Source organism: Marmota monax, unplaced genomic scaffold (assembly GCF_021218885.2).
Source record: "Marmota monax isolate L192 unplaced genomic scaffold, Marmota_monax_Labrador192_F-V1.1 WCK01_AAM20220418_F8-fsc00031, whole genome shotgun sequence".
NCBI classification, from domain to species: domain Eukaryota; kingdom Metazoa; phylum Chordata; class Mammalia; order Rodentia; family Sciuridae; genus Marmota; species Marmota monax.
This window is the reverse complement of record NW_026695197.1, coordinates 2,978,435-3,101,442: the sequence shown is the minus strand read 5'-3', so window position 1 is coordinate 3,101,442 and position 123,008 is coordinate 2,978,435. Positions and strand designations below refer to the sequence as shown.

At 35.7% G+C, this 123,008-nt stretch overlaps 2 protein-coding genes across 3 annotated transcripts; both read right to left on the bottom strand.

The window, feature by feature from the left end:
- Positions 1–31,552: 31,552 nt before the first annotated feature.
- On the bottom strand, positions 31,553–72,977 carry Dsg4 (desmoglein 4). The gene is made up of 16 exons (XM_046428456.2): positions 72,686–72,977; positions 60,929–60,964; positions 59,202–59,333; positions 56,806–56,961; positions 56,139–56,283; positions 54,110–54,276; positions 53,706–53,840; positions 52,306–52,491; positions 48,924–49,195; positions 47,480–47,619; positions 44,758–44,976; positions 42,444–42,749; positions 40,601–40,740; positions 40,381–40,444; positions 38,758–38,966; positions 31,553–35,434 (listed from the first exon to the last, which is right to left on the bottom strand). The coding sequence occupies exons 1-16, from the start codon at positions 72,731–72,733 to the stop codon at positions 34,667–34,669; spliced, it is 3,123 nt and encodes a 1,040-aa protein (XP_046284412.2). The 5' UTR covers positions 72,734–72,977; the 3' UTR covers positions 31,553–34,666.
- Positions 72,978–84,253: 11,276 nt separating this feature from the next.
- Positions 84,254–121,236, bottom strand: Dsg1 (desmoglein 1). 2 transcript variants are annotated; one of them, XM_046428454.2, is made up of 16 exons: positions 120,995–121,236; positions 120,250–120,385; positions 111,606–111,641; positions 111,080–111,211; positions 109,715–109,870; positions 107,815–107,959; positions 105,874–106,040; positions 104,046–104,180; positions 103,578–103,763; positions 101,130–101,389; positions 99,311–99,450; positions 97,061–97,444; positions 94,441–94,574; positions 94,069–94,141; positions 91,993–92,201; positions 84,254–89,133 (listed from the first exon to the last, which is right to left on the bottom strand). In XM_046428454.2, the coding sequence occupies exons 2-16, from the start codon at positions 120,295–120,297 to the stop codon at positions 88,042–88,044; spliced, it is 3,297 nt and encodes a 1,098-aa protein (XP_046284410.1). In that variant the 5' UTR covers positions 120,298–120,385; positions 120,995–121,236; the 3' UTR covers positions 84,254–88,041. The 2 variants fall into 2 exon arrangements, with proteins under 2 accessions (XP_046284410.1, XP_046284409.1); XM_046428453.2 differs by lacking the exon at positions 120,995–121,236 and having other exon boundaries at positions 120,250–120,523.
- Positions 121,237–123,008: the final 1,772 nt, after the last annotated feature.

The following is a 123,008-nucleotide window of genomic DNA, read 5'->3' as shown; positions in this document are numbered from 1 at the left end:
ATAATGGGAAACTCAGTAACTAAAATGTTGGTTACCTTTCTGAGTTTAGTGTTTGAATTTGATTAACAGTGAGGAGAGGTTTGGGTGTGTGTGTGTGTGTGTGTGTGTGTGTTTTTCTTGTTGTATAATGAAGAAAAACAGTATGAACAAACTCTAGATGGGACCAACAAAATACACTAGAACTTATTTTTCTAATGAGAGAGTTATGGACATAATATATTTTGTTTATTTTCTTCATTGCATCTTTATATATTTTCTGATTTTGTATTGTAATGAGAACATATTCGTTTTACAATTTAAAAAGTTATTTTGAAATTAATGTGAAGAAAGCAAATCATCACGAATAATATTCTAAACTTTGGAGCAGGGGAAAAGGGGCAAAATTAATAAACTTCTAGTTCTTGCCCATAATATAATATTTTGCAATTCTTTAGAGTATTATTGTGCTAATCACAAAGGACATAGAAAAATAGCAGTGAATTACAATATTTATAGGCCTATAGCAATTGAGTTGCATTGTAGACTAAATTCTAGATATGTCTCACTTTATTCTGATTTATCTTTCCTAAAATTTCATTGTATTGACCAATTTAATGAATGCAGGTTTTAAAAGGATTATCGTTTATTTCCTTACTTGAATAAAAGTTAGAGAACTCATTGGTGTTGCACTTTTGTATTTTGGTATGTACCCTAAAGGTTCTTGGTGAGGTGATACATAGAGGGTATGGGCACCTTCGATAGGAGAGTAATACAGTGTTCTTGGTTTGATGCAGGCTGGTTCACTTACTTGTACCAATCAAAGGGAGGTCATAGAAATCAGTGACGAATCTTATGGAGCACTCCATAGACGAACAGAACTCTCTGTGCTTTTTTATATGTGCCCTTGACATTGGAAGATGGAGACCTCAATAATGTAACAAACCACGTTGGTGTTATGGTCACAGTTGCATGGTACTAAGAAGGTCTTCTGGAGGGAGCGTTTGCACGGTTTTCTGGGCTAAGCAGTGCTTTCTCTTGCCATTTAATTTGTGTTTAGATAAAGGAAAGAAGGGAGGGATTTCCAGTGGCTTCTGCTCGGGTGGTTGTTTTTACTCTCTGGATAATGACTTTGCAAACGAAAGCCCGACTTGAAACTGGCTCTTGTTCAAGAGGCTGAAAATAAAACGAGAATCATAACAATAATACTCATTAAAAGGGAACATCGTTTTATGTGTATGCTATGCTTCAATTAAAGTGCCATATTGAAAGCAGGAGAGTCAGGAAGTAGGCACAACACATCGCACGTTTAAAAAGCTAAAGAAAACTTTTCTTTGCTGAAAATCCAACCATGTCATACTGTGGCATAAGAAGTGAAATAGAGAGAGTGACTATTTATTCAAAGAGGCAGTGTCCTCAGAGGTTTCCATACTGCTTCTAATGCTCATTATCTACAGCAGTTCTCTTGCCCATGAAGTAGATTAATTAAAATTTGGCTTCAGAGGAAAGCCTTCACTGGATTTTGTTTTGCCTGGAAACATGTATGTAATAAATCTTATATGTCACACGTTGCTACTATATGATGTTCGTGCCTTCCTCAAATTCATGAATTGAGATGTTATTACACATATATCTTGAAATGGCCTGCAAAAGTAAGTGATCTGCCACTTCTTGTTTTTCAAGGTAATGGAAATCGTACACCTCTTCCATTAGGATCATCACCTGAAGGAATCCAGACATGTCCGAAATTGTACGTGTGACTGTAGAAAACAATTTGTACTTTAATAATTGGCAAAAGTGGGACGGCTGGCCCAATATCCTTTTAGATGGTATGCAACATCATTCATCATGCTTCTGTGATTCCTGGAATTATTTTTTTTTAAAGATTTGCATGATTTCTATCATATACTTATTCAAATCCAGGCTTCAGAAGGGTAAATATTGATGAATGTACCTTTTTAAACATTTTACTTAAACTGTGAAACAGGGAATTTACCACTCTTTGCTCTGATTTAGTCTGATTCAGCAATTGCTTATTTGTGGGAGTATGAATTATAAATTTTCCAGAGAAAGTTCTTGCTCACTTCAACAAAACGATTCCTGCAGGAAAAGCTTTTCTTTGTTTTTCTGGTTTGTTGGAGGTAAAATGGACAAGGTTGAACCTACTTACAAAAATATATTGAAGCCATGTAGTTGCTTCCTTTTTTGAGCGTCCTCACCAGCTATACTCTCTCATAGAGCTGAGTAGACCTATCTATAACTTTGCCCTTCTTCCTTTCTGGACTCTTGCCCAGGTCACCCCTCATTAGGCTGCCTGAGTGCTATTCTTAGAAAGATCATGGCTTTCAGTCTACGTGGAACAAAATTGAAACTATAAACCAGCATGGTTTATAGGAAACTGCCTGAACCAGGCCTTATTTTTCTTACCAAATATATCACACAATCCCTCCTCCCTTCAAAATGTCCGCTTTTCAGGTTTCTAAACCCATAAGTTCTACTTCACGTTTTCATTCCGTTCCTCTCCTCACTGGCTGACTTCTCATTCAACAGCTGACAGCTAATGGCAGCTTTTCCCAGAGGTCTTTCCTTGCTATTTCTAAAATTTGTGCACCCTCTTTCCTTTTTTTTTTTTTAAATCATTCATCCCAATTTCTTTCCTGTACAGAGCTTTGCACACATGGCATAATTTGTTATTTTCTTATGATGCTTTTTCTCCACCATCATACTGTGAGGTTTATTGGGAGAAATCAGGCCTATTTAACTTATTAGAATAGTTTCAGGACTTTGGAGAATAAATACATGAAAATATCTTTATGAAATCTGTGCAAGTATAGTTGCTGGGTCAAAGGGAAGATATAGTTCAAAATTTTAATAGATGTCATTCAAGGTCTATAGTCCCAATTTATATTCCTATTGATAATATAGGAGAGTGCCAGTTCCTCTTCTTGGTCCTCTTCCTCATAAAATGGATCACTGGTAATTATTTTCTGAATATGTTATGAGAAAAGAGTATTTTTATGAAAAAATATATTTTAGCATTATTAAGAGATATAAATGTGAAGAAGCTTTTTAGTTTGAGTCCATCCCATTTATTGATTGTTGTATTTACTTCTTGCACTTTAGGAGTCTTGTTAAGGAAATCAGTTCCTAAGCTGACATAGTGGAGATTAGGGCCTACTTTTCTTCTAGGCTTAGAGTCTCTGTTCTAGTGTCTAAGTCTTTGATCCACTTTGAGTTGATTTTTGTACAGGGTGATAGAAATGGGTTTAATTTCATTTTGCTAGATAACGAATTTCCAGTTTTCCCAGCATCATTTTTTGAAGAGGCTATCTTTCTCCAATATGTGCTGGTATTGGATGGAATTGGAGAATATTATGCTAAGCAAAATAAGTGAGTCCCAAAGAATCAAAGGTTAAATGTTTTCTCTGATATGTGAATATTAATTCACAATAAGGGGGGTTGGTAGAATAAAGGTATTTTTGACTAGATAGAGGGGAATGAAGGGAAGGGCATGGGGGTCAGAATGATAGCATATATGATTACAAGACCTGAGTAACTACATCATGTGCAACCAGACGAATGAGAAGTTACACTCCTTTTATGTATATCAAATGTGTTTTACTATCATGTACAGCTAATTAGAACAAATAAAATAAAAAAGAGATATAAATGTTATTTAAATGCTAATATTTTGTTAGATTATAAGGAATTAAAATAAGGCTAAAATTATGAATACGTCAATTTAAGAATCTAGATTTAGAACTAAACCAATTTCTGAATCTTGGTTAGATTCAGGAAACCTGGCGCACATTGTCTTAGCCTTTCTGCCATCTCAAGTGATATAATGATATGATACAAAAAGGTATGGAAACAAGGTATACAAAATCAATATGAATTTACTATGTTCTCCAATTATTTTATGTCTTCTTCATTTACACATTGTAAATCTTCCTTTTGGTGATAAAGCATTTCACAGAGGTTCCCAAGTATTTTTTTAAACATTTTTTAGTTGTAGGTGGACATAATACCTTTTTATTTTATTTTTATGTGGTGCTGAGGATCGAACCCAGTGCCTCATGCATGTGAGCTATAACCCTGAGCCACAACCCTAGCCCCAGACATTCTCAAGTATTTTTAAGTGTCATGGGAGCCTTGACTTCTGTTTTTCTAGTACTCAAATTGAATCAATATTATTATTATTATTATTAATTCCTGAGGAGACAGATTGTTTTTTTAAATTGTCTCATTTACTTAGTGGTACCGGGGATTAAACCAAGTGATTGAACCAACTACTGAGCTACATTCCCAGCCCTTTTAATTTTTTTTTTTTTTAACCTTGAAGCTGGGAGCAATGGCTCTTGCCTATAATCCCATTAAGGGGAGGCTGAGGCAGAAGGATAGCAAGTTTGAGACCAGCCTCAAAAAATAAAAATGAAAAATAAAAAGGGATGAGGATATGGCTCTGTGCTAGGGTTTCTCTGGCTTCAATCTCTAGAACCACACACACACACACACACACACATACACACACACAAAGTCGTAAGTTGCTAAGGCTGACCTTGAATTCACACACACAAAAAATGCTCCTACATTAGCCTCTTGAGGAGCTGGGATTGATTACAGTCATGTGCTACCATGCCCAGAAAGAAAAACAATTGTTTTAAATTAAATCTCAACTCTCCACTCATGGGAAGAAATAGCAAGGTGAATATTCTGCTGTCAGGATATGTGGCTGCCAGTGGAAATGGACACTCTGGTTTGTTGAAAGCAACATCTAAATTTTATGCTCTGTCACAGATGCTGATCTGTAGGATAATTGAGTCTGGGAGCAGCATGGAATTAAGAAGAAACAATCTCACTGTGAATTACTGAGAACCATCCACCTCAGCGTGGGAGGAAATGGGATGCTTCTGAAAATAAGCAGCTGATAGTTTTTCATTTTTCAGGGCCAGTGCATTTTTGCACCAAGGACTCACATGTCACTAGCTTTGTACTTAGGCTTCATACACTGATGACTTCAGGATCAGCAAGTTCCCAGTAGGTTTGTCAAAACCTGTAAAACTTGCACAAGTTATGGTACTCTGTATTTTACTATTGGCATCCTAACTGGAAGCTACTAAACCTCTTGAAAAGATTAATTAGAGAGAACAGAAATTTTAAGTATATTGTGCTGCTGATATTTTTCAAGGGGAAGAACAATATTTCCATCTCACATAGATCTTTTTCATCCTTACCTAGTGTGTAGGAAAACTTTGACTTTCAGTTTAAACACTTTTTCCCCCAATAGTTTTGGACATTCTAGTTGGCTTTCTTTTGAATAAACATCATTATCCCATCCATTGACAAACGAAGATTAGAATTCATTACCTACCTGAACTGTTTATAAATCTTCCCTGTATAATTTTTTCTATATTATATTATTTCTATATTTCACATTAACTTATTTTATTTTTTATTTGTTTTAATTAGTTACACATGATAGTACAATGACCTTGACATATCATACACTTGAATCAGGTGGGATATAACTTCTCATTTTTCTGAATGTACAGGTTGCAGAATCACATTGGTCATGCAGTCACATATATACACACAGTAATAATAATGTCTGTTTCATTCTACTATCCTTCCTATCCCCCCATCCTCTCCCCTCCCCTCCCACCACTTCTCTCTACCTAATCTAAAGTAACACTATTCTTTTTTTTCTTCTCACATCTTCATACATGTATTTTTGTATAACGATGAGGGTCCCCTTCCATCATAAGCACCTGATCGTATTTCATTTTTCAGGGCCAGTGCATTTTTGCACTAAGGACTCACATGTCACTAGCTTTGTTCTTAGGCATCATGCACTGATGCCTTCAGGATTAGTGCAATTTATGCAATTCCCCTTCTCCCTCCCTGTCCCTCCCAATTCTCTTCCTAGGAAGAGCATGGGAAGAAGATCAAATTAACTTTTTAAAAACATCATTTCAATTTACTTTCCTTTATAGAAATTTCTAAAGATTCCTATGGTTCATTTAGTCTGATTATAGGTGTTTCTCAAATTACAATCCCTGCAGCATGGATTTTTGCTCTTTGATCAAAGACTGGGAAAGCTGCAACATATATGGACTTGTTCTTGAAAGTTTACCTAAAGGGGGATGAAAGGGGGTTGGGGATTGTAGCTCAGGGGTAGAGTGCTTGCTAAAAGCATGCAAGGGCTCACAAGTTTGATTCTCATCATTCTGGGGAAACAAAAAAAAGAGAGAGAGAGAGAGAGAAAAACTCCATCTCTATTGTCTCTTATGAGCACAGCATGTTCATGAGTCAGTTTAGGCTTCATTTTTGATGCCTTAGACAAAAGGCCAATTTTATGGATATGTGTACATGTTGCTCAACTCTGAAGCTTAATATTAATCTTCCACTCTCCAGGGTGAAGTCAGATTCTCATGACACTCTTCTGTTTACTTAGACTTTGAAGTGATACAAATTAAGTTCAATTGGGTTGGTCAGCTTTCATTTGAAGGAAGTGCCTTGAGCTTATGAAGTCTTACCTCTAGTTCCTAAGTGTTACCATACTGAAGCTCGTCAGTATTCAATTGGTCTATCAAGAGTTTTCCTTTTGGGGATGGAGAGAATTATCTTTTGATAATTTATGTTTTGCTAAGAAATTATTCTCATCTTTTAGCGTTTTCAAATTTATTATCACATATTTGCACACAGCACTTTTCCTAGACATTTTATGGTGGATTTTTAAGGAATAAATGTAATTTTAGCAGTGAGACTCTAGGAAGTAAAAGGATCACAATTAAAAATTGTTAAATACTTAGGAGTAACTTTCTTAAAACTGTTATGAAGAATATTAATGAAGGATAAGATCAAAGAGAATAGAAAGATATAATTATATTCCTGGATGAAAAGAAATAAAATAAAATAATCAATTCCTATTAAAAAAAGGTTAATGCAAATCTCATACTTGACACCTAGTCTAAATAGGGGATGGAGGTTGGAGGAAGATTTTTCAAATCTGAAAGTTTATGTGGCAGAAAAAAATGTTTCTAAAAACTAATAAAATAATAAGTGGGGGTGGGGGTATAGTTCAGTGGTAGAATGTGTGCGTGCTTAGCATAACATATAGGCCATGAGTCAGGAAAAACATAAACTAAGAATAAAAAGAATATGGAAGGGTCTTGCCTTACCAGGTATGGAAACTTTATGCCACTGTAATCCAAAAAAAAACAAACTTTAGACACAACCGTTGCTTCTGGATCGAGTGTTTCCATGTGGGAGAACTTAGGCTACAGCAAGGCTAGGCTGATTTAGCTTCCCATCCCTCTTTTGTTCCTAATTATGGATAGAGAAAGAAATCATCTAATTGATGATCCTGTGAAAAGGAGCTGAACTTGCTGGGCTCAGTCCCCAGGACTCTCCATCTAGGGTTGTCTCTTTTGGAAGCAGCCTGTTCACCAGATGCAGTTTGTGCCTCTTCTAGCTATAAGCTCATGGATTGGGGGTGTGCCGGGGTGTACCACAGCCTTTGCGGTGGTATCGGTAGCTGTCTGTGACTGGGTATGTTCATTCTGACTTGAGATTCAGGATGCACATTGTAGTTGCCCCCCATTCACATCTATTATGTTACAAATAAGAAAGCATATATTTTGTATGTTTCCTCTATCTTATTTCACAATTGCTTCCCATATAAGAAGATGAGAGAAGTTGGTGCCCTAACATCTAACAAAGATGGTATTGTTCTAGAAGTGGATGGATTAAGTAGAATGCACAAAGTAGAATATTCTGTGGACAATAAAAGGAATTGATTTAAGATATGCCTTTTGATTTGTTGGTAAACTACTGACTGCTGTTGAGTGAGAAGAGCAAGATGTAGAATAGTATATCTAACGTTGTTACATGTGTTTATATGTGGACATGGATTCGTATGTTTTGTAGGACTGTAAATGATTATTTGAACATGGAGAAAATATGATGGACAAATACCAAGCTGCTAGAATGAATGACTATGAAAAAGAAACCACAGTTATGGCCGGGTGCTGTAGCACATGTCCGTAATCCCAGAGACCTGGGAGGCTGAGGCAGGAGGATTGCAAGTTCAAAACCAGCCTCAGAAACTTAGCGAGACCCTGTCTAAATAAATAAATAAATAAATAGGTCTGGGAATGTGGCTAAGTACCCTTGGGTTCAATCCTGGTACCAAAAAAAAAAAAAAAAAGAAACCACAAGTATGTGTTCAAGAGAGAGGGGAGGTAATTAAACTAAAAAGGAAATGGAATAAGAAAGATTTCACTGACAACTTTTGACAGAATATTTGGTAACATCACATTTATTCATCTATGCCAAATATGTCAAATTAAATATACATGTATAAAATATTAAAAAGAAAAATAACATTTTGAGAAATTACAGTTACTCTTTTTCCTTTCAAAGCATTAACTATTAAGAAAGCAGGGATGTTATTATTTGATGTTTAAAACCAGTTACATAAAAATGGACTTGACCCCAAACCTGAAAAGGTATACATAGTTATTATTTTATGGGCTTGTCTTGTAATAAAAATAGCCTGAAAATGTGAAGCTATTAAATTTTTTTGAACTATGTGTTTTGCTTTGAATAAGAACAACACGGTCTAAAGAAATATGAATCAGCTATACACATGCTGCTCAAAGTGTTGTCAGAATGATCGATTTATTGTGTGCATTTATTTCTGGTATGACTGGTAGAGATGTGCATGAGAACTGAAAGAGTCAAGAGCAAAAATAAAAAGGAGCATTAATTTTACGGTAAGTTTGAAATAAAACTCTCAAAGAGCATCTTTCATTATTTTGGAAATAACACTTTTTTTATTGCAGAAGATAAAAGAATTGCTGTTCTGGCAAGGGGTGTTAATAAAAAGTGACGTTACTAGGTGCACTGGGAGTTGTAGCCATTTTTAGGAGCATAGAAATTTCTAGAAATTATCCCAGCTGTGTTGGTGGAGGGCCTGGCCCAAGGCAAGTAGGCAGATCCCAACAGATAATTATGGCAGCCAGCTGTTCTTGTCAGCAATTTCCAGGCAATGCTCTTGAAGAATCTACTTGTGTACCATTCCTTCGGTTTCCTAAAATCATGGTATTTTCTGGAATTCCAGACATCAGATACGCATATCAAAATGAGATATTGCAAATATTGTTATAGTGTAAAACATGTATCTGGTCTTTCCCCCCTTATTCTATAACTCCCTCTCCAAGGCTGGCTATAGAGACTTGAATTTCTGCTCCTCAAGGTGAGTTATAGAACCTGTTCTTCTCTTGTGCCTCTCTGTCTTATAATTGATCATGGAGAAATTTTCTGACCTATGCTTTTGGATCCTAGTCCAGAAGACACTTCTCATTCCAGAGGGTCCTGCCCCGCACCCTGGAGAGAGGAATGTTGCACAGAAGGCCAAGAAAAATGTTTAAAGCAGACAGGCCTTGCAGGGTTTCCGCACCCAGCCTATTAGCAACCATGCCTATGCAACCAAGGCTCCTTTAAAACCCAAAAGTTCAGGGCTGAGACGGAGAGCTTTTGCATAGCTGAACACATGGAGGCTCCTAGAGGGTGCTATGTCTGGAGAGGACCTGAAAGATCAGTGTCTCTTTTCACAGACCTTGCCCAATACATCTTTTCATCTGATTCCTTTGTAATAAACCAGTAAAGGTAAGTAAATATACCCCTGAATTCTGTAAGAAGTTCCAGCAAATTGATATAACCTGAGGAGGGAGTTGTAGGGAACCGTGATTGATAGTCTGTGGCCAGAAACACAGGTAAAGTTGGGTGTGGTGGTGCACACCTGTAATCTCAGCGACTCAGGAGGCTTAGGCAGGAGGGTGGCAAGTTCAAGGCTAGCCTCAGCAATTTAGCAAGGCAGAAGCAACTTGGTGAGACCCTGTCTCAATATAAGAACTAAGACGGGCTGGGGATGTGGCTCAGTGGTAAAAGTGCCCTGGGTTCAATCCCCAGAAGAAGAACAACAAAAACAAGTAAAACAATCCAGGATTTGGGGACTGGCATCTAAAATATATCAGGTCCTGGGCCAAAGCCCCCAGCTGTGGGATTGAATTTATCTCCAGACAAACAGTGTCTGAACTAAATTGAATCAGAGGACAGCAACTGGTGTATGCTGTAGGGTTGATTGCTTGCTGGGGATGGGAGAGAATCCTCACCCATTTTGAGGTCATCGAAGTGTTGCTATGGTGTAAGAGAAGGGGGAGAAGTAGACACTTTGTTTTTCTGACAATCACAATTGTATTTGCCTATTTTGTGCTCACTTTCTTCTTAATTTTTAAATGTTTATTTTGGAAGTTTTACTAAAAATAAACAATCGATGAATTACAACTTCTTAATATTCAGCTAGGAATTGCTTATTCTTGCCCCCCCCAAAAAAAAATTTTTAAAAGCTTTATATTTTTAGACACATCGTAATCACCAGAAGTCCATAGTTTATATAAGACTTCATTCTTGGTGGTGTACATTCTGTGGGTTGGATAAATATATAATAATATGTATTTGCTGTTAGAATATCAAAGTATTTTAACTCTCCTAAAAATCCTGTGTTCTGCCAATTTATTCTTCTCCCTTCTCAAGCCGTAGTAGCCACTGATATTTTCTGTCTCCCTAGTTTTGCCTTTTCTATCATGTCATATGGTTGGACTCAGACAGTATGTACAGTATGTAGTCTCTTCAGACTGGCTTTTTTATGTAGTAATATGCGTTTATGGTTCTTCCACGTCTTTTTATGCCTTGGTAGCTCATTTTTTTTAAAAGTGTTGAATAATATTCCATTGTCTGGATGTACACTCTGTTTATCATTGACCTACTAAATGACATGTTGGTTGCTTCCCAGTTTGGGCAATTATAATTGAACTGCTGCAAACATTGATGTGCAGGTTTTTGTATGGATGTAAGTTTTCGCTTCTTTGTGTTGATACCAAGAAATGCAATGGCTGGATCACATGGTAAGAATGTTTAGTTTTGTAAGAACCTGTCAACTATCTTCCAAAGTGGCTGTATCATTTTGCATTTCCACCCCAAAATGAATACGTGTTCCTCTTGTTCTACATCCTCACCAGCATTTGATGCTTTCAGTGTTTTGACTATTTAATTGGTGTGTAGTGGTATCTCTGTTTTTAACTTGCACTTCTCTGATGACATAAAACATGGGGGCTCTTTTTATAAGCTTATTTGCCATCTATTTATTTTTTGATGAGGTAATTGCTCATGTCTTGGCCCATTTTTAAAAAGATACTGGGGCTTCAAAGTTGATTAAGAGGCAGACTGTGTCTTCTAGAAGCCTTAAATGTAGAGGACTGCGGACATAGTACCGTGTGACATGTGCCTTACTTGCTGTGGATATAAAGTGTGATGTAAGGAAGGACTCTCATTTGGATTAAAGAATTAGGAAATCTTTCTGAAGCTAAGTAGGAGCTAGAAGGGAGGACATTCTAGAGGGAAAAACAGGATGGCAAACAAGTGTCAAATTACAGGCCATCCTTTACTCTGGAGGCCAACATTGTCTGGTATAGTTGGCACAAGGGTGCTTTGGGCAATGTGATTGCAGGAGACAGTGTAGAAAGATCATCAGGGATCTTTATCCTTGGGTGGAAGATCACCAAAAGCTTTAAGAAGGGGAAATGAAGTCACATTGGTTACTGTAATGATAGCTTTGGCTTCAGTGTGTAGGAGGGAATGAGACAGGGTGTTGGTCTATCACTCAAGGCAACAGAAGAATCTCTTTGACCAAAGCTACAAAGAACATTCTGTTTTTCATGACATTCTGATTGCTTTCAGAAAGGCTATGTTAAAACTTGGAAGCCACTATCAATATTAGAGAGAAAGTAAAGCAAAGAAAACAGTAGATCCTCCCAGCTCCCAATAGTGCTAATCTTTGCAATGCAAAAATTAAATTTTTAATCAAAGCCATTATTACCAAAATCAATTAGATGAGTGTTGGAAACTCTTTTTCTTCTATGAAAAAGTTTTATCATTTCTTTTCATGAAAACTTAAAGCCCTTCTGCTCTACAAGAGACAATGTGAAGAGAATGAGAAGACAAACTACTAACTGGAAAAAAAATGCAAAAGACAAATCTGATAAAAGACAATTATCCAAATCATATGAAGAAATCTTAAAATTCAACACTAAGAAAACAGTATTACACTATAAATACTGAAGCTTTATAGTAAGTCTTGAGGTCAGGCGAGATAGGTAATCTAACTTGACTTTTCCACTTTAACATTGTTTTTCTCTGCAGGAAGTTAGGTCTTCATCTACTAAGGAATATTCATGGCTCTTAAATTGCTCATGAGTCTCATTACAAGAGCCCCAAATATGACTCCAACTGATGTCAGCAAATGTAGCAAGTGGGTTTATATGATTTATGCAGAAGGAATGTACTATAGCCATTCTTTAGAGTGATGGACAGGGAAGCTGTCATTTGATTTCAAAGAAGCTGACATTTGACTTTTCAAAAGTAGGCAGTGCACATCAGCAGGTGATACCGTCGGGTGCTGTGCTCTATTCTGTAGGCTGAAGTCTTCCACTGTTCCTAGAGAGAGCCTGTTTGTACATATACATGAAAGCTTGTATACATATACATATACATCTGTCAACTGCTGAAAACACTGACCTGAAGGTCATTTAATGTGTGTCTCTTAAAATCTCAGACACTGTGTCCCCCACTGAAATTCCATGTAGTGTATAGAACTCTTTACTTTTTATTCATATTTTCCTCACCACCATCTTTTATTTTTATTTAAGAAAGTACACTAAAGCCTGAGTGATGGACTGTGAGCTTCCAGTTCTTGAGGTTTTGTTGTTTTAGATATCACTTTTATTTTGTTTTCCTAGAAGGTTACACTACAAGTCACTTTTCTTGGTATATGTATGCTAAATCCAGGATAAGCCAAGCGACTCAGGTTGAATTAGCATCAGAGTCCATGCCCCAGACCCTGGAGATTGGCAATTGCCATGAACTTAATCCTAGGGTTGTGCCATGCGTTTTATCAGGAAATTGAATCACTTCATCCAAAGTTGCTAAACTAGCAGAACAGAAGCTTTAAGTCCCAGGGTGGAGTTGTGCGGGAAGAGCTGATGGAAAATGAAGTCAGAACTGAGGCATGTGGATCTGGGAAATCCATACATGGAGGGAGTTGCTAGCGCTAATGCCTGAAGTGATTTCTGCTCTGTACTTTTCAATTGCATGAATTAAAACATTCCCTCTCCCTCATTCCTCCCTCTTCCTTTAAAAAAAAAAAAACAACAGAGAGTCACTTGTTCATCTTGGACTTTTCAGATGCAGGGGACAGAAGATAAGTTCCCTCCCTGCAAACCACTAGTATCTAGAAGGACATCAGGGAGTATAGCCCTCTGCACAGCCTGATTCTGTTGATGCAGAGTTGGAAAATTGGAAGTTGACCAGTTGTCCTTTTTTCTCCTTCCCTTCCTCCCTCCCAATCCCCTGCTCTCTTTCTTTCTTATTTCCTTGTCCTTCTTTATTCACCTGCTACATTTGCTGACATCAGTTGGAGTCATATTTTGGCTCTTGTAATGAAGACTCATGAGCAATTTAACAGCCATGAACATTCCTTAGTCGATGAAGACCTAACTTCCTGCAGAGACACAGATTTTCTTAATGTTGAATTTTAAGATTTCTTCATATGTTTTGGATAATAGTCTTTATCAGTTTTATCTTTTGCAATTTTCTCCAGTTAGTAGTTTGTCTTTTCATTCTCTTCACATTGTCTCTTGTAAAGCAGATGTTAATTTTAATGAAGTCTACCTTACCAATTATTGGGATTTTTGCAAAAAAAAGGTCATTTCTACACCTAAGATAATCTAGATTTTTCTCCTATGTTTTCTTCCTGGAGTTTGATAGTTTTGCATCTTACATTTAAGTCTATGGTCTACTTTATTTAATTTTTGTGATGTTTGTATCTAGGTCCACTTATTTCACATGTGGGTGTCCAATTGTTTCAGAACCATGTGTTGAAAAGACTATCATTTCTCCATTGTCTTGCCTTTACTCTTTGCCAAAAATCAGTTGACTATATTTATATGGATATTTTTCTGAGTCTCTGTTCTGTTCCATTCATCAATTTACCTATTCTTTTGTCAGTATTACACTATAAATACTGAAGCTTTATAGTAAGTCTTGAGGTCAGGCGAGATAGGTAATCTAACTTGACTTTTCCACTTTAACATTGTTTTTCTCTACTCTGGGTCTTTTGTCTCTACACAAAAACTTCAGAATTGATTTGTCAATATCAACATATAACTTCTTGGGATTTTGATTGGAATTGAATTGAATCTGTAAGATCATGTAGGGAATAATGATGACAATATTAAATCTTCCTATCCATGAACATGGAATATCTTTCTATTTATCTAGTTCTTCTTTGACTTCTTTCAAAACTTTATAGTTTTCTTCATTTAGATCTTGTGTGTAATTCATGAGATTTATGACTAAATACTTAATTTGGGGGATACTAGTTTAAAAAGTATTGTTTTAAATTTCAAACTCTACTTGTTCATTGCTAGTATATAGGAAGGTGGCTGACTTTTGTATATTGACCTGTGCTCTGCAACATTGCTCTAATTACTTAGTACTTCCAGGAGATTCATTTTGGTGATGTTGATTCTTTCAGATTTTCTACAAAAACAGTCATGACATTTGCAACAAAATCAGCTTTATTTTTTCCTTTCCAATGTATATCCCTTTTATTTCCTTTTCTGTTTTATTGCATTTAGCAGAACTTCTATTATGGTGTTCAAAAGTAGTGGTGAGAGGGAAGATTTTTGCATTCCTGATCTTATTAGAAAACTTAGTGTTTCTTACCATTAAGTATTATGTTAGTTCTTTTTTTTTTTCTGTAGAAAGTCTTTATCAAGTGAGGACATTCTCTTCTATTTTAATTTACTGATAGTTTTTATTATGAGTGGGCATTGGGTTTGGCCAAATACTTTTTCTGAATATATTGCTATATCATGTGATTTTTTCTTTAATATATTGTTATAATCATGCTATTTTTCTTTCTCATCCTGTTGATGTGATGGATTACATTGATTGATTTTGAATGTTGAAATAGCCTTGCATACCTGGAAGAAATTCCACTCATCTATGGTGTATAGTTCATCATATATATTGTTGTTGTATTTCCTAATATTTTGTTGAGGATTTTTGCAACTATGTTCCTGAGAGGTATTGGTTTGTGGGGTTTTTGTGTGTGTGTGTGTGTGGGGGGGATGTCTTTGTGTGGTATCATTATTAAGGAGTTAGGAAGTATTCCTCCTGCTTCTACGTTCTGATAGAGACTGTAGAGAAGTTGTGTAATTTCCTTCAATGTGTGGTAGAATTCACCAGTGAACCCATTTGGACTCATTGTCTTCTGTTTTGGAAGGTTGTTATTTATTGATTTGATTTCTTTAATAGATATTATATTAATGTAGTTTTATGTATAAAACTAAATTTAGGAATAGTGTAGGGTTAGCCATAGGGTTAGGGAATGAATATATATATCAAAAACATGAATATTCACAAGAATGTACATATGAAAATATATATGTTTTGAAATAGGCAAGGGTTTAATTTGAATCATAAATACAGATTTTTAATTTGCCAGATAGTAGTCTTTTTTTTTTTTTAAATCTTTGTGAGCTTTGGAAGAATGTGCCTTTCAAGGAATTGGTCCATTTCATCTGGATTATCAAATTTGTGGGCACAGAGTTATTCACAGTATTCCTTTATAATTCTTTTAATGTCCATGGAATCTATAGTCATGTCACCCCTTTCATATCTGATTAATAATTTGCGTTTCCTCTCTTTTTCTTAGTCTGCCTAGAGGTTTATTGATTTTGTTGATCATCTTGAAGAATTAGATTTTGGTTTCATTGACCTTTTCTTTTGGTTTTTAATTTCATTGATTTCTGATCTAGAAAGTTTATTATTCTCTTTTTCTGTTTACTTTGGATTTAATTTGTTCTTCATTTTTTAGTTTCTTAAAGTAGGACCTTAGATTGTTTATTTTAGATCTTCCTTCTTTTCTGGTATATACATTCCATGCTTTTCCCATTTATTTATTTTTTACAAAATAAGTCATTGTGCCTGGTTTTAAGTTAGAAAATAACAAACAAAAAAGAAAATAAAGTCATCAAATTTCAATCATCCACAGATTACCTCTGTTAATGTACTTCTTAATGTTTATGCCTTCTCTGGAACATTGAGATAATTATCTTTGCAGAGTTTGGGGGAGAATAAAGTAATTTAAAAATGACTTAAAATACTTAGCATTACATTTAAGTACATAGAAAGTACTTATGAATATTAGTTCCCCTTTCTTCTTGAAATTTTTTTCTAGTTACATGTATTCATTTTTTTAAAACCAAAATAAGATTCTACTGTATTTACTATTTTGCCACTTGCTTTTTCTGACCTATGAATTATCTCTACTTTGTCATGTCAAATAGTCATCTTCTCTATATTTGGTTCATATTCAAAATTCAAATAAGACAAAAATGACTTATCTATAGATGATTTGTCCAAATCAGGATCTGATTCAGGAAAATTACACTTCAAATTTCCTTTACTTTAGTAGGGTCCTTCTACTTTTCATTATTTCAATGATATCAACTTTTTGAAAAGCTGAGTCAGTTTTCTTACAAATGTCCCACCTTTGTTTTGGTTTTAACTTGTCTTATTGTTACATATTTCTAGTCCTTTGTATTTTCCTTATTATCTCTAAAGATTTGTGAGACTCAAATAAAACATTGTGCAGAATGCATTCTGGATATTTCATACTGCATCAGTATTAGAAGATAGAGTAACATCTGGTTGACCCTCTTCTTTTTCTCTCCTGTTTGGAGACTGCAAATTAGTTCAGGTTAAAACAAGGAATTCAAACTTCAAAGAAGATTCTAGATTTGAAGTGATGGTCTATTAAACTATGACTTGATTTCCAAAATATTCACCTGTTGTGCAAAGTTTCAGAAATATATCAGATGTTAAACTAACTCATTGACCCTTCAACTGCCTTCAGTGGTGCTCAATAGATCACAGACCATACAGGTTCAGACAGGAGGGCAGATGCAAACCTGAAAGATGAGTCAGCTCAATTTCCTCCTTTCTTCTCATTTTATTATCCACAAAATCAGCATCATAGAGGCACACGGGAAATGCAAATCTAAACATGTGTTTCCTTGCTTAAATCCCTCAACATCTCTCCCACTACTGCAAGATGAACTTGTGGCTTTTTAGAATCCACAGTTTTCCATGCTTTGGTTCAAGGAACATCTCCAGCTGTGTTTCTTGGCATGCACTTCATGCTCTTTGTTGCCTGTGTCACAGCAGACTGCAGACTGCTGGCGGTTGCCAACCCCACTCCCTTGAACAGCACTTTTTCACCTCTTTGGTAGCACTATCCTAACTCTAAGCTCTGAATCCATGGGTACTTTTCCAGGTATCCATTTCTGATTACCCACTCTAGCTTGTGCCCTGTGTCTGTGTCTTCATGCCCAGAGAACATTGCTAGAGCAGTCTTTCTCTTTTTCTTTTCTTTTTTTTTTGGTGTTGCTGGGCATTAAGGCATCTTGTCTCATGCATACCAGGCAAGAACATTACCACTGAGAACTACCTATGTTCAGCCCTGAACCCAGAGCTGACTTCAGGGTTACACTGAAATGTTTAAGGGTTGATCTGTTAGTTAATCTATTGATTAGTCTGCAATATCCCCAAGAGTGTGGACTGTCCCTTGTTTCTCTTTGTACTCCCAGTGACTCAGCGATTCATGGTAGATGTCCAATGAATATTTGTGGAACCGAAGTAAACTTGGTGGATTGAAATGCTGAGCAAAATGTGGGCTGAAATTTGTGTTTCTGAGGATGATATCAAGGAACAGGGTTGGGAGTCCTGGGAGGAAGTCTAAAATCTGGGTCTGAAATACAAGGTCTTACTCTAGGATGTGCACAAGATTCAGTGGCTTATAAAGTATTCATTAAGATAGCATTTAGAAATTGAAGTCAGGGTTAAGGGGATGTACGATCAGAAAAAGACTTGGCCGTAAAGACTGGGTTGAAAGAAACAAAAAACAACCCCTCCCCCCAAAAATAGAAATAGGGTACAAAATAGGAATAATACATCAGGAATCCGTATAGGCAACTATTTTGGTTACCCAACTCCAAACTCAGAAGTGACTCTCTGTCCTAGAACAAGGACTCCAGCTCTGCCCTGTGCTGGCTTCCTGGTAAGGTTGAAGAAGAAGGCTGGGCAGAACAGCAGGCTCCTGCAGGCAGGTGAGCACAGGCTTCTAATGCCTTTAGGGCACGCCCTTCCTGCTCTCACTCTTCCTGTGATTTCTATTCTCCCTCCTCCTCCCTCTTTTTCTTCTGGATACTCCCGTTTCCCCCTCTCTGCCTATTCCTTCCTATTCCTTCCTCTCTTTCTGGCCCCCACCCCCCAGTACTCTTTCCCTTTGTCTTGTCTCTCTTCTTCACTACTTCTGGGCAGAATGTAAGTTCAAGTTTGTATTACCAATTGATCAGAGGAAGTTTTATGTTTTGTATTTTCACTTACAAAAGTAAATGCCCCCAAATGCCCCCTTCCACACTTTTAGAAGATCAACTAATTAAATTGCTTGATCATCATTTAGAATTAATTAAAACCCACCATGTTAAGCTGGACACGGTTCCCAGTGGCTCCCAGAGGCTGAGGCAGGAGGATCGCAAGTTCAAAGCCAGTGTCTGCAAAAGTGAGGCGCTAAGCAACTCAGTGAGACCGTGTCTCTAAATAAAGTAAAAAATAGGGCTGGGGATGTGGCTCAGTGTTCTAGGGCCTCTGAGTTCAACTCCTGGTACCCAAACAAACAAACAAACAAACACCTCACTATGTTAGAACTTAAAAATAGGCTACTATGAGTTGGGGGTGAGGGTGGGATGGCTGCCCTGAGCCTGACCCCGATAACAGGTGGATTGCTGGAGCTCAGGTCCCTTTTCTTAGGACACCAGTACAGGGAGAGTGGACGGTACAGCACAACATCCCAAGGGATCCCTGAGGTCTTTCAGAACTTAGGGACAATGTTTAGGTCCCTTAGGTCTATCCCTTAGGGACAATGGTTCGTTGCCCTCCTGGAGGCTTCATTCCTAACTTACTCAATTGGCCATAAACATGGTGGGAATTTCATACCTGTAGTTTTCTCACAAAGGAGATTCTTCAGAATTTATTTCCTCTTGAAAAAAATGACTGGAATGCCCCAGACCATGTTGTCCAAGGAACTTACTTTTTGAAAACAATGACCATGAAGCCCAGAGAGGGAAGGGACTCATTTGTGGTGGTACCTGAGTCAGAATCTCATCCCCAATTTTCAGGTTACCATGACAAAATACCACTGGATAATGGGGCCATGTATCAACCTTTACAAAATGCAATCTGTGTATAACTCCAAAGGTTGAGATCAAAACAAAAAGGGAGTGAAAAGCAGGTTTGCTTGGTTTAATTCAAATGAGCAAAGAAAATGAGGCACCTACAACCCATTGCCTATACTTCACGTAGGCCAACTGTCTCCTATTAGTGACAAAGACAATAGGCCCATGGTAGATGATTCTCGTTTTTACAGATTCTTCCACTGACCTCCAGGGGAGTGACCACTTTCTTCCCAGCATTTTCTAGGAAGAGGTATTCTGTATAAAAGACCTATCCTGTGCTGACCTTCATGTCATGTGAATGATATCAAGTGCACTGAAGTACCTTTCCTATACATAGTATTTGATCTGCTCTAAGAGGTACTGCCCTGTGACTAGTGTGGAAGCTAGGGATAGCTTCCCCATTCCTGGAATTAAACACTTCTTAACTCTTTCAACTTATCTATTGAATTCAGGCACTTAAGAACTTGAAGCAACCTGATGAAGTAGTATAATAGCTCACAGATTTCTTTGAACCACAAATCAGGGTCAAAAACATAGTTGATGTCATCAAAAATACACACCTACACAAATACATATATAGAAATGAAACAAAAGTTTTATAGAACAATCCTGTTACTTTGTGTAATGTATTCTGATTTTTAAATGTTCTATTTAATTCCATTAATAATGTTAGTATAAACTGGGCATGGTGGCACATGCCTGTAATCCCAGAGACTTTGGAAGCTGAGGCAAGAAGATTGCAAATTCAAAGCCAGCCTCAGCAATTTAGTGAGGTACTAAGCAACTTAGAGAGACCTTGTCTCAAAATAATAAATTAAAAGGCTGGAATGTATCTCAGTGGTTAAGTGCTCCTGTTCAATCCCTGGTACCAAAAAAAAAAAAAAAAGAAAGAAAGAAAAAAAAGTTAATATAGCCAGGTGCGTAGCACATACTTGTAATCCCAGCAACTCAGGAGACTGAAGCAGGACGATAACATGTTCCAGGCCAGCCGCATCCACTTAGTGAGATACTATTAAAAACAAAAAAACAGGGGGATTGGAGGATGTAGTTCAGATGGTTGGGTGCTTGCCTATTGTGAGAAAAGCCCTGGGTTTCATTCAATACCCGGTCCCACACACACAGAAACAATATAGGTAGGCATATCAAACTGACTTCATAACATTTTTCAGATTGACCAATAATCTGAAAACCACTGATTTAATCCAATACCCTAATTTTATAAGTAAGCAAAGTAAGGTAAAAAGACTTTAGTGACTTCTCCAAGAATTGAACCCAAATATAAATATAGTTATCAATCTAGTCAAGGAGAGGTATAAGCCTTGGAATTTGAATCATCTGATCTTTATTTTTTCCCTGATAAGTTGGCAACATCTTTTGATGATTTACGATTTCTGTTTTAGCAAGTTAGATTTTCCTATTACCAACCTTCAGCTATTAGAAAAGATAACTTTTTAGTGGCATTAAGAAGTGATGAAGATAATTCAATCAATAAATATGCATTCCACAAGCATTTATGAAGTATCAATATGTGCCAGGCACATCCTGAACCTAGAGATAGTGATGCAATCCTGGATTAGGGTCTTCACAGGTTTGAAAAAAAAAAAAGAATTCAGTGCATGTTGTGAAAGATAATGTATAACTGACTGGCCGTGTGAAACTACTTGATAAGTATTTAATGAAAGCCCTTTATGATGATTGCATTTTTTTAAAACTGAACTTGACCTAACAAGACTCTATATAAGGTGGCAACAAGGGACCATCATAAGACTGAGAAGGGTGGTGAAAATAATCATGAGCTGTCTTGAAAAGCCAGAAAGTGTAGTTCTTACTAATTATGCACTCAAACCTTAAGACTCTCCAGATTTCAAAATTCATTATAAAGCACTTCCTTACTTTGACTAGATTTTCCAGGTGACAGTGAAAGATGTGAGATTCTCTTTCAACTTCTTACTGTGAATCAGTGAGATACATATCACAGAGCTTAGGAACTTCGGCTTCAGATTTCATTTCTGAGTCTTTTTCCTGCTAAGCCACATGCTTTGGGGCCTTAGCAGAGGGTGCTTCACGAGCCCTTTGCCAAAGCACACAGTGAATTGAACACACCCTCATCTTTAGAGAAAGGACCTCTCTCTCTTTTTTTTTTTTATTCTGCAGAAACTACAACTCCTAAGTCAGTGGGACTTCCTGGAATCTTCTCTCCTTTCCCCTCCTTTTACCTCTAGGGGAGGGAAGTGTGTGGAGGGAGGAATCTGGTTTGCTCCCCAGAGTTTGTCTTTGAAGGTAGCCTGCTGCGCTGGGCAGAAGGGAACTGGTGTCTTGAAGAGGCTGGACGAGCTAGAGTCAAAGAAGGTAAGTGTGCTGCCCCCTCCTGTTTATCTATAGAATTGCTCCCTCTTCCAGATGCTCAGCTTGCTTTCTCCAGTAGAAAAGAAGCTCCTTGCACCATTTAGCACAGATTCCTAAGGTTGACCCGAGAGGCACAACTCCTAAACTAAACCAGGTGAGTTTCCCAGGATAAAATAAAGGATTTTCCTTTACCTTCATTTCTTCAAATAATTGGTTATACTTTTTTTTTTTTTTAAGTTGTCAGTGGATCTTTTATTTTATTTATGTATATGCAGTGCTGAGGATCAAACCCAGGGCCTTACACATGCCAGGCAAGTGCTGTACCAGTGAGCCACAACTCCAACCCTACTGATACATCTTTACAAAATTGGGATGGTGTAAATTTCCCATTAACTCCTGCACCCTCCACTCAGTAAACTTTTTGTAGTGCTTGCTGTGTGTGTGATTTGGCCCTCAAGTACTGTTAGATTTTAGTACTTAGTGAAAGCATTCAGAATCACTGTTAAAATGTTGTGGAGATTATGCTGCTGTATAAAAATATAATAACCATCAGAAAAAAAGGTTAATGAATCTTATTAGCTTGAGATATTTGTTTCAGGGAGTTGGCACCCAAGCTTATAGTTGCTAGGAAATTGGTGACTGTATAAGCCAAATATTCCTTCCCATGTCCAGGCCTTCCATCTTCTTTGTTCAAGGGATAAAACTCAACATTTTAAAAAAAAGTTTAATTGCTCTTTCTAGTTATACATGACAATAGAATGTATTTTAACATATTAAATATACAGAGAGTTTAACTTCCCATTTTTGTGGTTGTACATGATGTGGAGTTACACTGGTCGTGTATTCATAGATAAACATAGGAAAGTAATGTCCAGTTCATTCTACTGTCTTTCCCATTCCCAACTCCCCTCCCTTTTCCCCACTACCCGCTGTCAAATCAGGTGAACCTCCACTCCTCCCTCACCCCCGCCTATTGTGAGTCAGCATCCACATATCAGACAGAACATTTGGCCTTTGGTTTTTGGGATTGGCTTATTTCACTTAACATGAGAGTCTCCAGTTCTATCCATTCACCTGCAAATGTCATAATTTCATTCTTCTTTACAGCTGAGTAATATTCCATTGTGTATATATATCACATTTTCTTTATCTATTTATCTGTTGAAGGGCACCTAAGTTGGTTCCATAGCTTAGCTGTTATGAATATTGATGTGGCTGCGTCATTGTAGTATGTAGATTTTAAATCCTTTGGGTATATGATGAAGAGTGGGATAACTGGGTCAAATGGTGGTTCCATTTCAAGTTTTCTGAAGAATCTCCATATTGCTTTTCACAGCGGTTGCACCAATTTGCAGTCCCACCAGCAAGTATGAGTGGACTTTTCCCCCCACATCCTCGTCAATATTTATTGTTGCTTGTTTTGTTGATAATTGCCATTCTGACTGGAGTGAGATGAAATCTCAATATAATTTTAATTTGCATTTCCCTAATTGCTAGAGATGTTGAACATTTGTTCATATATTTGTTGAGCAATCGTATTTCTTCTTCTGTGAAGTGTCTGTGCAGTTCCTTTGGCCAATCATTGATTTATTTGGTTTTTTTTTTTTTGGTGTTAAGTTTTTTGAGCTTTTATATACTGTTGTGATATGAACTAATCAGTAAAATAAATAAGAGTGTAAGTTATAGGTTATAGATTAGTAAAAAATATAGATAATAGATAAAAGATTTTGATAAGTGAGATAAGACAATTATAAAGCAAGAATTGTCATAGACAGGCCTAAGAATTTTTTTCCCAAATTGTACTCAATCCAGGATATGGTGGTCTTGGTGACCTACATGACTTTGAAGTAGATTCTCACCCCCACTAGCCACCTGCTCAAACTCAGGATACGGTTGTCTAACAGCTGCTCAGACCCAAGATGCGGATAACTGAGTAGCAAGTTAACTTCTTCTTTTTTTTTTTTTTTTTTAGCTTCTGCAACTTGCTTGCTTGCTAACTGGGAAATTCCAGTCCTGCTTAGGGCTCACAGGAAACTACTGTTTTAGCTTCTGTGATTGGCTGCTTGCATGCTGCTGAGAAAAGTCCCTGAGCTATGGGTTTTGTCCTTAAATTCCCAAGATATAGGCAAGGAAATTGCTGTTCTCCCACAGAGCTTCAGTCTCTACAGGTGGGTGACAGTCCCTGGCCAGGTAAATAAAGCTCTCTTTGATTTGAATTTGGACTTTGAGTGTTTTCTGAAGTAGCTCCTCATAACAATACCCTGGAGATTAATGCTCTCTCTGAGGTGTAGGTAGCAAAGATTTTCTCCCGTGTAGGCTCTCTCTTCATGTTCTTGATTGGTTCCTTTGCTGTGAAGAAGCTTTTTAGTTTGATAAAAATCCTATTTATTGATTCTCGATTTTACTTTTTGCACTTTAGGAGTCTCATTGAGCAACTTGGTTCCTAAGCTGACATGATGTAGATTTGGACCTACTTTTTTTTTTTTTTCTAGTAGGTCTAATGCCTAGGTCCTTGATCCACTTTGAGCTGAGTTTTGTGCAGGGTGAGAGATAGAGGTCTAATTACACTTTGGTATATATGGATTTCCAGTTTTCCCAGTACTCTTTGTTGAAGAGTCTATCTTTTCTCCAATGTATGTTTATGGTGCCTTTGTCTAGTATGAGATAACTGTATTTATGTGGGTTTGTCTCTGTGTCTTCTTTTCTGTACCAATTGGTCTGTATGTCTGTTTTGGTGCCAATACCAAGCCATTGTTTTTCTTTTTCTTTTTTTGGTACCAGGGATTGAACTCAGCCGCTGAACCACATCCCTAGCCCTATTTTGTACTTTTTAAAATTTAGAGACAGGGTCTCACTGAGTTACTTAGTGCCTTGTTTTTGCTGAGGCTGGCTTTGAACTCCCAATCCTCCTGCCTCAGCCTCCGAGCCACTTGGATTATAGGCATCTGCTACTGTGCTCTGCTTCATTTGTGTTACTATAGCTTTGTAGTATAATTTAAGGTCTGGTATTGTGATGCCTCCTGTTTCACTTTTCTTGCTGAGGATTGGTCTGTCTATTCTGGGCCTCTTTATTTTTCCCAAATGAATTTTATGACTGCTTTTTCTATTTCTATGTAGAATGTCATCAGAACCTTAATAGGAATTGCCTTAAATCTGTATCGTGTTTTTCATAGTATGGCCATTTTGACAATGTTAGTTCTGCCCATCCAAGAGCATGGGAGGAGATCTTTTCATGTTCTAAGATCTTCTACAATTTCTTTCTTTAATATTCTGTAGTTTTCATGGTAGAGTCTTTCACCTCTTTTGTTTGATTGATTCCCCACCCCCTGCTTTGATGCTATAGCAAATGGGATAGCTTTCCTAATTTCTCTTTCGGTTGATTCATTAGTGATTATAGGAATGCAATTGATTTTTCGGTGTCAATTTTTATATCCTGCTACTTTACTGAATTCATTTATGAGGTCTAGAAGTTTTTGGTGGAGTTTTTTTTTTTTTTGGGGGGGGGATTCTAAATATAGAATCATGTCATCAGCAAATAGAAATAGTTTGAGTTCTTCTTTTCCTATTCATATCTCTTAAATTTCTTTGTTCTAATTGCTCTATCTAGAGTTTCCAGGATTATGTTGAATAGAAGTGGTGAAAGAGAGCATTTCTGTCTAATTCCAGTTTTTAGAGAGAATGCTTTCAATGTTTCTCTATTTAGAATGATGTTGAACTTGGGTTAACATATGTAGCTTTTACAATGTTGAGGTATGTTCCTACTATCTTTAGTTTTTCAGGTGTTTTGAACATGAATGCATGCTGTATTTGTCAAATGTTTTTTTTCTGCATTTATTGATGTGATGAATTATGTTTATTAATTTCCTAATGTTGAAACAACCTTGCATCTCTGGGATGAACCCTACTTGATCATGGTGCACTATCTTTTTAATGTTTTTGTATGCAATTTGCCAGTATTTTATTAAGAATTTTTGCACTTATGTTTATCAGAGAGATTAGTCTGAAATTTTCTTTCCTTGATGTGTCTTTGTTTTTGGTATCAGGGTGATTCTAGCTTCATAGAATGTGTTTGGAAGGGTTTCCTCCTTTTCTATTTCATGGAATAATTTGTGGAGGATTGGTGTTAGTTCTTCTTCATCGTGATATGATATATTATATTTTTAACTCAGTCTTACAGATTTAGTCCCACAACTGAAAAGGAAACTGAACTCCAGAGATGAAAGTAATTCATATAGCTATGACTATTGCATATTGGTATATAAGGTTTTCACTAATATCAAGAATGAGCTTGTTAACAATATGTTGTAACACACAGATTCTTAAATATATGCATTCTTTGACCAGAAATTTCAATTCCAATGGAAAGGACATAAAATGCATGTAAAACTTCATGCACAAAGATATTACTCACATCATTATTCATAATATGAAAAAGAGTGGGGAAAACCTCATGCATAGGATGCAATATCTCTTAAAATGCTTTTACAAAGACTAATAAGTGCAAACCTTTATATATGATAATTTCAACTTTAAAAATATATACAAGAGTAAAGGTGTAGAGAAAAATTCAATAACAGTCATGACTTTGGATTTCATAGACATTAGCTGTCAGCTGAAAGATAGAACTATGTTAGCATTAACTGAGGAAAACTATCTTAGTATTAACAGTAGTTGTTTCTGGCTAATGGGACATGATTTCTAGTTTATATTTTCCAAATTTTGTACAATAGCACACATTACTTTTATACTAGGAAAATAGTGCTTAAAAAAAAGGCTCAAAGTCTCAACACTGACTTTTCTTTTGATTTCACTACTTTTCCTTCTAAATGTAGAAAGCATATTATTCTGAAGGTGAAAGACTGGGTCTGAAATTCCCTGTTCTGCTCTTCCAGCACATGGTCCTGCAGGTAGAGTCCTACAGAAGGGCATTCACTGGGCTCTGTGATTTTAGGCCACAGTGCCCTCTTTGGGACAAAGTTGGCCTAACTGACTACCACCATTTGCTGCTGATGATAAAGGCACAATTGTAATATGATTTTGGGATATGGGCAATTAATAAATCAGTTACCCTAAGGATTAGGATGTAGATGAAACAAATCATTTTCTTAATATATTGGTTCATTAAAACATCTTCCCTGATGGTCTCCTTGTGAATAGCTCTATGGCTCTCTTAATCATACCAGAGCAAACTTCATAAGTAACTTCAAATTCACTGTTCTCCTTTAAACTTGATAATTCTCTTTAACCTTCAGATAGAAATAACTATTCCTTAGCATATCACACACATCCAAGCATCTCACTGCTTATTCATAGAACCATCTTCCTTCATCCTTCAATCTTACTATTTTCAGGGTTTGGAGGAGCCAATCTCTTTCTTCACCTTCCCTGTGGCTTAATAATTCTAATATTACAGCTATCCCACTGTATTTCCCATTCTGTTGGCTGGGAATGCCCTTCTCATTTCTTCATCTGGCTATTTCCTGTGGTTCCTGTTGGACTGGGCTCAAAGGTCAGTTCTGAGGAGACGTCTTCCTCATGTCCACTACGTGGGACCCTTCTTCTCTCCTCCATCAGCACGCATCCATAACATGCATATAATACAATACTTGCTTGACTCTATTTTAACTCTTCACTTCTTCCTGTATCTCACTATGAAGACTTGATTGTGAAGACTGTAGTGTACTTCTCTACCCATGTTCTTAGCTCACTGGCAAATAGCGAAATCTCCTCAAAAACAAAAACAAAAAAACCCCAGTTAGCCAATGGAAGAATGAACATTGGAACTGCTCATGGGTCACAGTGGTTCCTACATAATTTTTAAAATTTTTCTTAATTTCCTTCATCTTTAAAAAGAAGATCATGAGGTGGATTGAATGAAAAAGATTTTGAAAAGCAACCAGCACTGTGCTAGACATGTGATAATCTATATTTGGTGTTTTTCTTTTTCTTTTCTCTAACCCCTATCTAGGTTCATGTTCCCCTCACCTGGTGGCTCATGCCTTACCGATACTCAAGTCTCCTCCCAGTCAGTGCCTCCCTGTTTAATGTGTAATGAGACATCCTAGTCAATCAGTGTTTATGCTGATCACACAGTGTGCACTGTGACTTTTCTACCAACACCCACCATCATTCATCACATATTCACTGCCTGCCTTTAGACACACATTCAACATCTCTCTCACCTTTCACTTAGTCATCTATTAGTCACAGAGAAGTTTAGCTCTATGAATTCGTAACCAAAGTGTGATCCGTTTTCTAAGAAAAAGGTTGATCTTTTAAGTCAACAGCCACAAATATAGGTTGTGGTGTTCAATTTTCATTTGTTCTACTTTAGTTCAGCTTGTTTTATCTACATCATATATTGACCCTCCTACACTGCCCTTCGTATGCACAATTCAACTTGCATATGAACCAATGAGCAACCACTGTCTGGTGTCTAAGCACATGCTGGCTGTCTGCCAACACAATAATAACCAGAGAATCATTTTAACCCATAAAACAGAATTAATTTGTAAAATAGTTTGGATAATTTTCTTGCTTTTATTGTATTATTTTAAAGAATGGCATGGTTTCTTACAATCTTTTGTGTATTTGCTATTTTTATCCACAGTAGTTCTGGCAAAGTCACTGCCAATTAAATTACTACTTCCCAATATAAACTCAGGCTACTATTATTTCAAGTAAGCTGAAACAACATTTAAAGAAGATGTCTTAGCAAATTAACTTCATTATCTGTATTTAACATTTAGATTATGTTTAAAATATGGTAGTAGTTATTTAGATCTTGTAACATCCATGAAAAAAAAATGATCACATTGTATTTTGTAATAATAAGTTGGCTTTCTAGGAATGGGATTTTTTTCCAGGAGCATGGAAATTTGATATTTTGGGATCATTTGGTTGGCTTTTATGATTGTTTTGAGAAATTTATTATAACTGAAAGCAAATAATTTTTAATACTGATTTCAATATTGGCAACTCTACTTTACTCCAGATGAGTGATCTTTTTGTTTTTACTGAATTTATAATAAGAAATACTTTTGAAAGAAAATATAAGCTGTTATTCAACCAATGGTTATAATGAAAGGCAATCTCTTTATCAATTGGCTTTGTCTTGCAAATTTCCAGAAGTTTTAACATTTTTCTGAAGTATTCTATGTAACATTCATACTATAAAAGGCAAAAATATAGATTAATGCTTAACTTTTGAGGGTCTCAAAGTTATTAATTTATAAATTCAATTTAATTAGATATTTCTAATAAAATCCTTCAAGTTTATATTTTTAGCTTAAGTATCAAAAATGTCCAGATAATTAAAAAAAAAGAAATTAGCAGTATTGTACCTAGAAAATACCAAAACATACTGAAAAATAGAGTGGGATAGCTGTAATATTAGAATTATCAGCATACATAATACTATATTATTGTAAGAGAATAGAAGTCTATTTAAATATTTATGATAATTTATAAAATTTATTTAATGATTTATTTTTTATTTAGTCAACTTATATTTACTAAGTATTAGATTCTGTATAATAGATGGGTAACATCAAGTAATCAAGTCATACTAGGTTATTAAACCTTAAAACTTGTTCAATAAATCAATTGTTATTATTTATAGTTAAGCAATCTTGCCAAGAACAGTTGGTGGAAAGAAAAATTGAAGTTCTTATTGAGAAGAAAATTTGGAAAAACTCTGTAAAAATGATTCGACATATCCTTTGTTATCCCCCTTTGAAGAGGGAATTTCAGCTTTTGTGTCTATATGAATGTGTGTGTAGAATGTGTATGTAAGATATAAGCTAATGTTCATATAGCATTATTTATAATTGTAAAAACTGGAGTCCATCTTTTTGGTAATAAGAAAATGATAAAAACACATGTTGCAAATATATGAATATTATACAGATTTTTTGGAAGAATGAAATCTGACATTGAATGATGTTTATTATAATGTGAGAAAATCAAGTTACAGATGAGTATGACAGAAAAAAATATTCAATGACGAAATCATGGTGCCAAACTCATATTGTAATAGCTCTATTTTGGTTAACTCTGGGAAAAGCTACTCTGCTGTCATGGCTGTAAATACTGGCTGTGTTGGATATTAGTGTTGGATTGCAATTGTCAATTTTGTATTATTATCATCATTCACTTTTAAGGTTTTCAAAGTCCCACCAAAGTCAGCTCCCAGTCATTGTATCCCTGTTAAATACATAATAAAGAAGTCCTTGTGAATCAATGTTTATTTTGGCCATTTTTCAGATTCACATTCCAGGCTCACTTCTCTATAGCACTTCTAGGATTTATTTTATCCATCTACACCATCATTGTTTCCAAAAAGCATGAGACCATAACTTCATTTTGGTACTCTTTATGCAAAACATCCATTTTGCCTGAATTTTCATTGTGGGTTATATACTTGCATATTCTTGTTAAGGGTGACATTTGCACAAACTTTTGGAAGATCACCCCAGAGTCTGCTATCTAGAGGGACACTGTTGAACTAAAGACACTTGGTTTCAGGTGCTAGAGAGAATTGAACTATATTCTTCTAAAATTAATAAGTGCATACTAAGTCCTAGACATTCTAATAACACTGTAGATAGAGAAATGAGAAGAGTGTTGTTTTTGATTTCAAGGAGTTCACAGTCTAGCAAATAAAGAAGAAGTAGTGTGTTTATTATTCAAGGGAGCAAGGAAGGAGAGCTAGATAAACAAGCAGGTTGTGGTTGTGGGAGGAAGATCCAGCAATGCTCCTGAGAATTGGCTGTGCTTGAGGTGTGTTGAGGGGTAAGAGAAAGCTAAACAGATTAGGGGAGTGGAGAGGGTTCTAGATTAAGGAACTAGGGTGGTGCAGGGTGACAGAAGTATGAGGAAGCACGCCTTGTTCCAGAAATTATGAATAGGCCATACACCTCTCTTAAAGTAATAAAAAAAGTCAAGGGCATTCATTGTGTAAATTTAATCAACACAGAGAATGACTAGTCAGCATCACTTTAGATAATTCAACCCAGACCAGAGCTCTCTTTAGTGGTGATCTGAAAGATCTCCTTGTCTTGGGGTGTTGACTTAACAGATCCTGACTGCTACAGAAGCAAATACCAGGCTCTCAGCTTCAGTGATCCTTTCGTGAGGGTGTGTCTGTTGTGGTGATCAAAGCACACCAGCTGTCCCATAAAATAGGATCTGGCTACTGCTTGGCACAAAAGTTTCCCCAGTTAAATCCAACCCCCTAATGAGATTCAAGATCCTCTTTCCCTCATGTATCCTTCCAGAATAACAGTAACAGATTTTGGTGAGTAAGAATAGTCTTTGGAGTTAGATAGCCCTGAATTTGATTTTAATTCTGTTACTCACTTAAACTCTAACGTAAAAGTAACAATTTTTAGCTTGAGCATCTTCATCTGTGACATGGGTATAAATCATACCTTATTAGTGTTGTTTTGAGGATTCAATAGGATAATTTATGATAATTCAATAGAATAATTTATAATTATATGGCAATTTTATAATTATAGATTCAGATATTTTTATTATATTTAATTTGAATACTTAATAGTTTTTAGATATGTTTTTGACCTTTGAAATCTTTGTAATTCCTGTCAGACAAAATCTACTTGACCAAGGCCAGATGTCACCATCTTCAAAGCAACTTTCTGAATTCCCCTAACTGAAATTAATCATTCTTTCCTTATTTCCATAGAAATTGGTGCAGTTAGTACAGAAATAATAATAATTTTGTTGAATTTAAATCCAGTGGGAAGAGACAGTATAAGAGACTATAATTACAATGTCTAGAATAATTTCTGATGTTTATTTATATGATTTGTTATTTTATAATGAGCATTCAAAAATAAAACAATGATTCTATTAAGAATTCTCCCATTAATAAACAAATGGATTATTGTGATTTCAATTTACAAATGAATTCATGCCCCTGTATCATACACACAATGAGAAGAATGACACTCATCTAGTGACACAATGGGAAAAGCTTTCCCCAATGGGTATCTGTGTTTATGCATGGAATACGATGTGTACCCAGGATAAAATGAAGCATTTTTTTCTCTCTTAGCACACATTTTTTTAATTGAAGAATTATATAAAACATTATTACATTTAGTAAGACATTGCAATCAGAAATATTTAAACAGGGAATTTTTAAAAGAATAATTCCCTTTGAACAAGTTAATAAATATGCTCATATTCTAAGTGATTTCCTTTCCCCTCACCTAAGATTTTTCCAAGAGAGCCCATTCATTCATTTAGTAATGCCATCTACTTAAGCAATTCCATAGGTCAGGCAATATGGCTCAAACAATATGCTGTTATATTTATTTATCAAATCTCATTTCCTAGACTTCTGCATTCATTTTCAAACCTTAACATAAATGCTATATTAAGTTTACTTCTTAGACAAAACAATATTCTAACTCTTAAGCAGTGAAGAGGGATCTTGGTTTATGCTTTCTATTTTGTTTGGGATGATATTTAGAAATGCCTCACTTTCAGAATCTGGAAATACATGTGAACAACCCTCACCATCGGGGCATGATGGTTAAGTTGCCTCTCACTGTATGCTGAGAGAGAAAATGGAAAGCTTCTGTTCTTGTTTCCACAGAGAATGTGGGGGAAGGCATCCATAAGAGGTGGATTTCCTCTTTTAGAGGTAATTGTAAGTTTTTGCATATTGATAAAGAGAGAGGAAAAACTCACAGAAAAAATCTCTTACCCTTCTCACAAGTAGTTTCATCTCCTTTCAAACTTTTAATCTGTTGATCAATGCTTATTTCTATTTTATTTCTCAAATTTCATAGTGTTTTCAGTTTTGACTTCACTAACACTTTACATTCAATTATCCACTAGTCATTTTATAATTCTGAGAATTGTTGGTTTAATAGAATGCACATTTCAAGAGTAATGTCCATGTCAGGACAGAATTGAGCACATGAAGAGGCTATGGGGTGGGCCATTGATTGATTGTTAAAATGACCACAAACCAGTGATGCTTGGCTACACCCTGAATTTCATCAAATTATAGATTAATAAAGTGTAGCAGAATCTTTGTTATAAATAACTAAATTGAGGAATGACTGTAACAGTTGGCAGTACCCACAATTTGAAAACTATTACAAAATGTGCAATGCTTTAGTTATTTTGCACTTAAACTTCATAAAACCTATTTCTTTTTTTTTTTTTTTTTAATATTTATTTAATTTTAGTTTTCGGCGGACACAACATCTTTGTTTGTATGTGGTGCTGAGGATCGAACCCGGGCCGCACGCATGCCAGGCGAGCACAATACCGCTTGAGCCACATCCCCAGCCCAATAAAACCTATTTCTTTAAGAGATACTTTTTGTTCCAAATAGCAATAGCAAAGTCCATGCAATAGACAAAATTTAATCCTCTTCATTCTGATGAAGTTATAGTATTGAAACACTGGCTAGGGTATATGAGCAATGGGTTCAAGGTTTTGTTCTACAACTAGCTCCTTGTGGTCATTTAATCCACTTTTAGATTCGTTGACTATAAAATTGGTGAAATGGGTAAACGGTTATGTAAGATGACTCAATTTCTATAATAGTTTTATTCATAAAGGAACAAGCAAACAAACAAACAAAAAAACAACAAGAAGTCCAATTACTTCCTTATGAAAGGAAAAAGCCCTGAAAATGTTTATTTCATTTCATTTACATTATCTTTCTAGTAACATTATAGTTACTGCTATATAGTTTACATATTTTACAGAATTAAATAAAACTACTCTGCAGAATTTCTTTTTCTTAAGCCAACTTTTATGTCTACTGAAGCCATCTGTGCACGTTTCCATTTCATTCATTCAGTGTGAGTAGTAATATTAGAAACCCAGCTTGGTAATGGATCAAATAGGTTACTAGTTATTCTTGGTAGTAACTCAAAGTCATATTTCAGAGTTTTATTTTAAGTATAGAAATGAATTAAAGGCTCTATGAAGATAGGAATCATGTTTGTCTTTTTTACCTCTGTGCTCACAGACCCAAGACCAGTGTTCAACACCTAGTAGCTGTTGAGTATATTAAAAAAAGATAGGTGTGCTTTAGAAAACATCTGGCTGCCAAATGAAAGCCCTATGATCCAGGTCAATAAAACTGTTTAAACTATGTTTCACATCATTTTAGACAAAATTAGAAAAAAGTAGTGAAAAAATTCCCTTTACTGGGGAAAATGCTAAGATTTCTCTTAAGATCTGTTTTTATTGTAGATTTGTCATAAATTTTCTTTTGCAATTCTAAATTAATATTACAGTAATGATACAAATTGATAAAGTGCAATAAAATTGATATGTGTTTATATACTTCCTTTTGAGGAGCCACTTCCTGTTGGCAAACTCTTCTTAAAAAATTAAGCATGCCCTATCACTTAATATTGCTTATCTTGAGAAATCGTTTGAAAAAACAAATGACTTCAGATATCTATTAACATATGTTCCATATTCCTTTACCATTTCCTTTCAGAAATGTACTTTAAAAAATTTTTTTAAAGAAATATTTCTCTAAAGAAAATACTGCCAGATAAAACTTCTTTGAAAATCCCAAGAACGTGGACATCTTGATTTACGTGACTTTCTGTAGGCCTCAAGACCCATTGGATTTGTGAAATGAGTTATGCACTTTAGACAATATCAAAGGATACAAAATATTTTCTTTAAGTTTTTTGGCATATATTGAAAATCAGAAAAAACTAAGAAAGACTTATCTAAAGTGCTTAGCCATATTTATCCCTTGAAAGATCCAATCAAAGCCACATTAAACTTAGAACATCTGAATGTTTGTTGACTATTAATATTTTAAATATAGTACATTATACATCTTTGATGAATGTTTTGGTGACTATTAGGCTGCAAGATCAGCATCTAGTATACCGGTCATAAATCACTTACTGTTGGGAGTAATGTATGTTACTATATCTTGTCACTCTGTGTCGAGACGTCATTGGGGATGTAGAGCCAATGGTTTGGCTTATGTGAATGTCTGGACTCACCATTTGTGTCACTTGAATTTCTGGCCCTACCAAAATACCGCCACTCATCACAGGTCCCGTACAACCATCAGTCATGCTACCATTGTTCATGTCAGGCATACCAGGGCTAGACAGGACTCTCTCAGCATAGTATACATTGTGTGTGTTGGCTAACTCGGCAGGCACACAAATATTCCCTTGAACATCATAGACAGGTGCCATCACTGTTTCTGTTACTACAACATTGGGAGGAAGCTGAGGATCAAAAACAATTGTTGTGGGTTGTACACATGGGTCAGCAGTAGTGTAAGTCTCAGTCACTATGATATCCCCATGAATCACGGGTTCAGAGGCTGCCATTTCTGCTTGGAATTCAGCTTCTGAGAGAGTCATTCCTGAAGATTCATTAACAAAGTAATTAGGTCCCAGCAAAGGGAGGTCAGTACTGATAGGGATACAGGCCTGGTGTGAAGGAAATGGCTCAATTTCGGTGTCTAAGCAGATTTCAGCAAGAGTCCTAAATTTTGGATCTAAAGTTTCCATGTAGCTTTCATCCAGGTCATCCACGATCCAACTGCAGCAACCAATGGAGCCCACAGGTGACCCAACTCCCTCATGGTCGTAGATAAGCAAGCAGTCATTGGCTGGTCGGCCTTCATCCTCATCTGCATATGCGTATGCTTTCTAAAATTAGAAGAAAAATGGAGAAGTAGAAGTTTCCTTTCCCTTAAAATAATCAGAGAAGCCCTGCCAGTGGCCCATGCTTATAATCTCAGAGGCTGGGGAGGCTGAGGCAGGAAGATTGTGAATTGAAAGCCAGCCTCAGCAAAAGCGAGGTGCTAAGCAACTCAGTGAGACCCTGTCTCTAAATAAAATGTAAAATAGGCCTGGGGATGTGGCTCAGCGGTCCAGTGTCCCTGAGTTAAATCCCTGGTACCTGCCCCCCCAAAATAATAATCAAAGAAGACTAATAGCAATGCTTCAGAAACTTCTAAGGTTAAATCAAGGAATAAATTGAGGAAAAAGACTAGCACTTAATGTATTACTAAATAACTGGAATTTTTATAAAGGAGATCAGATTGCATTAATGATGCATTCAATTTGAGGATTAAACATGAATTTCTCTTATTTGAAAACTAATAAATGATAATGACTATATTTTGTTCAGATTTGAATCAAAATTAATATTTAAATCTATTGTAGTTATAGATTTTTGTTTCTGGAATAAAATTGTATTTAGTTATATTCAAACTATTTATATAAAGAGAGATATTTGATCAATTTGAAATGAAAGCATTTATAAAGATTTAAATCTTTCTGAGCTACAGGGACTTGTGTTAGAATGTTCATGAAATTTTATGTGGCTTGAGCTGAGAGAGCTGGAATGATCTCTGGAGTTAGTTCCATAAAAAGGAAGGCACTAAAAGATCATCTACCATGATTTTCAAATTATTCTTTAAAGAAAGACATTTAAAATGAAACCTTAGGTTGGAGCACAATATGTAGAATAGAACAGATGCAAGTAGAATCTCCCTGTTTGGAGGGGGTGCAGACCTGCCAGCTCTCTTCCTTCTTCCCTCACCTATAATGGTCTTTGTTTTTTTTTTAATTTTTTATTGTGGGTTGTTCAAAACATTACAAATTTCTTGACATATCATATTCCACACTTTGATTCAAGTGGGTTATGAACTCCCACCTTCACCCCATACACAGATTGCAGAATCACATCAGTTACACATCCATTGATTTACAAATTGCCATACTAGTGTCTGTTGTGCTCCACTGCCTTTCCCATCCTCCCCCCTCCCCCCTCCCCACCTCTCCCCTCCCCTCCCCTCCTCTCTCTCTACCTCCTCCACTGTATAACCCTGAGGGTCTCCTTCCATTACCATGCAATTTCCCTTCTCTCTCCCTTTCCCTCCCACCTCTCATCCCTGTTAAATGTTAATCTTCTTCTCCTGCTCTTCTGTCCCTACTCTGTTCTTAGTTACTCTCCTTATATCAAAGAAGATATTTGGCATTTGTTTTTTAGGGATTGGCTAGCTTCACTTAGCATAATCTGCTCTAATGCCATCCATTTCCCTGTAAATTCTATGATTTTGTCATTTTTTAATGCAGAGTAATACTCCATTGTGTATAAATGCCACATTTTTTTTATCCATTCGTCTATTGAAGGGCATCTAGGTTGGTTCCACAGTCTTGCTATTGTGAACTGTGCTGCTATGAACATCTTGTTATTTAAAATCAGAAAAAAAAACCCTGAAAAAGCCTTATCTAAAGTGCTTAGCCATAAATCTTATGGAATCTTACAGGTCCTGCAAAACAGCATTTGAAATCCCTTGATGTAGTTCAACCTTCTGTTTACCTTATGAAGTAACTACAAGCCCAGAGAAGGTAAGAGTTGAATTGCTTGCCCAAGACCCAAACAGTCTTAAAACAAAACTTCAAATCCAATTTTCCTTTTTACACAATATGGTGTTTCCCCTCTGATCCAGCCTCTAAATTCTTCCATTAGAAATGAATGATTTTTAGGCTTTGAACCAACAATTCATGAGTTTAGAATAACCTTAAGCCTTTGTTATGTAATATTTGGAATGACTCCTCAGTAAGAGGGTAATCTCCTCTTGCATGCATGGAACACAAATTAGTTCCCCCAGGGTAGATGTTGGAGATGTGTAAAGTGGCAGGAAGGAAGCATTAGTAAAATTTTGCAGAGGCTCACCTTGGGGTAGGGAGAGCTTGAGTCTCCTGAAATCACCTCAAAAATTTAGCACCATTTTTAAAGTGTCGAGCTAAATGTTTTGGGAAGGATGATCTCAGTTCCCACAAAGGAGAACACATTTTTATTTTGTCTCATAAAGCACTGATGATAACCAAAGGAAAAGTGCCAGATGCAACCTGCCATTAATGGTAGAGCACCTTTGATACTGGTGGGGGTTTTATGAATAATTTAAAAAATATTTCTTCTATGGTATATTATTTGTGCCTGTTCTTTGAATGAATTGATTAATGGTATCTACCATTCATTTCAATGAATTTATGGTCTGAAACAGTATTTTTACCTGTTTAAATAAGAGACAGGGTTTGACAAAGTTGCTGAGGCTGGCCTGGAACTTGAGATCCTCTAGCCCTAGCATCCTGCATCTCAAAGATGGCATGTGTACACCTTGAGCCCAGCTTATTGCAAAAGTATTTTTAACTACTAATTTTAATACATAGTTTACATCTGCAACAACATCTTTAGCATCTTTTTTTGTGTGTGAATAGCAGTGGTGAAATTCGTGACGCAGTAATGGTGAATAAAATAGGTTTATTGAAATATGAGATCCAATGGATTGCTAATTAATCAAATTAAACTTTCTAAATAGGGTACACAAGATTTATTTACCCATTATGTCATTGTATTAGGCCAGATCAGTGACTATGGACCTTTCTTCTTTGGGATGCTCATTAATAGACCTATGACCCTTTTTCTTAGTGAGAATGAGGTTAATGGAGGACAGGATGGGTGACCTCGCTTCTAGGTCCTCATTTGTAACCCATTTGTGGTGATGCTATATGTGTACCTGAGCTTTCACCCCCTTCACTTCCCAGTCTTGACTTTTAATTTATTCTTCTCCATTTCTGGAGAACAGATGGGACATCATAAAGAGAGGACATGAATGCACATTTTTTTTTCTTTTTTGGATCAGCATTCTTCTTGTTTTTTGATGCTATGGGAAACAAAGAAGAAATCAGAAGGAAACAGAAGACAGGAAAATGGAGAATGAAGAGGAATGCTAGCTTTTTTTTCTTTTGTTTTACTTTCTTTCTTTTTTTTACAGTATTAATATGTGTTATGGCAACTGAATATGTAATACTGGTGTGAATTGGCTTTATGTATGTTAAGGAGAAGTAAAATGTTTTTTTTATTAAGATTAGGATAGGGCTAAGAATATTTGAACTTATTTCTGGAGGGGCCCACTGCCCTTGTTTTCCTGTTGTGTGTAACTGCGTAAGAGAATTACCTCTGAGAAGTAGCTGTCCAGGAAGGCCATGTTCATGCCGGTGTCTGCATACTCCCGCAGAGTTCCTATGGTAGAACTCCTCTTCCTCAAGGTCCCCATAGCTCCTCCAGCCACCATGCCCTCAGCCATTCCAACGCCTGTATTGAGTTCCACTCCTGACACACCTCCTTCAACTGTTCCTCCACCTGCATAGGTGTTGGTGTAGATTTCTGAAAAGAGAGGATGTCCCTTAATAGTGCTTGAGTTGCCTATGTTGCTCATGCACCCCAAACATTGCCAGCTGCTGTCTTCCAGCCCTCTACCACCCTACAATAAGCAGGCTCTGGAAAACCAGGCAAGGAACAGCAGGAATTACACCCAGAATCTCCAGTCTTGGTGAGAAAACAAAAGTAGCTGATACAGAGGGAGCAAGTTATGGGAGATAGACTTCGCCTTCGTGTATGCACAGAACTTTCTCCTCTAGACTTAGAGGTTCTGTAGAGCTTGCCAAGAGGAGCGGGGTCTCTGCATCGGTGCCAGTTCCTGCCTTTGCTACCTCTGGCAAGTGCCCCAGCCCCCATGAAAGAATGTGACTTGCATTTCCAACAGTTGAAATTCCAGGTCCTCATTCACACTGGTGCTGAATGGAGAGCTGGAATTCTCACATGACTGTTCAGTCAATGTATATCTTTGCATGGAAAGTGTCAGACTTGGGATACTAAGGAAAAGAAATCTCATGTCTGCTTCAGAATGGGGCAGCTCTCTATTTGGTTCCAGCATTGCACAATATCCAGGTATTTTTCAGTATTCTAAAGTGTGGGTGGGACTGGTAAGTTAGGAAAGTATAAGACACTGTTTATGCAAAAGAACATGTGAATTGAAGGAAAATTCTTCAACTTTTGTTAGAACATATTTGGTGCTTTTTCTTTTGTTCTTATTTACATTGTAAATAATCCCTACAAGAGCCTATGCTCTGTCAGGAACAATTCTCATGTATATTTTGTGACATCTACCTGTATCATACCTAATATGTGTGTAATTTTGATATCATATTTAATATTTGTGTGTGTTTATTTGTTTATTTCTCCTAGCAGCACTTTGAAGTAGGTATTGTGATAATTTCGATTTTAAAGAGAAGGAAATAGGCTCAGGGAAGTTGGGTCTTGCCCAGGGACTATTATTACTAATGAGTGGCTGAGCCAGGAATCAAATGGAAGCACTCTTATTTCAGAGTTTGTTGTAAAAGTCAAGTTTAAGATAGAAAAATAAAGTGGCCACTTCAACATGTCACTTTCCCGGTAATTATACGATCCGTTAAGGAGATCGACAGATATTTTTTGGGGGAGGGAGGGGTACCAGGGATTGACTTCAGGGGCATTCGGCCACTGAACCACATCCTTAGCCCTATTTTGTATTTTATTTAGAGACAGGGTCTCACTGAGTTGCTTAGTACCTCGATTTTGCTGAGGCTGGCTTTGAACTTTCAATACTCTTGTCTCAGCCTCCAGAGGTGCTGGATTACAGTCATGCACCACTGTACCTGGCTGGATATGTTATTTTTTATAAGGTACTGTTAGGTGAGATAGGTTTGGTTGAATAATTTTGCAAATTGAAAAAGAAAAACAGAGTTTATTGTTCACTGACCAGAGGAATCAATACGATCCTGGGTATTAGAGGCTGTCATGGGTGCGCATATATTGGACACATCCTGAAAAGAAAAAAAAAAAAAGATTTTAAAACAAATGTGTTATGTTAAACATTTTAACACTGACATCCACTCATTTTTGTGTCATGGGTAATCATTAAAGCATGCACAAGTTCCACCTAAACTCTGTGCTTCTCTGGAAAGTGACAGACCACTTACCCTGTCCTCGGGTTGGGCCCCCTCTATCCTCCAGGACTGCATCACTCCTTCTCCACCCTCAGGCACAGGAGCAAACCTGGTCCCCAGGCCCTCTGGTTGTCTTCGTTTGCAGCAGCACATGAGCAGCAAGAGTGGCGACACTGCCCAAGAAAGCAATAAGTAAGGGTTAAAATCTGTCGCTCAAGCTAGGAAGCCAATGAATTCATTGGTTTTTTGTGGCATTATGGTTAGAACCAAAGAGATAAATATTAAGATAAAAAATATTTAGGATAAATACTAAAATAAAATAAATTTTGCTCCTACAGGATTGAGAACACATCCATGTCTATAAATACTAACTTACCAAATCACATAGGACTTTAGAATGGAAATGGAGGGAGTGTGAGATCACTTAATCCAGACCCTTTACTGATAAATTAGGAAAGTAAAGTCCACTCTTTCCTCTAGTCCAAGATTCCTGAGCCTGTTGGTAGCATATTCAGGTCAGGAAGACTAATGAAATTCTAGTGCTATCCTGCAGAAAATGTAGCTGATTCTAGGTTTTAACCTTTAAATTCCCAAAGGCTTAAACATGCAGGTGCTTGGGTCTCATTTGGGGTTAGGACTCAGATGTGAGTAATTATAAAGCCTTCTAGGTGTTTCTTATGTGCTGCTAGGGCTGAGAACAACTGATTTAAAGGCTAGCTGCCATCTCAGCTGCTCTGGAATTGTGTTCTGGGAAAATGTCTCTAATATTATTTTGAGCATCATCCATTATTTTTTTATAGATTTACAAAATCACAGATTATTTTAAGGATGATAGGCTGTCCAAAAGTCAGTTGCTAATTTTTTATACTTTGAAATGATAATGTTTTAATTTGTGCTCATTCATTAACACATGTTCAATCCTTTTTAATTTTAGAACCAGTGTTTGATCCCCATGAAACTGAAGTCTTGCAAGGGCAACCTAAAATACGTGAAGTATTTCTGTTTCGAGGCTCTGCATGGTTTTTAAAAAGGTATATAGAGAGGAGAACTTCATTTTGAAAGTTCTGCTTGGGGCTCTTGCCATGATCTTAGTTCAGAGCCCAGAAGCTAATTCCCTTTTCTAAACTCGATTCCAAGCATCCTATTGCATCATAGTCAGTAGGTCACCAGATCACCTGAGCTCCAGGTCCTTACTGATTCCTTGTTGCCTGTGGACCAAAGCCCAGAACATTTGGTATATCATGAACGTGCCTCCACGTGGGCCCCCAACCTATTTTTTAGCCTGTTCACCTCCTGAGTGTGCTCTGCTTTTCCATCCTCCTCCTGTCTGTTGTTTTATTTTGGTTTTTGGTTCTGAGGATTGAACCCAGGGCCTCACTCATGCTAAGCATGTGCTGGGATATACTCCTAGCCTCTCTCTGTTTGTGCTATTTCTTTGTTGTAGATGGCTATTTGGCTTTCCTACAAACATCATCCTTCTAAGAAAATTCTCAGCTTTCAAAGGCCGGCTGAAAATCCATTTCTTCCATAAAGATTTTCCCAACCTTCCTATTTTGAATTAATTGCTTTTGCTTTTCTGCTCTTAAAGCATGTTGATGAAATTCCCATTATAAGTTTATTTTATGCTCTTCTATATCTATGTTGGTGATTAGCATGGTTTCTCATTTTCAGGACACTCACTAACTTCAGGTCATCTCAGGTACCATTACTGAATAGATGCCTACCTTATCAGCCCCATCATTTATTTCCAAGGACACACAAAAATTGCCATAGATTCTAAAAAGAAACAGCCACGTGAGCCTAGCCATCTTGGTGTGCCTGGTGACAGCCCTATTTTGAAGAACTGCTGAAAAGGTGGACTTAATACAATACTTACAGAGCAGAATTAAGCCACCCATCGCCATCATGCCAATTGCTGCTGGTCCAAGACCAACATTTGAATCTCCAGCTTGGTCATCAGTGATTGTCCCATACATGTCATCAGGGGATGAGCTGATGTCTTCATTATAGATACCAGGAGTGCTAGAGTGCAGGCATATGCCATTGCTATCACAACTGCAGGCATCAAATTGCACAATCTGTGGCAATTCACATGCCCTGTTATAGCTGTCCTTCACTAGGATTGGGATTTGGTGAAGTCCTGGAGATATCACCTCATCAGTTGTCAGGATTGCAAAGGTTCCTGAAAAGGAAAAGAAGAAACTGAATCAATTAAAATTCCTTGAGGGTAGCTCTTAATACCCAAGACTAAATTAGAAACCGAAGTTTCCATGCTCTTAGTCGTAAAGCATCCTCTCCTTTGATTAATATTTTCATTTATAATTAATTGTTCAGTACTGCTCCCTGCTTATTTCTACAAAGCAGGCAGGGACTCTGTTGGTTAATTCTGGAGCAACAATACCTGGAATTTGATAGACACTCAATAAAATTGGTCTAATGATGAATTATACTTAGTTGAAAAAAATATTGGAAGTTTCCTATTGAGTATTACAGTTCACAAAATAACCTCCTTAGGGCTGTTATTTATTAATTGCCTTTGCATTTAAAATTAATTCAATAGCTATTCTAATTCTTTGTGCTACCTTGCTTATGAATTTCTATGTGAAATATTGCTTAAACATTGGTTGATATATACTTATTAACCCAGGGAAAGTTTAGAGATGATTAAATCTTTACCTAAAATATGAATAGTAACGAACTAATGTTAATAGTAACTGATTAATGTAACACATAATTTTTTTTGTTGTGATGGTTTATTACCTTCAGTTAGCTTTATAAAAAGCCAGCTGTGTCTGTCAAAATCTAACCTGTGCACAAAATAAGAATCAAGTAAGGCAACATCACAGCAAGAAGACAAAGTTCATTGCATTCTTCAACATTAACATGGATTCTAGGAAAATTCTCTCTAGTGTGGTTATATTTATTGGCAAATTTATAATGTCATTTGTATACCTTTGCCAACCTTCATGTAAAACAGTTTATAAAAATATTTTTTACTCAGAATACCTAGGATATGAATGAAAAAAAAAGTGGCTAGCAATTATCATTTAAGAATGGTCTATTCAGCTTTATAGAGGAAGGTAGATTCAGAGTTATCCTGATTTTATTGGAATTTCTTTAATGTGTTTAGCTTTTAAAATATTGACATGGTTTTGTTGCCAAAAAAATAAAATAAAAAAATCTTACACCAAGTCTTTATTGGTGGTATTTTTTCCTGTATCATTCAGAGTTTCTCCATTCTGTAAAGTCTGTGAATGATGAAGCCTGGTGGTCTCAGAGTGGTAGGAAGTATTTTCTCTCACTTTGAGGGTAGTCTGACGCCCTCCTTGGTACCCCTCAAAGTTTTTTGTATTGCCCCAAATAAATGTGAACTCAGGGTACTATCTTAGTCCAAATTAGGTTTCTCATAGTATTTAATTTTCAATTTATACAATTAATGTTTCAGGAGAAAGAATCCATGGTAGATAAAATGGTATGTTGTTTAAAATTTACTGATTTAAAAAAAAAATCAACGTCAGACATTCATTTCTATGTATCTATAGTCAGCACAGATACACAGAATGAGTCTTTCGCTTCACATTCTTTGGTTTATGCAATCCTTTATGTTTAAGTACTTTGCATGATTCTAATTTTAATGGCTTTGTAGTACCACATCTTAATAATATGTACCAGAATTTGTTCAACCTTTCTTCTAATACCGGGAAATTTGGGTTTAAATTTTTATCCTTACTAATAGCTCCCGATTAGAAACATTTTCATGGATCTTATGTGCTCCTTAGTAGACTATATGTAAATGTGTCTACATGAATACCCAAATTTCAGAGATTAGTGACATGCATGAAATTATTCAGAATAGGGAATTGTGACATTAGGTGATTTAGTTAAGCGTTCTGTTTATTTCATCTGATCAAATATTGGTTTACTTACTATATAAAATGTTCGGTAAACTGGTATCTGTTATTTATATACCACTATTTATAAATGTAGCATTGATGAAACATTTTGACTTTTATTTCAGTCTAAATTTTTCCTCAAGTATCCTAAGTGTGTATAAGAAGTTTTGTTTTTTTTCCATTTAATGTGAATATGGCAAGAATTATGAAAAACAGACATAGAAATGACTTACCTAATTATTTGGTAACTGTTTTGCTTTTGGACTTAAAGTGTGACCCAGTTTACATTTCACTTACCATTTATTGGTTCGATATTCCATATGTCAGCTGTTCCTGGTGGCTCATCAACAACACAGAAGGTAAAGGGAGCCCCATAAGAATGATCACTAACATAGATAGGGACCGATGGAGAAACCATGCAGGTGGTGCTGCTTTCAGGACAAATGACTGGACAGTAGTCATTGACATCAGGAACCTCAATACATATGGTTCCTGTAGCTGTTTTCCTAGAGCCGTCTGAAAAGCAAAGCATTATGTGTTGAGGTAAATGGTGCCAGGGAGAAAACTCTGTCTCATATTTCATGATGATGCAACAGTATATAGGAATCGTTCACCAGTTCATCAACCTGCTGTCACTCTTGCTCTTCCTTTGTGTGTTTCATTTCAGTCACATTGGCTTCTTTTGCTTTTTTTTTTTTGCAGTGCTGAGACCTGCACCTGATGGCTTGCTCATGCCAGGCAAATGCTCTACATCACCAGCCCTTTTTGGGTTTCTTGAACAAGTTTTTTCCTAACTTGAGGTTCTTATGCATTCTGTTCACTCTCCCTAAAGCGATTTTCATCTTCATTTCATTCCCCTAGAATCTCTGCATCCTAAGGTGGAAAATTAAATGTCCTTCCTCAGAGAAGTTTCACTGCTTTCTATTCTCACACTGTCCCAATAAATTAGGGCCCCCCAGACCAGGTGATAACCCTCCTTTTGGGATGCTTATGGAGATTTAGGTGTTGGAAATAACTGCAATTAAAATTAAATAATTGTGTATTTTTCTTTCTGTTTCTTTGTTGATTTGAATCCCTTCCTATTTCTCTCTGAAATGGTAATTCTGAAAACAAATATGAGTCAATTAGATTTTTTTTCCTCCTAACCCATTTGAAACAAATTTTTAGTTAACATAACTTATTGGAAAAGCCAGGGGATAAGAATTAGGAATCTGTGCCTGGTCCACTTTTTTATTCTATGTTCTCTGATAGTGAATAAAGAATTTCATGTTTGCTTTTGCAACCCACTTTGGTTTTCTCATCATTTACAGACTAGAACATTATCACTTCTAGGACTTTACTAGGTCATTTTCTGAGAAGTTAATTGATTTTGTTTATCGCTTTTGTGTGTGTATCTAAGTGGAGTCACTGAGTTTACCAAATGACAATAAACCAATGAACTATCCATGTCTAGCATGATTTTGTACAATCTGTTCTGATACCCTATTTAGCAATGGATTTTCTAAAGTGTTTATTCACTCAGTCTCTCATTAGAGAGATGATCGCATAGATTGCTTTGACATTATCTGGTCCTCTTTGCTTTCTTATGGCCTCGTGGTGTAGCAACCAAAGCTGAAGCTATTGCTTACAGCACCTACTCTCCAATGCAGTTTGGTTCCCCTGGAGTTCTGTCTTCATTCATGATGGTCAGGCAGCCTGGGTCAAAACAGAACTGTCTGGATATCTCTGTGCCCGTGCAGACATTGCTCAGGTGACAAATGATGAGCCTGCGTTTAGTTTACCATGGATACATTTTGATTACACTTTCACTCTCTCTTTCTGCACTTGAAATGACTACTTTTCTAATTCTAGTTTAGGAAGATTGGCTTCAAATATAATCAATATGTAAACATGGGGTGTGGTCAACATGGTTAGAATCCATTTCCTTCTAGAATACTGATAGTAAATATTATTCATAAACTGACTCAGATGTTGAAAGTTACACCCTTAGGATGAAGACCAGAATCTGTGGCCCATTGCTTGGACTTTAATCATGGTCTCTTTTTGAATCTTACACTGCTCATTGTATCTTTCTCTTGTTTGGCTATTGTAAAGATCAGATATAAAAGTAGTGCAAACCTACAGTATTTATCTTACATTAGGCATGTGTTTGAGACATCTATCTTTCCCCTTCTTTCCTGGTTACTGACCTATCTCTGTTTTGTTCTGTAGCAGCTGGTTTCCTAGGCACTGCTCTGAAGAATCATTAACTGCTGAATAATCAACAAATACTGTTGCTACTCATCCAGATGAATGTGTAATAGATTTTCTCATGTGGGAAGTGGCTCAATTACAAATTAATTCAGTGCATTTGTGCTTCTGTTTTAAATTTGAATCTTCTATCTGGAATAATCTAGTACTTTCATGGATCATAGTATCTTATTCTGGGCAATATGTCTAATAAAACAGTACTCATGCAAATTTGTCATTGTAGCTCAGTTTTGGTGGCTCTAAAAAAACTATTGCCTTCCCAGCAGATGATCCCAGAGTGAACTTTGTGCACAGATTGTAGAATTTACTTTAGGTAAGCATTCCTGACATACTCAACAGGTGGGATTAGTCATACTTAAGAGATGAGGTAATAAATGGAAACAAAATTATATACTTTTTCTTTTTTTGGTGATGCTGCAGACCAAACCTATGGCCTCACACATATAGGCAAGCTCTCTACCACTGAACTAACTCCCCAGTCCTATGTATATATATATATATATATTTTATCTTCTATATTTTATGCTGTAAACCGTATTAAATTCTTTTTGAAAGTAGGTGAAATAAATTATTCCTAAGTGTAAATTAAATTCATACATGTAGTTAAATTCAGTTTTTGATCTTAGGTGCTTAGAACGTTCCTTAAGTCTTGCCTATACCACTAAACGATATATTTTGTGACTCATATATCAACATAAGAATAATAACATTTATAATATTTAATATAATAGGATTAATATTTTAAAATATTGGAAATAAATATTCTTACCATCTATAGCCAGGATCTGTGCTGTGTACATCCCATTGGTAATATATTTTGACTTCTTATCAAATTCTCTAGAGAATTGTATTTCACCAGTCCTTGAATCAACTTTTAACCAGTTGCCTGCATCATGCCCTATGATATACCTGTTTTTAAATAAGTACATCATTATGCTTTTATGAAAATTAATACTTTAAAATCACATAAGAGATTCAATGTGGTAAACATATTGTTTCTGCGTGCTTTATAGTGACAATTGTCTTGATTTATAAAAGGTATCTATCTATCTATCTATCTATCTATATGACAATAAGAAGCCAATATTAAATGTAATAATGCACAGGTTGACAAAAAAGTATTGAAATTTCATCATTCTTACTCTTCTAGCTCTGAGTGTAATTAACAAAATGTATGAGTTTCAGATCTATTTATTAAATCATAGCAATATTAAATATATTTTATTTATTTTAAAAAACAAATATGGTGTATTCATTTTTACATGTGGCATACTTAGTATATGTGCTGTGGATTTTAGGGCATCTTGATTTCAGAGAACCCCATTGCTGGCCTGTTTGGGAGTTCTCCTTGATTCTCTCTCTGGGTCTTTTTATAGCTAATGGATTTAAAGTTTTTGACCTAATTGGAGGGAGATTTGGGTCTCTGTACCAGGCACAATTTCAAATCTTCAGTTCATTTATTTGATATTCTTCTTCCTTTCCCCTATACCATCAGGCTTCATACTTTTTTGAATCTGTCAACTTGTTATTTGATTAGTTGAAACTGTTAATATCAAAGTAATTTATAAGTCAATAGACTTTCTTGACTACAAAAATATTAGAAGGAATAAAAGGAGAGAGATGGGAAGCATATAGAGAAGACCCATCTACTTCACTGTTTTACATCGTTTTAATTTGTATCTATGTACCTAGTTCCCCTCATACCTACCTTTCTATTTCTCCCATTATGACTCTTTATGTTCATTAAATTTCTGAAACAACCATGTTTTAGCTTTTCCTATTGTTTTTCTTTTTCCTCTTAGGTTAAGCAGAGGGTTGAAATGAGTCTCAAAGTCATAGACACCCATGGGCTTTAAAAAAACAAGCAGTGACTCATCTTTAGAGTGTGTTTCTGTCTACAATATGATGTAATCAGCCTTAGTCCAGGCTAGTACAACTGGGTACAAGAGATCAAAGAGATTGCTGGAGTAACTTGGGTGGATCTTTAGTTCTACAATTGTTCCTTGCACACAACTAATCTTAAAATCAATCGGAGCTCTTACAAAAAAAATTTCAAATGCCACACTAGTTTTCTTAAAGAAATATTCATACAAAGAAGAGCAAAACAAAATCTTAAAAAAGTGTTTATAACCAAAATACACTAGCAGATACCACCATAAATTAACAATGGCCAGAATCAGGCTACACCAACATGAATCAAGCATTGGCAGTACCTGACATTTGTTGCAGGATTTCCTGTGTCCATATCCATGGCTGTGTATGTGCCAAGCACATAATTCAATAAGGAATCTCCTCTTATTCCTTCCCGTACACTAAAAGTCATGGAACTAGGATGAAATGTGGGTCCTTCTCTCACGTTAACAATTTGAATTCTCACAGGGGTTGAGTGCATTCGGAATTGAGAAGCAACGGAGTGGTGAAAATCAGCTTGGTTTTTAACTCCAATACCAAGATTAACATTAGGCACTTGTTCATAATCCAGGGTCTAAAATAACGAAAAGTGAAAAACTCTGAAGCAGCCAACAACTCTCTTTTTATAGAAGGAGAAACCAGGACTAAAGCCCAGGAGCTTTGCAACTCAGATTTTAAATGGGAAAAATAGTCATTACTGCATTGGGTATTTTAGCATCTGATTCTTTTTTGTCTTTTGGCATAATCAGGTAGGTATGTAGGTCATTTAAGTCTGTGGCTTTAAATTGGAGTCTAGTTTTGAATTTTTTATATAAAAACCCTTATACAAATGAACAGTTTATAAAAAATAAAAAATAAATTTAGAATGAAATAAAAAATGTTCACAACCGTTGAATGAATAAATCAATAGGACCCAGATTTCCTTTGTAGAACTCACATTTGAGAATCTGTTGGAAGTATGAAGAGCAGATTAAAGGAGTCAAAATATCTGACATAATTAAACAAATAATTTTTTAAAAATTATACAAACAGTTCTAAAGATCTTAGGAGTATTATAGTCAGCCTTACACTATAATTTAATTGCACTGGGCTTGGTGGATAAGAAGACTTCTTTATAGAGCTCATTCAAAAAAGTAAATACCACACCCTGAGAAAAATAACCTTTGAACTTGGTTTGCTGGGTGAAAGATGAATAGAATCGTTTTATCTAGAGTGACTGATGTGGTGACATGAAAAGTTCCAAGAGAAAAAGCCATTGTAAAAAAACAAGGGAGTGCTGGCCAATGTCTATCCAGATGTGCTCTGGAAGCTAAGGTGAGCATCACTTGCGATACATTTGCCAACAACAAAAGCCAAGATGTCTGTGGTCCCAGGGAAGTTCCAGGACATCATGAATGTTTTATTAGATTTTGGAGTTCAAATTTCCACATGTGCTGATAAGATAGATAGAAATATAAGCAGAAATTCACATGAATTTTTGTTGGGACATGGCTTAGCATGCCTCACTTGAATTTCAGCTAAAACCCTTGAGTTCAAGGATTTTGATTGCTTTTATACATCTGTTGACAGTTGCCACCATAATACAGATGAATGTTCCAGTGCACATAATATGAATTACGGAGCTAAATAGGAATTGCATACTCAAAGATGAATTTTCAATGGGAAGAGATTCCTGTTCTATAACTCAATTTTTGTTTTCTAGAATTCCATGTTATCTTTAAGTAAATGAAAAATCTGGGAACTCTATTCTGGTAGAGAAATCTCTTGGGGTTTTCCTATGTTTATACACACAAATACACTTCTGTTCATTACAGTAGTTCTCTCCCTAATGAACAGACTGTAATGCAAACAGACTAACATGTGCCTACATTTTTACCTACTATAGGAACTCATGGAATCTAGGGACAGGAAGTTGATTGAGGATCAATATTCTTTTTAGCAGGGAAGATTACAAGGGGAAATGCAGACATTTGCATTTATTTTTTCCAAGTGGGATCCTTTGTCAAGAATTTTCTGATTGTGTCTAGACATCTTAGGTTTGCAAAGAGCAACAATAACAAACTGTTTACCCCAAAGTGTCTTCTTGGAGTGAATGACTAAATCAAATTCTTAGGACCTAAGGACTTAATTAATATAGTAATTATTTTTGTAAGTTTGATCTTTTCAGAGTTGAGCTCATAAGCCTATTGCTATTTTTTTTTAAATTCCAAAGCATATCTTAGTGTTTAATAAAGGGCTGAAAACTTTTTTTTGGTCAAAGATGTGATAGTAAATATTTTAGATTTTGGGAGTTGTGTACAATTTCTGTCTTAGTATTCATCTCAGCCCTTGCAGTATGAAAATAGCTAGAGAAAAATGTATAAATGAATGAATGTACCTGTGTTCCAACAAAAAATTTATTTATAGAGTAGAGGGTTGGCCAGATTTGGCCTATGGGTCAAAGTTTGTTGACCTCAAAGCAACATTCTCAAACAGTAAGACTACAGTGTATTCTTTGAGTCCTTGTGTTTTCGGAAAGAATTTTAAAATTTTGTGGTTTCGTTTGAATGACAAAAAGTCTATAGATATCTTCTATAATTTTGGTGACCCTATCATAAATTAATACACTGCATGATTTCAGTGCATGATTGTATTTTGTTGGCAAAGTAATAATACTTTAAAAATTGCATCAGGCACTTGAGAAAAGGAAAGATACTTGATGCACAGATGATGTGTTTATATTAGGTGAAGGCTAAATGGATTCCTAATATACTTTTAAAAAAATTCACAGTAACTTCAACAGAAAAAAGTAGTGACCAAATGGAATAATCACAAGCATATTATGTACCAACCTAAATAGATGTGCTTGTGTGTGTCTGAGTGTGTATTTTCCTGCCTATAAGTGTTGTTTATATTGTTAATGGCAATTTCCTTGGAGAAACAAAATTCTCTCATTATATGAATATTCATGTGATCTTATTGGTTTGTGGTTTTGTTTTTAATTTATCAATGTTTAGATTTCATTGTTGCCCATGAAGTAAAATAATAAAGTAGTTTAAGAAAAAATATAGGAAAAAGTCACCCCTGAGAGTTCAGTATTCAAGGTTCTCAGCATAATGACCCTATGCAACATCTATATTCCTCCTCTTTCTTTCCTATGTAAAACCTCTGCTTAGCACAGCCTCACAGGGCTCTTACCAGGGACCAAATATGTGGCATGTTTTCTTGCCTCTCTGTGTTTTTGTTCCTGCCATTATCCACAGTAGCAATCTCAGTTACAAGGTCTTACTTAAATCCTACTCTCTGCTTTTCAGACAAATCTAGCTCAGAAGGATCCCCCCTTCTTGTATGTCATTAATTAGTCCATATTTCATCCATTTGGCAATCAGTTAAGTTTTATATCATGAAATCTTTAACATTACTTATTATATTGCTAAATTCACAGCTGTTATTTAATTCAAAGATACTTCCTTTATGTTATCAAATAGATCTGGGCACTGTGAGAACAAACCAGTCTTCTTATTTTTCCTTAGTAATAACTGTATTGTTGGGAGGGAAGAGTCAGACTGACACAGTGGCCTGCTTGAGACACATGTCAATATAAGCTGCATTCAAGGTTTTATGGAGTACTTTAAAGGCAGATTCTGTCACTGAGAATTATTAAAAAATTCCTTGAAAGAAAATATCGCAGATCCCATACTATACCTTGACTACTTTCAAAATGCCTTCGTTGGTACGTGGGTCTGTTTGAATATCAAACCAGTTTCCATCATTTCCAGAAAGGATTAAATATTGTGCCAACCAATTATCGGTGCCTTCTTCATCAAGATCGATTGCTCGTAGTCTGATCAGTTCTGAACTCAAACAATTTTCTTCAATGCTTGCTGAGTACTGAAATGACATGGATTGATTTTTATAATCAATGAATTTTCAAAAGCAAAAAGATACTTACTAATACATAGTCATCTTCTAAAATGCTAAAGATGAACTATGTCAATGAGTTTGTACTGTTGTTAAATGGCAAATGTCCAATCATAAATAAAAGAAATAATTCTATGATAATAAAATAGATTTTCATGTGCTGCATGTGAAATCAAGATCAAATTGGCACTTTCTTATTTTGTCTTGATTTTAGAATTCAAATGATTGTCTTCATCTGCATCTGTGGCACATAGCTTTATCACTAGTGCATCTAGAAATAAAGATAATGGTGGAAAATGGCTGGGAATTCCATTAAAATTAGTTCAGCAAATCAGTAGACATAAAAAGGAAGAGTGGTTGGACTTCTGAATTCTCTTCATTAGAGTTTTCTATGAGTGTGTGTCTGAGTGTGTATATTTTTATCAACAGTATATTTTTATCGACTCCATTCCTTTCTGTTAGATAGGGATCAGATTTTTTTCTGTAAATGGCTGATAATAAATACATTAGGTTTTATGGCCCAGAAAAATCCCCCCCTTTTTTTTTGTCTCTGCTGTTGAAGCACAAGGTAGCTACAGACAGCATGGAAAAGAATGATCAATAAAATACATTTTTACAAAAACAGGTGGCAAGTCAGATTTGTCCCTGGTATTCTACATTTTACGTTTTTATGCCTGAATATGAAAATTGAAGTTGAGACTGCTTGGGATTCTGGTGGAATTAATTCAGCCCATCATGAGTCATATATGAACATATTACTATTACATTATTCTGATTTATATCAACGAATTTATACATTTCTGTGAGGAGAGTATATGGAGTAGATAGTTCTTGCTTTCAGATAGATTTTCTTTGAAATAGTGAGTTAAAAATAAACATATAGAGGCTAGGGTTGTGGCTCAGTGGTAGAGCGCTTGCCTTGCACGTGCAAGGCACTGGGTTCGTTTCCCTGGCACCACATAAAAAAACTAAATAAACAAAATAAAGGTGTTGTGTCCATCTACATCTAAAAGTATTTTTAAAAATAATTTTAAAAGATAAATATACAACATTAAGTTATATTATTATACACAAGAAATTCAGAGTTCATCCATACAAGCGACAAAACCAGGCTCATGAATTAATAGGAAAGCAAATCGATTACTGATACTTATGGAAGAATGATCATAGGAAAATCCACTTACTGAAGTCTTCTCTAAGATGGGGAAATTATCATTGACGTCCAAAACCTTGATTCTACAGTCACACTCAGAGGACAATCCATCTTCAGCTCCATCACGATCAGAGCCCCGCACAAGTAGGTTGTACATACTGTGTTGCTTAATTAAGATGAAAAAAAAAATTGTAAGACTTAGATCTTGTCTTGAATAGAATTTAACATATTCCAGTGCCTTTATCTGTCTTTTCTTTTATATCCACATTAAATAAAATCTATATGATTGATCTTTTAATTTTCATTAAAAAATGACTTTGCTTGTTTTCCATCCCTCCTTCACGTGGGATTAAGGGAAGACATGGATCATTTCATCTTTGTCTCTTCATAACTGAATTCTTTATTTCTTATCATTCCATTCACAGAAGGCTTTACCTCTCTGTCAAGGAAACTGGACATGGTGCGGACTTCTCCAGTGTACCTGTTCACAATGAACATTGGTGCACCTGCAGGCTCCTGAGAAATGATCTTGTAGGCGATTTTAGAATTCAAATGATTGTCTTCATCTGCATCTGTGGCACTTAGCTTTATCACCAGTGCATCTAGAAATAAAGATAATGGTGGAAAATGGCTGGGAATTCCATTAAAATTAACTCAGCAAATCAGTAGACATAAAAAGGAAGAGTGGTTGGGCTTCTGAATTCTCTTCATTAGAGTTTTCTATGAGAGTATATTCCATAACTCACAGCTATACTGGTGATTAGTAAAACAGCAGTGGTTTGCTTATATGAAACTTATATGAAACTTTCTACTATTTATAAAGTACTTTACTCCTTAAATGATTAAATGGTAAAATAGTAAATATAGAGCTCTTTAGTGTGTGAAAAAGAAGTTCAGAAGACTATCAAAAGTCAAAGGAAGTGATTGTGTCAGTTTCAATTTTTTGCTATGGTCTTGTGAAACTACTTTAAAATGCCCCATTGAGAAAGATTATAACTTAGTTAAATTCAACATTGCAATTATTTACTGAACACCCACATTCTTAATTGTCACTCACCTAAAAATCAGAGAATTACTATAGATTACACTTTACTAAGTAGTCAAAAATACATAATTACTGAAAAGAAGATTTGCTCATAGGAATATAAGACATTTTTAATTATTCACAGAGACAGAGAACAGGCATCCCAAGTCAATCCCCAAGGATAGTAGTGCATGGGGCACATTTTCCAGAGTTGACAGATTCCCTGACATACTTTTGCTTTGCAGGTCCCAAAGTAAAAAATCCTACCCCAGAAAACCAGGAAAGCCCTAAATAGAAAGAGCCAGGATTCCAGGACATCATAGTCTGTGCAGGTTGTGCCCTGGCCCTGCAGTCTTTATCTAGTAACTACTCTCTCTGGAAGAAGCATTAACGACTTCTTTTTTTTAGCTTGTGATTTTTAAAAAAATTCTAATTTGTTATGTATGACAGCAGAATGCATTACAATTCATATTACACATATAAAGCATAATTTTTTCATATATCTGGTTGTACACAAAGTAGAGTCACACCATTTGTGTTTTTATATGTGTACTTAGGGTAATGATGTCCTTCTCATTCCCCTGTCTTTCCTACCCCCATGCCCCTTTCTTCCCCTCTCTCCTTTTTGCTTTATCTAGAGTGCATCTAATCCACCCATGCTCCCCCTCCAACCCCATTATGAGTCAGCATCCTTATATCAGAGAAAACATTCGGCATTTGGTATTTTGAAATTGGCTAACTTCATTAACAACTTCTCATCAGCAAGGTGGTGACTTGGATGAAGGTTTTGCCTTCTCTTCCTTCACCAAGGCTGTCCTGAAGTATGTTAGCAAGGAAGCACTCTCTGTTTTGCCTCCTTTTGGCAAATCTTTCTCTCTGCCTCTTTACGTTCTCCCATCCTTTACATTAAAAACCATTTTGTGTTTATCTGCTTTACTTCTGAAACTTATTATTTTTTTTCCCAACATTTCCCTCCTAATGGACTTAGAGGTATTTTGGCAGGATTTGTAAGGGAAAGGGATGTTAGAGGACTGTGTGTGAGGAAGAGGCATAGCCAGCACCATCACTCTGCCCTGGTGTGGTTCAGCCAATAATTTTGAGGACAGACCAGAAAGGGACCTTATTTAACATTCATGATTTCTTCCTCAGGTTACTCTTGTGGACTCAGTACACCGTGAACCCATGAATACTTGAGAAAGGTGCAAGCACTGGCTTAATTGCATGTGTAAAAATACCTAAAAATAAGAGGATATTTAGTATTTTTAGGCATGAGTTCTTTTCTGAGTTTTCAGTTAAAGTTTGTGGAGTTTAGTCAAAAATGCAAGTTGAGCTCTTTCCGATCTTTAAGTTACCAATATCTGTAAGTTTCATTGTTCTAAAGCTTTTGATGAAAGGAATTAGATAAGGTGTAAAGCAGAGAAAGGGCATCTTCTGACTTACTGGCATCACTGTTTTCTTCAATGCTGGCTGTGTACACGTTCTGTGTGAAGACCGGGGGGTTATCATTTATGTCCATAACTTTGACTCTGAGCTCCAGTGGTCTCTCTAAATCTTCACCCCGTGAATTCAGAGCCCGGCAATAGATCTGTGGAAAGTTGAGAAAAACAACAACAACAACAACAACAACAAACCCAAAATTGACATTCTCCACCAAAGGAAAGGAAGTAACATGTTTGAAAGGGCAGGCTGAAATATGTAAAAGAAACAATTTTTTATTGAAGTCAGACCATATTGTCGTCTACAACTAAAATGTCATCAAGACATTTGGTCATGTGCTACTGCAACACACAAGAGAATCCTGCATTATAAACATACATTTTCACTTTTCCCACTCCCTCACGTCCTTCATTTGTTTCAATTTAGTGTTTTATCAAAAGTAAGCCATATGCCTGAAATGATTCAAATTTTTTTTCTTTCTTTAGTTGTAGATGGACACAATCACTTTATTTATTTATTTATTTTTATGTGATGCTGAGGATCGAACCCAGTGACTTACATGCTAGGCAAGTGCTCTACCACTGAACCACAGCCCCAGCCACTGAAATGATTTTTTTTTTAAAGGAAGAAAAATAATATGAATAAATCTGAACACACTGCTGTGACTTACCAAGAAGAGTGGAGTTATCTCTCTGTCCACCACCGAAGTGATGTTAATTTCCCCAGTGCGAGGATTAATGGTGAACACCCCGTAAGGTGGCCGATCAATCCCTGCTCCAGAGATTCGGTATGTAATCTTATGATTCACTTCACAGTCTGATCGAATCTATAAGCAAAGTGGTTTAGGATTATGAGAGCAAATCATAAACCTCAGAATGTCTTGGAATGAAAGCAAGTGGGAATTGAAGCCAGATGGTGTTTGGTTTGAGAGCCCAAGACTTATTCAAACATCTGCTCTTGGTGAGGACAACACTATTACCTGACAGGCTTGTATGAGATGATTATACAGCCCCAGTACAAAGTGTATGTGCACACAGGATACACACTTGATGCTAGATTTGTTATATTAGCAATACGTTCAATTCTCTGATTTTGTTTTCATAGAGACAATCGGATAGAAGAAATCAGGATTGTCAGCATTTAAAAATGTGTTATATTAATAAGTACCCTGCTTAGATTTGAGATTTAGCCAAAATGGCAGATAAGTTAAGAAAATTGGAAGAGAAATACAGTGTTTAGAAAATTTAAAAAATTAATTTATTGTGTCATTCTTCTTCCAAATAGATTTTTATGGCCAATATTCTACCACATGGATTTTTTTTTTTGGGGGGGGGCACAGGGTACAGTGGATTGAACCCAAGGGGCACTTTACCACTAGCTACATCCTCAGTCCTTTTAACTTTTTATTTTGAGGCAGGGTCTCACTGAGTTTCTTAGGGCCTCATTAAGTTGCTGGGACTGGCCTCAAACTTGCAATCTTTTTGTCTCAGCCTCCTGAGTCACTGGGATTACAGGTATATGCCATCACACCTGGCTCTCTACCATGTGGATTTTTAAAAATAGTTTTGTAACTGTTGCTAATAAATTTAAAATAAGATAGTTTATATTTTGAAACTTTATCTGTATACTAAAGATGAGAACATTTGGTAAAAGATTAGAATTTATTATCCAAACAACTACAATTAATTAAAGTAAGTGAGGAATATAATTTCAGTTAGCTCACGTCTATTCCAAGGATCTTTTTTATGTAGAAGAAAACTCAGAAATATCCACAATGCAAATAAAAAACAATGTGCAATATGAGGAGGATAACATAAAGTTATAACTATGAATTTAATGAAAATATAAATGATAATTTAAAAATAATTTAGATAACTTAAAAATAATAATTTAAAAGCTTTCTCTAGCCCCTTTTGTTGAGGGTCTTGCTAAATTGCCCAGGATAATCTTAAACTTGTGCTTCTCCTGTCTTAGTCTCCTAAGTAGCTGAGAGTATAGGTGTGTGCCACTATACCTAGCATTTTTTCTTGAGCTGAGGTTACACCCATAACCTCATTGCTAATACTTACTCTATTTTGTTGTTGTTGTTGTTAATTTGAACCTGGGGGAACTCTCTCACTGAGCTATATCCCTAGCCCATTTAAAAAATTTGAGACAGTATCTTGTTAGGTTGCCCGCTGGCCTTGGACTTGCAATCTTGTTGCCTCACCCTCCTGAGTATCTGGGATTACTGGCATGTACCACCATGCCTGGCTGATACTTGATTTTTAATGTAAAGCTGTAAAGCAGGAATTTTGGTAGATAAATCTGATGTTGATTTCAAATTTAGTTCAAGGCCAAGAGAGCCAGAAAGAACTAGCAAAGTTGTTAATGTGAATCCTAGTCTGCATGGATTGATGGATTACACATGATTCTTTCTTTAGCTCTCCTTCTTTATTGGTAGACATTGTTTGTGAAGGCTTTTTAAAATTTTTTCTTAAGCTTTTTTTCCCTCCTCTCCTTTTCAGTATTAAACCCTCGCTTGCATACTAGACAAGCTATTTCCTATTGAACTACATCCTCAGCAAACCCCACGATTTTTCCATGAGATAGTGTCTCCCTATGTTGACCAGGCTGGCCTCAAACTTGTGATCTTCCTGCCTCAGCCTCCTGAGTAGCTGGGAAACAGGAGGCACCATCAGGTTTGGCTTGTAAAAGCCTTTTACTACCCTTCTACCTCCAGGTTGTAGAGATCTGATGGGAACATTTGACATCATCTTTACTTGCTTGACTTAATCAAAAGCGATATACCCTTGATTTTTCGAGATATAGTCTTCAGACTATCATACATTTCCTATAACACAGACATGTAGTTATAAGCAGCACACAAACAAATAAAATCCACTGGTGCTAGAGATCCAAGTCTTTCTTCTTGGACCACTTGGACTCTCTGTTCTGTATCAGCCCCCAGCACGTGGTACTCAAAAAGTATCTCAGCAACACAAGCCATGACTGCAAATGTTCTAGAGCTTTCCTGCACAAAAGCATTGCGATCAGCTCAGGATATTTCCGTTTGTCATCACTTACTCTGGCGATTGGATTCCTCTTCGAGTTGTCCTCTCCTTCTCGACAGGCAGCTGCGAACTTGATCCACTCCCGCTTTTGTCTTCTGACAGTTTGCCACGTTGTCGTGCCATTTTCAATGTCTAGTTCTTTCACCTTAAGCAAAAATGGTTCATATTTCTTACAGAGTTAAAACACTTTTACTTAGGATAGACATGCATTTAACACTGTCAGGAGCATCCAGAAGAAACAATATTGTTGAATTTGAGGAACAAAGGGATTTTTTTACTAAATCACAACTCTGGAAAGACATAACTTGCCTACCTCTGACTACTACTTCTTTTGGAATCATCTTACTTTTAACTAGAAGACTCTAGTGCAACAGATTTCATTAGTTGTCTGTGTGCTCAAAATGGACATACTTAATCATATGATGGAGTTTTTCTCTTATCTGTCTTCACTAGGTAGAGGCCTTTCCTACCTCACCTTTCCTTGAGCTCTGACCAGACTTTACCAACTCTAGAGTGCAGATTGTCACTGTTCCATGTGAGTATGTCCCTTAAAAAGTGGTAGTTAGACAGTTGTGCTCACCTAAAAGAGGGAAGGTATGTTTTCTTCTGTTGATAAAACACCACTGTGGCTAAGCATCCAAATATGTTAATGCAAAATTAGAAGAATATTGTTAAGTGATGGGACCAGAGATAATCTTTTGCATGTCTTTATGGCTTCTCAGTATTGTATGTTTGTATCTCTGCTTGCTATATGTTTGTCCCTTTATAATTTCATGTTACTATTATTGGTGAGTGCTTAACAATTTTATACTAAATACTGCAGAATTTAGAAATGCTACTACATCAAAAACATATACATAATATGAGTTTATTTTTGGAAGTTCTAATGTCTTTATTGAAGCATAAGTGGTTATATGTTTACTTAAGCTAAGACTTTAATTACCACTTTTGGGGAAGCAGATGTTCTATATAAATGGAGTTTTTTTTTTTAAAGAACTAATGCATTTACACTTAATTTTAATACAATTTCTTGAAAGGTCTACATATTTTCTATTTTGTAAATAGAAATTAGAAAAGTAATTTCATCTTTTCCAATGATTAGAGATGATTATAATGAAAATTAACTATGATAATAAAATTAAACACCAACAGAGAACAGGAGAGTAGGTTTATTTCCTGACTCCCACTGCTTGTGTATGTGTGTGTGTGTGTGTGTGTGTTTGGTGCTGGGGATTGAACTCATAGCTTCATTCATAGTAGGCACTGGCCACTGAGCTACATCTCCAGCCCTGTGGATCTCACTTGAAAAGGTACCACATTATTTATTGGCTTAGTTAGTGATACTTAAAAATGTTTTTTATTTTTAATCTTTCCCTCATTCATAGACCATCAATTGTCATTCTTGTTGATGTGTCTAAAAATCCTCTTCCATTCTAAAATGTTTCTTTGCTTCTTTTGCTGTGTCATTGGTTGGTTGGGGGACATGTAAGTAAGCTACTAACATAGTCTGATGAGTAGGTGTCACTACCAAGACACTGAGCTGTCACAAACCATGCTCTAAATAGAAATTTGGGCGTCTGGGTTTTGTCATTACTATTTAAATTTGGTTAAGGTTATTTCTCTTAATTTTGATCTGGATGTCTTACAGATTCAAACACTCTAATTTTTGATATATGATACATTATAGAATCCAGCTTTCTTTTGATTTTATGTAGAGAAAATAATTTTATCATACATTACCTCGACAATAAATTCGCTGTTTACTTCCAGCACCACCTGTCATGGAAGGCACAGTATTAGCAAACATTTTCATATTTAGTGTTATAAAAGCATTGGTAGTATTTTTCAATCCCTTATTTCTTAAATATATATTTAATTACTAATACAGAATAAACTTGAGTAATAGAAAATGGATAAGACTTTCCAATTCAGAAGGTATTTAAACTTTTAGGGAAGATGAAAGAATAACTCTTCAGCAAGACATGATAAGATACCTGCTTCAATGGAGGCACCCATGGGCTCAAAGGAAGGGTAAAATAGGCAACTGAAGGTATCAAAACAAATTTGAGGGGGGCTTCATAGGGAAGTGCGGTTCTGAAGAGAATTGCAGGATGAAGCTGTTTGGATAAGAGGAATTAATAAGGAAGAATATTTTAGCTAGAGTAAAACCAGAACACATGGAAAGGTACAAAGTTTCAGGGGATGTTATAGAAATGGTAAATATTAGGAGGAAGGTAGAGGTGTCATGGAATGAAGTTTGGAATGTCAGTTTGAAGGAAGATCAGGAAGTGCTTAATGCAAGTAGCTTGGCTTTAACTGGCTTTAACTGGGTAGAGGCTGGGCGTGACAAAAACATTGTCTTTAAAATACTGATATAAGGGAAGATTACAAAAGAATGCCCTCAAGACACTTAGGAATTACCAATGGATTAGGTAAGATATAGTTAGAACAGGATCCTCAGTGCTGCGATGGCACTGGAGAGAGAAGGAGATATCACCCCAACACTGATAGGGCTTATAGACTGAGGGATTTGAGGGGAGGAAAAGTCAGATGATTCTAGTGACTTTAGTTTAACTTTCTGGGAGAAGAGAAATACTATTAACAGAAATGGAAACTCAGCAGGAGACTATCACTGCAGGAAGGTGATAGTTTAAGTTTGTTCCATTTATTTTCAAGGCACTTCTAATATCAGAGATAGATACAAAACCTGAAAACATGAAAGTTTTCCAAACAGCCTTGTTTGAAGTTGAAAGAAATGAGGACACAAAATCAAACAGTTTAAGAAGATAAATGGAGTGAACAGAGAATAGAGTCTTGTGGGAAATGCTTACTCTCTGGCAAGGAACTGCAGGAAGAAGTCTGAAGGCAGAGGGCTTTGATTGAGGACAAGAGACCCTGGGTGGGCCAAGAGCAGGTTCTTAGTGTAAGAATATTGAGAAATGTGGAGGATTGGTATAGATTCAGGGTTTAGAAAGGAGAAGAGATTGGATCAGGAGGCAGAAAGAATGCAGTGCTAAGAAGTCAGACAAACAAGGGCTATTTAATGGTTTATGTGCTGTAGCAAAGTCAAGGAGAATGGGAACTGACAGCCCTGGGATTTTAAAGCAGGCAGTCATCGCTCACTTTTGCAAGTGGCATACATCACATTGCAGGAATCAAGAAATTAGTGAGGAGGAAAGTAGAAATAGCGATCATAGATTATATTTTGAACAAGTTAGCATGAAAAAGAAATATGAGGTTTGATGCACTTCAAGGTCTCATTAAATCCAGGAGTAATTTTTTAGTTTGGAAAACCATGACCAAATATATAATCTGTAGGGATAGGAGAAAGGGTTTATGGGAAAAGAATGGTAGAATGAGAAGAGAGAAAGGGAGAGGAGGAGGAAGAGAAGAGGAGGGAGAGGAGGAGGAGGAAAAGAAGTAGTAGATACAGTTGTGATAAGAGAGAGTAGGAATTTTTGTTAAACTAAAAGTACAGGTAAACGATAATAACGAGAAAGAATATTTCCTCCTACATTATTCTATGGTTGGTGAAGATTTGTGGTGAAGCTGAGATGAGGAAGTAAGAATAGAATGCTTATTTCTTCTGTTTGTTGACTTCTCTGTAGAACTTGGTAAACTGAGAGTAAGGAGAGGAGGACACAAGGACTGTCCCGGGGTTGGGGGATGGTGATGGAGGCCGAGTGGAGAGTTAGGGAGGAGATGAGGTACTACTGTGAACTCCAGCCAGTTGGGGAGCAGAGTGAACCTGGGGAGCTCTCGTGAACTGAGGCTGGAGACTGGACAGGTGGAGTGGGCCAGAGCAGATTCTGCAGTGGGGGTGGTTGTAAGAGGGAGCAGAGGGAGGGTATGGGCAGGATTTGTCATGGCAAAAGGTAAGTCCAGAAGGGACCAACAGAGATGAGAAATTTGTTGGTAAGAATTGAGTCTCTTCTTAACTCACTTTCTCATATAAAAATTTACTAGATATGAGTAAAATATCTAGACCCAGGAATGAATATCAATATTTATTAGAATATCATATTATTCAGTTGCATAGAATGTGCTATTTTATTTAATTATTTTGGGGATTAAATTTTTGATGTTAGAAAAGCAGATAATTCTGGAAGGTACAAGAAAAAAATCAAACAGGATCTCATGAACAGGAGATTGGCAATTTTTTGTCACATTTATTCTTTGTAAACCCATACTTCCACAAACTATGTATATATATATATATATATATATATATATATATATATATATTGGTCTGGGGATTGAATGCAGAGTTGCTTTACCACTGAGTCACATCCTCAGCCCTTTTATCTTTTTTTGAGACAGGGTCTCATTAAGTTTCTTTAGGGGCTTGCTAATTGCTGAGGCTGGCCTCAAACTTGCGATCCTTCTACCTCAGCCTCCTGAGTCACTGGGATTACAGGCCTGTGCCACCATGCCCAGCTAATTTTTTTTTAATCAAAAAGAAACCATGTATATTGAATTTTTTAATTTGCCTTTGCACTCAATGGCTAACATGGTAAGTTCTGTGTCCATGCATACATATAGACTTATGTTTCAGTGTTGCCTTATGTATCATTTAGTAGTAGCTCTCTTTCATTCTGGTCACTGAGACATTAGGGTAACTGAGAACCAGTAACTTGAGCAGTTCATGCTGCACACTAGACTCTGACATGCAGTTCTCAGGCACCTCCTTCAGAGGAAGGTGAACTGGAAGCCCTGCTTTGGTGAATGCCAGGTTGGTGAGCTCAGAGCACGTGAGCCCTTTATGAACAAGAGTCTCCCTGTCTTCATCTTTGGCTCCACAATAGTTTCTGTTTTCTCCCTCTTCTTCTCCACTGCTCTCTTTCTTTCTCCTCTTTTATATTCTCTTCCAGTTGTTCCCTTCTTCCTTCCTGATCCTGTCTCTGACCTGATGGAACTACAGTAACATCATTATGTCGTTTTCCTCACCCACCCTGGCATGGGCAAGCTGAGCTGCAGAACTTCAGAGCTAATAATCTAATATTAAACAGTGAGAGTGAGTCGTCGCTGGGTTCTGCTCTTAATTCAATTAGAGATGTGGAAGGTAATTTTCACTCTGTGGTGGAACACATTCTCTCTGTTGTTTCTACCTATTTACAATAAGCTACAGGTTAATACTGTATCCATGAAGTATTAAAACAGCAACTGAGAGTGGGCCCAAGTCCCCATCCTACTCATTATTGTATTTTTTAACACCTAAAACTTTTTTTTTGAATTACCCAATATTACCTTACCAAACTGTTCTGATTTTGTTTGGATATTTGTGTCATATAATTATGTCCCTGGCTCTGAATAAATATTGATGTTTATGTTGACTGATACTGATATTATCTTTGCAAAGACTTCCAAAATTTTGCTCATAAAACCTTAAGACATCCTGAAATGCATTAAAGAAGTGAACAAATGATGTGAACAGACGCTTCTCAAGAAAATGAAATACAAATAGCTAATAATTATATTTTGAAATGTTCAACTTAGCCACTCAGGAAATGCAAAATCAAAACAACCTTGAAATTTCACCCCACCATCAGTGTGGCTATTATAAAAATAAATAAGTAAATAAATAAATAACTGATGTTGGTGAAGATGTGGGGAAAAAAGAATCCTATACATTGTTGGTGGGAATACAATACTAGCATAACCACTATGGAAAACAGTATGAAAATTCCTCAGAAAACTAAAAATAGACATACCATATGATCTAGCCATACCACTCCTGGGTGGATACCCAAAGGAAGTGAAGTCAGCATACAAAATAGATACCTGCATAACTATTTTTATTATGGCATTTTCATAACAGATGAATGGAAAAGAAAATGTAGTACCTATGCACAATGGAATATTATTCAGCCATAAATAAAAATGAAATCATGTCATTTACAGGAAAAAGAATGGAACTGAAGGTCATTGTGTTAAGTGAAATAAACCAGACACAGAAAGACAAGTATCACATGTTTTCTTTAACATGTGAAAAAAGAAAGAGAGAAAGAAAAGAAGATGGCTTGAAAGAAGAAGAGGAAGGAAAGGCAGGTGGGGAGGGAGAGTGGAGAATACAATCAAAGAATAATAACTGTGTGTGACGGAAATGTCACAGTGAAACCCATTAACTTGCATAATTAATGTGAGTTAAGAGTTATAGTAATAAAAACCGAATAAAGAAATTATTCTCACTTTCCCCCCAAAATAGAGCAACAATTTTTTTTTTTTGGAAAGAAGATGTGCTTCTTTAGATTTTTCTATAATGATAGCTAAATCTTGTCTTTTGATGCCCAGTATCATCCATTTGGATAAAAAAAGTTACTAAGTTCTTTAACAGTCAGCATTTATTTTACTCCTATTTTTCCTTGAACTCTTATATCTTATTTCTATTGATGACCCAAAGGACTAGATTAGCCTTACAATCATATTGAACAGCACAATTGAGCAACCAATATGCAAATATGAAAGTTTTGATACAATATAATTAAATACAAAAATAAAACTTGATTGGAAATGTATCACAGAGATGAATGGAGTTTTAAAGAAACAATGGATAAGTAAGTGATACTAATTATTAGAATTAAACAAGTTTCAGCATCAATTCCAGTTGTTTTTGTCTTTTACTTGTAAATACAGTTCTTAGAGAACTTTAATAGATAAATGATATTGGAGGACTTTTTCTTATAAATTCTTTAAACTTATTCTGAATGACATGACCTAAAGTTACAGAGTAATCTATCCTTAAAAGTTATTTTTAAATGTTACCTCTAGTCAGCTGATAAATCTTTCATCTTTGTTGAAAACAAATAATTGAAAACCCTGACTAATGAAAAGATTCATTAAAAGCATTAGAAGTACTGGGTGTGGTGGCGCACACCTGTAATCCCAGTGGCTTGAGAGGCTGAGGCAGGAGGATTGAGAGTTCAAAGCCAGCCTCAACAAGGGCGAGTCACTAAGCAATTCAGTGAGACCCTGCCTCTAAATAAAATGCAAAATAGGCCTGGGGGTGTGACTCAGTGGTTGAGTGTCCCAGAGTTCAATCCCTGGTACCGCCCCCCACAAAAAAAGAATCAGAGTCAATTTTCTTTCTCAATACTGACATCATAGTTTGAATTGTCTCTTAGTTTAATGCCCAGGATAGTTTTACAACCCATTGCACTGCAATTCAGTAATACTTACCATGGACAATTTTTTTAAAAAGGGAAATGAAGAGAGAAGAACCAGCTGATACCTTGAGTTCAGGTGTAGGTTCAGCTAGTTTAATTTAAGGAAAGAATATAGAAACTGAGGACCTAGAAAATATGTCGTTTAAAAGTATGTGATTCCTCTACCCTTTGAGCTGCTCATGCATTTCAGTGAGTGTGCCCAACTGAAGACCACTGTTATGATAACAATGAAGCTGGTATCAAGTTTCTTAAATTGGTGCACACATAAAATCAGATGACTTCCATTCCATAGTGGACACTTAGGTTTATATTACCATTTGACTTGATAAAAAGCAATGTGGTTTAGAGACACAAATTCCTTAGACTTGGAGGCAGAAGAGCTGGGTATGAGTCTCAATTCTGTCCTTTGCCAGCAGTGTGACTATGGACAAACCCTCCAGGCCCTCTACTTCTGACTCTGATCCAAATGGAATCACAGTGAGAAATGGAAGGACCCAGTAGACGTTTGGTACATCTCTAAAGAGAAGAATGCAAGAAGTTTTTTTTTTTTTTTTTTTTTTTTTCTGCTTGAGAGGATGTGTTCATGGCACCCAGGCCATATAAAAGTACTGGTTAATCATTTTTAGAGACTGCAAAGTAGCCACATCAACTAGATTATCTTTGGCTCAAAGAGAATAAGAAAGCATTTGAGATTCTGTTACTTTGCACTTGTCCAGTTTATGGAGAGCTTGAATAGCCCTAAGAATCCTGGAGAATAACCTCCTTTAAATTCTTTCACTGCTCCTGACATTTTCTAAGACCAGGGAAATGCAATGTTAGATCACAAGCCATGTTAGGTGTCTCAGTTAACAGAACTTGTGCAGGAGAGGCCTCTGTGATAAACTGGTATTTCTGTTCCCTGCTCAGCTGACTTTACTGCTGAGGGTTTCATTAGCCAAGTCCTCCAGTCCCAGGGCTTCATATGCAAGTCTCCTTGAAGGAACTCAGCAGGTGTTACTTGGGAGGCCTTTGAAGTCATGAGCTCTGTCAGGAGCTCCTTACATTTCAGGAAACACCTGGAATGGGTGTTTTGGAGGAAATGTGAAATGATATCACCTTCCCAAACTGTGCAAAGTAGCATAACTGCGTGAACCTCAAACTCTGAAGAATATTTATGGGCTACTGGGTAATTGCAGAACTTCTTGGCTGTGAAAATCCCTTGCCATATGTGCTTTTCAGAGCATAGGTGGGCCAGACATGATCCTCTGATGTGGCTTAGCCTAAAAGCCTGGTTAAAAGACACCCACACAGAATGGAACTGGATGAATCAGTCACCACAGTGACAGAATACTAGAAATGACAGTTGGAGGCACCTACTGTTGAGGGAGCAAATTAACCTGGAGAGCTGTGGGGCATCCTAAATGTATGATGGTTTCTGTGGACCTCATTGATGAGAGAGTTTTTTGTCTTTTCTTTTTCTTTGTGTGTCCTTATAATAAGTTGCATTAATGAAAGGAACCGGAAAGTGCCTAAGAAAATAATTATATGTGTTTGTGCATTAATTTATGAGAATTCAGTGGAGAGTAAGACACAGTTCCTGCCTAGAAAGGTTTGCATATTAAAAGAGAGGACAAGCAGATAAAAGAAAAAAAAAGATATAGGGAAATATTTGACATTGTAAAAGAAGTATATGTCAATGGGACCTGTGTAGGGAGTCAATTCTGATTCAGTTAAAGAGCTTTTAGTCTTGAATTGCTGGGTTCAAATCCAGCCTGTTCTAATTGTGGGTTCTCATTTCTTTCCTAATTTTTTTTTTAATTTCTAAAATGAGATACTTCCATATACTTTTTAGGAATTTTGTCATATGTTGAAATAACATTGTTAACTGTAAAATATCTTGTTACTATAATATGGTGGAATGACAATACAATGACAGACCTTACCCCCAGAACCTATTCCTCTATGTCTGAGTTTAAAATGCTCAAGCTCATTTTGAAGCCCATTAATCACATTGATGCTGTCTGTCGACATGTGGGTGGTAAATACCATAAAATGATTTGGCAAAAAAAACACAAGGTAGACACTAGATCCATTCATTTACTGAAAAGGTGTATGTGATAGGCACTGTTCTCTGTATGCAAGTTCTGACTGGTTTTTATATACATGATTCCAAATGGAATAATAGAATATATGACATTAATAATACATTGCCATTTAACTTTTAGAAAATTGCAGAGAATTTTCTGGGTCTCTTTCAGTATTTGCTCCTAGAGAGAAACTGGTGATTTTATAAGATATGTGAACTCCAAGTCATTACCTGGGTTCATTGAAATATTAGAATGCATGTTATTCTCTTACATATTGAGTGTATTTAAAGTCAGAAGTATTGAACAAGGCTATTTGTGTGTCTATGACTTGCCTTTTTGAAGTCAGTTTTGAAGTCATCTGCACACCTAGGACCATCCTATTAATAAGCAGTTCTCTCTTGAATTATGCTTATAAAAATTATTGAGTAAAGTAGTTGCCATCTTCCTAGAGATATGGTGGAGCCGCCAAGTTTGAGCCTAATTATACCACTTTTGTTTATAATTGAAGGTATATCAAGTAATGGCCTTTTAGTTTGTAAGGCATATAATTTTCTGTGTAGAAAGGAAGGGCAAACAGTTCTCATGCAAGTAAAATCTAAGGGCTTCACTTGAGTCTCTCGTCACATACCCTGTCATCAAAATGCTCTCTATGAGGGAGGAGGAATTCCAACTGCCTTCCCACTTGGGAAAGGGAAGGAAGTATCACTACAGCCCAATTAATGGATTCATTGCTCTGTGATGAAGTCTTCCCTGGACCCCTAAACACTAGAAAGAAATCATCATTAGACTAGCTATTTAGGATTCAATGTTCTCTAAAAAGAAGGAGAAGTATCTTTAAAAAGGAAAAGCATCACATAGTCTTAAGAGTCAAAAAAATACTTTTAAGGCAGGATTTTTATCCTGAAATTCTATAGGTAGATGTCACCGAAGGAAACTGTACTAAAATTATAGTACGGTAATAAATTCTTGCTATCTCTAGGAATATAAAACTTATTTTTGTTAAACCTGAAGTTCTCATCAGGGACTATGCGGGAATTGGAAGGTAAAATTATAAATGTGTCCATTTGGCTTAAAAAAGTACTTAATGGATATAATTCCTTAGCCACTTATATCAAGAGAAAAAAAGTAATAGATATGAGATTTCATGCTTCCATGTAACCTTTAGAGTTTCTGCGATATGCAGTACTAAAAACAATCGTTTAATGTGCTCTAGGATATTCTGTTTAGTACAAATAAAGCAATCAGATATTACATCCCGTCCCACCACCCCTATCATTTTATTTCTGGAAACCTGCCAGTCAAAATAAATAATAGAGGTGAGACGTGCTTCTATGTAAACACCAGCCTTTTTTTTACTTTCCAAGAATCAGAATGTTTACTTGGAGTGTTTATATCTCATATGACAAACAAATGGTTACCATATATGGAAAAACTTGTTAATCTAATCAATGGCTGTTTTTTTTTTCTTTATGGTTTTATCCCTTGATAGAGTATAGTCCTCATTCAGCTAGTAACTATTCTGCTTCTAGTGATTCCTTCCTAAAAAAATTATACAACCTAAAAAATTTACCTAAATCTTTAGATTCTCTAGGCAAATTTACAAAACTAAGGTTCAGGAGCCAGTAATGAACTTCTAGTGCATAGGCATTCAGTAATGATAACCATAGAATAGCAGAGTTCTGACAGTGGAGGAGGCTTCGTGACATCATGTCTAACCACACATTCTCCCTGGGTTACAATAAAGCTCTGTGAAGTGGAATGCTTTCCCCTAAGTTACACAGCTACTTTGAAGGGTAGCTTGTGACTCAAACCTGAGATGTCTGATTCTCAGTTCAGTTTTGATTGTACCCCACCAGCACATCCAGTTTATAGCAGAAGAACATGATGATCATCCTTAGGAAGAAAATATAAAGGACTCAATAATAAAAGAAAACACCCTATTGAAACCTAGAGTTTGGGGTACTTTTATTGGTTAAGCCAGTCAAAACTTTGTTTAAAGTACTCTTTGTGGTTGAGATGTAGCTGACACAAAGTACCCATGAGTCTGAGAGGTCGCCACACCCTCATTAATGTAAGCTACAATGATGCCCCAGAGAGCCTTTGATTTAGGTGATGAAAAAGGGGTAGAGTTCAAGTGTAGGAAATTGAAGAAAAATAGGCATGCTTATTTTCCTATAACACCTGTAATATCATATTGATTCTCCTAAACATTTCTTGGATTTGTCACGATCTTGAAATATGCTGGAAATCTTTACTTTCCTGTTCCAGACATTTTTAATTGTTATCTTCAGGGAGCTGTTAGAAATGCATAAGAACATATGCTCATCACAATTACCATAAAATATCAAAACAAAAGCTATAGTATCAATGAGAAGTGGGAAAGGATTGAGTGTTAAAACCACTAGGATTACCAAGGAAAATAAATTAATACTACCAAAAAGAGGTCCTGGGAATCTGAAATATAATACTCTTTCAAGATCAAGGAGAAGGTGAATTGACTCTTTAATTAAATAATAACACATTTAATAAAACATGCCTGTGCAGACAGCAATAGGAGACAAACTTCAGTTGCTTCTAAAATCTTGACCCATTTTGCTGAAAACAAAATGTTTATCTGAGCCAAAGCATGGATATACCCCAGAGAAGTATGATAAGAAGTATATGTGGATAATTTAATATTTTTCTTACAGACAAGTCTGATTCTTAACCTTCCTTTAGTAACTTTGTCATTTAGTAAATAAATAACAATCATCTAATAAGACATTGCACTACTCTAGTGTTTTTCAGTTTAAAAATATTTTTTTAAAAAATGGTCTTGTTGAATAATGTCTCTTCAACTAGGGGAACAGAATGTTCTATCAGTGTTCTCACGTTCCCTACCGAGCTTGGGCGCTGTGCCCTCTGGCAGTGTTGGGCTTCTGCACCGCTTTTGAAGTTCATAGAGACATAAACTCTGGAAATGACACTTCCTATGCCAACTGGTTAACCTTGTGTTCCCATCTCTCCCAGCACTGGCTGCCCTGTCTTTTAGAACCAAAGCTCATGAATTTAATGTCTCTTGTCTGGGAATAGCATGAGAATCATTTTCCAAGTTATGTCATAACACCCCTGCAGACGTAACACCCCTGAGAAGACTGAGGTGGAGCCAAGTATGGGGTATTTGCTTAATTTGCTTGGAAAAAAAAACTACATAATTTCCTCTCCTTATCTTTCTCTTATTCTTTTAATGTATTTTGACTGATTTGTTTTGTCATTTGATCATCTTGGACTTAAGTCTAATCTAATCTAAACCGGCTTAATTGCTTCTTTACATAATCTTTTCTAATTGAATTAGCAATAGTTACCTCCTCTAAGGGTAGGATACTCACTGTGAGTGGTGCCCAGAGAGACATTTCACACCTTGGCCACCCAGGGTTGAGGAAAGTAATATAACCTCTTAAATGCCATATTTATGTTAAAGAAATTATTTAAATATTTCCTTCCTGACTAAAGGTCAAAAAAGTATGTTGTTTCCCTAAGGTCTATGCATTGTATCAATGTTAACTTCCTAGTTTTCATATTGTATGTAGTTATATAAAATGTTTCCATTGAGGGAAAATGGGTAAAAGGTATAGGGGACCTCTCTGTACTATTTTGGTATATTGCTATGAATCTGTAATTATTCAAAGTAAATAATAATAATAATAATAATAATAAACTAATTAAATAAATGAATAAATTTCCTTCCTGGCTTGTAGGAGGAATGCTTTAAATAATAAGACTTAAATATTTCATAATTAGTTGCAATGTAATTTTGATATAGCTGATATCCCTCTACTTTGAAGGAAACTCACAGGAAAAAACTGTTGAAAAGAAATGCACTATCTTAACTTTATATCCTTTCAAATATCAAATGCATTTGTACTAGGAATTTTCACAACAATCTGTCTGATTTAAATATAAGTAAAAGATGATGAAAAATGATTTTATTTCTAACTATAAATTTTAGAGTATTCCTAGCATTTAATCTGGATTAGATTGTGTCTCTGAGACCATATAAGTTTAATTTATTAGTCTAACTAATTTCTCACTCTGTTTCTCTATGCCATTGGGTCCCTTGAGGCACATAGAATCCTGTGAAATAAATGGAAGCTGGACTTGTAGATCTCTCTTTGCAGAAAGGAGGTTAAAAATGGAATAAATTTCATGTAGAAAGAAAGCCCAAAGGAGACAGGAGAGACAAGACCTGAAGGCTATATTTCCTTCCTTAGCCTTTAAATTCTACTTACCATTAGAAGGATCAAAAGACAAATGTTTCTGAGAAGGAGCCAATCCATTCCTTCTGGTCTCTCTTACATGCAAATCCCAATGAGATTCAATTTTAGTCCTGGTCTTCTGAGTCCTGAATTAGGTTCTGTGGCAAGATGTGCTCCGGGATGCCCTTTTAGGAGGGCATGGATGATAACTCTGATGCTCTCCGGGCCGAGGGATGAAGATATTCTATAATGACTCTGTTTCCCCACCCCAAACTCCTGGGCTGGTCTGGAAGGCTGGCATTGTTTGGGCCCTGGGTAAGAATGTAGACACACCTTGATTCTTATTGCAATGAAACCCTTTGTGGGACACCCTCCCCCCCAAAAAAAATCATCTTACAGAGGAGTACAAGATTTATAGGGAAGATACCCAATGAATAATAAATTACTCACAACATGAAAAATAATTAAAATGCTAGGGCCTATCATCATGCTGAATGAAATTAGAAGGCTGTTTCTTACTGCCAACATTGTAAAAGCAAAATTATATATACTGACAACACAGACACACACATGTCCACTACAGAATCAACTTCAAGGAATGATACGCTTAGCAGAGGGCATTGTAAAAAGGCAGCAGGCCTACAGAATGGTGTGGGGAGGAAGACAGAATAATGAAACTCTCCTCTCTTACTTCATAAGATTCCGGTTCCTCTTTAAGAAGTCCTATGGTTGACCTGCACTCTCAATTTTTAAAATGTTTTGGAATAACATGGTTAAGATGAAGAAACTGATTTAACTGGTACCAGGATGTTTGTTTTTTTAATTTTGGCACCTTTCTCCTGATTGTATAATTGAATCTCTGTGATAACAATACTTATGGAATTATGTTAAAATAACAGTACAGTTTCCTTACTTCTCATGGGCATTTCCACTAATCAACAATGTATGTATCCAACATGAATGAGGAACATCTTTTAAACCATCACAAATGTTCGTTAAGGAGAAGTTGTAAGTTCATTAAAGAGAGTTTAAAAACCAAAACCAAAACCAGAGCTTATCTGGATTTAAAAAAAAATCATTTTCCTGTTTAAATTTCTCTCTTTTCCTTAGTTAGTATGTGTTTTGAATAGGGTTGAGTCTTCTAAAAAAAAAAAAATTCAGGTTGGCAGCAACATCAACCAACATAAAAAGAAAATATATTTAAATGTTCTCTAATTGCTAATACCTGTTGGTTGGAGAATTTCAAAGGGAGAAGGATCTTCACTATCCTGTCACTGTAATTCATAAGCAGGGCAGACTCAGCAGACTCAGCTGTGGAATGTATGCTAAATGGTGCTTGCTTTCTTGAGAAACAGTGTAGCCTTTTTGGAAGCATCAGAAAGACTCCAGGCAATTCAATTATAGGGGCAGTATAGTACTCTAAAATGAAGAGAAATGAATTACATGTTGGACACATTTATGAGAAAGAGAGAAGAAAATTATATTTAAGCAATGGGGAAAATGAATTGCTGCAAAGAGATAGTCTTTGAAGTTGTCTACCCAAGCCAAACCTTAAATTTGGGAATATCTGCCTGATTCAAAAATATATAAGGTGACCAGGTATTTTTTTGTTTTATTTTATGTATGATTGAATTAGAATAATTTTATTTTCCTAACAGAATTAATGAAATAAGTCTAGATTCCTAAGTGATTTTGCTTTTCACAAAGGGAAGACTATATTCTTCTCTATTGCTATGTCCAATGGAAATATTTCATGAAGCTTTCCACCTTTGTTTTGCATTATGAGAGACTGATTTTGCTATGAAAATACCTGAGGCTGGGTAACGTATAAAGAAATGAGGTTTATGCAGCTCACACTTTTGGAAACTGAAAGTCCAAGATCAGGCAACCCCATTGTTTTGGCTTCTGGTGAGGGCCTTCAGGCTGCTAAGCAACATGGTGGATGGCATCATGGCAGGAGCACACACAAGAGTGGGATAGCAGTCACATGGTAGGGGAGAAAACAAGTGAGATTCAGGCACCAGGCTTGCTGTTTCTACACCAACCCACCCTTTTTGGAACTAACCAGAGTCTTCTAAGAACTACATTAATACCTTCCAAGGGCAGTGTCTCCAATGACCTGACCATCTTCTCCAGACCCTGCCTCTCTAAGGTTCCATCACTTCTGTCCAATCACAATTCCAGCACATGGACCTCTGGGTGATGCTCAAATCATATTCAAACCATAACAAGTAGTTTTAAAAGATTCTGTAGTAATGAAGAAGAGACTATTTCGTGCTCCGTTTTTTCATTTCTACTGAAATTAAAGTTATAGTCCTGATCTTAAAGTACAGCCCCCAAAGACAATACTAGGTCATGGTTCTGAGCTTGGGTAGATAAAGAACAGCTACTTCTGTTTCATCTGAGAGCTTCTGGATACTATAGAAAAAAAAGAGTATTAACTATTAATGCCTAAAGATACCATAGAGATCATGTAAAGCAATGTCTCTTCCTTCTCTTCTACTCTTGTTGTAGCAGTAGTTCAGAGAGGCCAAAGAGAGGGCAAGAATTTCATCTCCTGCTTCACCACCAATCTGTATAAATATCTAGCCAATTTTCAGTCTTTGTTACACGTGTGAAGGCAAAATAGTTGATGGTCAAATATTATTGGTTTTAAATAATTTTTACATACCTTTCAGTTTACTAAACTACTGAATCTAGTAGTTATTTCTATGAACAGAATTTTTTTAGTAAGTTCTTCCTAGTATTTATCTTTGATGTCAAATCTGTGACATGTCATTTGCTCAGATAAAAGTGTACCTTGAACTTCAGGGATGCTCTGGATATTTAATGATTGTTCTTGTGTTTGTATAATATCATCCAAAATAGCAGGACATTTGCATTCCACATATTACTTGTATATAGCACATAGAACTCTTTTTTTCTTTTTTATTATTAATTTTTTAAATTTATATATGACAGTGGAATGCATTACAATTCATATTACACATATAGAGCACAAATTTTTCATATCTCTGGGTGTATACAAAGCATATTCACATCAATTCGTGTCTTCATATATGTACTTTGGATAATGATGTCCATCACATTCCACCATCATTTCTAACCCCCTGTCCTCTCCTTTCCCCTCCCACCCCTCTGCCCTATCTAGAGTTTGTCTATTCCTCCCATGCTCCCCACATCCCACTATGAATCAGCTTCCTTATATTAGAGAAAAGATTCAGCATTTGTTTTTTGGGGATTGGCTAACTTCACTTAGCATTATCTTCTCTAATTCCACACATTTACCTGCAAATGCCATGATTTTATTCTCTTTTATTGCTGAGTAATATTCCATTGTGTATATATGCCACATTTTAAAAAATCCATTCATCTACTGAAGGGAATCTAGGTTGGTTCCACAGATTAGCTATTGTGAATTGTGCTTCTATAAACATCGATGTGGCTATGTCTTTGTAGTATGCTGTTTTTAAGTCCTTTGGGTCTAGACCAAGGAGTGGGATAGCTGGGTCAAATGGTGGTTCCATTCCTAATTTTCTAAGAAATCTCCATACTGCTTTCCATATTGGCTGCACTCACCAGCAGTGTATGAGTGTACCTTTTCCCCCACATCCTCGCCAACACTTATTGTTGTTTGTCTTCATAATAGTTGCTATTCTGACTGGAGTGTGATGAAATCTTAGAGTGGTTTTGATTCACATTTCTCTAATTGCTAGTGATGATAAACTTTTTTTCATATGTTTGTTGATTGATTGTATATCGTCTTCTGAGAAGTGTCTGTTCAGGTCCTTGGCCCATTTATTGATTGGATTATTTGTTTTTTTGGTGTTTAGCTTTTTGAGTTCTTTATATACCCTAGAGATTAATACTCTTATCTGATGTGTGAGAGGTAAAATTTGCTTCCAAGATGTAGGCTCTGTATTCATCTCAAAGATTGTTTCTTTTGCTGAGAAGAGCTTTTTAGTTTGAATCCATCCCATTTATTGATTCTTGATTTTAATTCTTGAACTATAGGAGTCTTATTAAGGAAGTTGGGGCCTAATTCCACATGATGGAGATTAGGACCTACTTTTTCTTCTATTAGACACAGGGTCTCTGGTTTTATTCCTAGGTTCTTGATTCATTTTGAGTTGAATTTTGTGTATGGTGAGAGATAGAGGTTTAATTGCATATGGATTTCCAGTTTTCCCAGCACCATTTGTTGAAGAGGCTATCTTTTCTCCAAAGCATTTTTTTTGGCAACTTTGTCTAATATAAGATAATTGTAATTTTGTGGGTTTTCCTCTGTGTCTTATATTCTGTATCATTGGTCTGTGTGTCTGTTTTGGTACCAATACCATGCTGTTTTTGTTACTATTGTTCTGTATGTAGCATAGTTTAAGGTCTGGTATAGTGATGCCACCTGCTTCACTCTTCCTGCTAAGGATAGCTTTAGCTATTCTGAGTCTCTTATTTTTCCAGATGAATTTCATGACTGCCTTTTCTAAGTCTATGGGGGATGTCATTGGGATTTTGATAGGAATTGCATTAAATCTGTATGGTGCTTTTGGTAGTATGGTCATTTTGGTAATATTAACTCTGCCTATCCAAGAGCAAGGTAGATCTTTCCATCTTCTAGGGATGCCCTCTTTTACCACTTCTATTTAACATAGTTCTTGAAACACTGGCCAGATCAATTAGACAGACGAAACAAATTAAAGGGATACACCACAGGAAAAGAACAACTCAAATTAGCACTATTTGCTGATGATTATGATTCTATACCTAGAAGACTCAAAAAGTTCCACCAGAAAACTTCTAGAATTAGTAAATAAATTCAGCAATGTACCAAGATATAAAATCAACACCCATAAATCAAAGGCATTTCTATACATCAGTGACAAATCCTCAGAAAAGGAATCGAGGAAAACTACCCCATTTACAATAGCCACAAACAAACAAACAAAAAAACAAACAAACTTGGGAATCAACTTAATGAAAGAGGTGAAAGATCTATATAATGAAAATTATAGAACCGTAAAGAAAGAAATTAGAGCATAGAACTCTTAACACTTGTATTTCCCAAAGTAATGCCACAAGAAGGCAGCTAATTCATTGTGTGTCAGTACAAGTTCTCTTTGAAAAAAGGAAATGTATTCTATATAGGCAAAGATCTTGTAGAAATAATGTTAGGGAAATTTTTCCAATAAACTGTCATAGTATAGGGATACTGGTAGATTGAAGGATTTAAATGCAGTTATACTTCTTGAAAGCATGTGTTAGAGGAAAGGACATTTACAAAATATTTATGGTCCTAAACTGTCAGATGTAGTACAGTAGTTTCTAGAGCTGACACAAGCCAAAGTATTTTCATTAGTCTGGGCCTGGGGGGGGATAGACAAAAGGTAAACAGGCTTGTTTAGCTTTGACCTAGAATGTGGCCTTGAGTACATGTCTGATGGTTCATCTACAGTCCTGAAGATAAGCATCCTATCCCCTCATTAAAGTCAATTTATGTATGGCTACGAGGGGCCCACCAACCAGGTTATTTAGTGGGTGTTAGAAATCATGGAGTTTAAATGTCAGTTTCCTAAAGTGTTACGTTAATATCATAAAGATGATGCTAGTTTACACCCTAAACGCCCTAACAGAGGTAACTTGTTGATTCTTTCTGTGACTTTGGGTCACTGGTGTGGATGTATTCCAAATACTAGGGACAGAATAGCATGGCTTCTAGCTCTGTTTTAATTAAAGTGTGCTGTTTACATATTTATTACATACTTGCTACATACATATCTTATTCTGATTTCTGACTCCCAATCATGGTGTTGGTACCTGTACCACAGTGTGGTAGTTACTTAGATATCACTCTGGCTACTTTGAGGACACTGGTAGTGCCCTCTTGGGAAAAGCTGTACCATGTACACAGTTTATCTTTGGTGCTGTTAGTTATGCATCTGGCCAACTTGGAGACAGGATCTGGGCAGCTCAGTTTGTTTTGGGAGAAATCTAGGAATAAGATGGTCAAAAGATGGGAAGTGCCTTTTGAAATATGTTTCTTGGGCCAGTATATATAAAGTGCCTCTTTCTTGACCCCAGATATACTGAATCAGACTCTCTAGGAATGAGACCAAGAATTATTCATACTTAACATGTTCTCCAGGTAATACTGGGGTTGCAGGCTGAAGTTAAAAGCCATTGAGTCAGGATAATTACCTGTTCCTATGAGTGGTCTAGGGAGAAACATCATCATGTAAAGCAGGAATTTTTCTGATGTGAGTAACATTTAGTACCTCTACATGTTGCAGGCAGCAGGGCAGTATTGGCCATTTGTGTTTCTTTTTTATGTGAAATGTTTATTTCCTTTTCTTTTGTTTCCATTTTATTTATTATTGATTTGTAAACATATGAAACTTAATTAGAGAAAATGAAGGTGAAATCTTTACTGAGTTTGACCTTCAGCTTTCCCTCTCCTCTTCCAGTGACATGGAACTGGCTCTCCACAGGAATGTTCTCTGATAATTTTATAGTTTTCTTACACCCCTAGATTCTGAAGCATTGTGCCACTTTTAGGGACATTTCCATTCTTAATTTAGTTCATTCACAAAAATAACAACAAAACAAAACAAAACAAAACAAAAACAAAAACCCCCCAAAACAAAAAAAAAAACCCAAATAGCAGAGGCTGGGTTGCTTATGAACAACAGACATTTATTCCTCTCAGTTCTGGAGGTTAAATCCAAGATCAAGGTGCTGGCAGATTCAGTGTTTGGTGAGGGCCTATTTCCTGGCTCATAGATGATATCTTTTGCTGTACAAAAACATGGTGGAAGGGATGGAGCTCCCTCAAGCTTACTTGATCAGGCAAATAATCCCATTAGTGAGGGTTCAGCCCTGTGACCTTATCATCTCCTAAAGATTCCACCTCTTACTATCGTCACCTTTGGGTTTAGGATTTCCTCATATGAATGGGAAAGGGCCAAACATCCAGATAATAGCAACCTTAAGTGGAGCTGGAGAAATATCTGCTAATTTTAAACCTTCCTAGTTTGGATACAAATTTAGCACCATTCTTGGTGTTAGGTATTGTTTGGGAAGATGGGTTGGTTACTATTTCTTTTTTGAAGGTAGATTATTTTCTATTCTTATCATTTATTATTTTTATTTGGTTTCATGGAACCCAATAGCGTAAAAACATCTTGATTCTACCATCATCTGCTGATCACCTCAGGGTCTCCATTTTCATCATCATTGTGAGCTTTTGTTGTGTTCAAGCTAAAGTGTATTCTGATTTCTTCAACTTATCCCTAATTAGGGCTTCTAGTTGGTCAATAATCATACAATTATATCCCTATTTGCAGTTAAGATAAATGTGCTTTGCCAGTGTAGTATATTGAAGCATTGAAGATTCAGATCTGGCTCAAATTCTAGGAGTTCCACTAACTTGATCTGTTTTTGAGTGAGTAAATTCAGCTCTCTAAACTGCAATTTCTTTATCTATTTCCCTATCTGGAGAATTTTGGGGGATTAATTTAGATATGTTTATATAAAGAAACTAGCACTTTATAAAAGGTTTTCTTTCAAAATTTCTGGAGTATTTCTATCTTTAACATATTTGGTACTTATTAAAGTCTATGGTAATAGGTATGAATCTATGCTGTTTTTTCTATATATTAAAACTTTTAAATAATAGTCATTAAACATGATTTTTCTTTCTTGTTTGTTAATGTAGTTCATAAAATCTAATTCATGATAATTTCTTCCTGTATTTAAAATTATATTTCATAGTCTTTTAATTTTGATTGTAATAACTTTTAAATGCATTATGTGTCTTCTAAAAAATCTGGTTCATTTTCATCTCTTCACAAACAATTATGCCATTGAAGGAAGACTTTAAAGCTGTTAATGATAAGTATTGCCAAAAAAAAAAAAAAAAAAATCCAGCCAGAAGTCTCCCAGGGTTTTTCCAAGGAGGACTAAGCTTAATTAATAATGGGGCTTGTCAATTACTTTATTTTACTAGAGTTTCCCCATTGCACAGTTTATATTCCAGTTTTCTTTTCTTTATTTTGAAATCAGATTTTTTTAGTGATGAATTCTCAATAATCAAATAATAGAAGATGAAGCATAAAGCAAAATATTAATCTGTTAATTCTTAATATGTAATAACTTAATCCATGAATAATAACTCTTTGCAAAGTATATCTTCTGCTTGTCATATCAATCAAGGAACAGTTCAAAAATATTTATTGGTCATGAATAGAGAACAAAGATGGAAGGATATTTCCACATTGTCTTCACCTGAGCTTCAGAGTTATCTTGCTTCATGAGGGGGAATTCTCATATTTCTTGCAGTGAGTAGTATTTGGAAAGTTTTAGAACCTTTGTATATGTTTAATTTAATCTATTAGGTGACCTTATTATATATACATAAAGATGTATAAACACACATATATTTATTTATCTATCTCAGAACTATGGGAGCACATTTCTATTGCTACTATGACTGTTGTTATATGATTAATGTCACATTTCTTCCCCAATTTTAGATTTCTTTCTTTACTCTATTTTTCCAAATAGTTAAAAAACGTTTCCTTATGTTTGAAAGCAAACTGATTTTCTTGCAGTTTACCTAATAGTTTTAACAAAACACTAACTAGGCATAATTTTTTTAACATATCTCATCTTTTCCCAAAACATATTTAAAACAATTGGTCAAGGCACATTGTACACTCTAACAAAGTTAACTCCTTAAGTCACTCAGTTTAAAGAGGCACTGGCACATTGAAGAACAATTCAGAACAAGTAGCTCTATTTGGAACAGTGGGAATTTGATAAGCAATATAACGTGATGGAGGGGATCAGTTCTCATATAGTCCGTCAATGCAAGGATAGATAGTAAAGCAACTTGAGTAGTGAATATACTATATGTATTCATGTGTTCAACAAATAATTATGGAGTTTCTGCTTACTGCTGGCTGAACTCTGTGCATCACACATTAATTCAAAATTTATTTAATTGCTTGTTTATCCAACTCATGGCAATGTAATTTTTTGGTGTGCCTTTTCAAATAAACTAGGTGCAAGCACTCAGAGACAGAGTGATTTGGCATGATGTTGCTAGCAATAGACTTAAAATATGGGGGTTGTGTCTATAAATCGTGCTAACTTTAGTGAACTGGTAGACTTTATTTTTGGCAATAAATATATATCAAAACAATTAGCTACTCCAGACACTCGTTAAGTCTGTAAGAGTAAAGCCAAGTCTGTATTATAGAATGATTACATGTTTAAGCAATCTATGGGAGGGAGTAAACATCTAAATAACATGAACGATAGAAAACCAGGAAGGTACGAGTCAATGACTAGGGGATCTGAAGGCTTTCCTATTTCACACCCTTGGGCTTTGTTGCCTAATTTATCAGCATGTTGGCTCTATGAATCATTCTTATTTACAGAGGAATGTTCAAGAAAATCCTTTCAAATCAGAAAATTTTGAGGTTTTTCCTAGCACATTTCACCAGAATGCTAGAGTACACCAATGACTAAAAGACCTTCCCTAACAGATCTCTTATTTTTTTCCTATTGTTTCAGGGTACACCCACCCCAAATATTAGCTCCTTCATTTCTTCACTTCAGTGATGCCAAAGCTACTTTATGCACCCGTTCAGCAGTCTCAGGGATCACAGATGTGCCTGAGATTCTCAGCTGGTGGCAGCTGGTGCGTGTGAGTACTCCCCCTGGTGTTTTGAATGGTTCATTCTGCAGTGCTCATACTGTGCACTTGCTCCCAGTAGCTTTCCCAGGAAGATGGAGCTGCTGTTGTCCATGGCTGTACCCAACTTGATACTGTACCTCTTACTGTCTTCAATATTCCCTTTCTTGTTTCTCTTCCCACTTCCTGTTGTTGGTTTTTAAACTTCCTTCCAAAATTGCTTTCAAATCTCATCTCAGGATCTGTTTCTGGGTGAAGCCAATATAAGATACAATTATAACGAACAGAGAAACCCAGGTCTGTAATTTATCTAGCAGAAAAATTGGAGCGATTATCTACTAAATTGAATGGACAAAAGTATTTTTCTTTGAAACAATATGACAAATTGCATGCTGGGTCAAATCAGAAGTGAATTTTGGTAAGAGTCAGAATTTTGGTAACTGTTCAGTTATTTTCTGAACAGTTCTGGGAAAGGTCTGGAGGCAGAATCCATTCTCCCTCAGTTTCATATAAGAGACAAGAAAGAGGGGACTGAGAAACAGGTGCAGATTGGGATACACCAGGTTGATAAGCTTTCTTTGTCAAACTTGGAAAAGTCACTCCCCCAAGGTCCGCAGGAATTTCTCTTCTTTCTTTCTTTGCTTTTTGATATTGGGGATTGAACCCAGAGTTGTTTTACCACTGAGCCACATCCCCAGCCCTTTTATTTTATATTTTACTTAAGAGACAGGGCCTTGCTAAGTTGGTGAGGCTGGCTTTGAACTCACAATCCTCCTTCCTCAGCTTCCCAAGCTGCTGTAATTACAGGCATGTGCCAAGGCACCTGGCATAAATTTCTTATTGGAACTCAATCACAAAGTACATGACTAGAAACTGGCATAACTTTCAAATTTTGGTCAATCTAATATTCTTCATTTGCACTGTGAATGCTTGAGTTTTTCCAAGGCAGTTTATAATGAGCCTTAAATTTAATCTGTTGCGTGGTGACCTTATATCCAGTTTCTTTCCGCATGCCACTTTATTATTGACTTGTCTAGAATTTTTGTTTTGTTTTTTGTCACTTGTTTTGCTACCAAACCGCCGTGATCTGACCACTCTCTTGGATTATCACGGTAACCTTCTAGCCAGTTTCCTTGACTCTGTGATTTCCTTCCGTAAGTGCCAACACTGTAAGTAGAGTGATATTTAAAAAATACAAAGCTGAGCAGAGCACTGCTCATCCCAGACTTTGCCAGTGGCTCTTTATTATACTCAGAATGAGTCAGAGTTTAGAATGGCCTCCAAGGCCAACTCAAGTTCACCCCTGTTACCTCTCGGACCTTGTGTCCTGTTGTTTTCCTTCTTGAACTCTCTCCAGGCCCACAGATAACCTTGCTCTTTCCCGACTACCCCTTGGTCAGAAGGGTCCTGTGCCCAGAGAGAGATACATGGCTTGCTGACACAGGAAGGAAGAGGTCTGACTTCAAAAGCAAAAAACAAAAGCCACTTAGAAGAAACAAAATGTGAGTGTAGACAAAACAGAGTATGAAAGAAAGAAGTAAAAGTATAAAATAAATATGTAATACATGAAATGCTAAAAAATATCAAAATTTTAAAATGCAAGCTTTTATTTATTTACTTTTTAAAAAACCATCTGTTTATTTGAGTGAGGCTAACTACCTGGTCAAGGCTGGGCTCTGGCTTCCCTAAGGTGTACTCCAGAGTAGATCTCTCAGTAAACATGGAAAAAAAGAAAAAAGAAAAAGAAAGGAAACTAGGAAAGGGAGAATGAAAATATATTTTAACATTGTGAAAATAAAATAATTATATCCTTGAGTATGGGTTGAAATAATAACTAGAGATTTAATAACTCCTAATTATTTCTTACAATCTACAACCTCCCCCAACCTTATAATTCAGAAAAGATAACAGAGGCATATCAATCTTTATTGCTATAAACACAACTCTTTGGAATTACAAACTGTCTTGAAAGAGCCACCAATTATGAAGCAAGGAACTAGCACCCACATAATCCCCAAACTTTTATGTTGAAACTTGAAGGAAAGCACCTTGTTTTAAACATCACCAAAGATGAACATCAGAGTTTTAAGATGCTTGGGAAATAGATAGACAATGAAAAATAAGTTAGATCAAAAGCAATTTGATCATGAATTGTTTAGTAATTAATATATAATGAAATGGTAGAAAATATAGATAATTAAACAATAAATTATTCATATTTCAAAAGTGTTTGAAGAATAATAGGTTGATCCATTCAGGCTTTGTCTTATCACAAATTGAATAACCTGGGACTAACAAGATTTGTTCTACTGTTATATTCCAATGCAATGTGAAGTAGGTCTTAAAAATATCAGCAATCCCCTATAAAGGCTGGAACTTATTAAATAGGCATGGAAAAATGTAAGTACTTTTTTAAAAAAGTCTTTCCAAAATAGTCATAGACATTTTTTCCCACTGATTTTAACCCTTTTAATGTCCTACTAAAAATAAAGGATGTCATATGCTTTGGCTGACAATCAAATCTTGGTATAAATTTAGAAATAAATTATATAACTAAACACATCCACCTAATATAAAAATGTAATTTTTTAAAGATATATAATTAAAATTTAAGAATAATACATCAAATAAAATTATGATGCCAAAAACTTTATTAATAAGTATAGAGCAGAAGTCCAGATGAAGATATATAAATAATGTTAAAAAGATATTTTACCTGCAAGTTTTTCAGTGCAAATAGTTACATCAGGCATAGCGGTAAGTAATATATAGCAGATATATCTGGAATTCAATGTCAATATTAGCTCAAGAGGGTATTTTGGTTGATATTAAATAATAAAGTATTTATAATACAGTAATTTTTGCCTTGAGGAATACCTTTTTAGAAAATCAGATGTTATATAAACGTGGTTTGTTTTCAAACCATATATGCAAAACACGAAACTACTATCTATTCCTTTTCCCTTTTGCTAAGAGCATGTTGCTTTACGATTCAACATGCCATATGGATGTAAATTGTAGTTATTTACTTATGAAATTATTTCCACATCTCTTCTGGGTCTATGGAATGATGTATCTGAGTTAGAGTAAAGCATCAAAAGAATGAAATTCTGCCTAAAGGCTACTCATTGAAAAATATACCTTCACATGAGTCTTAGAATTCTTGATGTTTTAAAAAGGTGATTGTGAAATTTACAACTGAAGAGTTAGAACATCACTGTGCAATCCCCACCCTCCCTCAAAAAACGTTGACTTGAAGGACTCTTCCTAGAAAAATAAATGACTAATGTTAGCATTTTAAAATTGTATTTTCCATAATTTTATAATTGATCTTAACAACAGCAGCTTTAAGATTGTCATTCCGCCATTTGGTAGATAACCTAAAAACCAACTCTGGAAGGTATCAGGTATTTTAAGAAGAGACTTATCATGATATATCATATTAGGACAATAAATAAACTTCTTATGATCAGATACCATTCCTTTAATGAACTAATTAATTTCTTTAATGTCTTAATTAATTAATAATTATTCCTTTTCCTTCAAATTCTTGAACCCAAACATACTCAAGTATATTTTAATAAACACCTCTTGATTTTGTTTCTGGAAAAAACAATTACCCATCCTTAATGCAATCCCCTAAAGTGACAGAAAGAAATAAAAGAAAGACACCCTTTAAATGACTTTATTTACACCTCTGCATTTTGGCAAAATTTTACATATTCTACAGAGTTAAAATAAGATGCATATTGTGGCTTTTAAAATATTAACCTCATCTGCTGTTATGTAGAGCAAAATAGCTCTAGATAAAACAATTCACTCCTAGCCCTCTTTGAGAAGTGTTGGAAGTTAAATGATGATTCTTGGATTGTATAACACCCTGGGAAATTTTAGGAGACAGGAGAAAAATCTTTAAAAGTTGTATAAAATTCACAATTCCAGGGGAAAGATTTTTTTTCTAATTTTATTTTGTCAAATGTAGTTTCATTTTAGTGAAATTTAAATTAACAATGGATTTTAAAAAGAGGAAAAATTCCTCTACCATGCAATAGGAAATTTACCTATCTCTTTGAATGGTTTGATTCTTTTTAGAGAGTCTTAATCAGGTAACATAATATGGCAAATACAAAGAAATAATACATCATAAATAGCACATTACTAAGTTTTGAAGCTAAAAAAATATACTATTTTATTTGGAAAGTATTAATCAGAACCAAGTATAAGCCAAGAGCTTATTAAAAATAAAACTAGCAATTTAAAATTTATGCTAGTGAAAAAATTTAATTAGGGAGTGGGATAGACTGAAGGAATGAGTTTGTCTAGTATTATTTCACTCTTGCTAACACAATATCATCAAACTCTGTTAATTCTGATTTATCACCTCAAAATGGCAGCAGAGGATTGTTTAAAGAAAGTACCAAACTCAATTAAGGCTAATAATTACTATGGTATTACTTTACCAAACAATTCTTTTCTAACTTTCCCCATTTAAAACAGTTTACATGTTCTAAAAACATTTCTTAGAGACCCTTAAAAAAAATTCCCCGCAAAGCTTAACCACACTGCTAGCTTTTTTTCCCCCACAGCTCAGTTTAAGTAAATCATTTTTAACTTAGGAGCTATGTAGTAAAAAGCTGGGTATGAGTGAAGAGCATGTACTGAAAATGCAATCTGAAAATACAACGCAGTTTTCATCTGCTTACTTGGAAGGTCATTTACCACCAACGATGACAACCATGTTAGGTGTTATTTGCTTCAATCTAAGAAGTTAACTTGGCAAGTTTTCCTTATTATTGATTCTGTACCATAGTGGTAAAGAGAGAAATGAGTGTGATGTCCCATAACCTCACCAGTAAGCAATATTCTTCAAGATCACATCTACCATCACACACAGTCTAGAATCAGAAAAGTCCTTGACTCCATAGGAGATTTAAACGAAGTCCTAGCACGAAATTCAGGTGCAGACATTGCCAGTTTCCCCTGAACAAATCTTACTTTCTTGCTGCTCTTTCATGGAATTCTCCCCTAGGAAATATTTCCTAATTTGAAGTTCACTTCATTGAGTCCTGTTACGGTGCAATCGAGGTAAAAGTCCTTGGTTGTTTATGGACTTGACTATGTAGTCAGATTTTATTTAATGATTAACCCTGGTCTAAATCTATGGTTGGATTTTTAGTTTATATTATCCATGAAATTAACAGGGTATATGGAGGGAAACAGCATGTTAATAACCTGTTTCCCCACATAAACATATCACATCTTTATACTTTTTGAAAGTTGCCGGAGTTACATGGCAAATCGTAACAGAGCAAGGAGAATTATGCCAATTGTTATCTTAAGGCCAGTGCTTTTACATGATCACATTTTATTTCTTAACATATTAGAGATGTACTAGAGGCCTCATAGATGCAAAAAAGGCCCTAAAGGACATGAAGCAAAAAAAAAAGACCATTCCTTAATTTAGTTCACGATCACAATTTCATTAGTACTAATATAAGAAAAATGTTTATGAATGCTAAGGAAGGCTCTCCCCCACAGCAATGTTTTCATTTATTTTTCTCATCGTGGTTCCTCAGCTTGTTCCACAATTATCTTAGCACCTAGTTGTGCATCATAAATTGCATTGTTAGATTTTTGGGTGGTGGGAATTGAACCTACATCACAATTACTGTGAATAGGTACACTGGGATCCTGATTACTTGGTATATTGGACTGTACTGTACTTTGTGATTCGACTTCGAGATGTGCTAGGGGAGGCAGATCCAAGGGTCTGGCTAAAGTGATGGTCAGAGGAACTCCTCACATGACCAATAGTGGCTGTCCCCCCCATACTGCTACTCAAACCCCCACCTCCACCCAGGTTGCTCAGCCCAATGCCACCACCACTGACTCCAGCTCCACTCAGGCCCATGCTACCGGCACCCATGCTGGTGCTAACTAGGCCACTGCTACCTATGCCCCCACCTCCACTTATCCCAGCTGTGCCACTAATTCCACTTATGCCAGCACCAGAAACAACCCTCTCTGTCACAATCACATTGTGGGCATTTGATAAGTCAGGGTGCATACTCAGACTGCCCATCATGCCAGAAGTTGGTTGGATTACTCTTTCTGTCACTACCACATTTGAAGACTCTCTAGGATTAGAGATGGTCAGAGAGGTGGGTAGACTTGAACCTGGTGCTATGACCCTTTCTGTCACTATCACATTCGAGCCATCTCTCAAGTCGGGCATATCTAGCATTCCATGCAAATCAGCGCCAGAGATTGGGCCCACCACCCTCTCTGTCACCACCACGTTTGATGCATGCCGGTTATCATGAAGATGGACAGAGGGCTTCAGAGTGCCAGAGGTGGTATAAGACTCTGTCATAGTGACATTACCATAGCCCAGAGGATCAGGAATAGGCATAGGATGCTGTACACCAGGTCCTGAGGGATAGGTGCTCTCAGAAATTACTGTAGTAGTGCCAAAGTGCGGGGAGACTGGTGGGTGTCCACCCGCCATGGGCTCTGTTGTCTGCTGAGGGCAAGGTGGTTCAGTGCTCTGAGGTTGCCAAGAAGGTTCAGGGTCTGGATAAGAGTCGATTTCTCTTCCCAGGCTGATATCTGCCAATTTCTTAAATTTAGGTCCCAGAGTATCCAAGAAGCTTTCATCCAGGTCTTCTCCAATGAAACTGCAACAGCCCACGGAGCCGGCAGGCGAACCTACCCCTTCAATGTCATATATGAGCAAACAGTCATTGGATGGGCGTCCTTCATCTTCATCTGCGTAAGCATATGCCTTCTGAATTTGTAGAGAAAAGAGAAAATGAAATTATGAATACATATTGTCGTTACCATTGTTGTTTCTTCCAGGGCATTTCCAAAGAGGCATACGCAGAGCAAAGTTCTAATATCTACTGGAAATGATTTTAAAGACATTATAATTTCTGGAAAGAATTTGGTAAGAAGATATTTTAACTATAATTCCAATAATATGTCTTGATTTTAGAATTTACTTTGGTAGACTTATTTCAAATAGTACATTTTGGGCACAGAATCACATACAAAAAAGTCCCATAAGCAATTTTATAACCAAGTTAGAAGGAGGCATATGAAAATGCTATAAACAATCAGGTGCGGTGGTGCACACCTGAAATCCTGGGAGCTGGGGAGACTGAGGCAGGAGGATTGTGAGTTCAAAGCCAGCCCCAAGAACTTAGTGAGGCCCTGTCTCAAAATAAAAAAATAAAAGAAAGGATAGAGGATTGCTGAGAGCCATAGCCAAGTAGGAATGACGCATGGCATTTGGGGTTGAAAGGTGACCCTGCTCAGGGATTAGGGTGGCTCCGGGTTTAGGGTGGATCCTGCTGGGAATAAGATGGCTCCAGGATTAGGGCGGATCCCCTGGGATTAGGGCGTATCCTGCTGCCTCAGGCACCCGCTCCTTTGGTGGAGTTCTGAGAGAATAGTAGAGGCAATGTATTCCCAGGCAGTGTGTGTAGAGTGCCGGTGAGAGTTCTGGAATAAAGAGTTGCTGTTTGAATCTACAAGGCTGTGTGGTGCCTCGGTGATTTTGTGCCCAGCCAGACTGCGGCAGAGGATGTGGCTTGGTGGTTAAGCACCCCTGGGTTCAATCCTTGGTACCAAAACAAACAAACGAACAAAAAAATTGCTACATACAAAAAAAGTTAGAAGGAGATATGCAAAAATGTGTTTGTATATAAATATATAATTTTTTTCCCTAAAAAAGGCAGTTCATAGTTTATGGGTTTATTGAGCATTGTATTTTATTTCCTTCAAGCAGAATGAATGTTGTGGATCTGGGAAGGTTTATTTTAATGTGTCCTTTTTATTTACTTACTTTTTTAATTTTATATTTGTTACCAGGGATTAAACCCAGGGGTGCTTAACCACTAAGTCACATCCCCAGCTCCCCTTTTTTATTATTTTTTATTTAAGACAGGTCTAAGTTGCTCAGAGCCTTGCAAAGTTGTTGAGGCTGGCTTTGAATTTTCAATCCTCCTGCCTTAGCCTCCAGAGTCACTGGGATTATTGCTGTGTGCCCCTGTGCCTGGCTTAATGTGGCCTTTTTAGTGCAATAGGAAAGTTTGACTCTGGATCTGTGCCATTTTTATATTAAAAAATAAAGGTGATCCCAGACAAATTTTAAAGATTAATCTCTTTCAATTCAAGCTGAAAGCCCACAGATGTGTGTACTTTGATTTCATCTTTGCAGTTCATGGTACTGAATTGCAGGCTTTCAGGTTGACTATCAGAAATATCATGTAGTCAACCAACTCATTGTGCTAGTTCCTTAAAAAATATTTATTCAGCCTTTGTTCTTTGGCAAACACTCTGTTAGGAACTTAGCTATGCAACAATGAACAAAAGCAGATATGATCTTCTCTCCTAGGGTTCATGTTTCAGTAGGACGAGACAGACAAGGCATGATCATAGATGCCAGGGAGCATGGGTTCAGGTATGCAGAGTGATGGAGGTTGTCCTTCTGTAGGAGAAGGAAGTCATCTCCTTCAAGTGGTGCTGATCAGAGATCACAATGAAGTCGATTGAGTGGCCAGTGGGAGCTATAAGTGAAGGTTTCAAGGCACAATTCTACTTTTTTTGTGACGATAATATTCATAGGTAGGGACCTGAATGGAAAGTATTCCCATATGTTTCAGGAGCTATTCCAATTATTATTAATTACTATTTAAAAGGCTTTTTACTAATATTTATTTAAAAATATCAATCACTCTCTAAACCAGAGGGGAATTAATAAAAGCATTTTAGGTGAGAATGCAGAAGGACAGAACTGTATTTCTAGTCCAAATCAGAGACACGAAGTTGCTGAAGGTTGAATATCATGTAATGTGTAACCACAAGCAGTTGGGTCTCTGCCTGGGGATGGCAAGGTTAATTCTCCTTCTGCCAAACTTTTCCAGGCCCCACACTCTTTTCATTTCTTAGAATGTTCTGGAAATGTACTGTGGCTCTCTTAATGAATGTTTACTATGTGCTTGAAACTGAACTGAGTGCTAGCCCTACATTGTAGAGAACATATGGATGAGGCACTAAAAATGGTGGTGGACATATACATGAACACATTTTGGCAATTGTAAGTTCTATAAAATGTAAAAAGTACTACAAAAATACAGATGTGGAAACACGGATCTTATTTTGGATGAGATAATTAACTGTAAAAATTTCAGAGAGGCAGTGACATTTGAACTGGATCTTCATGGATGGGTGCAAGATTTTGTGAGAGAGGAGGGGATAAAAGCATTGCAGGAGGGTCACAGAAGCAAAACCTTAGAGAACAGTCCACTGTGGAGAAGGCAAAGGTGCTCAGCAAGTGAGGCTGATGGGAAGGAAGGGTGACTGGAGATGTGGCGGGGGGTGTCAATTTGTGAATTGCCTTAATTGCCATGTTGAAGAATTTGGAATTTATGTTATAAGAGAACACAACTGGGAGTCACTGGCTATTTTTAAAAGGGAGAGTACACATTCTCAGATGAGAGCTTTGGGGCTATTATTCAGCCACAATAAAAATTGTTGGGCATGAAGATTAGAAGTTGGGAATCCAAGACTCTTCCCAAATTGCCTGATGGAAAAACTTAGAATATGGTGGATAGAGAGGAAGGTACGCAGCTACAGGCCTTACCTGACAAAAGTAATTTTCCATGAAATTCATATTCAAACCGCCTTCTCTACATTCCCTCATAGAATTTCTTCTTAATGTTCCAGAATATTCTTGACATATCTCAGGTGCCGCTGATGTCTTAACTCCATCCATTAGTTCAAAGCCTGTCGTTCTTTCTCCTCCTCCCAGATCCTGCATTTCTCTGCCACAATACTCATTTGTATAAACTCCTAAAAATGTTGATCACATTAAATTTACTTTCTCTAGTATAATATAAACTAAAAACTACCAGGATGTAAGATTTCCTCATCCAGGCATGCACTCATGAGCAAAGAAATAAAATGAAGATGACATATAAAGAAAGGAGAGGTAATTATGATCTTGAGGTCAAAAAATAATGATCAATTTGTTAATTTGGTAATTACCTATCCAGAGACTACTGTATGATGTGTTAGAAGTGGGGACTGCAGAAAAGTTACAAAAACCTATGCCCTCAAGAGTTTGATTTCGAATTGAGAGATTGGGATAAATAACTCAAATTTTGAAGGTTAAAAAAACAGTATAAGCATACCTCCAATGTATTATTGGAAGCCCAGGCATCCAGAAAAAGGCAAAAACAAAAACACAAAAAACAACAACAAAAGTAACTCCACTAGCTTTCAGAGAAGAGGCCATGGTTCTTCGATCTGCTCTTGGACATGAAGGTTGAGTAGAAACTTGTTGCAATATTTGAGGTAGGTGGGAAAAAAAAACAATGGCATGGAGTATGGAAATACCACAGAGAGAATGTCCATAAGAGTATAGGAATTCTCATGACCTTAATATTTGAAAGATCTCGAATTTGTGGGAAGTGTAATTTTCATACTTCAATTAACCCGGTGTCTTCCATGATGATTGGTTGAAGATCTGTGCAAAGGTTTATAGACTTTGTGAGAGCATAAATGCATCAGTAAACAATGTTGGATACGATAACTGATTGGACACCAAGGAAAAAGGAGATGTGAGTTAACAAGAGTTTTTCTTTAGGTTGGGAAGATATTGGTGTCGTTCACCAAAATGGATATGTGAGGAGAAGAAATAGATTCAAAGACTAGTTATTGACTTCTTTGAATAAGGTGCAAGTTATAAACAAGTTATAAACACGTCAGTGCCTATTACATTTTAGAGTGTTCAAAGTGGAAAAGTAATCATTAATAATAATTAGTTTGAAAAACTCTAAGAGAAAAATAACAATCAATAGCATTTACCTTGGAAAAGGAAACATGGTACAACTATTTTCACAAGATATGAGAAGTTATTTTAATTGTTCCTCTTATTACAGTGGTAGTTATCCACTTACTGTGAGATTCTAATTGTTCCCTGGTTTTTGCCTGTGAAGTAGTCTGGACTCCTCTTTTAAGGCCAGTTGTATTTATACAGTCTTGCCCCAGTACAAGGGGAAACTCCACGACATGCATAAAATCTTAGCTGAAAGCTTTAAAAGATTTTGACAGTGTTGAGTCTTTCAATTTAAGAAAAGATTTTAGATCAACACTGATATTGAGGCTAAGAATGAATCTAGTTTTTTTCTTTGTCATAATAAACTCAGAGCAACTTTGAGTCATTAAACAAATTATAGAAGATTGTATCCTTAATACATGAGCACAGATCTACTTTAATCAGGTTGTATTTTAATTTTAGTATGTATGTGTGTATATATGTGTATATATACACACACTTAAAATATATTTTGATATATATTTTAATTATATATATGAAATTTTCTCTGTTAGATAAAAATCTTGACAAAATTGACTCATGGTTATGATTCAGTACTTCCATTTATAGATGTCCTAATTTTGTCATCTCCTATGCATTGAGGAGGAAAATCATCAGTCGCCTATGTATGATTGAGGAAAATTTCAAAAATATATCACATAAGAATAATAATTATAGCAGGTTTACCTTTACCATATAATTTACACATTAGTCATTTAAAAAGGAATCATGTAAACACTTTTAAAGACAAATAAGGTCATTAAAATATAGTAACATATACAACCAGAGAGAACAGAGTTCCTTTTTAGTTATTTGAGCTGTTCAATTCTTTTTTCTTACCTGAGTTGTCAATGCATTCTATCATATTTGCATTAGTAGGTGGTATTGTTGGCACACAGACTGTGGTCATATCCTAAAAGACAGGAAGCAACATTTTCTCATTCTTATCATACATTTGTTTTATTCTCAAATTGTTGCAGATTTCCTAAAAAAATACTTCTTAGGAAACTTCTGAAATTCATTTAAAACATGATCCTCATATTGAAAAGCTTCTCTGTGGTTACTTCCATCTAATTTTGATGTACTTTCAATTCCCCTTCCTTTCCCCATCAGCTATTCCAGAACAAAGTATTACATAGACTGAGTAATTGTACCATCTTGGCTCATGTATGAAGACTCAGTTGAGTCCCTTTCTTACAGATTAGCACTTACCCGAGGTTCAGGCTGTGGTCCTTCTACTGCCCATGAGTGAATTGCTCCATCAGAACATTCAGGAACAGGTTCAAAGCCAGCTCCACCACCAGGGGCTCCTCCACATTCACAACAGATCAACAAAAACGGGACCACTGACAGTGGAAAGAGAGGAATACTGGGGTTAGTAGTGGGCCTTATTAAAAGAAAACAATCTGCTTTTTTATAATTAAACTTGAATTTCTAATAAAACTTCTGTTGATTTTTAAATTATTATGGAAACTTCAGAAAACAAACTAATGATCAGGTATCAAAGTAAATGTGAGCTTCAACAGACTACAATCAATATTAAAATTGTAAATAGTATTGCATGATTAAAACAGATGACCATTTTCCCTGTCACAGTATGGGAGAGAAGAAAGTCAGCTGGAGGTACCAGGCAATATGCTTGGTTCTTCTGTTTTCTCTTTCATGCCTTTAGTTATTTTTCTATTTTTAGATATACCTGCCTTTCTGTATTTCAATAACAAAATCTTACTTTTGCACCCAGAGATTTTTCCCATTAGGCTATTATTTCCCCCTACACAGATATCTTTTCTTTGAATTACTTTTACACAAAGAGAGATTATCATACTGTTTAACAGTGTGATTTCCTGTTAATCAATTGGAGTTTTCTCTTTCATCTATTTATCATCTTTTCATATAATAAAATATTTTTAAATATTTTTGAATAAATGGGTAGATGAAAGAAAGGATGTGTAAGTAAAAAAAATTGAGGAAAGAAGGAAGGATAAAATAAGGAAGCAAGTTAGCAAAGAAGAAAGATAGAACCGAAATAAGAGAAAAAAAGTAGAGAGTAAACTAAGAAGAAAAGAAGGGGAAAAAAAATCCTGTGTGCTTTGCTGTTTTAAAAATATGGTAGGATGGGAGAAAACTTTAAATCTAGAGGTATTGACTCAAAGGCCCATTTCTAATTTAAAAGCCTTTATTAACTACTGAAAGTTAATCAGCAATATAAAAACAAACTTATTTATTTATTTACACAGTTGTGATAATCACACTTGGGTAATCAAGTTACATTTATAAAGTAATACACTTTAAAGTATAATATTGATGGGTAGTCATTATGCCCAAAATTTAGAGACTGATCTTTTCTCATATATATTTTACATTATGTTCTGCAAATTTGTTAGCATTTTTACATTTTTCTTGCCTTGATTCATTTTGATGACATTTCATCCTTTTTAAAAACTTGTTCCCTCTTTCAGAGAACTTCTCCTGCTCACTACTTCAATACATTATGAGCCAATAAAAATGAACTCTTATTACTTACTATAGAAATTTCATTTTTTGGAGTATATTTTAGATAGAGACTCACTTTTAAGCTGTGTTATTAGCATGTCCAAACTCTCTGTGGTTTAGACAAATCAGTGTTGATTACAATGTTCAAAGGGCACTGTTATTTAAAGTCAGAGTAAACTTGGTTTACAAATAAGTTTGGTAAAAAAAAATGTATATTTATGACTGTTCATGTGTAAAGGCAAAGGAAGGTAGAAAACGTATTTCACATGTAAGTGCTCAGAATTCACATTTTGTGTGTGTTTTAATTAAATATGTGAAGTATCTTCTGATGTGAAGATTTTTATGATTCCATACTTGAAATGGGCAATGTTTGCATTAACTTAATCATACTTCACAATTTTCAACTTATTTATTTCAGAAGTTCCCCTTCATTCTCAGACACTTTAGCACATGGCCCATCTCTCCCCTACATTCTACCATCATCCAAGGCAGTGCTAAAAGCCACTGGAGAATCCACTGGATTGAACCTTGTGACTAGATTCTTGACTAGAGCTCTAGGACCACAGGATGTGCTGAGTGCCTTGTGTGGTTATTCTTTTCTGCTATCACAGCAATGTTGTGAAGTAAGTATCATTATTTTGCACATGAAAAAGGCAAGGTTTGGAAAGATTTGGCAACCTTTGAAAGATTCAGACAAGGAACCAGAATTCAGCCCTAGCTCTATTTGAGTCTCCATTTTATTCAACTATGCAGCCTCGGCATTGCATGAAATCCTTTCAAGATATTGCTCCTGCCTCTCTTTCTAGTTTCAACCCTGACCATGCTTCAGGAACACCCTTTATTTCTTCCACACGGGAGTCCTTTATTTCAGTACCTGGTTTTCTCATTCTTTGGGGTTTTTACGCATGGAATTTCCCCCCTCTTTGTATCATGTTCCTTTTCTCTTGTCCCTAAAGCTAACTCGTACTCATTTGTTAAAACTCAACTCAGAGTTTACTTATTTTAATGTAGCCTTTTCTGATTGCTTCAATAAATTATTTCTGATTGTCTTCACCCAAATAGATCCATTTGAACTTGCTTGTTGTGGCATTTTCCCAGCACATTGAGATTGACAACAAACAAATCTTTGCCTTCTACTGCACTATAAGGGGCCAAGAAGTTTTTTGATTTTTTTTTTCATTTTGTAAACTCAGTACCAAGCATAGACATTTCTTGGTGATTGCACAAAATCATAATTTGTAAAATATATTTCACCAAAGAATTAGAAAACTTTTCCCACCTCCCACCATTTTTTAAAGGGGGGGGGGGCACATATAAATAGAATTGTGGAAGTACTTACATCCCAGGACTAAGAATCCCATGATGAGTAGTCCAATACCCGCAGGACCAAAATGTACATTATCTGAGGGAATTCCTCGACCACCTGTATTCTCATTAGGCAAATACTCAGTCGATTGTCCATTGTCATTTCCTTGGGTGTTGGGAGTACCAGAATCAGTGGAACCATTCTCATTTGTGTTGGTACTGGTGTCTTCTCTTCCTTGGTTGTTATCAGTACCGGTACTGGTTTCAGTATTGGAACCTGTATCGCTGCTGGTGCTGGTACCACCATCACCACCACTGCTACTTCCACCGCTGGTACCACCATCTTCATTACTAGTTGTCCAGCCAGAACCTTGAAGGTCAATAATGACTGTGCCAGTGCAAGTTCTTTGAAGAGAATCTATAGTGATGTTCAAAACAGAAGAAATATTTTGTACATTGAGTGCAATAATGTTTGGATAAGATAGAACTATTTTTTGTGCCAATACCTCTTTCAATGTCTTTATTTGCATAAATTTAGTAAGTCATCCCTTGTCTGTGACTCAGTTTTTATATACAAATATTTTTATATTATTATAATTAACCTTATTACTATTACTCTTAATCCTATTATTGGATTATTCCTTTTTGGGGGGATTATTGCTTTAAATAATAAATAGTTGGGTACTACATAAAATTTGAAAAGTATAGAATTAGAGAAAGAAGTAAAATAAAATAAAAACCCATAGTAGTAGTTCCAAAGGCCCCCCCATGTTGATTTGTTCTGATGATATTTTGTCTTTAATTATGATGTCTGAACATTGCTTATTATTTATGTTACATTGATAAGATCATATAGCTCATTCCAGTTTATATTTTTTACTTTAAACTATAAGCATTCTTTCATGTCTTAATACACTTTTCACCAATATAGTTTCCAAAGGTTATATAATTTCATATCAAGTGGACCATGATTGACCTGCTTCATTGCCTATTGACTTTGCCTTCAATACTTAATTATTAAAGTTAGTGCTGTACCTAGCATCCCTGTGTATTCAACCTTTAACATTTAGAACTTCTGCTACAATTATTGGAAGTAGAACTATTGGGTAAAAATATAGGAATAATTTGAGTTAAGTTTTTCTCCCATTGTTGCTTGAAGATATTTATTCAGCCTCATTATGCCCTGTAATTTGGGGAATGTGGACAAGAACGTAAACGACATGAACACTGCTCTGATTTATACTGTATGTTAGATATAATAAACATTAAATTAACACCTATCTGTTAGCCATCAGCTAAATGTTTTTCATTTAATCGTGCCATTTAGTCCTCAAAATTATATGATTTAAAGAGGTTACTGCCCAAATCTGGCAGAAGGAAAAACTGAAGTTTAGAAGTTCTTGAAATTTTCCCAAGATTTAATTATGTCAAAGTTAGAACTTCTGACTATAAGTCCAGTGTCTTCTTCACTAGACAACAAAAAGGCAAATGATACATGACATTAATAAAAGAAATGCAGGTAATTTTGTTAGTGCTATTGTATAAATGTGAGCTCAGCTGTTTAACTTTTCATGGATATAATCCCAGACCTTGGCACAATGGTTGACCTTGAGTTAGAACTCAATATGTGCTTTCTGAACAAAATGGAAGCAAATGTCTGAAAGGGTGTCAAAGAGAGATTTGATCAATCTGATGTTAATGTCCATGCACTTTCACTCAACTGTGCTCATAGTATTGTGCTCATAGTATTGTTGTTGCTTCTGCTATTATTTTTGATAATTATCATCACATCATTCTAATTCAAAATTGTTATTGTCCCATTTCATAGAAGATTGAGGTATGGATGGGCTGAATAACTTCTCTAAGATTCTAGGGCTAGTAAGAGATGGTACAGGATACCAATGCATCTCACCTCAGGTCTCATGCTTTTAGGCACTGTATCATACTGCCTCACAGCATTAAAGATTTGAGTCTGTAACACCCTACATAATAACTTTTGTTTGAAAAGTGTTTTTTAAAAATATGTTAATGGGGCCTGGGGCTGTAGCTCAGTGGTAGAGCACTTGCCTCTCACCTGTGAGGCATTGGGTTTGATCCTTAGCACCAATAATAAATAAATAAATAAATAAATAAATAAATAAATAAATAAATAAATAAATAAAGTATTGTGTCCATCTACAAGTAAAAAATATTTTTAAAAATATACAAATGAAAATTTTAATGTCTGAGTATGTTCGCATATAGCTTTCTCTAGAAGAAAAATAATTTAAAATTGATTTCTTACCATCTATAGATAGAATTGTTCCTTGGTATTTTCCTCCAAGTCTGTCATATTGATCCTTGGTAACTCTGTTTCTTAAAGTGATGATGCCTGTTTTTGAGTCAACAACTAGCAGGTCAGCTGGATTATTTCCCATTACATATCTGTATTTGAAAGAAAATAATGTAAATCAATGTCAACTATCTTAACAAAAGACTGTTTAATCAAAAAATGTATTTCTGTAGTCAGTAGTAATAAGTCCTAGGTATAGATTGCAATGAGCTGAGATTTTTTTTCACAGTACCAGCTATATGGGGCCATTCAAATGGAGGCCAAAATTTAATTTAAGGAAAAAAAAAAAACAACTAAGTAAGCATTTCTGATGAATGTCTTTTTATGCTTATATGCTTCAGTATCATCTCCCTTGGGTGACAGCAAGACTATTCGGGAAGACCTAGATCCTGGGCTGCTCTAAGTCTATACTATTCTCTTATCAAAAAAAAAAAAAAAGTTCCTTAGCCTTCCTCAGCGTGGCCTGCACTCCCTCTCAATTTCCAGTCCTCCCCACTAAATTCACGATGACTTTGCGAGACGGCTTTTGAATTCCAAACTTCGTCCTTGCCTGTGCATCCATCTTATTCTCCTTCTCTCTCATCTTTGACCTCAGTGTTCTCCCCATTGACATACTTGTGAAACAAACACCGGTTATATAACTCCCTGTCTCAGGCATTGTGCTAAGCTTTAAGGACAGAACCTTCAGAAGAGGGGAGGATGCATCTGTCAGTGGATTTACTCCTGAGGGGTATGAGAAAGGTGATCAGCAATGGTGGTCCAGAGTGATGAGGTCGAGGACACAAGTGCTCACATGTGTGAGGAGAACACAGGAAAGAACTCTTAATACACCTTGATAAGGTCTTTTCTCCACTCTTCCTGATCATAGTCACATGTGCAAATACATGCACAGTTTTTTTTTTTTTTTTGTGTGTGTGTGTGTGTGTGATTAAGTAGAAGAGTTATACATACAGAGTTCTTAAACTTTATACTTTCTTTTCATTTTTTCTTTCCTTATTTATTTATTTATTTACTTTTTTTTGGTACTGGAGATTAAACCCAGGGGTGCTTTACCACTGAGACACATACCCCAGTTCTTTTGATTTTTTAAATTTTGAGACAGGGTCTCAAATTGCACTTGCTATCCTCCTGTGTCAGTCTCCTGAGTTGCTGGGATTACAGGCATGTACTACCACACCTGGCTTAAACTTTATATTTTCTTATATCAAATACTTTAAGCGACGATTCAGTAGTTAGCACTTTTTGTCATAGAGAGTTCTTAAAGTCTTTATAATATAGCACATTTTTCCTTAATATAACTAATGTTTTGTATCAAAGTTATTGACTAGCATTTAATGCTGGTAAAAGTGAAGAAAATAGTCAAAATGGGCTAACTAAATCTAATTTATTTCAAGCTGAGAAATTTTGTAATGTGAAAATCAGTTTCATAAAATCTTCCCAGGATCTAAGGTGAGATTGGGGTACTGTGGAAAACCAACGCCTATGGTAATTAGCTAATTGATTAATGAGATATATAAACACAGGCATATAAGAACTTTTCAGATATATTATTGCCACTTATCTTCACAGTTTCACATAGTACATTTTGCACAAATTTTTATATTTTCTTAAATATCCCAAGTAACAAATCAGCAGTTAGTACTTTTTGTAATTGAATGACGGTTTTAAAATAATGAAAATATTTTAATTCAGATACTTAAAAAAATTAAAAATAACATATGTACTTATGTTCAATATTTGGTAAAAATTAATTGGAAAATGTCATTCTTACCTAACAGTTGTTGAAGCTGAACCTGTGTCCAGGTCAGTAGCTATGAACTCTCCTACTTTATGATTTGCTCCCATATTACTTGTTACTGCAAATGTCTTTGAACCAGGGCGGAACACTGAGCCTTCCACTACATTTAACACAACCACAGAGATTGCAGTTGCTGTGAGTTTATATTGAGACATAATTGAATGATGAAATTCAGCTTTATTTCTAACTCCAATGCTAAGTTGCAGATTCTTCATTTCTTCATAATCTAAGGGCTAGAAAATACAGAGTGAAATAGTTTTACCATAAGAAAACATTTCAGGGCTGGAAATACAGAGTAAAATTGTTTTATTATAATAAAAAAATGCCCTTTTTATTAAAAATGTCAGAAGAAAGAGAAGTCCTTTGAGAATAATAAAAGTGATTTCTTTCCATCATTAAATACAAATGCATGCAAAACCAAATCTATTCTTACTTTCTTTGTCTTTAATTCAATGTAAAAAATACATGCAAACATAGTAAGAAGAAGTCTAGTTGTCCTACATCCATTGTTGAAAAAATTGCCAATGTATGGCATGAACTCTACCCATTCAATAAATTAAAAACTTAAAATAATACAGATGCTCAAAATCATGTATCTTATAGTGCAAAGATAATTTATGTCAGCTTTCATCATTTTACGTTTTTATTCATAACAAAGTATGGGTCAACTATATTGGAGATTTGATCATTACACAAGTTTCAACCATAAAGAATTATTTAGAAGAAATTTTACTTCTGCAAATGTGACTTTTTGATTATGTTGGGTACTGGACTATAATATTCATATTTATTATATGATAAAATTCCTATTTTTCTCCAACATATTCTAAAAAAATTAATTTTGTATTGTAAAATAATCAAGTAGTGAATTTCATTATGAAAAGTGCTGTCAAAATCCACAGCTCATAAAATCTACAAAACAACTATATCATTATGTCCCTATGTACCAAATAAAAAGATATTTTTCAGAATTTTTGCATGAGAGTAATTTAGATAAAAACAGAGATTCACACACTGATCTCTCCTGTTTAGCTAAAATTTTGAATTTTGGTCTTAATAGCAATTTAAAGAGTAGCTATAATAGCATATATGTATGTGCACATGACATACATAATTATCTCAACATAATTATGACAAAATATTTAGTATATATGATATTATGTTTGAGAAAACAATTATTATACTATATTCTGGATAGAGATATGAAAAAATATGATGAATAAATTTTTAAAGTAACATATTAGTTTATGGTACAATAGATGAGGATCCAATTTCCATAATATTGAATTGCTCATAGTATTATGGAAAGAATGTGAATTTCTTTTTATTTTTTATTTTTGGTACTGGAGCTTGAATCCAGGGGCACTTAACCACTGTGCCATATCCCCAGCCCTTTTTATTTTTTGAGACAGGGTCTTGCTAAGTTGCTTAGGACCTCACTAAGTTACTGAGGTGGCTTTGAACTTGTGATCCTTCTGTCTCAGCCTCCTGAGCCCTGGGTTACAGGTGTATGGCACTGCGCTTGGCTAAGAATATGAATTTCATAGCTAGAAAAACCTAGGTTTGAATATTGGCTGTACCACTTACCAACTATGAGAACTTGAGGAAGTTACATAGTCTACCTGAGCCTTAATCTCTTTACCTGCAATATGGGTCTAATATAATCTAATTTGCAAGGATGCTGTGAGAGATAAAGCAAAGCTAGTGCATATTTCAGATATTAAATCTTATTACTCTTATAGCACAAGGTGAAACCTTCACTATCAGCTCCTTACAAGTCAAATATCTATTTTTTCTTGTATTTCAGAGAAAATTTTACTGCAGGTGAATGTGGTAGATCATTAATATGAGGGGTGGGGAAATAAGAGAACACTGGACCAAATATTTATGTTTCTAACAGCCTTGGTCAGCAGCCACAGAAAGATGGGATTATGACAATTTTGTAATCCCAATAATTTAATTTTAATTTTATAAAAATGCATGAGAGGAATAAACAAATTTTAATTTACATGGTGAATATTCTTGGCATACAATAATTGACTTAGAAGGTTGAGCATGGGCACATTTTTTGAGCCCGTTAAATCTGCATTTAAACATTCTGAAAAGATTAATATTAAATATTAATCATACTTTGTTGAAAGTGTAAAATAAGATTTTCCTTTAAAAATGCTTTCAATTCATATTATCTTTTGGGAGTACTGTATTGCTAAACATAACTTCAAGTTAAAGTTCAATGCCTGTTTTTCTGAAATATTGTAAGCAGAAAAATTTCATATTAAAAAAATTTAAATCATTTATAATTTTAAAGCACAGTAATTCTTATTCTTTCACTAACTCAAGTGTGTAAAATGTTATTGTCATTTTAAACAATATTTTGAAAAAGATCAAGAAAACAAAATAAATAGGATAATTGCACTATACCTTGACAACCTTTAGAATTCCTACATTGGTTCTTTCATTCATTTCTATTTCAAACCAATTTCCTTCATTTCCAGAGATAAAAAAAATTACTGCCATCCAGTTAGCTGTGTATTCTTCATCCAAATCAATTACTCTAATCTGGAGCAGGTCTGAATGTAGAGCATTTTCTTCGATACGTACAGAGTACTAAAACAAGAAGTGGGGGGGAAAGCAAAAACACAAACTATGAGAGAAGAACTGTACTAGGCTTGTATTGATGTTTTAATATTATTCATTATTTAAAAATTATGTTATAATTTTATTTTTCATTGTTTAAATCTATTTTTTCCTATTGTATAAACAAATACAAAAAGTGTGTCTACATTTCAATTATGTTATTACACATATATCTGTAAATATAATTGTGCAAAATTTAAAATATACTGATTTTAAATTATTAGATTAAAAATTGAAAGAACAAGTACTTACGGAAGACATCTCCATATATGGAATGTTATCGTTGACATCCAGGATTTTAATATTGCATTCACACTCTGCTGACATGCCGTCTGCCCCACCATCTCTGTCTGAGCCTCTCACAGCAAGAGAATACTGGCCATATTGCTAAAAGTACACATTACAAACAATATCACACTTGACATAGAGTCTTTACTCTGTCTTACGTAAAGTTTTTCTAAAAGATTGACTCAGCATTTACAGAAGTCTATGATAGAGAGAGGGATAACACAGACTGTTGAAAAATCCACCAGTCTCACATGAGCCAATATGGAAGTGGCCACTTATATTCTCAGCATTATTTAAAAGAAGTGACACTTTTTTAAAGATCTTGTGTCTTTTTAATCATAATAGGTCCAGAGATGGAAAAAGTTGATAAATGATGAAACAGACCAGAATGATCAAGAGGAGAAAGATCAGACCAATGTTTACCAAAGATTTAAGACACAAAAATTCCATACATCAGCCCTTGAATAGGTGAGAAAAATAAAGGGAGAGAAACAGTTTGTATTTTGGGGAGGTGAAAAGTTGTGGCACTGGAGTTACTGATGATGTATCTATACTTGGTCCTATGCAATGGTGTTTACATTTTTAAAAGTTGGTAAAAGCTACAAAGTTTTTTTTTTTTTTTTTAATGAAAAATTTGGGTGTAACTTTAAGGCATTCCTTGTTAAAGACATCTTGATATCTCTTCATGATATCTTCTTAATGTCTGACACTCCTTTCTTAAAGCTCTTTACCATTATAGCTATTTTGATATTAAAGGATTCTCACTGGGATGCTTCAGAAAGTTTGAAGAGCTAAATAATCAATTTCTATTACTGATCATTTTCAAATGTGTAAAAAAGGAGATTTTGGTAACCTAGAAACTGATAGCATTTTTTAAAAATCTGAAAATAATCTAATTTATCCTAAACTTAAGAGTCATTAGTAGGGAGATTGTCATTTTGAAATAGCTATAATAATTAAAATTAAATTTAATTATGCTTCAATTAGAAGATAAAACATCCTCATTTGTATCCCTAATGCATATACAGATTTGATACATTCTATTTAAAGACTGTATTTCTTAAAAAATAAAAAAATAGGTATTTTAAAATTAAAACATTGCACCACATGATACAATGTAAGTCATGCAAGGGTGATTCTACTCTGTTAACAATTACGAGTCATTATTTGTAAATCAATGATTGGTTTGGGTGTTATTTAATTCCTATCTGTTATTTTGACCCTGTGATCCAGTTCTGAAAGTAAACCAGTAGGTGGGCTGCCAGTAGATGTTACATGGAAGGAAAAAAGAAAGAGATGGAGGGAGGAAGGTGGGGTGGGGTGGGGGATTAGAGTACTGCTTCCAAAGAATTCAAATTGTGCTAGGTTAAAGAAACAAGCTGGCTTCTTTGTCTCAATATTATATTCTTGGAGTCTCTACCATGATCATATGCACTGTGACTCACCAACATGGGACCAACAGCAAGTGTTTCTTATGCTTATTTCATTAAAGAGCACACCTTTTATTTTTTAATGGCGCTTTTATCTCTACGCAAATTTTATGTCCGTTTACAATACATTTTTCTTAAATTAAGGCAAATCCTAATCAATTGATGAAATGAAAGATGTTGGAATAAAATGTCATTGAATAATCCATACTTTTTTCAATTTACGTATTTTCTTGTTACCATTATGAGAGATGATTATATAACTAATAACTTCAAAACATTGTTTTCTTTCTCTCTCTCTTAAGTATTCTTGTTTTTAGAATCAGTTCCTTTGACTAAACACCCATTTGAGGAAAAAGAATTACCTCTCTGTCTAGAAAATTGTTCATTGTTCGAATTTCTCCAGTGTATCTGTTGATGATAAACATCGGTGAATCAGAAGGTTCCTGTCTTATGATCTTGAAGGCTATTTTTGAGTTCAAATTGTTTGGTTCATCTGCATCAGTAGCATTGAGTCTCATCACCAGTGTATCTAGAAATGAAGGAAAATAGATTGCAAAGAGACAATTTACATTTTTGCTACCGTATAGTATGTTACCTACCCAACAGTGTGTTAGTTGTTCCATATAATCTTAGTATCTTCCCTTTCTACTGCTTCAACACAACAATACCTTAGCGCCTTTCTTTGCCCTTGTCTTAATAAGAGATCGCATTTTACTAGAAGCTCAGAGATTCCTGAAGCTAGCAAACAAAGGAAGTGTATTATTCTGGATTTCCATTTCTTATTTTAGTACAACTTCTTCTTCTTTAGGATGTTTTGTTTAGGTGAAACAAAATGATATTAAGACCCAATCAACTTTTTCCTGACTTTCACACTTTGCAACTAAATCATCTGGTCCTAAGTTTCCACAGCTGTAAATAGAGATGATGGTAATATATTTTTGTTGAGATCAGACAAGATTTAAATAGCTAATGAAGTTCCTATTGGATATTCACTTTTATTAAATATATATTATTATTGTTTGGGGCTGGCTTTGAACTCGCTCTCGATCCTCTTGCCTCAGCCTCCTGAGCCGCTGAGATTACAGATATGCGCCACTGCACCGGGCCTTATGAGTGGTTTTAATGAAAGGTGCTATAGACTATGAAAAGCTGCAAGTATTCATTTATAATCTAGAATTCTTTTCTACCTTCCAAACTGTTTCAAAAAAGTTTTTCTACAAGTAAAGCAGGGCATTTCTTCCCATCTCTCTCCCTTCTTTTCTTTCTCCCTTTCTTCATTTTAGCATAGTTTAAAAAATGTTTAGCATAGTTTAAAAAATGTAGGTAATTAACTAATTATATGTATATAATGTGATATCAGTGCAACTATTGAAATAAGTGAAGAAATCAGGAAAGATGGCCTGATATGGAAATATGTTCAAAATATATCTAAATAAAATTGCATGGATTAGTATGTATAAGGTTACTACTTATGTCCAAAAGCATGTTTATTTATGTTTATATAATTACAAAACATGTACCTAGTACAGATGTTAAAGTTGCCTCCAAAGAATGATACTAGGGAGAAGAAAAAATAGATTCCCATTTCCATTTTAAATTTATTTGAATTTTAAAAATTCAAAGTATAGATATAGTATTTAAATGAATAAAAGTAGAATGTGAGGACTTATAGAATTTATAAGAAGTTATACTATTTGAAGATTAAAAGTTCCTATGTAAATTGAAGTTTTGACTTCAAAGGAACAACCTTATCTGTTCATGTGTTTAGGCCACCCTTTAATGGCATGATAAACAGCTAACATACTTAGGTACCTTATGTATTTGGCAGCTAAACACTGCCCTAAACAATGATCCACAAAGAGACAATGGCTCCTTGAGACTGTCAAAGTCCTTCAGGTAAGTGCTCTAACTTAAATATCTAACTTAAAAAGAAACATGATGATCAGAGGGGTGAGACTGCCCTTCAACACAGCCAAGTTGGGAGACTAAATGTTCATCCCTATGCCCCTGCCACCACTTTGGAAAATGTTCTTGGAATTTGTTAGGAATCTTCTACAGAGCCAGTGTATGAGTCACATAAATAACTCCTCCTCATTGCCTTGGAGCTGCTTCTTGTAGATGATAGACTGGAGCTACTTCTGTAGTTGAAGGGAAAGCCTTTCTGTTCAGAATGCTTTTCTATGGGCTGTCTCTAAAATCCGCCATGTTTACCTTGATGCAGTTTAGTCTGTAGTTGCCTGGAAGTAAAGAGTGATCTGGAAGCCAATATGTTCTTGTTTACTTTAATAAAGTAGACTACTTACTTGCATTAGAATTTTCTTCTATTTGTCCTACAAATGTAGACATGGAAAACACTGGAGGATTGTCATTTATATCCAAAACCCTGACTCTAAGCTCAAGAGGTCTCTCCAAATCTTGGCCCATTGAATTGAGAGCTCGGCAATAGATCTAGGAGAGAGAAAAGAAGAATAATTATATGGTGAAAGACATACGTATTAAGTTCTGACTTTTTTCGGGGGGCTTGATACTAGGTACTGTCGGAAATTAAAAGATAAGACATATTATTACCATCATTTTATACTAGATATAGGCACACTTATATAATCAACAGAGAAGGTGAACATGAACACAAAATAATAATTAAGAGAAGGCAATATGATAAGATATATAAAGGAAGAACAAAAATACTATGACTTTGTAGAAGAATGTGATGATTGAGGTAGATCTTGGAAGAGAGTTTCAACAGATGGAGCTGGGAATTGGCAAGTGTTCCAAACAAAGAGATTCTTAGAAAGGAAGAAAAGTAGTGATGCGAATGCTGTGTTTAAAATTAGGAACAGGAGCGATTGGGAGTGGGGTTGATCACATGGTAAAGGAGTCACATGGGAACTTTGAAGAAATGTATAGTAGGCCTTTTTTCAGCAATAAGAAAATAGTTTTTTTCTGAACCATATATGAATGACTATGGCCCAAGAACATGGATTAAAGTCTCCCTGAATGACATGTTTTGAAATGTAGCATTCTAAAGTTAGGAGCCACTGTGGGGGTGTTTGCATTATTATTATCTGCAATGTGCATAATGCTGATATTTACTATTTCATATATGTGATACATTTTGTATAAATGGGGATTGTGTGTCAAGAAAAACTGATACATTAGTTGGCTGATTTGGAGTTTGTGGGGATACACTGTGGAAGAAAAGGCAGGAATGCAGTTTTGGAATTGAAGGCAGATATGGAATTAGAGTAGTCATAGGACTAAGCCATATGAGTGAGATCAGCAAGTGCAGATTGCTATTTGAAGGCCTTTTTTGGATATGAATTGCTGATATTTTAAGAGATGAGATTACAAAATCAAAGAAGAGTTTATTTAAATTTTTTTTTTTTACTGTAAGTATTAATAGGTGTTGACTATAATGATAGATATAAATGGAAGCAGCCAATGGGACAAGCAAAAGATAAATGAAAAAAAAAGTTGATGGAATAAGGCTCTTGAAGAAAGAGGCAATTATGGAACAATGGGAATATCTTGGCTTCGGCGTGGGGAAAAGCAGAGACTTGACTCTGCTTTTGGATTTAATGAAGAACTTTTCTGATCTGGAGGAGAGAGAATTAATTGTGGGAATTTGTGTTGGGTGGCCCCAGCCTTTTTAAGCTGGTCTCAGAGTCAACTGCTTAGGGGGAAATGAAGTTGAAGGTTTGAAGAGAGAGGTGCTGAAGCTCACGACAGCTCCTGCAAGAAATGGAGGGCAATCCAGGTAAGGATGAAAGAATTTCCAAGGCTCATTTAGAGCTCAGGTGCATTTGAGCAAGGTGAATTCATAATCAAATTGTAACACATTTGATTATAAATTCATATTTAATATTAATAAATTAATAGTATCAGAACAGAATCCTTCAGTAGTGGCATTGGAATGGAAAAGAACCAACATTTTCAACTGAATTATTTTAAAAAGGAGTAAAAGTTAGATACTTGTTCCTTCAAATAAATATTCTAGTTTGCCACAGGGGCTGAGTAGACACTGGTATTTTTGCTAACGCTTAAGTGAATTCCTTTCTCTCTTAATTTCTCTGTATTTATTGGGTATTGAGACTCTTGATATCAAGTCAAGCATCGATCTGAGTTTGAAAATTTCCATGAACAATTTAGGCCTGAACATACACACACACACACACACACATTCATTAGATAAAACCCACTTACAATGAAATAAGGAGTGACCTCTCGATCGACTATGGATGTTATATTAATTTCACCAGTTTTTTGGTTAATAATGAAGATTCCATAAGGTGGTTGATCAATTCCTACTCCAGAGATGCGGTATGTAACTTGCTGGTTGGCAGCACAATCTGAATGAATCTGCACAAAGAACACAAGTGAAAATATTACAGGGAGCAAGTAAAGGGTTCTATATTGGATATGTGACAGCTATCTTTCTTGAGAATTGTTGAATGTGTGGTCCCTGTCATCATTTGGGAAATGTTGAAAACATAGAGTTATTTTCCTTGAGTTAAGTGTAATACTTAACTTTATTTTCAATAATAATGGTAGTATTTTTAATGGTAACCAACAATCAGTAAAACAAATTCAATTTCTATTTCTACTAAGACCAAAAAGGTAAAAATATCACCCCAATAAATCTAAATCTCTGCACTTGTCATTCATTCAACATAATTGAATTCATAATTTGAATTTGTGTCATTTTCAAGCTTTGTGAGCTCTGGATCTGAAGGAGAGAGCTTCTTGTTCTGTCAGGAGTTCATGGTGCTCTCATTGCATAACTTTGATGGTCAGTATTCAAAAACTAAAAAAAAAAGTAAGGTTTAAAAAGAAAGTTTTAAGTGCATTTATGTAGGTATCAAGTTACTTAGAGATTTTAATTCTGAAATTGTAGAGGATGCATTAGCAGACAAAGAAGGAGGCTGCTCAAATAAATGTTTTTAGAAATCAGAACTCTTTCTTTGAAATAAAGCATTGTATGCCAGCAAACAAATCATACAGGAAGTCTGTGTATATCTGTGTGAATGGGTGTGCATATTTGTGTGTATCTGTGCATGAACCTATATATCTGTGTGTGTGAATCTGTGTGTGCAGACACATTTCTGATTGTGGTTGTGTATGTGTGTGCAGAGAGGAAGATGAAGGAAAATCAAAGAAAAAATATAGCACAAAAGGGGCACTTGTGGATGTTCCTAAATAAGCACAAAATTAGGAATTCAATTCTGATAGATTATGAAGCAGAAAAAGCACATGCTGAAGTGGTTCCTGTGAGTGTGACAAACACTAAATTCTTCAAATCACAGTATTTTTTTTTTCCCATTTAGACTCCTGGGTGGCACATATGTTAATTTTGCCAGCGAGGTGAGTCAAGTCTTAATTGTTCATTTAAGTACTCAAATTTCTTAATCTATCCTTTTAGGAACTTTGGTTTTCACAATTTGAATGATTCTAGTTCTCTGTCATACTTCTCAATGAGATTGCTCGCCACACATTCAAAAGACAACTTCTTTTGAAACCTGAACACCATCCATTTTGATTTTCAGCTTTGGTTTCGGGGCTGACAGTTACCTTAGCAATTGGGTTTCTCTTGGAGTTGTCTTCACCTTCACGGCAGGCTGCAGCAAACTTGATCCATTCACGTTTTTGCCTTCTGATCGAATTCCACTTGATGGTGCCATTTTTAGTATTATAATCTCTAACCTTGAATAGGGAGGACAAAGTAATAGTATCCATTATTTATAGTTCATATTTCACTGGAGGTTTTGGAGGAGGGGGAAATTATAATGTTAAAAAGAAAGGATGTTTAATTGGGGAAGCTGGTAATTTTGGTAGTCTATTAACTTCAGCATTACATTAACTTAATTTATTTTTATTTTGAGACAGAGCCTTACTAAGTTACTGAGGCTGACCTGAACCCATGATCCTCCTGCTTTAGCTTCCAGAGTCTATGGGATTATAGGCATGTACTACCACACCTGGTTTAGATTAACTTTACATATTAGAATGAATCCTCTATGGAAGAAATTCTGTTACAAATATTTTTATTTTCTTTTTTAATCAAAAATAATTTTTCAATGGATTTGAGGGAAATTACCTGGATTCGAAATTCACTGTTAACTTCCACCACCACCTATAAAAAAAAGATAATGACAATAATCAATTTTTAATTGAATGTTGTAAAATTCATGTTATCCCATCATTTAAAAAATCAAACAATAGTCTTGTGAGTTATTAGAATTATTCATCCGTCTGAACAGCTGATGGATCTGGTTTGGCTCTGGGGTCTGGTAAGAACCTAAGAATTCTTCCTGTTTTTACTTTTCACTTTGCTTTTCTTTTTATTACTTTTTAAAAATCTGTTTTTCATTCTAAGCTATGTAGATACTCCCAATCACATTTTTGAAGCAAGATCCCATGAGAAACAAGGGTTGGAAAATCAGTTTTCTTAATAAATCCTGTTCCTGAAGAGCTAGAAGTATTCTGATATTTTGCCACTTCATAGTCAATGGTAAGTCCAGTACTAGAACTTGGGGCTATGGTTGCAACATTTGACATGCTACAAACGGAAATAGAAAAACAAAATTGTTCAAAGTAAAGGAGGGAAAACTTCATAGTAACTCTTCCTTTACATTCCAGTTCTAGATGGAAGATTTTCTAGTTTTTTTTTTTTTTTTGAAATTTTAAGAAGACAACTCTCTTGCCTGCTTTGAAAAATAAAAATAAAAATTTTGAAATAAAAGCAAATAATTTCCTATATGTAAAATGAGTTCATATTTGATGTTTTATTGTTAACATTAAAACTGAAATAGATTCTATAAATGAAATCTTCTACAGCAAGGAGAGGAAAATACAGGAGTGTATAAAAATTGCTACAGATGAAGCATTCATTAATCTTTTCTTTTGCAATTTCTCTGGTCAAACAAGTGTGCTGGCCAGATTTCTGCCTAGTTTAAGCTCCGGCCATGATCTTTACATGTGATCAGTAGTGAAACATCAATATAATTTAACTTATTTTTTCCCCTAAAATCCACAAGTGTTTTGTAAAATATAAGACATACACACTTCAATTCTGACATGTCCATATGTTTGTTTAAATATTGTTTAAACATGGTTTTGATGGCTAGTTTGCATTTATTAGGTTTTAGATTGCACTTGGAATTAATTAAAGATGGTGTACTTCCTCAATAAGACATATTCAACATCTAATTGAGTTTTTTCCAGAATTGCAAAGAACGAAAATTGTTCACAATCAGACATTATCTGCATCAGTGATATAAGAAAATTACCGGTTGCATTTTTAAAATAATAATAATAGTAATTTTTAAGTATGGTAAAATTCTTTTGATAGTTTGTTTTTAACTACACTCTTAAAGAAAATGTAAAATGCCAGTCTCCAAGTACCAATTTTTAAAAATTGTCATGATTGATAATTCAAGAAAACATGTATTTATAGTTAATATGAGTAGTGTGAAAAGAGAATTATTTACCCATGGTGTAGTATTAATCATAATTATCACTGTTATGATGAACCGAATGATAACTAAGTACTAGAATCTATGCATTTTATCTTTTTGGGAGGGGCTCCACATCAAAGCTAATGGAGAGCATTTTAAAAATTTATTTTGTTTTATTTTTATTGTTGCATTATAATTATTTATAATAGTGGGATTCATTATGCCATATTTGTATATATCATAACATAATTTGATCAATCTAGTTCCCCAGGACCTTCTCTTTCCCTTCTGTTCTCCCTCCAGTGATTCGCTAGCTGTGTACTTAATCTTTGCAGTAAGTCCGTTTGTAGTCACTATCCGTATTATCTTCATTTAATGGATGAGGAAATTGGGGCGTGGCTATTAACTTATGGCTACATATGACCCAATAAATCTCAGCTTAAACTTGTGCTTGGGGGTTTTACAATAAATGATATGTTCCCTCAAAACGTATTATACAGAACTGACATAACACCTTAGAGAACTCAAAAACTGTCTGATAATTTAATATATTATCCTTGCATGGATGAGAAACAGGTTTTGATTGTTTTGTGGTGCCAGGGATTGAAGCCAAGGGCTCTTAAGCACTGAGCCACATCCCCAACCCTTTTTAAGACAGGGTCTCAATAGGTTGCATATAGCCTCCATAAATTACTGAGGCTAGCTTCGAACCTGTGATCCTCCTGCCTCAGCCTCCTGAGCTGCTGGAATTACAGGCTGTGCCATTTGTAATAACAATGACAACAGTAGTAAAAGGGAAAAAAGGAAAGTCAAAGGCCTAAATGTTTTGCACATGTAGCTGAGATGTTATCTGTAAAGTCTGTCTTGAGTACAAAACTGAAAAGATGCTTGTGCAAATGCACTCTCACTACCTGTAGAAGTGAAGTAATTCTCCCTTTTTGCTGTTTGTGGAACGGGGATGTGGGATACCTTATTTGTCAGTTTGGAAGTCCTTTGTTCATAGTTACAGAGCTGTGTAGACATCTGTTATCTGTTTTTGCATTTCTCTTCCTGTGGTGAGGTGTCCTGTCTGCTGTTTGTTTTGGATCGATGTCCCAGATGACTAAGAGACTTTTCCCACTTTATGAAGCTGGGTCATTCTTTTTCCCACGAGAGGCAACTTAGGCAGGAGACCAAGCAGGTTTCACCATTGTGTCAGACTCACAATTGGATGGGTAATTAAAAAACTGCCAAGTCTGCTTAAAAATGTGGTGGGTTGACCTAAGCTTATTTTCTTTTGCTCAGAGTCTAGAATAAGCTCAGATACAATGTCACTCTTGGACTTTCAAAGGCAAAATAGTGACAAAAAAAAAAAAAATCACTGGGAGAGTCAGAAAAGCTTCTAAATCCTCTGGGCTTTAGTTTCATTTGTAAAAGAGGAAGACCAACTTACATACCTTTCCAGTTCTAACATCATCTCCCTTTGTTCATTAGGAAGGTAAGTATTTTGATCATGGGAAAGACATGATAAAAATTGTGAGCTTAAAAGATGACTCAGACAACAGTTGGTAGAAGTGATGGGAAGAGGCAGCAATTACAGTTGAGAGCCTCCAATATCAAGTTCGGCTAGAGGAACGGAGAAGCTAAACCTGAGCAGAGGTAGTAGGAATTGACAGGGAAATATCAACGCAGGGAGATATTAGAATTGACAGAGCTTAAGAGATGGGGGAATCAAGAGAGGGAAGAATCTCAGATGATGGTGATTTTAAAAAATGAGCCTGAAATCAAGGAAGTAGCAGATCGTATAGAAAACACTGAGATGAAGAGAAACGCCCAGGTAAAGATACTTAACCATTTGTAATACGCATCCTCGCTTTGATCAAAAGCTCAGCCTGGATACCTAGATTTGAAGTTCCTGTGCTCAGGCAGGATAGTTGAAATCATGGGAGAAGTTGCAATTCTTAAAGTAAAGGGTACAGAAAAGAAGTTGTCTGTGGCTGAGATGGGAGCAGGGAATTCCAACATTTATATAACTGGAAATAAGTATAACAAACAAAAAACAAAGAAGCAGAGAAGGAGTGGCCATATTAACAGGAGGAAAATATAATGCATTTTAACAGATCACAAGGGAAGGGGAAATTGAGACAGATGGTGTGTAAATAGGCATCTGATGATATTTTAAAAGGGTGAAAATGTGAATCCTGAAGACCTGAGATTTTTGGTAATCTTAGAGAGAACACTTTCATCTAGATGGAACAAGCATTTGCTGGGTTGAAAAAGATTAAGGAATAAAGAGGAGGGGAGGAAGACACAAAGAGGGCTGCTCTTCTAAGAAATTTGTTGATAAAAGGAAACAAAGCTAAAACGAAAGGATTAGATACAGGAATCCAGAAAATTTTGGTGGAAAAGGGAGATCTCTGGATTTTTGAAGTTGAGGAAGGAGACAAGGAAATCTTGACTTAAAATAAAAGAGATTCTAACAGAAGATGCTTAATAAAGTTGTTAGGATGGAGGGAGGAGGACGAAATAGACAGAAAAAGAAAGGACTTCAGAGACAGAGGACAGAGAGGAGAAGGAGGATGGAGTCAAGAATTGATTAGGCCAAGTAGGCTGAAGGACATTGCTCTGATCTTGTTCCTGGAGTAAGGTTGAGGTTGTTTTCTGACAATTAGGGGAGTAGCATGGGTGGAAATAATTCTGGAACCATGTTAGAGAGCCTGTGATGGAAGTTAATGCAGTGAGGAATATGGGGCGACCCCTAAGAGTCTCTTTCTTGTCCCCTGGTTACAGGCACAGGGATGGTCAATCTGTGCCTCAATTGCCTCATCTGTATGTGAGAACTGAAGCCTCTCGTATTCTAAAATTAATTAATGAATGGATTAATCCATCTAAAGTACATCTTCGGTGAGTTCCCCTGTTCATCTTCGTTTTAGGAGCCAATCTCTTCATTTATTTATTTTGAAAAAGCCACAGGATGCAAAATTGCATGGTAATTTTAATGATTCCTTAATTGCAGTTAGTTGTAGCATTTTTTTTAAATTGAAGTGTATATTTTTTATATAATAAAAAATAGACCTGAGAAAGTAATTTTATAAGGAAACTCTCTTGCATGTAATGATTTTGAGCATCAACGTGTTAAGCATCAAATCTTAATGCATTTAACGGCTATGTATGTCACAAGGATGAATTTAAAGCAAAGGTAAAATATCATTTACTTATTTTTAAAAACCTCACCTTTGTATTTCTTCTTTTTACTACTCCAGCAAAGGATATCAATCCGAGGTTGATAATCCCTCAGTTGATTTCTCACATTTTTTTATTAGTTTGTGCATTTCTTTGACAAACATGTATTGAATGTGTATTCTATGGATCCACGGCTACTTTAAGACTTAAGAAGGGCCTAAATCCTAAAAATATTATGGTAAGCCTTAGAAAAAAATGTCAAGAAAATGCAATACTATGTCATAAAAATTTTAGGAAAATCCAAAGTGATTATTTCCAAGTTTAATACCTTGATATTTTTGGGAGGGTATGTTTGAGGAAAGAAAAACAAAACTATCCAAAAATCCCTCTGCTCAGTGTGATTAGATACCTGTTGAGCAATCTTGCACAGGTTCAAGGCATTATGAGGAACACAAAGCTGAACCAGGCACAGAACCTGCCTTCAAATAACTTATAGTCAAGTAGACTCCTACTAAACAACAGGCAGCTCTGAATTTGTGGAGATGGGATTTCTCATCAGAGCATTGTTCTCTTAGACCAATTAAGAGTATGGATCAGCTGCCAATGGCATTATAAAAAATTTCAACCTGTCTAAGTCCATTAAAGAATTTGCATGCCAAGCATAACCAGCAGGGGTGGCATGATCCAGCACTCTGTGAGGGTGTTCCCTCAATTGATGGCTGAGCATCATGAAACTGCAATGCCAGGCAGAGCAGGCTTCCAGCTTACACAGTAGACAGTGCCTATTAGGACACAAGGATACTCAGCAACAGTGTCCTTGATAAAAGCAGAGTGAAGAGCTATCAGAGGTGAAGTGTTCTGGATGTAGACAAAAATGTCATTTTTTAAGAGTCACGAGACTCTTCAAATATGTGAATTTTGACCCTCAGGGTCAAGTCTTCAGATTGATAAATTTGCATTCCTAGTGCTTTAGGTTTTCCTATTACTTAAAACCTTAGGAATTAAAACCTGGCAGAATGCTTTTACTCTGAAGCAATTCTCACTAATTGAGTGGTGATACATTGGCATTCCTGTTTATGCAAAGGTGAAAGAAGATGCTGATCCTGAAACTGCATTGAAATAGTAATTCTTATTCACTAGCACTGTATCAGTGGAAATGATTACGATTAAATACAATTTGTGAGTTTCACTGAATAGATGAACAGATCTACTGCTTCCATTTTCTATAAAATATTTTACTGAAATACTGATCTCTATAATGTATGTAACTATAATATGTGCACAAGAAAGCAGAGTTCTCTCTTCTCTTCGGCTGGTCTGCTCGGTCTGTACTAGTTTTTTAGCCCTCTCCTGCTTTATATGACACTGAACACAGTTAAGGGAACTTAGGATGTTTGATTCAAATCCATTGATGAATCAGGTAATAAAATGAATATAATTTTCAGTGTATTTTAGTCTGAGTGCAATCATGTAGATCTTTTTCCTTTCTTCCTTTCTATTTTTTTCTTTATTTTGAGTACTTTTTGAGACAGGGTCTTGCTAAGTTGCTCAGGCTGACCTCAAACTTGTTATCTTCCTGCCTCAGCCTACTAAATCCCTCAGATTACAAGCATTCACCACCACATCTGGCCAGATGTCTTATATTTGGTGCGTAGGTAACATTGTTCTATTGCCAAAAGAGCATGCATTCTAACTGTTTCCTCCACTCTAAATGCTAATTTTATGGAGGAAGGAGAGGTGAAAGAGAAGGAGAAGGAGAAGAAAAAATCAATGTGAAACAGTTAATGTTTTTGGCTTTCAGTGTTAAAGCATATGTGGGCTATTATCTGTCCAGAAGACTTGTCTGAGTACTGGAACAATCTTGAAATAACCTTGACTACTTTAAGAGTAGCTCCTGTGCTTTACTCTCTCTGGCCCAACTCAAAGATTGAACAAGGTCTAAAACTTTCACATATGTCGAGCCGACTATACGACATGCAGTGAACAGACAGTTACCCAGCTCTCAAATGGCTTTGCATTATGGATACTAACAGTTTAAATATCTTAAATATCTTCACAATTGTTCAAGTATGTTGTTACATGGATTTTTATTTATGAATTTGAGCAGAAAAAAATATAAAGCCTTTATGTAGTTTATTTTTCTTTCTTTTTTTTTTTTTTGGTATAGGCAAACATTTGTAGTGAGACTAGAGAAAGGAAATCAAAAGAGTTTGCTATAGTGGTGATTGTCTTTAGGGAAGAAGTATTTTAAAGTAAAAGACAGATTAGAGATTCCAAAGGACATTTACCAAACCCATCTGGTAAACTCAGCAGTAAAAATAAATTATGACCTTCAAAGCCTAAGAAAGTGAAATGTTTTACAAAAAATGTTATGATGGCAATATGAAAAATAAGATATTTAAGGTCATTACAATATAAGTTTCTCAAGAAATATTTTTCAGAAGACATGAGAAACTTGTGAATGATTCCAAAATGAAATATGGCCAAATGTTCCTCATTCCTCCAAAATCAATCTGCAAAAATCAAAGTTATCCAAGCTCAGAAATTAAAGCACAAATGACCAGAAACCTCTCTCCAAAGAAAGCTCATTGAGAATACATGATTTTTATAAAATGATATGTTTTATTGAAGAATGATTAATTAGGACATAGCTGCTTAAAGGAATTTATAGAATGAAAATTAATTAGAAATAATTATATAGATCAAGAAGCAGGCAGATCTCATAGACAGTGAAAGTACATAAACTTTTGAAAACTCTAATCATTTAAAATTATACAATAAACTTTAATCAGTCAAATTTACATGAAAAGAATTTGTGTGAAACTAAAAATAAAAGTATTTGATTATTTGGCAATGCACAAATATTCCTAAGGTCAAATGACAGAGTGGTAATGCTTATTGATCATGGCCATACCTCAAGTTATGATATCAACTGAAACTGACAATCCATTGACAAGTCTATGGCATAGGAGTAGTGATGTTTGAAGTGCAGCTTGAAAAACTAAAGCTATCAGTTTACTGATGCTCATTGGTAACTTAATGTACTGTTATGACCTCTTTTCATTAATAAGTGGAATTTAAACTAACCAGCATACTTTGCATCTAAGATCTACCTTGTTATTACACAAACCCAACATTCCAGTTCAAAAATTAGGCAAGTAGAAACAAATATGAACCACATCCTGCCAAAGCTGGAAGGTGATTTACCTGGCACTTGCCTTATGGGATTCCATGAGTCTTATGGTGAGACAGACTATGACTTTAAAATTGTTGCACAAAATGAAATTTCTTTTTTGATATAAGGTATTGGTGTTGTATTTAAAATTTATCATCTCTAAAGAGAAAACTAATAACAGGTAAGGGGGCAATGATAAACCATTTCCTGACATCATTGACCATCAAATGTACAACTTTTATATCAGTCATTACTAACTTTTCAGTAGTAAGAATAAGCATAGTGATAATTATACTTACCCCTTAATTATAGCCATGCCTTTGCCTACTGTGTTATTTACAAATCTCCTAAACTGACAGTTTTTTTTTAAGATTAAAAAGTTTTAAATCAAATCATAATAAGTAGCATGGGCTTCTGGTATTCATAGTGTGGATCCTGAGGATAAATTGGTCCATGAGCTAGTGAGGCCCATCACAGACTGACTGCTATAATTTAAATTTATATGGACCTTATATTTTTAAATTTAAAAATTACAGTGACTCTGCCACCAAAGATACCAAAAGAATAAAAAAAAATGTTTAGGTTGCAAGTCAGGACCCACCTGCAATACTTAATATAAAAGCCCACCTGCCAATGAGAATTTGTACAGTGACCCAAGGAGTGATAAGAATTTCCCAAGTTCAGTATTTTCCCAGCATGTCTTAGCAATGACTTCCATGTCAGTGATATGATATGATGAATGGACACTGAGGCATTAATGTGATCTGGAGTCTTCAATTAAATAGAGAAACCCTATTTAAAAATCGAGTTCATAAAATCACCTGGTCATTAACATAAACTTTTAATGGGTTTAGGTTAGAAGCGCCACCAAATAACATTTTCTAAAAAGTTCTCACTTGCTTGCGATGAGGATGAAGATGAGGATATTTATTGTAGATTCCACTTACCAGGAAAATGAATAGTACTGCAGCTGTTCGGAAGGAATTCCAGTCCATTGCTGCTGCTGGGATCTCTTACATCCAACACCTAGGGAGTTTTGTTTGTTCTTCTCTGTTCTTTTTCTTTCTCCCACTCAGCTGGTGTCTGATTAAAATAATTTCTCAGTAGATGTTCGTACATGCAGGCTTTGAGGTGTTTCTGCCTTCCTCTGGGAGAAGGACTGCAGGTACGTATAACCAGTCTGGATCCCCACCCTAAAAACTTGGGCTGGTCTCACTGAAATGCTTGACAAGATCATCATTGCTCCCAGGTAAAAGCTTAGGGACACACCCTTCTTCCAGCTGAAAAGCAACCCTCTCTGGGGAGAGGAATATTCACTTCTCTCCTGAAAGTTTTCAGTGATAGGCACTTAAAGTGACCAAAAATAAGGAGGGTTGTGCAATTGATAGGGGCTTCCAGTCTTAGCCTTTATTTACAAGTTTTTTAGCTTCTCCCTGTATTAAAAAGGCAGATACAGTTTGGCTGTTCATATTTTTCAGAGAATTATCCAGCCCATGTTCAGAGCCAAACCCTCAGGTCAGGGTAGAAAATGATAAGCTTTCCATTTTAGTAGATGTTAGAGAAGATAGTTTATTTTCTAAGTTTTTAAGAGACAGAAAATTTGCCTGTGTTTAGTATAAAGTGTTTTTTTTTAAATCATTAATCCAAATAAGCAAAACTATGGTACTTAACAATTATTATTATGGTACTTACAATTATTAGGTCCTTAACATAAGTTACAAATCCCTGTAAGTGACCAGTCGAAGTCCAGGTAAGCCTTCATTTTCTCCCTAAATGAATATTTTTCTTTCACCAAGTAATTTTCTTCCTTTCAGATTCTGTTCTTTTTCAAAAGCAGTGACACAAAATTTAAAATGTCAATAATCTAGGTTCAAAGTAAACAAAAAAACTGCCAATTAAAATCCTATCGATAATTTTTTAAAGGAAGTTTCAGCGCCTGAAATGCTAATGGAAACACAGAAAGCTGTTCTTCAGGTGAGGTGGGTTAAAAGTCAGCAATGATTCCCAAGCACAGAGCCAAGAAGCCACAGAGTGAGCCAATTAGAACATAAGGATATGGCTGCCCACACATGCAGGTGGAAAACTGAATGAGGTCCTGAGGGTTTTGAAAATAAATAGTGACCCTTGCAGGGCTCCACTGGAACATATTGGTGTGATATGAACTTGTTAATTGACAATGTCCAGTGGCAGGAAGTCTTATAGATGCCGGACCCCTTCAGAGTTTGAAATGGCAGTCTGGAACAGCAGGCTTACCCAAGATATCGATTAGGTCAAAGGATACTAGAAATGTCCCAGAAAGAAAGGATATCTTTGAGAGTCAGACAGTCTACAGAATGCTGTCATTTCACTACAGATGTATGGCAAAGTTACTTGACAGAGTTTTGAAATTTCATGTGATTCATCATAGAGCACAGAGGGATGGAGAGAGGCTGCGTAAGTTTACTTGCAATGTATAAAAATGCTTATGACAAGATTAGGTCAATGTAAATGAAATAAAAGAAAATAAAGGAGTGGGCAGGCTAAATTTCTCATCAGTCAAGTAAAATACAATGTGAGCGTTGACCTATGATTTAAGTCTGAGCAATGTGTTAGTGGTAGGATTGTCTGACTGTGAATGACAGAAGACTCACTGAGCACCAGAAACCAAAGGACCTACTCTTGCACCCTTCCAGTGACAGCAAAAACATTATCCATCTTGGATTCTGGGCATGATGCCAGGGTATGCCCGGGCCTTCCTCATCCAATGAATTACCCTTCCCTAAACCCAGCTGTGGCTCCACCCCTAACTCAAAGCCCTGCTCCAACAATCCCAACCACCTAGAGAATTTTCAGGAAAGCAACCTCTGTAACAGAGATCTGCAGAAGGGATGTGGCATCTGGATGATCACATGAGAGCTGAAGGCAGTAATCACAGTGGTCGAGGGAACTCAACTCCTCTTCCTTTGCCTCTTCCCCTGTCTTTCTCTCTTACTCATTTTTTTATTTGTTTAGTTACACATGACAGTACAATGATCTTGACATATCATACATTTGAATCAGATGGGGTATAATTTCTCATTTTTCTGAGTGTACAGGTTGCAGAATCACTTTGGTCATACAGTCACGTATATACATACAGCAATAATAATGTCTATTTTATTCTGTTGCCCTTCCTATCCCCCTTCCCTCCCCTCCCCTCCCATACTTCTCTCTACCCAAACTAATGTGACACACTTCTTTTTTTTTTACCCCTCACATCATCATACATGTATTCTGTATAACAATGAGGGTCTCCTTCCATCTTCCGTGCAATTCCCCTTCTCCCTCCCTTTTCCTCCCATCTCTCTTTCCTATTTAGTGGTAAACTTCTTCTCATGCTCTTCCTCCCTACCCCATTTTGAGTCACTCCCCTTATATCAGAGAGGACATTCGATATTTGTTTTTTAGGGATTGGCTAACTTCACTTAGCATAATCTGCTCTCTTACTCATTTTTTTAAAAAAAATATTTTTCTTTAGTTGTAGATGGCCACAATGATTTTATTTATTTATTTACTTATTTTGTGGTGCTGAGGATGGAACCCAGTACCTCACACGTGCTAGGCGAGTGCTCTGCCACTGAGCTACAACCCCACCTTTTCTCACTCATTTTAATCTCCTCAGAACAGTGCTATCCAACAGAACTGTGGGCTATGTGGAAATGTTCTCTATCTCTAGCTGTTCAATGTG

Excerpts from the sequence above, each read along its gene's own strand:
- Dsg4 (XM_046428456.2), bottom strand. The coding sequence starts at position 72,733 with ATGGATTGGCTCCTTCTCAGAAACATTTGTCTTTTGATCCTTCTAATG. Across the intron at positions 60,965-72,685 it reads GTCTTTTGATCCTTCTAATG|GTGGTGCTGGAAGTAAACAG; the intron begins GTAAGTAGAATT and ends CTTCCATGACAG. Across the intron at positions 40,445-40,600 it reads GGGCCCAACCCGAGGACAGG|GATGTGTCCAATATATGCGC; the intron begins GTAAGTGGTCTG and ends TTTTCTTTTCAG.
- Dsg1 (XM_046428454.2), bottom strand. The coding sequence starts at position 120,297 with ATGGACTGGAATTCCTTCCGAACAGCTGCAGTACTATTCATTTTCCTG. Across the intron at positions 104,181-105,873 it reads ACAATTTTCTAGACAGAGAG|CAATATGGCCAGTATTCTCT; the intron begins GTAATTCTTTTT and ends GTGTACTTTTAG. Across the intron at positions 92,202-94,068 it reads AGAATGCATTGACAACTCAG|GAGTTTATACAAATGAGTAT; the intron begins GTAAGAAAAAAG and ends CAACATTTTTAG.